Source organism: Crocodylus siamensis, chromosome 5, assembly GCF_052110815.1.
Source record: "Crocodylus siamensis isolate JL-2025a chromosome 5, ASM5211081v1, whole genome shotgun sequence".
Classification (NCBI taxonomy): Eukaryota; Metazoa; Chordata; order Crocodylia; family Crocodylidae; genus Crocodylus; species Crocodylus siamensis.
Window position 1 is genome coordinate 43,166,061 of NC_143399.1, and position 144,179 is coordinate 43,310,239.

At 45.1% G+C, this 144,179-nt stretch overlaps 2 protein-coding genes and 1 long non-coding RNA gene across 3 annotated transcripts; 2 read left to right on the forward strand and 1 right to left on the reverse strand.

Moving 5' to 3' along the window:
• Positions 1-1,726: 1,726 nt before the first annotated feature.
• LOC149863982 (uncharacterized) lies at positions 1,727-121,202 on the reverse strand. The gene is made up of 4 exons (XM_090049356.1): positions 121,139-121,202; positions 113,720-114,423; positions 52,873-53,005; positions 1,727-2,031 (listed from the first exon to the last, which is right to left on the reverse strand). The coding sequence occupies exons 1-3, from the start codon at positions 121,156-121,158 to the stop codon at positions 52,905-52,907; spliced, it is 825 nt and encodes a 274-aa protein (XP_089905482.1). The 5' UTR covers positions 121,159-121,202; the 3' UTR covers positions 1,727-2,031; positions 52,873-52,904.
• On the forward strand, positions 28,488-35,922 carry TNFSF18 (TNF superfamily member 18). The gene is made up of 3 exons (XM_090048587.1): positions 28,488-28,707; positions 33,343-33,373; positions 34,391-35,922. The coding sequence occupies exons 1-3, from the start codon at positions 28,558-28,560 to the stop codon at positions 34,756-34,758; spliced, it is 549 nt and encodes a 182-aa protein (XP_089904713.1). The 5' UTR covers positions 28,488-28,557; the 3' UTR covers positions 34,759-35,922.
• On the forward strand, positions 79,912-90,579 carry LOC149863984 (uncharacterized). Its single transcript, XR_016442531.1, has 4 exons — positions 79,912-80,776; positions 84,974-85,101; positions 85,952-86,326; positions 89,628-90,579. It is a non-coding gene; the product is annotated as an uncharacterized LOC149863984 (long non-coding RNA).
• Positions 121,203-144,179: the final 22,977 nt, after the last annotated feature.

Genomic DNA, 144,179 nt, shown 5'->3' on the forward strand with positions numbered 1-144,179 from the left:
GCAGGCCTGTACAGACACCTGAAGATTGAGCACATGCACTAGACCCTTCCCGAACACACATTAAACTTTCTAATACCCTGTGGGGACATGCCTCGTTTGAAATGTCTGAAGAAAATAGATGCTTTCTCCCATCATACTCCTTCTCCTTAAACAATTTGTCCCAATGTGTTTATTTAGGTAGCCATGGCTTGATCCCTTTTCACCTTTCTCAGTGGTATCTTCTTTCTGAACATAAGATCATAACAAGTGCCACACTGGGTCAGGCCAATGGTCCATCCAGGCCACTATCCTGTTTCCAACAGTGTTAAGTAGTAGATACTTTAGGGGGAGAAAAAAAAAAAAAAGGTATGTCTAGAGTGTCCATCCCCTGTCATGCCTTCCCTTGAATCAGCCATCATTGGTTTGGGGATGCTAGTGAATAACTCTACATGTACCTAGCCTTCATTAATTTTTCTAATCCCATTTTGAACCTGCTGTCCTGTGGGGCCAGGCCAATTCTCAGGTTCTCAAAATTACACTGCTAGATGGGAGGGTATGACACAATTGCACATATATACACACAAAAATCAAATAGGTACATACACACACACTAGGCACGTACGCATCCAAGATTACCAGTCTAAGCACATGCACACCTATCACCAATTCAAGCACATATACACTATACACACCAAAAATTAGACAAAAATCAGTTGTCAATACCTGCACACCCAAGACAGTTGGCTGTGTGTTAACCAAAGGGGAAATTGGGGTAACTTGGTGCTTGGGGTTACTTAAGGTCAAGTGACGCTGGGGTTACTTGAGGCCACTGGGGCTTGGGGTTACTGTGCCTCAGGGTTACTCGGGGTCACATGGTGCCGGGGTGGAAGCAAAGAAAAAGCCCAGTGGCAAGGAGGAGACAGCCAGGAAACAGAGAGGCAGAAAGCTGGGAGATTGGGGCTAGAAACTGAGAAGCAAAAAGCTGGGAGATTAGGGCTAGAAACTGAGAAGCAAAAAGCTGGGAGATTAGGGCTAGAAACTGAGAGGAAGAAAGCTGGGAGATAGCCTGGAAATCAAGGAGGATGGTCAGGAGGTCAGTAAGACAAAAACCCAACTTGGGGTTTCAAAATCACAGGTTTAAACAGATAACACACTACACAGCCCCACAAAGTTATTGATTCCTACACACACACACACGTGCACACGCGCGCACTCACACACACACTCACACAATGGTAGCAGGAGGGAAAAAGGCTTGGTGGAAGGATTGAAGTCAAGGTGTGTAGGGACAGAGTCCAGGTCCTTTGCTTGGGGAAGGAAGGTTTCATAGATTCATAGATTCATAGATGCTAGGGTCGGAAGGGACCTCAATAGATCATCGAGTCCGACCCCCTGCATAAGCAGGAAAGAGTGCTGGGCCTACATTACCCCAGCTAGATACACATCCAACCTTCTCTTGAATACCCCCAGGGTAGGGGAGAGCACCACCTCCCTTGGGAGCCCGTTCCAGAGCTTGGCCACTCGAACTGTGAAGAAGTTCCTCCTAATATCTAATCTAAATCTGCTCTCCTCCAGCTTGTGGCCATTATTTCTTGTAACCCCCGGGGGCGCCTTGGTGAATAAATACTCACCAATTCCCTTCTGTGCCCCCCTGACGAACTTATAGGCAGCCACCAGGTCGCCTCTCAACCTTCTCTTGCGGTGATAGCTACCTATCCTGGGCCGTGAGTTGATCCTCCATGGCCAGTCGGGATCTTCTTCAGCAAGTTGTTGCCCAGAGGGGGTCGCCAGCAGGGCCTCTGGGTGGATAGGAGGCATGGCGTAGTGCTGGTCCAGCTGGAGAGGGCATCCCACTGAGTCTGTCTTCACTACCCCTTTTCATAGGGGCAGACCTTCTATGACCCTAGTGGCAGGGGCATGCCCAGGCAAGGGTCAGCCCTGGTGTACCGAGCATATGCACTCCAGGCAAGGATGTCTAGGTGTCTGTGTTGTGATAGTGGGTTGGCTGATTTCTGTAGGGTCTTTGTCTTTCAAATGCTTGGTCTGTGGTTCCTGGGTGAGTCAATGGAAGACAATGGTTAGGTCATTGAGCTTGTGGTCCAGTCTTTGAGTTGATTATTCAGTAGAGACCTGTTATCATTGTATCTCAAGCACCCTCATTAGTCCCCATTCATTCAGAAACCAATTTACATGAGACTGGTTAGACATGAGTCATAGGTTACACCCGGGCAAAGGACACAAGATGGAGGCTTAACATACAAAATGGAAACTTGACATAACTTGACATTACTTATGCTAACTTACACATGTAGGCCTAAATCATATAGTATCAATAGAAAAAAAAGTAAAGCCAGTAAAACAGCATAAACATCATAATTATACAATATAAAGCAGTGAATCAAAGAAGGAGAGAAAAAAGAAGACTTGCTACGAAAATGTTAAAGCTTATCCTATGTCTTAACTTACTCATACTTTTCTATAGGGAACACAGAGGGAGAGAAAAAGTCAGAAATAGTTGGGGAAGGGAGGGAATGCATTTCAAAATTTAAAAAAGAAAGAACAACTGGGGGTTTTGCTACAAACCCAGTTATACTATCTGCCTCTACAACCTCCTGTGGAACTGGTTTCTGTAAGTTAACTGCTTGCACAAATTGTTTTCACTGCTCTTCTATTCATAGGATCAATCTCTATGCTGAATACAGGAAGCTCTTATCTAGCTGTTCAGTGGCCATTTCTTCTGCTCCTACTTGCAGCTTTTCTCAGGGTGTGAACAGATGCAACAATTATGCCATTATGAAATTGTACTGGTATAATCTGTTCCCATATATGCCTTACACTGTCCACTCCTATACCAGTATAAGTGGAGCTAAACTGGTCTAACTTCATTAAAGTTTAAAGTTACAGAGCTTTTACTCACTTACAATGATATAAGAGCGGATAGAGATAAGAACAAGAACTAAATTAAACTGGAACAGCAGATACTAATAGGCTGAAGTTTTGCAAATAGGTTAAAGAAGTGATGCCCAAGCTGTTTGTCCTATGAGCCAGATAGATGACGCCCAATCTGTTCATGGCATGGATCAGGCTAGTGGGCAGATCCCGTGTATGGAGCACAGGCAATGGGGGCCTGATCCCTCCATGCAAGGGAGGGAAAGGGTGGGGGGCAACCCAGCCCTGACCTGAATGTGGGGGGCCAGAGGGGGCATGGCTTTGGGTGGCAAGGTGGGGACCCAGCCCTGACCCAGCTATGTGGAGGGCGGTGTGGCCTAGTCCTGACCTGGCCACATAGGGAAGGGAGAGAGCCTGGCCCAGCCCCAACCAGGCCATGCAGGGCTTGGGAAGTTGGCAGTGGGAGAGGGACTGTAGTATTAATTGCCTCAACTGCCAAATTTTCAGGCCCATGGGCCAGATGCCATGGCTCTATGGGCCAAATTAGGCCTGCTGGCTAGGGGTTGAGCACCCCTAGTCTAAAGTAAGTGTTTCCACCGCTTCAGTGGCTGGTAACCAGCTCCAATTCGACTCCCATACAGTGGCCTACACTGCTGCACTCATCTCAGCAGGAAATGGAGTTGGGAGTCTCTGAATAAAGCAGGATGAGGCAGAAGAGTTGAAACACTGACACACTACCTTGGTGAAGGTGGTTTCCTAGCCTGTGGGGTTCAGACAGCCTGGGGAACCAGATGGTCCACTATTCTGGAGCTCCTGGAGTCCCTAACTCTGGGACAGTGCATGGCAGGATTGTCCTTTAGCCACAGATCATGGAAGCCTAGCTCAGGACTTCCAGGCTCCTGGCTCTGTCATAGGGAGCCTGGAAGTCCTGAGAACCCTGCCTTGAGTCAAGACGTCCAGCGCAGCTAGTGGTTGGGACAGTAATCCTCAGAGGACAACTTCCAATGCCAGAGGACAAGTCACAGCTGTTAAGAGGTCTTTTCACACTTAGCATGACATATGCTCAGAGCCTATTTTGCCTCCACCTTGCTTTGCTTTAATGCTTGTGTAAATACACTGAAATCAGTTCCTCAGGCCAAGATCTAGTGATGTTGACCGCCTTCTCCTTTTAATTTACTTGTCTGTAATGATACCTTGAAGAGCTTCACATGAGACTACAAGCTTTGCAAGAAACCACATTTCTCTTACATAATAATTATCAAATTTTGGCAAGCTGTCCATTCCAAATCGCGATGAAAAACCAAAAACTCACCATGTTTTTTTCAGAGCTCATATCCCACAGCTGTTTCACTTCAGAAATATCAAATCATAGTGTTTCAGAAATGAAAATGCTCCTCAGGATCCCGAACTGCTCAATAGGCCAGGTATGTCTCAGTGGCACTTTTTGGTGGTGAGCAAAAGTCAAACTGAAAAGACTCATGTCAGCTTCAGCCAGCAAAAAATCAGGTTTCTAGAGCACAGGGCTCTAGGGCAGCTCTACCACACAGGGTGCCCCAGAGCTGAGGAGCCCATGGGTTCCATACTCCCAAGCTGGCAGTCTCTTGGTGAAGGTGGTTTCCTAGCCTGTGGGGTTCAGGCAGCTTGGGAAACCAGATGGCCCAGCATTCTGGAGCTGCTGGGGTCCCCAACTCTAGGACAGTCTGCATGGCAGGACTGCCTTGTATCCACAGATCATGGAAGCCTAGTTCAGGACTTCCAGGCTCCTGGCTCTGTCGTAGGGAGCCTGGAAGTCCTGAGAACCCTGCCTTGAGTCAAGACTTCCAGAGCAGCTAGGCTCAGCTCCACCTCAGGAGATTGAAAGGTCTGAAAGTCCATGCTCAAGCTGGGAAGTTCATGGCTTCTGGGCTTCCTGCTGCACAGCCGTGTATGTTGGGGGTCACTCCAGAAACTAAAACACCTGGGCTCCCCAGAAGCCGACCTGGCTATTGTCAGAAGTACAGTGAACTCCACTTATACGCACATCAGGTAAGAGTATATTTCATCTAACTTCATAACATGATGCTGGATCCAATTTCTTGCTTATTGCTTAATCTGAAAACTAACACGAGTGATCTGCACAGCAATTGAGTGCATAAAACCACTTCTCTGCATATCTTTTTTTAGTTCACGGTTTATTTTTTAATTTAATTGTACTCTCTTCCACTGCATAATAATTAGCACCATAAAAGGTGAAGTGGCAGCAACTGTCAGAGAGCTGTTATTGGAAATCTCCAGATTGATGGGATTAGTCAGCTTCAGGGAGGCGATAAAAGCCCCTGAAAATGAGAAGGAGGCAGCCAGTTCCAGGACTGTTGTTAGAGCCCTTGGGGAGCTAGTATGTTTTAAGACAGCTAATACCACGGAACAGGTGTAGGTAACTCTGTCCGATGTGCATTGCTTATCTTAATCTCAGGTAAATGCATGCTTTGGCAATGTCATAGCCTTATTCCAGACCCATGGCTATGCACTTAAATGGTGTATGCTATATGTCAAAGTGAGATGTTTTCACAAAATATCTTGGTTTCGACAGATCAGCAGTTCCAATAAAAACCTGTTTTGTTAGAAAATTTCCAACCAGTTCTATCTGAGGCCACACTGAAACCTCTACAATTGCCCAAGTGGAATTTCATTGTCAGAACAGCACAAGCAGAGATTGATGAGCCTAGCACAGCTAACTAATGAACTGCAGCTACAGAGATTAGATGTGTGGTTAGCTCTGCAACTGTAGCTCTTGGATAGTATCTGAACATATCACAGAAGTTGCTTAAACTCATACACTGCTCCCAAGTGTTTTTCATAAATGCTGTGTCATGAGACACGGCTACTAGCAACTCAGGCTGAATTAATTACAGCTGTCCTAAGTGAAAACAAGGATGTTGGAGCCTTGTGGGATCTGTGTGACAGAGCAAGTTTCCAAAGGGCTCAGACTCAAGTCAGTGAACAGCTTCCTGGTGCACCACCTTGCTTGCAGGCTCCTACGTCAATAACTTGGCTTGTATATTTTACAGAAAGTGTCCAGCTGTTATGGTTATGAAGAAACCACAAAAGAGTGATCTGAGCGCCACTGAGGCCGAAATGAATCTGCAGAGAGCCTAGAACGAGGGGCTCACTGCTAGAGCTTATCATTTCCATATCAAGATCATTAACCACTGCATATTCTACCAGTCAAAGAAAAGGGAGAGTCATAGACCTGCATAAATTATGTCAGGAGATGCCATCACTTACCGCTAGTTTTTCACCTATTCAAGAACCCAAGATGACCTCTTCAGTATACTTTACCAAGCCAAAGATCAAGGAACCCAGTGGAGCCCAGTATTTTCAATCTACCTGATCTGTTTTCAATGGTGTTTTATTTTAGCAATTCATGGGGGTGAGGCTTATATTGTGCGGAGACTTTTGAAGGGGCCATTGACTTTCACTCCTCAGTATCCTTGGAGGGATACTGAAGTGAAGTGGGACAATACTTCCCCCTCTGCTACAGCTGCAGAGCCACACTAGGGAAAGACAGCAAGTTCCTGTAAAAGACTAGTTACTCTTGATCCTAAATGCATTCCCACAAGATGTCTGAGTCATTCTGACTTACGTTTTCTGCTGTCTCTTCCTAACACAGCCTTGACTCAAAAAGCCATAAACCACCCCTATGAACTTAGCCTAATAGAATCTCTCCGTGTGAAAGAATAACTGCCTGATTAGACAGAAAGGAACATATCTCATCTGTTAGTAACAGCACTTGTTATTGATTAATATTAAAGCTGGCCTCTTGAACACAAGTTCATATGTCCCAGCCAAAACAATATATGTCAGGAATCTATTGCACAGAGCGTAGACAGTACTAGACAGAGTGATAGACCAGACTAGACAGCCTCATCCTGTTCGCACTTCTGGTGCAACACGGAGGAAAAACAACTCAAAGTAATCTCTTGCTCTCAAAAATTTACTCATTATCCATAAGAGCCTCAAAAGCAAGATGGTAGCAACAATATGAGATGTGGTTAAAGTACCCTTCCAAGCTTCATCATTTAACATGGTACCTGTATTATGCACTGGTCTGTACAAGGGTAAATGCTGCCAGGTCCCCAATATTTACCATTCTTTAGCTGACCTGGGCTGAGTTTTCTGAGAGACCCTATGACATAGCAACATGGGGGTCCAAGGGATTTGTTTCATTTATGGGGCTTGTCAAGCAGTTTCCCTGTCTCCCCCTGCAGAGGTAGAATTCACATCTGTTTTCCTGGAGGAGAGAAGGAGGCTCTCAAACCTAACCTCGGCCTGCGCCCCTGGTGCTCTGTTCCTAGCCCCGTGCCAGGCACACTGGGGCTTCGGGCAGCCCTGACTGTTGTATATCATTTAATTTTCTTTCATACAACTTCTCTGTGGCTCTGTAGAAGTCTGAGGTAATCAGAAAGTTTAGATTAATGGCTTAAGGTGTGGAAGAATAGTAATAAATCTTACGACAAGAATTCTTGTGGGTGATATCTTTTAATGGATCAACTGCCTTGTTAGGATAGACATAGGCAAGCTTTTGGGGATCACAATACCCCTCCTCAGGCCTTTATCCTCCAAGCCCTTGATCATCAGGCCTGTGGAAGGGTACTGTGGCACATGAAATCTTGCCTGTGTCTATCCCAAATTCACCCACAAGAATTCTTCTCTCTTGCGTATCTCCTAGACCATCACTGCAACAACTTCACCTGACCACTATCAATAAATCTTGGGTCAAGGATGGGCCAAGAACCGAGCTGGCACCTATGGACAAACTGGGAAAGCTTTGTTTGAACTATTTGGATTTGGATATAGTAGCTAATATTTTCTCTTTAAGCTTATGCAGGAGAGTTGTTACTCAGCACTGGGTCAAATTCCTCAACTGGAAAAATGCCAGCATGATACCTAGGCTTCACTTATGTTCCACAGAAGTTAACTGCTGTGTCTCTATTATGCAAGTCAATTTAGCTGTACACTCTTGACATCAATGGAGCCCCATTAACTAACCCTAGCTGACTATCTGGCCTTTTGCAATTTTTCACCACTTCTTTTCCTTTTTCACATCCTTGTGACAAAATATTTAACAGCATTCACAGGAATCCAGCAGGGTCATGCCATTAGTGCTTCTGCTGTTGGCCTCAGACTTGCAACCTCTAGGCTGTCAACTGTGCACCCTAGCACCCACACAACTCCGGCTGCCTTCACATCACTGAAACCTAAGAGATCACATATGGGAAACAGAGAAAGGGAAAACTGGTAGGGCAAAGAGGAGAGGAGACAGAGAACACTAGGGGGCGACTAGCTTTTGCACATTTGACATCGGGGTCCTTATCGTGGAATAGGAAGGGAAGATGGAGGGAAGAAAAGACAGTCTGAGATTAAAGTCCAATGGACAAGCAAGTAGCACAGGGAACAAAAGGAAAAGTTTCTGACTCAGCTGATTTATCTCTGGTGTTCAGATTTTATGAGAGAAGAGATGCTAGGGACAGAGGAACTAGCAAAGCTCTGAAATGGACTTCCCTGTTTTGCAGCCTGGAATGCTTGACCCTCCAAAATGTAAGGTACAGAGGAGAAAGATAGTGAAGACGGTTTGAGGTCTCAGCAGGACGTGTGACAACTTGGGGGCAGGACTTCTCCTGTTCCATGCAAGAGAGCAATGGAAAGTGGGTCAGTTCTGGCTCTCTGAATCTTCATCTCTAAGGATACGGAAGTGCTGCAACTGTCCTCTGCCTCATAGCCAACACCTCTCTTTGCATTCCCACCTGGGCACTACCTTTATTAGAAGAGTGGTTGGTGTTAGCGTTGACTGTGACTGACTAACAGCCACTGGGAAAACCAGTTAGTGGTCTCCAGGCCCTCCTCCCATTCTTCACCTTTCATCCTGCTCATATCAGAGGAGGGGTGACCCCAGCAGAATCTGTGAAACCCCTGGTATAAATGAACACAGCACCACTGAAGTCAATGTGAGGCTGCTGTTTCATACCAGCTGAGCATTTGGCCCGTCACAAAGTCTGGGAAGTGTTAAAGAAACAGGAGCCATGAAGAGCTGGATAATGGGGCTCCCTTTTGCCCCTCCAGTAGTTGTGGGAAGAGGATGCCTGCTGGAGTTTCTCCTTCCCAAGAACTGTAGTGAAGGAGATAAGGAGCACTGGTGAGTTCAGACTCTTACCTTGTACCAGGAAGAGAAAGAATAGCTTAACAGTTAGACCTTTGCTCCACCAGGGATGTAACCACAGGCAAGTCCCTGGTACCTCACTTGTACAATGGGAATAACAGTACTGTTGCAGCAGGGACCAGACAAGTACCCAACAAAATACCTAGGCAGGTAGCAAAAAAATGGTGGTTGCTGGTGTTCCTGTATAGGGAAGTAAGAAGAGAAAAGGACCAGCCATGAACTTCTATTCCACATTCCTGTTAGCAGTATGGAGATAAAAATGAATGACATGGGGCTTTCACATCTTCCTGAGCTCAGAGAAAGCCTGACAGAATCAGAACATGGTAACACTGGTGTCCTAATTCCAAACCCATGATCCCCAAGTCTCACAGAATGAAACTGAAGGGCAGAAGCAAAGATTTCTTAGGGTGAGATAATTTATTCGACCAACTATGTAGTTGGGATAAAGATAGACAAGCTTGTGCATACGTGCAAGACGTTCTTTCTCAGGTCTCTGTTGATCGCAGGAAGCCAGGAACAGCATAGCTAAAAACAACAGAGGGGAGGGATGAAAGAAATTCTCAGATGTAGTTAACACAATTAGCAGAAGGATGATGAGGTCAAAAAGGGAGTGGCTGCTACTTGCTAGAAGCAGAAGATTATATGGACTAATGGTCTGAGGTCAAGAGAATGCATAGTGCATTACTATCCTAAAAAGGACTAAGTCAGACATGCATTTGACTTAAAAATGAATTCACTGAAAATACTTTATAAGTATATAAATTAACTAGTTGTAAAAACCAAAACAACAGATTCACTTCATTACATAGTAGAATAAAACATTGTATATGTCAAAAGAAACAGCATATGTGATTATAAATATGTTCTTTGCTGTGTAGAGATGTCCTCTTATATGTCCTCTGCTGTTTTAGAATACACTTTGTGGTTTGCTGAATCAGGACCAAAGCATCCCTACTATCACTGTCATCCTCTTCCTCATGTATTTACAAAACACCTTATGCTCCAAAATTTCTAAAGCATTTTACAAATTTAAGACAATACGTTTAATTAATTATACAGGGACCTCTTCACATACTGCTTAAATTTACCACTTCTCTAAAGCTAGACTGTTCTCAAATCCATTAGTTGAAGGCCTAACAAGATCCAGTGCCTGGAAGGCGAAGACAGAAAATTAAAAGTGCACACAAGATGCAAGTTTCTAATACTGCATGTAATTTATGACTGAAACAATTTATCATAGGATATAGTGCATTTGCTATTACTTGAAGTCTTTAAGCTGAACTTGGATTTGTTTCTAAGTGTACAGACGAAGAGCAGCTCCCTGTTGCAACTTGTAGCGCTTTGCAGGAAGTGCTCTGAGTTGCAATGATCCCCTGGACCCAACAGAAGTTCTCTGTAAGGTCCAGGAGGTGGGGGTTCCAGCTGCTTGCTGCAAGCCTACAGCCTGGTCTCTGAAGCAATGCCATTCCCCCCTCGCAGCCTGAGTGCTGTTTTTAAAATGGGAGGGGGGCAAGGGAGCAGAGAGATCTCATTCTTGGCATTCCCCAGCTGGTGCCAGAGGGCAGGGTGGGTGGATTGGAGCCCCCTAACCTCAGGAGGGAGGGCTCCAATACACCTGCCCCACCCTCCAGCACCTGGTGAAAAAACTCCAACCAAACTCCTTCCATTCCCTTTCCCCCCTCCCATTCTGAAAACAGAGACAGGCTGGGAGTGCTGCAGACACAAGTAACAGAACATGCTCCATTTCGGAGCGTGTTCATCTGAACCCTCATACAATAAGGGTCCAGATTTTCATGGGATTTGGGCCTTTTTTAAGTGGTCTGTAGCCAGACACTTCTGCTTGGTTCTGCCTGTAGACCACTCTCTGGGCCCAGATCAGGTGAAAATTGTCACCTCTCTCTGTTCCCTAAAAGTCTTGCTTTAACGTAGCCACAAGCCCCAGGGTTTATTTCAGAAATCACTGGTTGAAATTCTCTTTTGTGCATCATGTAGAAAATCACACTGGCTGATCATAACAGGCTCTAGAAGAGTTAAAAAATGTACATATCTGAAACTGCTTTTGTGCTAACAGCACAGGGCTAAACCACCACAGTTAAAAATAAGCAGCAAAGAATGCCCTTTCCAAGTGAAACTTTAAAGGGGAATTTAAAGAGGTTGCATTTACTCAGATTATAATTTGGCCATTACACTCAGTTTAACAATTTGCTCTTGAAAAAAAATCACCATGGGAATTTTAGTAACCACAGATGCTCGGGACTTTAGTTTCCTGTTGTCTCCTAAATGCCAGTACTATAACCATTAGCAGGGTCATGGACTCAGTAATGACACAGAAGCTAAAGTGTCACTTGTACTAACAGCCCCACTTCCTATAATGCCAAGTTCTTTAGCTCTGTCCAGACCAAACCTGATTGCAGCTCTGATAAATGGTAGAATTTCTATCTTTTTATGATACAAAAACCTAATGTAGTTAGTGATAAACCTCCTCCCCCAGCCCTTTGACTTCAGTCAGTTATGGTTAAGGCCTTGATGGACAAAGCAATAAAAGACAAGCTTTTTTGTATCTCTATACCTGAAAGTATGCAAGTGCATCAGTGTTTAGACATCTAAAGAAATAAGGTGTGATTTCAGGAGACATTAAGCACCTGCTTCTTCTATTCATTTTAGAGGCTTAATAGTAGACACAGATACAGGTGACTGGAAGGTATTTACATTTCACTGGGGATAATCTCTTCCCAGAAATTGATGTAGAATAAGCCACAAAAACTGGAAATTTTTTTAACATGCCTTGTGCATGAAACTCATCAGCAAGACAATAAAACCAGCAAATATTCTGGCAGGAAATAATGCCACAGGACTCGTTATCTTCTCTTTCTAGGGTAGGTGATTCCCTTTCAGTGTCGACTATTGAGGTCCTTGCTCTTGCTTCTTTCTAACTCTTCCAGGGTGAAGGGAAGATCCAGAGTTTCTTATTATATGGTTGCAGATGAACACAATGACTTTGTATAATGGTTTCTTACTGGAAAATAACTCATGCATTAGGAGCTGGGATGTTGGCATTACTTTGAATAACAGAATATTTAGTTTCAGAGAAACAGAAGACATACATATACAAGGTACATAGATCATGAACAGTTGAAATTTTGCATCTCTCACTGGAATCCTAACAGCAGTCTACCCTTCTTTCCTTCCTGATACAGGCTGGAGTTATAGAACTCTTCACAGTATTTTGTAAGTTTTTTGCTCTCTCAAATCTCAAACAAGAAAGTTGTTTGTGAAGCAAGAGTATTTGTGGATGATACATTTTACTGGACCAACTGCATGGTTGGGTAAAGCAAGGCATTCCTCTTCAGGTCTGAGGGAAGAAGTAGCCACATAGAGAAGATTAAATACAATGTGTAGGCCTGAGAAATTCAAGGAAGCATTCCAAGAGGAAGCAGTGATGCAAACAATAAAATAAAAGAAACTTAATTGACAGGAGATCAAGACCTCCAGGGCTTCTACATCATCATTGTGGCTCAGAAAAACTTATTTAGAGTAATACTCAAATGCTTGCAAATAACTATCATGAGGCCTAAATTTCAAATAAGTCTGTAAGTCCCTCATACATCTATAATACAATACACTTTTGCCAAATGGCCAAATCATGTAGCTGACTGAAACATTGTCCTTTTTTCACTATAAAAATAAAGTTAGGAAAGAATTACATGACTGGATGAACATGGGTAATAATACCAGCAAATGTACCTATTATAGATTTGGGTTGAATGACCAGCCTCAAGGCACAGTGGAAACAAGCGTTTAGGTAAGTAGCACTTTTGGTAGCCAAATTTAAAGCAGGATTTCCTGCACAAGGGGAAGTTAATCACTGTGACGTCTGCAGTAGCTATTCTCAATGTACCAAAAACTTTGACATGCTATGCATTGTCCATGGGAATTAAGTCAGTTTTGCCACTTGAGACCATTTCCTTTAGAACACTTTATCTGATTTAGGAGCATTCCTGCATTTATGCAGGGGGCTGGACCAGATCACTCTGAAGTCTCTGGCAACCCTATGACTATGATTATAGTTCTCATGGGTCTGTTATATCACTCTGGCAGTATAGAGGGGCCTTGGAAAGACTTAAGTACAGTCACTCATTCTCACTTTCAAGTCTTTTTACACTGTTAGAATAGTGAAAATGGGTGTTTCTGTAACTGAGATTTAGGCCTGTAGATTTGAAGGCCAGAAGAGGCTTGTATGCAGATGGTCGTACTTACTCCTATGCAAACAGGGGTTTGTCCCCTTAGAAGACCCTCAGCTAGTCCAAGTAATTCCCCATACCACAAAGCCCCTTGCCCAAACAACCAAAAAAATTAGCAAATTAAAACCTTTCACTTTTCTCCAGCTGATAAGAGAGGGTCCTTTAGATCTGGCCTTTCCTAGAAGTGACCTCTTCTGGGTTCAATCCGTTTCCTGCTCCAGCTGCTTGCTCCTTCATCCCTTGGCCTTCTAAAGTGCCAGCTAATCACAACAGCTGAGTTTCTCCTCCAGGGCTGTCTGTCTCCCTTAAAGGTCCTGCACGCTTGTACAGGACTATTCTGAAAATCTAGTCTGATCTCTAGCATAACCTAAGCCAGAGGTTTTAACCCTGTGATTCTTGCCTCAAAGCTCCAAAGCTTGTGGTAAGATTTGTGCATCTCTTATAAGTGATGCAAAAGAGGCTCTACCACAGGGGTGAGCAATTATTTTGAGTGGAGGGTCGCTCACAGAGTTTTGACAAGCCATCGATAGGCAACCAGGGGCAGATAAATATTAATTTTCTATGTTTTTTTGGGGCCCTGCGAGCCGGATAGAATGGCATGGCAGGCTGCATCTGGCCTGTGGGCCGCATTTTGCCCACCCTGCTCTACCACATGCCATAGGCAGCTATTCCGTTGGTTCATTACCCTCACTGTTAAAAGCTGGCACTTTTGTCATCTGAATTTTTCTACCTCATATTGTTGTATCTCTGAGTGCTAGATTAGAGAGCTGCTTTATATCAGGTGTCTTCTCCTCATGTAGGTTCTTGAAAATCACACTCTTGTAGGCTCTTAACCTTCCTTCAATATGCTAAATCAGTGATTCTCAACCAGGTCCCATAGCACTCCAGCGTGCCACAAAATCCTTTTGGGGTTCCACAGTGTGATTGGAAAGAACTGCAGCACATATTCCCTACATGAGGGTTCTCTGATAACCCCATAACAGGCAGGAGTCCATGGTCCCACTCCTACTGCAGTCCTTCCCAAGCTGAAACCTGCCTGCCATCTCCTAGAAACAGGCACGCGGGGCATTTGGAAGTGTCCTGTGTGCTCCTGTTTCCGGGGGGGAGGGGGTATGGGAAGCTGGACTGGGATGGTTGTGCCTGGCAAAGCCATGCACCCCTGTGCAATGACTAGTGTTGGATGGACTTGGCAGATGTGCCACCCCCAAATATTCCTGCTTCAGCAGGAGGAGCGGAGATCATTAGTTCTTTGGAACAGTTACTCAGGCTGTCCCTCATGGCTAGTCCCTAGGGCCAGCTGGCTCTTGGGTGCAGGATGCTCAGGAAAGCTGGAGATCCTTGCAGAGGAAGCCAGAGTCCACTGATGGTCTGGGGAGGCTGCTTCCCTGGGAGCATGGCAGGTGGGAATATGGTTTAACCCTGAATGGTGCTATCCTTGGCATGGGGGAATAGCCCTCAATGGCACAGTAGCAAAGGGTCCCAGCAGCAGAATCATCCTGAAAGGAAGCCTCCCCTTTCATCAGTCAAAGGCCAGGAAGGGAATGAGAGCTCCTAAGGGGTGGGGGTACTTATGGCAGAAGGCAACTCCAGAAAGCCTCCTGCCCCTTCTGTTCCTCCTACTTGTTCCATATTGTCTAATTTCAAAAATGCAGCTGAAAACTAGGGCTGGGATTGCCTGGAGACAAAGAGGGAGAGCCTGTAAAGTGGAGAGGGTAAGGGAATCCACACTTTGTCACCAATGATTTAGGGAAGACCATCCCTACTTGCCTCTGGCCCTCTGAAGATAGAGGCCCTGATCTTCAGAGGGCCAGAGCTCAGCAGTTCTGGAATAGCAGATTCCATTCAAGTGTCTCAGTTAAACCCTGCAAAAACTGAAGTGTCCAAAACAACAATTCTCAACTGGAGTGCCCCTGAGCTTCATGTATCAAGGCAAATGTGGGGGAGGGAGGAGAAAGGGCATATTTTCCTTGCACAGGTTCATGAAGGGGCTCCCTTTGCCCATAACCACAGAGGGTGATGCTAAATTCAGAAAAGTTATGGAGGGGTGTGCTGAGTCCTCAAAGGTTGAGAACCACTGACTATGCTCAACAGATTAAGTATCTTCTAAATCTCTTGTAAGGGGTACTTCCAGGCATCTCACTGTGAGGTATTTATAATAAATTCATGTGAAGACAGTCTGACAAGCGCTTTGCAATCTATTTTGCAAAGTTTCATCATGTCAATGTTATATATGATCTTTATTTAGCAAGAATCTCTTCACTGATAAAATGGTGGGCTCATGTCAGTGATCCTGAAATAACACTTGCATCACTCATTGCAAAATCAGATTCCGGGAGTTTAAACAATTTGGCTCCTTGAGTTATTTTAAGAAATACCAGTAAATGGGGAAGAAAATAAACTAAAAATGGAGCTACTCATATTATTTCTTTTTAAACTGAGAAAAACACCATCACTTCTTTGGCTCTGAATTACAACAAAAGTGTGAATCTCTACAGAGGAGAACCCTAATTTACGGAGAGGTCAGGATTCACAAGTAGAAAAATTAACCCCCAATTAAACAAAGCAGAATCTCAGTCTCTATCTCTATCCTGCTAGCACCTGCAGACACATGGGCCACTAGGAAGGAAGCCAAGGTTTATGATGAAATTGAAACTGTAATCACAATCAGATGGTAACACATACCTTTTGTAAAAGTTACTGGTGCTGTTTCCTGAAGTAGGAGGTTCCAAATTCCACACAGCACAGTCAACCTGTTTACATTCAAGGAACCCCTCCCACACACACCCACACGCTTTCAAAATCCCATTTCCAGTCTGACTGGCCCAGCCTTCCCCGCTACCCCTTTTATGTTTCCTAGCATTCTCCATCCATTACTTCTACTTTCTTTGATGTATACTGTCTTTTACTTCCTCTTTGTGCACTCTCACACCCCCAACATTTTTTCCCATAATATTACCTCCTCCTCCACTCACCCCTCTTGCACACAACCAGTCCTCTGACGGCTATGCCCCCCACTTCCTTCCTATTTTCTCCTTCAAGATCTTCCGTTCATGCAACCCTCACTTTATCATGACACACAGTCTCCCAGTACACCCTTTACACTCTTCTCCACCTCTCTCCTAAACCCATGAACACATTTTCTCTCTCCCTTTGTTATTTTGATTATTATCCTGTATGGAAAGAGACTCTGTACTATCAATTAACAGAAGCCCAGCAGCCAGTTCAAAAACTCTCTGTAATTTCATATTTTGTTGTCTTATCCCAACAAGCCTAGTCAGGTTCTTCCAGTTTACAGTTAAAAGGTTGACCTTAACAGGACAGAACATTATTACAACATCTCTTAAAATCAAAACAATAGACAAATTCGTATCTCAAGAAAAACAATAGGTCCATGACATCTATCTTGGCTGATGGAGGAGAATCAGTTCAGGGACTTAGATAAGGGTAGTGAGGTTCAGATTCTTGGTACAGTCATTTAGTACTGGTATAAACAAGGACCAGACTGGGGGAGGAGGCTCTTTTATGCCCTGTTTGTACAGCGCCAAGCACAGCAGGGCCCTGTTCCATAACTGGGGCTCTGCTGTGATGCCACCATGTCAACCCTGCTCCCCAAGGGCCTGAGATCACAGAGGCGGCGGGGGCAGGCTGTGTCCCACCTACACTTCCCTCTCCCTCTCTGGTATGCTGTTCCACGCCCAGGCGGCACATCATGCTTCATGCCATGAGATGCTACTTCACAGTAATAACAAGCTACTGTGCAGTCAGTGTGTTGTGTAGATGCAGCCATTAAGAAAGAAATAGAAAACAAAATGAGAAGACCATCATGTTGTCATACATAGGCATGGTGCACCCACATCTTGACTGCTGTGTGCAGTTCTGGTCTCCACATCTCGAGAATGATGTAACAGAATTAAGAAAGGTATAGAGAAGTGGAACCAAAATGACCAGGGGTCAAATGACCATGGAGCCCTTGCCATATCAGGAAAGACTAAAAAAATCTAGGACTTCATTTGGAATGGAAAGGGTTGAAAGTAGGTATGATAGAGGTCTATAAAATCATAAAGGGCATGGACCAACTGAACAGAGAACTGTTGTTCATGAAGTCTCAGAATACTAGAACTGGGGGGTGCCCAGTGAAATTACTGTATTTACTTGAATCTAAGATGACCCTGAATGTAAGTTTACCCTCCCCCCACCATTAATTAGATTCTAAATATGTACAATTTATAAATTTGTTATAATTTTCTAGGTATAGAACCTAATTATTGGAGGGTTGTCTTGAATTTGTCCCCCTCCCACTGTGATAGCAGTGAAAATAGTGACTGGGGAAAGGTCAGGTGGCTTTCTTGTCCTCTGCCTCCCACAGACTTCCTATTGCCACAGACTCTGTCTCCCCACTCTCCCCTTACTGTCTGATCCTGCTCAGGCTCTGCTCCCTCCCTGAGGACAATATGTGAGCTGTGTGTGACAGTAAGGCAGGAAAGGGGCAGGGAGGTGCAGAAGCTGCAGAAGGAAAGCAGACAGGAGCAGAAGGTTGCCATGGGTCTGACTCTGGCTCCTACTCAGACCTGCATCAGCTGCTTGCCCCTGTCCTCCACTTTGCACAGAAAAGCCTTGTTGATTTGAAATAGGAGGGCTTAAAGTGCACTGATTTTGAAATAAACATACTCAGAGTGCTTTACATATATGCAAATAACTGTGAGCACCTACAGACCTAGTTCATCCAGAACTAATGCATTTTAACTTGCTGCAAACTTCCACAAGTTTCAGCACAGATACTCCATAAACACACTTTTGAGCATCACTTTTGTACCTGGTTAAACATAGTACAAACTCAAAGTGCCTGATAATAGTCCAAAGCCAAATGGCTCATAATTTATTGTATAGTTCATTTGGTGGGCCCCAGCAGAGTCAACACTGTTTCATGCCATGGTGACCCCAGAGCTCAGCATTGCTCAGTATGTGTGTGTATTCCAGATACCCTCCATAAAGGATCCAAGTGCAAATTAGTCCCCCACTCATGGGATCCTCCAAAAATTTATATGCAGATACCTGGTCTGGTTCCACCCACAGAAGATGGGGCCACACTAATCACACAACGGGCCAACGGGGGGGGGGCAACAGAGCCTCTCATCTATATAGAAGTTTGTTGATATTTGTCAGATGTTTAAGACTCATAAGGAACCAGGAACCACTGAAAATGGTCAAGAAAGGCACTGGTTAACTGTGGGAGTGAAGAGGAAGTAAAAATGTATTTGATGTAGTGGTTCACCATGACTTAAAAAGAGTCAGCAGTGAAGGGGACTGAGCACAACAGGGCATTATATTTTATTCAGATAGACTGAAGTAACTTGCTTTTCTGGAGGGGCCTTTTTTTTTTTTAAGGACCAAAACAAAACAAAAGAAGGTTCTAATCAGCATTTTGGCTGTTTTAACTAAAATGGAGCATTTTTGGTACTAAAGGGTGGGTGTCAGGGCTTGCTCTTCTTGATACCAGCTTAGTATTGCAGTATCTCCAGGTCTGATGCCTATTCCCTATGGGGGGAACACCTGCTCTTTTTTCCATAAGTGCTGAGAAAAAGGCTCCCATCAGTATGTTTGTCCAATATGGACCATGTGTTTTTATGGCCATATTTAGCATGTGTTGCATTCAGTCAACTTCATAGGTGGTTTCTGTGACTAAGCACATGCTACTTCTAGCAGCAGTTTAATGATAGACAATGTATTTCATAGGGTGGGGGGAGGATGGGCATTCTGATATGTGAACATAATAAGAGGGGCTTTTTTTTCATGCTGACTGGGGGGGAAGCTCTTTGTATATTCAAGTAAATATGGTAGGAAAAGACAGATTTAAACTTATAAGAGAAAGTACTTTTTAATGTAATGAATAGTTAACTTGTGGAATTCATTGTCACAGGAGGTGGTAGAGGCAGATAGCATAGCTAGGTTCAAAAAAGGGGCTAGACAAATTCATAAATGATACATCTCTTAATAGCTATTGAACAGAATGGTAGGAAATGCTTCCTTTGGCATTTCTAAATAAAAAATGGCAGATGTTAGGGAACATAATGACTAGGGGATAGATCACTCTAGTTCTACTTGGTTTAACTGTCACCCTCTAGCATCCACTTCTGTCACTGTCAGAAACACACCTTTTTGCTATGCCAAGTGAAATAGGGCCTAGACCCACCAGAACTATATGCCTCCCTTAATCAGAAAGGACATTAGAGACATAGTGACTGATTCCTTGGGACAACTAATGCAAAAATAGGGATGGGGGAGGGGGGTCGGAGGCTAATAATGAGTGCTCCAAGGGAGGACACTGAGCAGAGCACACCAGCCAGCACCCATTGTCCCTCAAATAAGTCCAAGGAGCCAGCGAATTTGATATTAAACCTTGTCTTCCCAACCACATCCTAAATTTTTATGAGGAACTTCTAGAAAGGGACCACAAAGGGTTCCCTCCCATGACCTCTACTCCTCTCCCACCAGCTGGATGATAAAAAATTGGTAGCAGAAGGTCTGGAAGTGGCAGATGCTGGAGTCTTGGCACCCCGGTAGGAGAAAGGTGACCAGGGAGATGACCTTCCCCAGGTTAAGGAGTTGAGGCATGAGAGCCAAACTGGGAAGGAAGGAGAAAACAGATCTAGGGCTACCTTGGTCCCTTGTAGGAACAAGGGCGTTCAATGGGGATGTGGACACCCCCTACTGAGATCCTCCTTTCCAGTGGTTCTTGAGTGGTGGCCTCCCTGGCAAGGAAGAAAACCCCATTGCCATACAGCATGGAGGCCTCACTGCCTGCCCCAGAGCCTGCACGTAGTTTCAAAGGTAGGCACATTGCTGGGCAGCCGGAAGTGCACCCTGTGCCACTTGCTGATGTTAACAAAAGGGCTCCACCTGCCTGAGGTTTCTTTGCAACTACTTGGGCATAGCTCCAGCTGCCTTACTGCACAGCCAGGATTTCAGAGCTGGAGAAAGGCTGAGTGGGCAATATACTCATTCACAGTGCATACCTGGTCCCTGCAGGTGGTGGGACATTGCTTTTAGTAGCAGGCCTTTTCCCCTTACCATGCCCTGTGGAGGAGCTGGCTGAGGAACCCTTGCCATTTCCCCTGTCATGGTTAGACATAGTGGGGAGGCTGCCTGGGGAGCTCCCTGGCCCTTCTTGGTCTCCCCTGTCTCACTGGCTGTCCCTCTTGGAAGCTGCTGGGGTGCCAGCCCCCTCAGGGGGCTCTTGCCCTGCCATGGTGGGTGAGGTGGGAAGGAGGGTGGGGTGCAGGAGGTGGGGCCTGGGATTTCCCTCTGTCTGGCAGAGAGAAAGCAGGTGGCTTGCTCAGGGGGTTTCTAGGGTGACTCCTTGGGCTGCACTTTGTGCGGAGAGGCCACCTGAGGGGCTGGTGGGGCTGGGTGATAAGCACAGAGAGACAGGGCATACACAGGAGGGAGGTGGAAAACATACTGCTGGTACAGTCAGCTGGTCACAACATAGGGAGTGGAATGCAAGACTCACCACAGCAGAGTGGAGACAGGACCACTGCTGGACCAGCTGGTGTCCCTGTTGAAGGGGCCTTGCTAGCGGTGTGAAGGTTCCCTTGGGCTGCAGGTAGCTGAGGCAGCAGCAAAGCAAAAGGAGGCCTGGCCTTCCCCCAAGAGGGGAGGGTGGCATGGGTACAAACCCCAGTAGGGAGCAGGAGCCTGTGATATGTCAGCTCTCCTGCTTCCCAACCCAGCAGCCAACAAGAGGAAATGGTGGCACCAGGATTATTTGTTACATGCAGGGGAGCGTGAGTTGAGGGACACACAGAAAGTACAAGCTGATCTCTGCATTAAATCTGTAACAACTGAGTACTTGAGACAACCAAAGTTAAAATGGGTAGGGTTCATAGGTTCATAACGATGTTAGTGGGTGGGGACTCCACTTGCACAGGACCTCTGGGATGTAGGCTTGGGCAGTGTCCAGCAGGATAGCCTTGACCTTCTAGAGCAGGGGTGGGCAAAATGTGGCCCGCCAAGCCATTCTATCCAGGCCATGGGGCCCCTAAAAATGTAGAAAATTAATACTTATCTGGTCCTGGTTGCCTGTCTTGCGGCTCTCGATGGCTTGCCAAAACTCAGTCAGTGGCCCTCCGCCCGAAATAATTGCCCGCCCCTGTTCTAGAGTAAGTGGCAGGGTGAACACAGTGTGGGCAGCTCCATGTGCTGTGCCACCACAGAGGGATCTGCCCATCCCTGCCTGGCACAGTCCAAGAGGTCCCCAGTACAGATGATGTTAGCAGCTGCTCATCTTTTCAGCAAGGGCTCAGCTAGGGGGTCTGTCCCTAGGTGACTGTGCTTGGGGACATGAAGGTAGGGACCAGCCTCTAGCCCCCGAAGAGGTATTGGTAGAACTCTGGCAGCTTACCAAGGCCTCAAAGGCTAGATGGAGCATTGGTCTGACCCGGTGTGGCACTTCTTATGTTCTAATATGTTCCACACACATTTGCTACATTTTCCTTGCAATAAAATGACAATATTTGTCTCTGTAATATCATAAAGAATTCTACTTACCTACTTGACTTCTGTAAAATGCTTTGAAATCCATTGCTGAAAGAGACTGATAAGACTGCAAAGCTATGCTGAGCTTACCAAACTCTTTCCACCATGACTCTTGGTTCTTACTTATTTATAATTTTGACAAATGTTAACAACTTGCACTGAAATGCTCTGTTCGTCTGCTCACAGTGGCATCTTTGGAGGTTGTAAGCAATAAATAAATAAATACTACTTCTGATAATAATGGGAATAATAATTTTAGGTGCTTCCCAGAAGATTAAGAAAAATATTTTTGATTGTCCAAAAATTTGTCCAACTATTTTTAAATCATTCTTGTACATCTATGCTTTGGAAATTGGCCTTGACATTTTGGCTGTGGAACAGGTCTGGAGCCACAGATGTCTTACACATCCCTCATAAAATTCTGCCAAAGCTTGTTTATGTTATAATCCTTAGCAAAAAAAATCACTTTCCATGTTAAAAGTTGTTCTCTCAATGTTCTTTTTTCTTGGTTTTGTTTTTAATGTACTTATTTTGAGCTTCCTTGGAATTGGTATAAAGAACATATGCCTCATGACTAGTCTTCTCTCTGGTGTTTCAGGAGTCAGATGCCATGAAGGATTATGAAACAATAATAATTCTGTCACGGGTTAAACTTTCTTGTAAGTAAATCCTTATTTCTTTTCTTTTGTTGCTCAACTTCACTACAGTAATGCAAACCACTGAACATTGACGGGTTTTGCTGCTGCTGTCGCATGTCACTTCACAGGAACTTTGATTTGCATGTTTTAAAATGAAGATTGCCCTGGTTCTTTTTTTGTGGTCACAGATGGAGGTTTAAAAGGTAGTGAACTTTGTGTATGGAACAAGAACTGAAGGGTCTGATCTGGAGGTTGTGAGTACTGTGTGTTGATAAAATGACACCTAAACTGGAACCTCAGGTAAAAACAGTTGGCACTCTCCTAATGCCACAGAGATCAAAGGGTGTCCTCATACCACAGAGGGATCCACACTCATCCCAGTGTGGATCCCTCTGTGGTATGTATTGCAGTTTTACTTGAAGATTTAACAGTCTCAGGTTGCTTACCATGAGCCCTATTTGGATGCCTGTGTCAGGCATTAGGGCTTTGTGGCTTTTGCAGTTACCTTAGGAGATTTCATCTTTTTGTCTTTCCTTTAGGGCAGTGGTTTTTAAACTTTTTAGACTCACAGAACACTTTCATATCACTTCTTCTGCCATGGAAGCCCTACCTCGTCCTGGGAGCTGACACAGAGCAGGCAGCCCAGCCGCAACAAGACAGCACACCGCCTCCCAGCCTGCTCCCCTATCACCTCCAGTCTCTGTGCAGAACCACTGGTGACCCAGAGCAGAACCCCAAGGTTCCATGGACCAGTTTGAAAACCACCGCTCTTGGGGGATGGAGTGGCTTACAAGCCACTATCATAGGAAAAGCTTAAATGATGCAGCGCATATTTAAGAAAGGAAAAGAACAGATAGATGTAAAGACAACTATTTACTTCCCTCTCTCATTTAGCGTCTGTGGCAAGGAGTGCATTCTACCTGGATTGTGAAAGGGTGCATGACAAATTATAATAGTTGCCAGCCTGTAAGAGCAGCTGTATCAGCACCAAGAGCAGCTATATCAGCAGCATTTCAGCTTAGGTCAGAAGTTCTTCAGCCTCTCAAAAGTTTCTCAGAATTGTGTCCTTTCCTTTAAGAGCTAGTTGATATAGGAAAATTCATAGGGGGAGAGAATTAAAAGGAACCTCCTGGTTCATCATGGGCAACCATGCCGTATACAGTATTCTCCTTTCACAAACTAATTCATCTCCTTTTTGCCCCTAGAAGTTCTGCTGGAGCCTGTTCCAGAACCTCAGAACTTTCATGGTTAGAGACCTTTTAATTTCAGCCTGAATTTATTCAAGGGCATTCTGTGTCGATTTGTTCTTGGGTCAACTTGTCCTTTAATTTAAATAGGCGTTCTTCTTCTATGGACTAAGTACAGACAGTCACAAAGCTTGAGGATGAATCGATTCAGTCTTTGTAGGTTAGTTTAAGCTGTGTAGATTGAACTGAGAAGCAAGTGAACAGACAAATTTCATTTTGATTCTGGAAATGCAGCTACATGCCTGCAGTGGCCTAGGCCAGAAGCTGGGGGGTGCTAGAGCATGAGTCTCTGCCCAGCTGCAGCAGACTGCTTTGGCCAAGACTAGCTCACCCACCCTGTGAGGGTGGGCTTGCGAGGGAGGTACAAAGCATCTTGGGATGCTGGGGGACTGTCACTTAACCTGAATCTGGAGGAGATCTTGGACAGAAGTTCAATAAACCAAATTAGCCTAAATCATTTAAATCTGATACTACATCTATCCAGGTTTATCTTAAACTAGTTTGGGCAATTATGCAAGTGGTTTATGTGCACTGAACTTTTATTGTGTTACAGATCTAAACTAGTTTCCAATCACTTATAATTGTTTTTATGTAATTTCTATCCATGGTGTTTACCTTCCAACTCACTGATGTATTTACCTTACCTTTTTCTGTGTCAAAAAGTGATCTCTTTACTTTGTCATCCAGGCATGTGGGTCTCTCAAGAATATTGTTTCAAACCTAATTTGTATTGTTCACCCCCCACCAAGGCTTAGTTTGGGAATGAAACAAACAGTCTCCAGGTTATTTCATTTGCAATTTAAGGTTGCATCACAAGCAGCTAACTGTACCTACTGAAATATCCCACTGAGAAGGAATCATATTGGAAAGTTCACTTTTATTTACCCTGCCTGTTAAAGAACATACTGCTGTTAACATGCTCATGATGGGAAACCACGTGTGTTTCTTAAGAAAGCATTTTTGACACAGGAAAAATATTAAGTAACGGCTGGAGATTTTATTGTATTTATGAGTAATTTCTGTAGCAACCTATTCTTTCCAGAACCCATTTAGCTTCAACCTTATTAAAATCTCTAAAACATTTCTGTTAGACACTATATGTGTATTCCCCTTATATGCATATTGGATAACTGCATAATTAGGTTAACCACATAATTTTTTTCCCATGCATTACACTGTAACAAATATCAATTATTTGGATATCTTTAGATACATAAACTGTATCTAAGTCTTTGGCCCTAGTCTCTGTTTATTAACTTGACTCCAATTACCTGCCTAACTGGTAAAATTGATGAGAGACTTGTGAAGGATCCCTGAACTGACTAGGTCCTGACAACTTCAAGGCTGCTATTACAGACTAGGGCACTCTCCTAAATGAGAAAAAGAGCCTTTATGGTGTGAGAAAAGCTTAATGCAGGCTGTTCGTGTAATTAATGGGTATTGTTTACACCAATTTCAGGTATCTACATAAACTTTTGTTAGTCCCTAAGCCAAATACTTAAATGTCATACATCGTATCTCCCAAATTAGTACTCAAAATCCAGAACTGACCCTTTATGGCAAGGGCCCACTTTTATTTCAAGTGTGCAAAATCCTCAAGCTCAGTATCAATACCATAGAAAGCACACCAGCCTCATTAGTTATAAATTATACAGGATAATATTGCAAATTTAGAAAGCATTGTGATAAATCTTTTAGAATGGCTGACTAATTGATGCCAACAAGACCTTTCAAATACAACCCTCCCATGATTTACAGATACGTGGGCACGTGAATGCAAAAAGTGTCTAAGACACATGAGGCCTGTTCTTGCCCCACTGACATCTGTGAAAGTTGCTACTGACCTCAGTGAGAACACCACTGAGCTTTTAAGTACCTGTATAGTATTTTGGGGCTACTTCGGCAGCAAGTTCTCACTATGTGCCCTAAGGCTCATTGTATATTCTAAAAGGAAGAAGCTTAATATCATTTGTACTATTATAAAAATACCTTATATTGTTGCATGGGTGATTTACTGCTACTGGTTAAATATGGCCACCCTACTCAGAGCTGAACCATTCAGAGTGGAAGAGGTTATACATGCAAGAGTCTCAAGGACTCATTGGCTGGTCCACAAAGGACTTAGTGGCATCATAATGATATACAGGTTATTGCATGGTTTGGACCTGTGGTCTGTCCCAGAACAGTATTTCTTGTTTCACCTCTACTGTTGCCTCAGTGATGGTGTCTCAGTTTCTATAGTGCGAATATAATGTGCAGTAGGGTTAGAGTGCTGTTGTAGCCATGATGGCCCATGAATCGTCTGAGAGGCAAGGATTTTAGTGATATCTTTGGACAACTGCATGATTGGGAGAGTTGTTGGACAAGCTTTCAGGCATCACAGTTGTCCAAAGATATCACTATGAGAGTTACTGGACAAGCTTCTGGTCATCAAGTACCCTTCCTCAGGGCACTTGATGCCCTGAAAGCTTGTCCAACAGCTCTCATAACCGTACAGTTGCTCCAGATATCACTGAAAATCCCTGCCTTGCTATAATGTGTAGCATATATTACCTATACTCTTCAGAGTGAACCTGAAGTGCTGAAAAAAAGGAGTGTCATGGTTATGCATAATACTGCTTCAGCATTTTCCTGCTACCTTACATCAAACCTTTCTGAAGGTCTGAAACAATGACTTAGGTCCAGGTCTTGCAGGCTTAGACATATTCTTAATTTTATGCACAAAAAATAGCTCAGCTGAGGTCAGCAAGAATTATTGTGGTGCAGATAGTTAAGCACATGTGTAAATCTTCAGAGGACTGGGGCCTTCATTCCAATTCAGGAAAACCCTTAACAACTTAGTTATCTTTAAACACATTTTTAAGATCTCTAGGTGGGATTTTCAAAAGCATCTAAGGGTGAAATCCTGGCCTCACTGAAGCTGATAGGAGTTCTGCTATTGACTGTAATGAGTCTGGGACTTCATTGTAAACCAAACTGTACTTGTCAAAAGGAATGAACAAGTGCAATTCTCAGTTACAGTAACCTGCTTAATCCATCTCTGGCAGCATTAAGGACCTTAACAGGAACAGATATTGCACTTGTTTTAAGGCCCCCTTATACTGCTGAAGTAGTATAAAGAAAATTTTGTGTAAAGCAAAAGGAGAGTTACTAAGTGGCCTTTAAATGCAGCATCTTTAATATTTCTTTATTTTTACCTGCAAACTTGTGTGATCTATAATGCTTCTCCAGACCAATGCAAAATACAGAAATTTTGCTGCATTTTGTTTGGTGCAGCTGGAACATAGACTTCTGTAGCACAGCGGGAAAATGGCAGACATAGATGCCTAAAATATATAAGCAAAATCTGTCCACCTATTTCTTAGTTGGGAAAATGGATCCAATGGACTTGGTTAATTTTTTTAATTATTTTTCTGCCAAAATGTCTTTTTTAAATAAAGAAAATATAAAAAGAAGATGCCTCCCTCTACTTATAAGGAAGTGAAAAGCTTTGAAAAATACTGTAAGTGAAAATTTATCATCTTGATTAACTATTTAAATTATTCCCATTTTGTTTTTCAGTTGCTAATTTTTCTTTTCTTATTTTCTATCTCCTTGTTTTCCTTCCATCTCTTCGCGCCTCACACCCTTACTTTTTCCTTTGGAAAAAATGCATAAAATATGATTTCCGCTTTCATCTTCAAATTAAAAAAATATTCAAAAATATGTTTGAAAATTCAAGTTTTTGAAATGGAAAAATATATTATGAGCAATCGGGCAAATAAATCAGTTTTGATCTTTGCGAATTGAAAGCCAGTTACATATTTCAAAATGTTTTGGTACTTTCTGGTTTTCCCCCTTTTAACCATCTCCCCTGTGCAAGTCAGATCAGGTAACTGCATATATTAAGTCTCCACTTTCAAGTACAAATACATTTTTTGTAGCTCCCGTAAAAGGATGCCCAAACTTTTAGATGTAGTTTTGTTAACTGATTTTGGAAAGGAGGTTCTTATTCTCTTCTATGGAATCTCCATCTAGTTTCACTTTTACTTTATAAATCACAAATTTCTTCAAGCAGTGTTTCCCAACTGTGTGCTGCAGAACAATGGGATGCCATCAGAAATTAACAGGTTTTGCTGCAGAATTTTGCTGCGGCAATGAGCTACAATAAGCTCATAAGCATGGAGATGGGGAATGCCTTAACAGGTGTGCCACTGGAAATTTTTATTAAAGTAACTGTGCCTTGGGCTGGAAAAGGTTGGGAAACACTGCCTTAGAGGATTAGAAACCCGCCTCCAGTTAATGCCATTCAGTTTTTTCATGCTGAAAGTGAGAAACAGTTTCAATCCAAATACCAGCACTCACTGTCATAGGAAACAAATGTTCCTGGTAAAAAAAGCTATCAGGTTATGTTCAGCTTGTTGTCAGTGCTGGAACTGATTCACATCATGCCTCGGGACTCTTCATCTTGGGCTGCTGAAGAGGTTTGTAAACTCAGATCTGGGTTGTTTTGACTTTTTTTTTTTTTTTTTTTTTTACAGCACAGTGGTGCTGGAGTTTCATTTCAGAGCTTCTGATTCAGGCACCAAGCCAAATGTGAGTTCCGCTCTGTACTTCAGTTTCATGGGGAAATACTGGCTGATTATTTTTTTAGCAGATAAATAGTCATGAAACACTATGTGAGCTCCTCCTACTTCTAGCCAGGGAAAGCACCAGCATATAATGCTTTCCATTGCTCAGGGCTGGCTCATTCTTGGTGTGAGGAGCTCAGGAATTCTGATAGTCCTTTTTTTTTCCTTTTAAATTCTGTTACTGCTATTCTGTTTTCAGTTATCTCAACTCCAAGAAGCAACATGGAAACAACAAATTGCCTGGAGAAGAAGAGTCCCAAAGAAAAGAATTGTAGATGCTATCGGATAGTCTGTATTTTGATTTCTCTCTTCCTTTTGACACTGGTTTTGGTCCTGTTTTGCATAGTCTGCTGTTTTACCCATCCTACTCAGGTAAGAAAAAAAGACAATTCCAGCAAGCACAGTATATAGAATATTTATTAATTATTATTGCTTCATTCATAGAACCAAGTAATTGCAACCTTCTAATTCTGTCTTGGAGCTAATGCTTTATCCAGACTACTTTCAAAGTCTCAAAAGATGGCGTTTCCACCATTTCTTTGGGGAAAACTTCTTTCATTTTGCTTTCATTTAAAAAAAAACCCAAATCAAGGTTTTTCCTTCTCATCTGTCCTATCCTACTGTGCCAACTGTGGCAATATTCTTTTTATTATTATTTTAAATAAACTGGTAACAATTATTAAGTGCAGGATAAGCTGTAAGTCCTTTGGTTCAACATGCATCCAACCACCTAGAACCTGATTTTGCGAAGTACTAACACCAGCTACTCCCGTTAGAGGTCACTAAGACTAATTCTCTATTGCATTTCATTATTTGACTTCAAGCTTCTGTATTTCTGTGTTCTTTTATGAGGGGAGAGATAGGAAGTTTCAAAAGCTACAACTCACTGATGCGCAGAATTTTACTCTCTGCTTCTGAAACGTATCATACAAAAATAGGAAGCAGGCTGGAATGGACCTTGCACGGTCACCCAGTTCAGTCCCTTGCTGAGAAGAGAGAGAGAGGGAGGGAGACAGAAAAGAATGATAGAAAAGAGTTGCTCCATGTATTTACTCCTCATTGCTTTCTTTAATGAGGAAGACCTGACGTTCATGGCCTAAGACATGCCATGAATGTCGATGTCACACGGGAGATTATTTCTATAAAATAAGGAGCACTTGCCATACTTATGGGAATTGTAATGCTTGGCACTCACAGCAGCTTTGTTTCTCAGAACAGACATCTTCAAAGATTCTGGCACATCCTTATTTTTCCAGTTAGCTGTCCTGAGTACTTCCTCCTTTGTCCTGACCCATTCTGGAATCATACAGCAAGAGTTCAGAGACATGTACTTTGTCCAGAACTGCACTGCATGGATGGGAGATTCACATGTGATAAAGACACATGAGCTTCACCTCTTTCCTTTTCCTTTCCTTTGCAGAGAGAACACAGTTTGAATAAACTCCAACTTCTCTAAGGCCCCCCAAAAATCAAAATAATTAGATGTGGAAAAGATCAATTTATCAAGTCCCATCCACCTGCAAAACAAAATCCACAGTATATGATTTATTTGATATAAATGCAATGTTTAAAACCTCCTAGGTGACTTAGGAAGTCTAGGGCCCATATTCAGTAGTGACTTTCATAATGAGGGGCCTGCTTCTCAATGACTTTCAAAAAAGAGCCAGGCTCCTATAGTGTTCGGGTGATTTTGAAAATCTGACCTCATGTTTGCTTATTTTGGTATTTCCTTGGTTTACTCTCTTGGTTCTTGTCACTGAGTGAACTTATTTACAAACTTATCACATAGGTTCATATTGTAGCCTCTTCACTCAACAGGTTGAGCCATTACTCAGCACAAGTAGTTTCACTAAAGTCAATTGTTTGCAATCTGACCTTTAGTAGTGTGTCCTCCTACCCTCACTGAAAATACACTTAGAAAGCAGCTGGTTTAAGAGTGGAAAGAATAAAATGTTGTGGCTGCTATACCAAGTGTTGCAAGAGAGGAAGCATAGGTTAGTATTTAAAGTGAAGTAGTAAAATGCAAGAGATTTCAGTTCTGTTCTTGGTTCTGCCAGTGTCATAGGAATCTTGGATGAACTGATTTGGATTTGTGCTTCCTTTTCCCTATCTGTAAATGTAGAAAGTAAATTGGGCTGTGCAAATTAATTCACTGATGCTTGCAAAGCACTGAGATTCTTGAATGAAAGATGTTATAGAAAGGCAAAGTGTTTGATCAGAACTGTATTTTATGCTAAGACGTTTTGACACGCCATGATTTTGGCAGCTATCTCAACAAGTAGAATGATCTTTGAACTGTGGGCATGGGTAAGATTATGAAAGGAAAGGCTCATTTAATAACCAACAGCTCTTTCAATTGTATTGTCTCTTGAACAAGGAGTCATTTCTCTAAATGTTATAAGAAGATGAACAGATACTACAATGAAAACCCAGGGTTAATAGAATATGGAATTAAATAGAAGCACTGCACTGGTTATGGGAATTCAGTAGAAATCAGTAGGTTAAAATGATAATACTCACAGATACATGTGACTGTGCCCTAGACTAATTTAGGTCAATGAAAAATACTGTACATTTCCCTATTAAGGAAATTCACCCAGACTTGTCATGGCTACAGTAAGTGGCCATAGCCATTCATGCCCAGAGATAAGGGGTCAAATCTACACCAATACAGAAGCATAAAAAACTTTGAAGTTCCAGGTTATTTGATTCCCATGAAAAATTGTTTAGATTATAAGCTTTATAGGGCATAGGCTGTGTTTTTAATAATATATGCATTCCATACTTATAAGAACAAGAGTTCTGATTATCAGTTGGAGCGTTGAAGTGTTACAACAGCAACAGCAATAACAATAGAGGATGATGATGAAGACGATGATGAGAGTTGTTACTTTTCTGAATGAACCCCAGAAATAAAACAGATATTGCTAAAGTTAAGGACTGATGTGACCAGCACTTCTCAGAGGGCATTCTTGTAATACCTGTATCTCAGAAGGGTACCTGTTTTAATTTAATGCTCTGTAATTGGTGCTACTGTGCATTAGCACAGATGAATGGTTTTTAAATGATGTTAATGCACATTAGACTAAATCTACTGCACATTAGCATGGGTTTTACCTGCCATGGTAATGCACAATAGAATTAATCTTCTGTGCATCAGGGCTAGGGACAAACATTTAAAAAGCCTGAGCCTGAATTGATTCAATCTTTGAAGGTTAGTCTAACCTGGCTAGGCTGAACCGGTTTGCAACCATACAGACATTCCCTCTGGACTGAAGAAATGCAGGCACATGCCTGCAGTGGCTCTGGCTAGAAGCAAGGGGTGCTAGAGCAGCTCTGCCTTCCCTTGCCCAGTGCTGAGCTGAGGGGGAGCCCTGGCAGGATGCTCTGATTAGGGAGGGGTTCCCCCCCTTGGTGCTTCTGACCAGTGAGGGAGCCAGCAGGGAGTTGACAAGACAGCATTTAGCAGCCCATCAAGAAAACAAAAGCCTCTCTCATTAGTCCAAGCTCTTCTTAAACAACTTTTTCCAAGGCAGGAACAGAGGGACATTACTAGGTGACCTGTTGATTAGCTCCAAAAAACCCTAAGTGGACACTGTCCTGTCTGCTATCTATGGTCTGTGCTGTGGGAAAGGGGAGAGTGGGAATCCCTGCTTGAGCAGCAAGCAGCAAGGGAAGCCAGGCAGAATCTGCTATGCCCACAGTCTCTGCTGGAGCTCCAGCTAGGGAGCATGGGGAGCAGAGGGGCAGAGACAGCCCTGCCCAGGACTGCAAAACATCTGGGATTTTAGGGGACTCTGGCTAAGCCAGGAAGGATTGCCTAAACTGGTTTGCCCAAATCAGTTAAGTCAGATACTACATTCAGCTAGGTTTATCTCAAATTGGTTTCAGACATTTTCAAACTGGTTTATATTCACTGAATGTCTGTTCTGTTACAGGCTTAAACCAGTTTCTGATTACTTAAACTGCTTTATGTGTAATGTCCGTCCCTAGCCTAAGTGTATTGTGTAGATGTGCCCAGAGAAAAGAAGTAGTTCAGCTAAGTAATGCACCAAGAGCCAATTCTTCAATGCAATGTTTCTGAAGCTGTAGGGCTGTCTTCAGTAGAGATGGAGCTGTAGAAAGGACTAGTCAGGTGGTACTCAGATGGTCATAACAACTATTTTCAAGACTCTCAGTTTTCATTAAAAAAATTATACTCTAGTTCAGGGGTTCTTAACTTCTTTTAGACTCAAGGCACCCCTCAGAAAATGCCAATTCTTTCTTTACTCGTTTTTAACTACAGAAAAAATAATAGAGCAATTCTTCTGTTCCAAAGAACTCAGAAAGATCAGATCAAGTCAGAATATTTTTAACACTATGCATAAATCCCTAGTCAAAATCTCTGGGTTTATTTTGTTTGCACACCTAATAGTGCTAACATGGTGTGGCATTCTGCAGTACCCTTGAAAGGATGTCCAGACAAACCAAGGTGCCATGATACCTTGGTTGAGAATCATTGTTCTAGATATTACAGTAGTGAAGGAAACCTTTAAAATGAGATGGAAGTATGAACGATACAGTTATGCCTACCTAAGTAAAGAAAAGGTACCTTTTTAGAATCATAGAACCGAAGGACCAGAAGGGACCTGTAAGATCATCAAGTCTGGTCCTCTGCCATGGGCAGGAAGTTACTGGGCACAGATGAGTTACATTCCCCAGGCTGTATGCTTGGGCAGAGCCACTGACATTCAGATGCTTGTTCTTAGGTAGTCCAAAACCATCCCAAATATTTAAAAGGAAAAAAAGCCTGAGAAAAAGATGCCAGTTGCATCAATTGACAGCTCCTTTGTCAATAGAAGGGGGAAGACAATTGAATAAGACTCCATACTGTCTCCTCTCATAAAAGAAACAGTCAGCCCCTGTTTGAGATTGTTCTCACAGGCCAATTAAACACTATCTGATAGGTATAAAAGTCACTGTTTATATTTACCAATATAATAACTCAAACTTTTTTTCTTTCTGCAGACTTCTGACATCTGCTGGGTTCATGCAACTTGTAAGTATCAAGGCACTGGAGTTGCTTCTAGTTTTGTTTCTTTTTACCATGCTTATATCTCACCAAAGGAGACTAAATCAAAATAATATGATCACCAACATATTATTGATATCATGCTAGTGCTTAGAAACTCTACTCCAATGGGTGTTCCACAAACACTTAGACCCAAAGTGTTTGCAGTTTAATACTGGGTGCACTTTGGTTCTAACTTCTTTACACCATAAGATTTTAACCATGTACCCAGTATCCATGAAGAGACCTACAAAAACACACAATTTGCTGGTCACAAAGACAACAACCTCTCACTTGATAAAGAGGGTAGAATAAAGTGGGTCAAAGCATTGCTGGCTCCTTATTTGTGGTGATGTACACAAGCTATGCTGACTTCCATGATCCAGGCAGACTGAAACAGGAGGTGCAATAACCACACACAGCTGACATAAACCAGGGAGAGGGAAACCTTCTCTCCTTTCAGCTGTGGAAGAAGGCTTGAGCTTTCCTGTTTCCCTTACTTCAACCTCTGATTGTGTCCAATGGAGCCAAGCTGACCTACACCAAGCTGAGGGTCTCCTCCATGAATTGCAATCCACCATTTCTTTGTTTCTCTCTAGAAATGAGGTTTGACCAAAACCTGGGCCTTGAAGACTCCCTTACTTCAGGGTGTTGGTCTGAATCTTGGTTGGGGTCTTATATAATTTACCAGAACCCCCAGGTCCAACCATTTTAGCTGATTTGAACTGTATAGCTCAGGTCCTTTCTCTAGAGAAGATCTTCTGAGAAAAAACACATGAATGTTCCTTCCCTTCTTCCTCATTTCTTAACTATAACCCAGGCTACAAAGAACTCAAACCAAAGAGGAGAAAAAATGGTGAGAAGAGAGGGAAATGAGCCAGTGGAAAGTATTAATAAAACAACAAGGGAAAAGCTAGAAAATGGGCTGGACTTAGAAATAAAATTAACCAACTTGTTTCTTTTCCTTGTCTTTTTTGCCCTTCTCCTTTGGCTTCTGCATGGAAGGGCCTTCAAATTCCACTGGCATCGTTTTCTGGAAATGGAACATGGAAAACTGCAGTAATTCAGTGCAAAACATCACTGAGAATAATCATAATATGCTGGAGATCCTGCAGGATGGCATGTACTTTGTGTACAGTTCAGTACACCGTCTCAATAGTATCAATGATGACAATTTTACGATAATGCTGCACAGTAAGAATTATTTGCTTGACAAGGTTACTGGACCAAAAGGTGGAGACACATCTTCCACAATCAGTTTTGGAAGACCACATTTCTTGAAGAAGGGGGAAAGGCTGTACCTTTTATTCAATAACAATTTGATGTACATCTCAAGCAATATAACTTACTGGGGGCTGTTCAGAATGCACTAGGGTTCCACTCCTGAGTGGCTCCTGCCACGCTCCAAGGAACTTGCTGTTTTTCTCCATATCAAACCCAAGAATAAAGCAGAGGTTTTTCTAGCAGTCCTCTACTCATCTTGTCAAAGTGACTAAAACAGGCACTCAGTAAAGACATGGCTTTGTGATACCAGTAACAATGATGGATATTGTCCAATTGTCACCAGAAATGAAAGACAGACAATTCTGGAACAACATCATGAATGCAGGAATGAAACATCTTGATACAGGCAAGGTGCCAGTCAGAAGGTCTTGGGGAAAAAATAGTCACTACGTTCTGCTGTAGTGCCGAGTATATTAACGTTTCTGAGCTATAGTAAATTCTTGCTGTATAACTGGCTGCATTTTAGAGGTGAAGAAGAGCTATCACCATTGATACATTTTGTGAAGTGACTTGGGGATCCTTTTGATGTAATGTTCTGTATATAAGCTTCCCACAAAGAGTCCTGTCTAGGGAGCAAACAGTTTAAAGCTAAATTGGGATTGAGGGACAATTCCTAAATCACCTAGGACTCAAACACAGCTTCTTTTCTTTCTGTCCTTTTCTCACATACATATTTATCAAAAGAAACTAGATCTTTCCCAGTTTCCCTACAGTGTGTCATCTTCACTGATGATTCACAGCATACAAGGATTTCAATCCAGACCAAATAAAGATATCTATATTTTCTTTTAGAACCGTGCATCCAGAACCCACATGGACCCATAATACAATTCAGAGTTCCAGCAGGCGTCTTAGCCATTTTGTGTCAACTATTCTAACACTGAACTTAACAACTCTGTAAAAGTGGAATAAGGCAACATCTGGCAGACAGGGGATCGATCATGCTTGAAAAACTGTTAATGCCTAGTTGCCTGATACTAGATGAAGTAGATAGAAAGAAACACCTGTGGGATTCAGGGTCACCTATCGATGGGAATGAATAATTGTAGAAAAAAGAACAGAGGGGGTAGCGTATGCTATCATTGTTCAAGACTGTGATTGCTGAGTTCTATTCTTGCCTCTTCTACTACCTCTCTGCATAACCTTGGTTAAGTTATACCCATCTCTGTGCCCCCATTTCCCACTATGTACATCAAACAACAATATATTTCCCTACCTCACAGGGATGTTGTGAGGCTCAAATAAATTTTATAAAGTGCTTCAAGATACTCAGATTCAGCTATGTTTCTGGTCAGCTGTTGTGAGATATGGTTTCTGTTCCTTGACTGGGCAAGCATTCCCAGTGCTTGTTTTTTTACAGGTAACCATATCAAATGATTACAAACATGTCAAACATTTCCTTGAAACAAATTACAGGAAAAACAAGCACACAAACTCAAACAAAACAGAGGTGGGTTGAGAGAATCATGATTTAAGAGTCAAGGGCGGGTAGGTGCTTATAACTATTATGATTTTATTTTCTATGTTTTGTGACTTTAAACAACTAGGCACCTGCTTTCCATACAGGGGGCTACTAAACAGTGTTCCATTTAATACAAACCATTCTCGAAGAGATGGACACCCAGCCAACCACACACACACACACACACACACACACACACACACACACAGAGTGATCTCTGTTTTTTCTGACTTTGCTGATGCCTCTTAATCTCAAGATCTTGTTCAAATAGCAAAAGTACTTTTCCCTTATTTCTGGACAAACCAGGCAGTTTACAAAGGCCACTCTTTTACCCAAAACTCCATTGGTCTCTGCCAGTGTTGGGGCTGCAGCATCTGATCAACAATCCTTCCATTTGTAAGCAGGGATACTACTACTTATTGACTTGATTTCCGAGTAAGGCAATAAGTATCAGAAAATGTTAAGGCCAGTTTGAATGCGCTAGCATCATGGAAGCGAGGTGGCAGGGAGCTGTGCTAACTCAGGAGAAATTAAAGAGGCTCAATCTATACCTCCATAAGAAAAGAGATTGCAGGAGCTGCACCATCATTTCTTTGGTTGTAATTTGCTACTATTAGCCTGGCTGTGGTTGGAAGGCCGGGGGGGTGGGGGGCAGAGGGGGTGGTCTCTGTGCTCAAGAGAACATTAGATTTGCAACTGGCTCTTGCACCAGGAACAAGGGTTCATCTTCCCTCCTGCCTGCCCACCTGAAGAAAAGCACCTGCTGCAGTGAATCAATGCTCATCAAAGATTTGTGTATGAAAAGCACTGTTATTGCTCATTTGCTACAATTTTGGTAGTAATCAGAAAATGTGTGCCAGTATGTTGCAAACATGATCATAACTGACTGGTTGATACTGAGCAAGTGAGGAATCCTATAAAACTACTGCTATCAATAATGGTCCAGAAGCACATGGATGCATGATGCGAATAACCTTTTAATGGTTTGGCTTATGCTGGCCAGACGAGGCATCCCTTATCACTTCTACTAGCAGTAAAAACAGGGGGAAGCATGGGTGTACATTGCTAAGGATATGATATCCATTTGGTTCAGGATGACTGGGAAAAAAACCCTGTTTTTGAGTTGCATGCATATTTTAATTATCACTGGCATGGTGTAGGACTCTACAGTGGTTTTCATTTTTAAAAAAAGCATTGTATGCCTGAGGTTATCACACGGTAGTATCTGAGATGCCACAGTCAACTGCTGCTCTAGATCTAAGAGGTAAAACATTGGTGTCTGAAATATAACTGTGTGTTAACCTGACAAATGCTACCTTTAAATGCAATATCCAAGATGCCTGCCTACTGCCTGACTTCAGACTTACACAGCTAACCAACTCTGGACCTTAAAAATTTTTGTTTCTCATGACAGGAAGGTCACATGTACCAGTTCCAACATTGTCTGGAGTTCTGAACTGTAAATGAAAAAAGTCAATCCCAAGTGGAGACAGCCTGGTTATAAACACAACCTTAAGCTAACATTTATAGTAAGTAATGACTCAGATTTAAATTAATTAACTTAAATGATACTTGTGTACTTAAAGTAACTGGCTGCCTGTAATGGATAGTAATATCTTTGCATTTATCCAAGGTTTCCATAACAAAAAAAGAATGCAATATCACAAAAATCCTTTTTGGATTAGATCACACTGCCATGAATAGTAAAATAATTACTGTATACTCGACAGTGAACAATTATTTATTTTCTATTACAGAAGCACAGGATTTTCCACTCCCTTCTCATTAGAGCTCTGGCAGAGAGGGACTTGCACAATAATGTTTTGACTACACCCTTCAGTAATCAGTGCCAGGCAAGTTTGTGAAATTACTATACATGAATCTGACAAGAGAAAGTTACATTTAAAGTACACTGCATTCATCAGTAACATCTGTCATTTTTTTCAAGTGCTGGTACCTTGGGTGTCATCTTTAGAACCTAGAGAGAAAAAGGTTTTAAAATGTTTAAACTGTTATAGTCCTACTTCTCTGCTACTTTCAAAACATGCTTATCTGATTATCAGATAAACTTATATATTATAGCCAAGTGGCTCATGCAAAAATTATTTTTTAAAAATCCCATACATTTTTGAAGGAAGAGCAATGTCTTTTGCCACTCCGCATATTTTGTTTGTGATACAGGAACATGGGATAATAATCCATCTTTCTGTAAAACAAAATGTAATTTAATGCCACCATGTGACTTACATTGTGGGAAATTTAGTTCAAAGGAGCATAAAAGACAACAAATTAGATTGTACAATACCTAATCTGTTGGGTCTGATTGGAAAAAAGTTTAATTGGAAATGTTAATTTTATTATTTTTTAAAATAGTTTCTTTCCATAACCTTACTATGTGGGACTGGACAGGCAGTACAGGTGGCCACCTAAGGTGGCAAGTTGTAGGTGGTGGCAAAAATGGTGTTCTGGGCAGGTAGGCAACACCACATCTGCTCAGTCAGGCACAGGGAGGCATGACACCAAGGGTGGCAAAAATCCTTGCATTAGCCCTGTTGCTGTGACAGATGTTTAATATGCTACATGGGCTCAGACAGGAGTGGATAACAGGTTGAAAGATCTTATAAGGGCCTTTAACTCACACAGAGTAAAAAAAACTGGTATTTTAATTCTTCTTTAGCACAGATAAAATGAAGCCAACCCAAACTTCATGAACAGGTGCAATACTGCAAATAGAACATGTATAAATATTTACATTTCAGTATTCAAGATATAGTCTACAGATTTTTTTGCATCTCTAGAAACAGCAGCTAGATCTACAGGCACAGGGTCAATTTTGCCTTCAGAGAGGAATTCTCTGAGATCTGCAGGATCTGTTTTCTTTTTTCTGCTGTGTTCACTGCCCTGATGTACCATTGCCTTTCTCTGCACCCTACAGTCTAAAATTAATTTGAAAACCTTGAATTGCTGGATTCTGAGCTTGCATTTCAATATGTATTGAGACAGACCCTCAATACATAAAGAATGCAATTTCCCACTCTAACGTACATTCGTTTTCTGTGGCTTGAGTTTGAAGCCAGAATGAGATACAGTACTTGAAACCACAATGGGATTGGTAATATGACAAAGATCTTACATATCATTTAGCAAGGCAGGGTTTGGAAGCTATTTTTTTTTAGGTTTGTGACTCTATTGCTTTGGAAACAGTTACAGATAATATTAAAAGTGTCTTGGTTTTCCTCCTGAACACAAAGGCTAGGGACAAAAGTTACACATAAACCAGTTTAAGTCATCAGAAAATGGTTTAAACCTGTAACAAAACATAAATTCAGTGCACCTAAATCAGTTTCAAAATGGCTGAAACTGCTTTAAGCTAAAGCTGATTGAATGTAGTATCAGACTTCATTGATTTGGGTAAAACCGATTTATGAAATTTCTGTCCCAGACCCCTTCTTGGTTCAAGTTAAATCACAGTCCCCAAGCATGCCAACATGTTTTCCAGCCTGGGCTGGGCCGCGCTGTCTGATCCAGGGGTGCGGAGGGGGGGCAGAGACCACCTCCACCAGGAAACCCCAGCTGGGGTCTGGGGCCAGGAAGGGGGGGTAAACACCCCTTCCCCCACTCAAACTTACTGCTGGCTATGACTGTGGACTACAAATCCCAGAGACACCTGGAAGCAGCCCCTGCCTGTGCCTGGAAACATGAAGAGTCCTGTTGATGTGAGTCTGGACTGCAAATCCCAGAGAGCTAGGGGGTACAAGGAAGAAGAAGTGAACTTACAGCCCATGCTGGCTACATGCCAGAGAGACATGCTGTAGCACCCTTCTGCTCTGAGCCACTGTGGGCATGTGGCTACATTTCCTGAATCAAAACCAAATATGTGTCCAGTTGTGTCTCAGTTTAATCTCTGCAATTTAGACAAACCTGCAAAGACTAAATCGATTCAGCCTCAGGCTTTTTGACTGCCTGTACTTAGCCACATTGGACACTGCAAGAAAACTACTTGTTGGGTGATAAAAAAGGGTTTGTTTTGGGGGGCTCATAAGTTCCCTTTCAGCCCTAAACTTCTGTGGATCTAATCCAAATGGGATTTTTGTGTTATTGCATTCTTTTTTTCTTATGGAAACCTTGGATAAATGCAAAAATATTACACCTATAACTAAGTGGCAATGTGGCAGCAGTTAAGCAATCTTGCTACTGATTCAGAACTGTAAGTTCAAGCCTCACTTTAAACTTGTGCCATGGGATACCCCCAGTTCCTGTGTTTCCCTTAGTCTTTAAAACAATTAATAATTCCTTTTCTGATTAGGGATGTAGTATCTGCAATACATGCACTGGATAACATACTGGATACTTCTAATTAACATGACACTCTTAACTAGTAACTTAAATTACCACTTTATACATACACATGCATGGTTGACTTCCCCTACATAATTTCTTAGTCCATATATTTCTCTGTTCTGCTACACTACCATCATCTGTTCCTTTCACCCTCCCATTCCATCATACAGCTTAGTCTAGTAGCCTTCCAAACTTTCTACTATCATTACATCTCCATCCACCCTCCCCCTTTTTCTTCAACTGTAAAACATCTAAAACAACTTGCCTACATCTAGCAGGTTTTTCTGTCGGTTTGACATGTTTTACAGGATTTACCATATCCTCAATTTAATCGCGTGTTAAACAACACCTTGAGTTCTCTCCATTTACATAGCTCTTCTCCCAAGTAACTTTCATGTATAACAGCTAACATAGGTGCCAACTTTTTTTTTTGCTGGGGGGCCCTAAGGATGATGGCCTACACCCCAGGGCGGCGCAGCCAGAACAGCCCTGAACAGAGCCTGTGGGACGGCAGGGGCAGATGTGGACTCAGGGCTCCCCACCCTGCTGCCCATCCCCCAGGAGCTCCACATTGGCCATCCCACCATGATGAGGTGCCCCTTTCTCATTTGGCAGCAGTGGGGGACACAACATTGTGCTGCCACCCCTGGTGCTTCCAGGTGGGCAGGGGGAGCTTTGCCATGGTAACACAGCTGGTGCTGGGCTCCCAGGGGGAGGGCGGCAGGGTGGGAAAACCTGAGGCCATAGAGGCATCTTGCATCCGCCACTGCCCCATGCATGATTCTAAGGGACATGTTCCCCTCCCCCCACCATACTTCCCTCACTGGGAGTGCATGCAATAACAGGGAGCTGTCCCCTGATGAGCCACCTGTGGCTCTGTCCTGTTCCCTGCCCCAGGTCCCATGCACTGCCCTGGCTGGGCAGCACCCCAGGCCCAGCCCCTACCCCACTCCCTCCCTCACCCCGGGGAGCCTCAATCTGCCCCCTCTCCCTGACTTACTTGCAGGCAGTTGGGGGAGCTGCTCTCCGCTGCTGCCTGGGGCTCTATTCCTGGCCACATGCATACATGTGGTGCCTTCTGCGTCCCACTCTCCGCAGTCCCTTGCCAGCTGGAACTCTGCCGGCCTGCAAGGGGAAACCTACCACTACCTGCATTTTTCCATGGTGAATGGAAAACTCAGATCCCTGCATGATACTCAGAATCTGGAACAAATGCTGCCCTGGAGTCATGCAGCCTAGGACCAGGACTTGATGTTCCCATTTTGGCATTGTCCTGCCCAATTAGGGATGGGTGATCATCCTACCCTCTCCCTGAGGGGGGTCGGGGTCCTCAGGGCCCCACATACTTGGTGCCTATGACAACTAAAATCTCTTCTCTGAGACTTCCGGTACTATGATTCAAGCACTTTTAAATGATAAATCTTGCACATTTAGGGCTAAATCCCATTTCCCTCAGTCTCCATCACTCTGATCACTCCACACCCAACAGATATATATGCACAGGACAATTTTATTTTACCCTGTGGCAAAAGAGAGTCCCAAATTGTGTTTAGGTTGCCAAAAACTGCAGATATGTGACTGTATCCATGCCATTTAGGCACATAAAGTAAAACAGGAGCTAGCTCTTAGTTACTGTTAGTTAGCCCAATAAATATGGGACTTCAGATCTTTTACCCAGTCATCCTTATAAAATAGTTTGTCTTAAGGTTTGGAGAACTGTATAATTTGCAGTAGCTGTTTAAAATTCCAGAAATTTCTGATACTGGCATGTGACACATCATGAAAAATGCTGTAGTACAGCATCCTCTGAACTTAACTCCCTCACAATTCCATGTGTATAAGATGGATAAAGCATCAGAAATTATGAATAATTTCCTGGTTTGCAACAACTTGCTTTAGTTATTTTTGGAGTATGAGCAGTACCTTCAAATCTTCAGTTGAGCATTATACAAAGATTTTCTAAAAATAGCCTCGAAAGGCTTGTGGTCTGTTTCTGCAATTATTTCTTCCATAGATATAGTGATGAAGTTGAGTATAACCAAAAACTATCACTAGCATTTCCTTATCTAGCTGGGCTTAGTTCTGTTTTGCTATTGCTGAAGTTGTAGATACAGATGCAAAGGAGTCCCTTTTTGCAGCAATAGAGCAAACTAGTGGAATTGACATCCATTGACACAGTATGTAATTCTTTAACTTTAAGTACTTCAGTCCTGGTGCCTGTGTAAGTAATTTTTGCAAATGGGTATATACCAGTTTGTACTTTGCCAATTAGGCAATTCAAAATTCCCCCCCCCCCCCCCAACAATTGTCTCAAAGGGCCATTACTGTTGACATGTGTCAAATAAATTTAACCAGCTAAGGAAGCAAAACTGTGAATCTTTCTAATGCAGCCTTGTAAGTCCATGTGGACATTTCAGTAACTGCAATTTTTTGATTTATCAGGGTCTAGTCCAAAGATCAGCAACCCCCTGCACACTTGCCAGAGTGTGACATATGAAAACATTTTGCTTAGCACACCAGCCCTTTTCAGAAAGCTTGTTTCAGACTTGAGGTTTTACTGGAGTAAAATCTCCATGACAGGTGGCAGCGGTCTCCCCAGAGCCCAGGCTAGCTGTGGCAGGCAGCTGGAAGGCTGCAAGTGGCTGCACCAGGGTCCGCAGAGCCCCAGCCTGGGTCATTGCCAGTGGTGGTTGCATGTGCACACTGGGGTAGATGGTGGGGAAGAGGCTGGGGCTGTGCTGCTACAGGAAGGATGAGGCTCCTTGCTGTTCCTCCACCACTGCCCCACTGTACTTGGTACTAGTTCCCCCTCCCCCTCCCCCTCACTCCTCTCTTCCTCCCTTCTGCCTGCCCTGCTACCTTTAAGGGCATTGCGCCACTTCCCTTCTCCCCTTCCCTGCTGGACTGCTCCCTGCCCCATGCTAATTGATAACCAGTAAGTAAATTTAGTATTTATTGTAAAACAACAATACTTATGATTATTAACTGTACTAATATGCAGTATGTCCAGCCAAGTACCAACATCACCCACCGCCATTTTGTCTGTCTGGCACGCCAACATCTTACAAATAGACGCTGCAGGTTTTTTGGCACTCTGCCCAAAAAGGTTTCTGCCTTCTGGTCTAGTCCTTTTTTCAAGCAATAGCCCAAATGTTTTATCTATCACAGCCACTTTGTACTTTTTCTTATTCAGTCTTAGATTCCTTTAACAGCACCTGCCCTAAACTCTCCTAAGGCATCCATCATCCTGTCCAGTATTTCCCCACACCAGTGTATCACCTGTATAATAATTAACATTGTCCTGATTTTCAGATGTCTGTTGTATCATTCTGAGAAACTAAACACATACCAAAAGAAATCACGTAAACCTGTATCTACCACATAGTCTATTGTATGTATGAAGTCCAGAGCTTCTGACATCCAGATTCAATTGCCAAAATTTACAACTAGCACCTGTGACAGTGAAAACTAGCTTTTGCTAACTTAATGATTTCTTCTAGTGTGGACAACTGAAAATGTTCCCTTTTTATTGCTTTATTCAAATCTCTTGGGATCCAAGACATTCTCATTTCTTCTTGCCCTGGGTTGCCTACAATCACTATAAAATTACCCAATCTGTAGTTTCTTTAGACTTTGTTATAGCTTGCAGCAGTTTCCTCCAGAGTGATTTTTTTTAAAAAAAGTTATCCCTTAGTGCCATGGGAATAACATGCAGTAGTACTTGTGAGTTAATCTTTTTGTGTATTTACTCACCAAGCACCCTAAGCTTTCAAATACATCTGTTTCTTATAATTCTAATGCATTTGCCTTTTGTTTCTCTCTCTACCAAACTGCACTAAATTCAAACTTGTCACAGCTTGTAAACTCAGTCTGGCTTGTCAGTCAAAATCTACCACCTAAAATTCCAGCAGTGCTTTTTTATTCAGATATTCACAGTATGAACTGTGTTTACCATATCTTTGACATGTTCACCCTGTTTAGGATAATAACCTAATACTCGAGTTGCAAAGTGGTTGAACCCTTCAAACATTGTATAAGTTTGTAAACTTAACACAGGCATGTGTCTCTCATCAGTTTTTAAATTCACCATTTTGTGACCATTAATGAGCAAATCTGCTTTCCTTAGATTTAGTTCTCAATTTACTGAAAACAGATCTTGTGATTGATTGCTCATCTGTTTCTTTAAGAATTAAAATCTATGTGCCCTGGGGCTTTTCCTTTCCAGATTTGCACATTTTGGCAAAATTATGACGTTTTCTACCTCTTTGTTGTTCTTGTCCATTTGTAGGACAGTTTCTTAACAACATGACTACAGCTGCAGTTTAAACAACCTCTGATACCTATCTTTGTTCCCCTCTCCAGGCTTTTATTGACAGCAGGATCTCTCTCAGTTCCTGACTTTACTTTGAGTATTTGTCAAATTTAAATTTATTTAACAATGTATACATGAGTTTTTCTGGTTCACCCAGTCCTTTCAGTGGTTTGCTATCATTTCCTCTGCTCAGCATAACACTTGAATAGTCTGTGGATCCCAGTTAGTCTCTCTTAACAATCTTAACCATGAAAAGGTCAAGCTAAGTATCTGTATCTGTGGGAAGGGGTGATTCATGCACTAGGTATATGAGACGAGCCAGAAAAGATCAAACCATTAAGCAAAGGCACCTGCAAAGAAAGCAGCTGCTAAGGAAGATATTGTGTACAACCAACTATGCTAGGTGTGCAGTTTACAGCAGGGCCCCTAACTTGCCTTTGGGAAGTCTTGTGAAAAATATGGTACAAAGAATCATGGTGCAAAATGTTGAAGATACCAGACACAGAAAAAAGGCAAGTGCCTGTTGCTGATACTGTTTTCATTGAAGACTTCCTTGTAGATAAATTAACATCAAGTAAAACTGTGGAATGGGACTGGGTAATACTAATGCATGTGAATTAGGTTTGCCAACTCTGTTTGAACCTATTCCGGAAGGTTTCATTACATGATGTAATGATTGATCTACTGTACTCTACCGCTCATTCATTACAAAGCCGTCATTTTGCCTTCTGTAGAAAGAAGGAACATTGTATGAATCATAATTTCACATTTAATATTTATTTTAACGAATGCCCTATTATTTATCTCCTGGGTAATGATTTATATCTAATTCCTGGAGACTTCAGGGCAATCTTGGCAGTTTGGCAACCCTGATATGAATGAAACAATTATTCTGTTTAAACTGGATGTAAGGACCCAGATTGATGGTCTACATCAAAATCATTATAAGGAAATGAAAGTAAGATCAAAGTTAGGACCAACAAAAATAAAAGTAACTGGTAACTAAGCATTCCCCATGGCCACCCCAGACCTGGAGGGACTCACCAGAGACTGAGGATCCAGGTCCAGGAATACAGCAAGCCTCCCAGCAAAGGAGCTAGCCCTGGTGTAGGGAATGAAGAAGAGCTGGCCCACATGAATGGCAAGGGGGAAATAAGAAGATGCTCTATGGCCAAGGCTTCTCTTCTGTTTGTTTTTTTGTTTTGCATAGAGCTTTCTTCAAAGCCTTTGAAAGATAAGAGGTGGAGGGGATGGGGGAACGAAGCCAGTGAAAAGTCTAGCAAGCCAGATACTTGAAGCCAGCAAAAAGCTAAGTGGCAGTTTATTTGTTGAACTTCATTTGTTTCTTCTTTTCATTTCTTACAAACCCAGGGTAGCCTTGGAGTGCTATAGACTAACTTGGCTGCAGTGGAGGTGAGGACCCTGAACAGTGGGTCCTTAGCTCAAGCCAGCAGCAAAAGTAAAATTGGTTGGCTTAGGGCACCTGGCCAAACATGCTTAGCTCTGCTCTGCCTGAAAGCTGCTCGTAACAATGTACAGGGAGAAAACCTACCTGTGAAGGGCAAGTGTGTGGTAAGTATCAGATATAAATACATGCTTAAAAGTTTCCATTAACTGTGGTACCTAAGAAGGTTATATCAGTTTCAGGCCTCTTGGTTTGTGGAAACCTTAAGTTGATAAAAATAAGTATTCTCATTTCAGGACCAAACTAACCCTGACTACAAGGCACTTATGCCAGTATATCCAAGCTCTCATGTATTCCACACAGACCAGGGGATTATGGTCCCACAAAACTGAAAAAGTGTAATATTCAAAAACGTGTGCACTGATAGTGACTCCAATAAACAAGTGTTTATCATCATGTAGAAAATGACAAGCAAACGGAAACCAACTCAGACAAAACTGAAGGGCTGATGCTGTGAAGATCAGCAAGACCAGCAAATGTCCTTGAAGACTCACTGAGACTTATTAAGTTATGTAGTGATGAAGTTCCTTAGGAGAGTAAGTGGTAAAGTTTCACTCCAGAGTGATCTCCTGGTAACCTTTCCTCTCTAGAGTACTGTCATGTTGATAATATGGATTGCAGAATTTGGTATCTCTTAGGGCTGTGTGAAGCTTTGGTCCCTGATTCAATCTGGCGGAGCTTCGGTGGCCAAATCTCTGAATCCAAATTGAATTAGAAGATCCTTTAATCTCTCCCAATTGAATCGGAACCCTCCAAATTGATTTGGAGAGATTTGGACAGATTCAGCAATTTGGATATAGACACAGCTTTAAATGTTTGTAGCAGGCTCACCTTTCAGAGCTTAGGCTGAGTCCCAAGCTTGAGATCCTGCTGTTTTGATTGGTGAAGCCCATCCACCAACCAGGAGGCAGCAAGAGAAATAAGTCATGCCCGTTTCCTGAGGGGAGGGGGAGAAGAGCTCCCCTGGACCTGACTGAAGACTGTAAACTGTCAGGTCTGGAAGACTTCAGGGGCAGAGCCCTGGAGCATATAAAAGGAGCTGCGTGCCCAGCATCAGGGGCAGATGCAGGGAGGGACTCAAGAAGAGCGGAGCCAAGAAAAGCTGGGGAGCTCTCCCTCAGCAGGCAGTAGGCCCAAGGCTCCTAAAGCTGCCACTGGAGGAGCAGCCTTGGAATTGGTGCGAGACCACTTGGGCTGTTGACAGCACATAGGGACGATGCATGGAAACCCGGCCCTGAGCGCGGTGTGAGACCACTCGGGCCCATCACAGTGTGTGGTTTGATGCACGGAGCTGAGACTTTGGGAGCTCCAAGTGGTGGCTTGAGCCTGCTACCCCAGAAGGCCAGCAGACCACACGGTGTGTAGGGCAACCCACAAGGGAGCAGAGCCAGGGAGCAGCAGAGGCAGTTTGGGTTATCCACTGGGTATAAGGATGGACAGCCAGAGACTGAGGGGCCCAGCCTGTGCTAAAAGAGCCCTCGGTGCCAAGCCAAGACATGAGGAAACAGTAGTGCTGCAGCATGAGGCCCAGCACCCAGGAGCCAGCAGCAGTGGTGCAGCACCTGAGAGGAGCTGAGCCCTCAGTGCCCAGAGCAGGGCACAGGGTGGGGAGGAGCCCAGCAGTGCAGGAAAGGCCTGGAGAGGTGCTCCAGCAGAGGAGACTGCACAGAGCTGCGCCCTAACCACCGCCATCTGAGGAAGCGTGAGTCATTGGGCCCTTGGGTTCCACAGGGGAAAGATGTTTGGGGTGGGCAAACCCAGAGAAAGGGCTGGGTGAGCAACCCTTCCACCTAGTCAAGGCCCTAAGGGGAGGGGCCCCTGGTGCTTTCTGGACACCCCCCAAGGGACCCCATTGGAAGGAGGACTATCTCTTGCCATGGGTCAGGGACTATATTAAGGAATAGCTGTTATTAAGATTGTTCCTGTTTGCACCTTATATTTTGTAAATGGAAATGTTGCATTGTGTTGATGCTGCTGAAATTGTTTTATTGTGATGGGTAAATAGTGTTATTTAGGGTTTGACATTGGTTATTGGTTAATGTTTACTGTGTAAATATATGTATATGCTATTAGTTTTATGATTATGTATATTATAACTCAATAAATTGTATATAGTTAAGAACTTTGGGCTTGGGCTAACTCTACAGAAGAAAGGGGGATCTGTTCAAAATTCTGTCATCCCTCTCACAGCACCCCCTCCTGCCTACCCATCCCATCTAATTGAGAATAGGGCACACCCTTGGGTGTACCGGATTACATGTTTTTTCTACATATCTCTAGGTAGCAGGCATCTTGTGAATGCTGTGATACTGGGGTGCATAGAGTGTCCCACAGAAGTGTGGGGGCCTCCCCAGTGTGCTCAGTAGCAGACCCGGAAATGGACCAGAAGCACTTTGAGTCCACTTCTGGGTCCACCGGGGAGTACACTGCCCCCTCCCCCCCGTGCTTGGGGACTGATGCCTCCTGGGTTGTGGGGGGAACTAGGGTCCCCCTGCAGCTGATCTCTGGGGCACAGGAGGGCTCCCCAGCACACTCCCTGGCAGACCTAGAAGTATCCAGTACTTCTGGATACTGGAAGTACTTATGGTCCAGTTCCAGGTTTGCCGCTGAGCACGTGCAAGCCCCTCCCCAACACACACACACTCCTGTGGGACGCTCCACGTGCCCCAGCATTGCAGCAATCATGAGCCATGTCTGCTACCTCAAGGTACGTAGAAAAAACTTTTAAAGCTGTGTCTACATCTGAATCAGCAATTCTCCGAATCAGCATCTAATCTTCAGATTCGGATTCAGCCAAATCGAATCAGGGACAGTGATCTGAATCAATTCATCAAATCGCTGTCCCTGATTTGGGCCAAATCTGAATCGAATACGGCCTGTTTCACACACCCCTAGTATCTCTGGCTATTACTCTGTTTAGGGGAGAAGATGTAATGATATGTAAACAAAAGCTTATAGTTTAAAGACAGTCCCACTCATAAAATGGGTAGTAGTGTTATGAGTCTCAGAATTGGGTGAGGAATGCTGGTGATTAGGAAATGCTGAAAGTTCCTTTTTGCATTAGTTCTCCATGATTGCTAAAAAAGGGGTTTGTTTTTCACTCAACAACTGTTGTTGTCTCATGAACCCCCAAATAACATTCATTCTGGAGGTTTCATTGGTTCATTTTCTTGGTTCCTGTATCTAGTTTCTGTTCTGATACCATGTAATATTTGCAATTCATGGACTAGATAAAATACTGGATACTTTTAATTAACACCACACTCAGTTTAACTTGTAACTAAGTATACATATACATGCACACTAGGTCTTGCCTACTTGACTTCAAAACCCAGACAGATTTCTGTTCTGCATTGCCTTTTCCTGCCTCCCATACAATACAGTCTGGTAATTTTGGTCCCCCTCACAAGCCTGGCCACATTGAGAATCCCACATCCTCTTGCAATGCCCCAAATATGCTATTAATTTGCTATCTAGTCCCATGCCATATGGCTCTGGGTTCATCAGCCTAAAAAAAATAGTACAACGGCAGCAAGTTAGCATGCAAACCATTCGTTAAAAAAAAAAAAAAAATCTGAAACCCATGCCTCACAATCTAAAAGCAAGTGGAGAGAAAGGTGGACAAAGACTTACCTTCTCCGAGCCTTCTTAAGACAGGGAAACAGTTGTGGAGTTGTCATTGCAACATGGCAGTATTTTTAATATCATGGAAAGCAAAAAACAACCAACAGTCCTTGCTACCTTGCTCACACCTAAAATGTCTAAAATCTCAAGGACAATAACCACTGTTCAACAAAAACACTGGTCAACAACTACTATGCCTGAAAGTTAAAAAAAAGAAAAGAAGAAGAAAAGAAAGAGAGAGAACAAGGAAGAAGATGTTTGTGGAGGCCTCTGTGAAATGTGCAAGAAGAGCTCAGGAAAAGAGGGCACAAGATAGTCATCCAACAACATGCACAGCAGCCACAAGTTTCACCAACCTGACTTCTACAGACAGTTCTAGCAGGAGCAAGCATTTACCAGCAGGGCCCTCTATCACAGCTCCTGCCAGCTAGGTAGGGAACACAATTCCTAGTGGAAATCAAGCTCTTTTCAGCCAATGGACCAACATGCTGGGGTACTGACACACCATACAATTTTTTAACTTTTTGTATACTTTATATTTAAAAGGCAATGAAGTCATCATTTGTTACAGTATAGGGATATTTTGTTTCATCCATCAAATATAATAAACTATCACTCTTTGTAAAAATATGAATATATAAAATAGGTCCACAAACATGACCTCTGAGTCCCAAATCAAGAAAATGAACTGATAGTCCCAGGCACTCAACTTGGTCATGCACAGACAGCTAAACCTGTACAATGTTTATAATCCACAAAAGTGTACAAAGCAAATACAACAAGCTCCACATATTGATAATACCCCCCTCCCCACCCTCAGAAATTGAAAAGCACCATTCCTACAATTCATAAAGCCATGCAGAACCCACAGAAGCAACACCTTGTAGCAAAAAAATGCTCCAACAGCATGCTAAAACCATTGCACCTTTTCTGCAAAGGAAGTGTACAAGGCATCCCTGGTAACATGCCCCTAGGTGGCTCTGATTTCAAGTGTCAATCAGGCTCATCAAATATCACCCCTCTGTGCCCCCACCTCCCCACAGTTTTGTATTTGCATTTGCATTTCCATCTCCCAGCCCTTGGTGAGGCTCTATTCATCTTGCTTATGCAGATCTTGTGCTGTCCCTAGTTATTTCTAGACAATTATTTCTATGCTGCTTCAAGCCTTCCAGTTAACACCCACTCTTCACTTCTCAGACTCCCAAAGGCATATCCATGAACATCCTGCAGCTGCTGAGGCAGGAAGTAAACATTCTACTCTGCAGTTCAAATCCAGTAAAAGGCTTCCAAACGTGGCAGTAGAAGGTAAACAGGTTCTCACAAAATAGAAGGAAGAATGCTGAGTCAACTGAATTTCACATGATTAGCTATGGTGAGAATATCACCCTTTTTCAAAGTAGCCAAAGTAAATTTGCTGGAATTGTGCGAATAAGTGAGGCACTCATTCAGCATGGGACAGTTGTTGAATTTGGTACTTGTTAAGGCAGTATTCTTGATAGACTATCACGTTGTGTTGATCCTGTGCTCTAAATTTCCAAAAGCCCCAATTGGCACTGTTCTTGCTACATTTTCTTTTACGCCCAAAGGACATATTGAGAGACTGTTAAAAAAGTCATGCAAGGTAGAAGATGAAAGGGAAACCGTACCAACAGCATCAACTGAAGACATACTAGGACATCAAGAAGTTCATCTACTCCAGCAGTTCACTGGAGGATGTGCATATCCTACCAGAACCATTCTAATAAGAAGAGACTGAGTCAAGTGGTATCATTTGAATCAGCCAATCCAACACACAAGCTGGCAGAGAAGAATGCAGTGTTGCATTCTTTAAATTCCCCAGTAATAATTTGGTTCACCGTGCTTTGCGCAGCACTGGGTTCAGCCCTCCTAGTTTTGGCCAACATCACCTCTAGCCCAGGTACATACTTGAGTTGTCCATCTGTGGTGTAAAAGGTGGCAACCCTACCCACACCAGATCAGACGTCTGTCATATCACGGCCTCATATACAAAGTCCTTCTTCTAACATATGGCACACATTAGTCTGTAAATATAAAACACCCTGGAAACTTGAGTGTTGGGGTACTTATTAAAATTTTCAGAAGTTAGGAGGTATTTGTTACTTAAAAGGTTGAGAAACACTGGCTTACAACACCAAAATCTAGAGATCTTATTGGTCAATTTATATTCTACTATGACAAGTTAATAGCACAATAAATTTATAATGGCTACTTGTGCAAAATAATTATCATACAATTAACTGGTTAATCATGCAATAAATTTAGACAGGCCACACATGCAAAGTAATTATCATACCATAAAAATGTCCATCCAGATATAAAGACAGCCAACCAGTCACAAAGTTAGTGCTTAAAAATGTGTAGCAATTTTATATTTGGTTTTTATCCAACTTTAATTTGAATGTGTCACAGGGCCCTGCAAGTGACATCACTGAAGAAGTCCCATTGAAAGTCAATAGGATCCATTCCCTTAAGTCACTGTAAAGTGCTTCAAAAATCACTTTACTCATGACAGACAAGGATGACCAATCCAAAAGTGTTTGGACATTTTCTGAGAGTTACTGTGATAGAATTTTTTTCATGCCTTGGGAGGGACACTTTTTTGAGAGCAATGTTTCTTCCTTTCTCAAACATTCACTGCAAAAGTAGAACCTAAAAGATCTAAATCCAGTCCCAGTTCAAAAGAGAAAGAACAAGTGCTACGTGCGTGGAATAGATAGTGTGATTCATCTTTCCATGAAGCTTAGTGCCTGAATAATAGCTTAATGCCTGAATTCCAGACTTGTGGTATGGCTCCTTCTGTAGCTGCACTTGTGTAAAAAAGATGAAATTAAGAACCATTGGTCAAGTCTGTCCTACTGAAGTGAATCAGGATTTCTCCACTTCCCAACATATCTAGAGACTTCCTCTTTTTATAAGATCGCAGAAGTCTGTGCTCTTAGTTTTGGAAAGTATCTTTTTAAAAAGCAAGCATCACTTACCATGGTCCCTATTGGAATCTGGCAGCTTGAACTTAATCATTTTCTAAGTACCCAAACCTTTTTTCAACGTGGTTTGCTTCGGTGAACTCGTCTTCCATCTTGTAAACTAAATGTTGGCAGCCATGTTCTAAACCTAGAAAAAGAGAAGGAAATACACTTTTCCTCATTATGATGGAAATTTTAGGCACACTTTTTTAATAGATAAAACGTAAGAGATACATTAAGACTGCATGAAATGTGAGGTTATGGAAAATGCTCTGTAAATTGTAAACAAGTGGGGTGTAAATACAGATGCTGTTAAAACTATGTTGAGTTGGCTTCATCCTGTAGCTGCAATGTTTGGGCCATTGCTTTTGGATTTCTCACGAGTAGCTTTGGGACTTTCTGATTAATTATAATTCAAAAAATTAAACTATGATTTCTTAAAGACTCCCAGAAACAGAGAGACAAGCACTGCCACAATTCAGCTTTGTTTTCACTAGTAAATTTCATACTGGAACAACAGAGGAAACAGTGAAATAGATGTAGTCTGGGCTTAGACCTCCTAAATGGTATATGGTATATGGAGTATCTGTATATGTGTTCTGTACTTCATCAGCGGAAAGCACTGCCCAAACTGCATTATCTTGTATTGCTGTTACTGTTTTGCTTCAGTGTTAAAGGTAGTTTGTTGTTGTTGTTATTAATAGAGATGGTTCCCCTGTTCTTCCATGTGATCTTTCCAGGACAAGAATCCTTAGATATCCAATGGTAGTGATGAGGACAGGATCCTGGTCTGTAGGTTGCTTCCAGTGCTTCAAACAAAAAAGAAAAAATTTGCAGCAATCTGTGCTGCAAGTGAAAACAGGCCAGGGCTCTTTTCCTCCCGTGAGCTGGCCTGTGCTGTGGCTCTCAGACATGGCTACTTGAGGCCATATTGAAGACTTTATTGTGGCTGATCCATTCACCTAGGACTCTTATGCTGATCAGCCAGAATTCTATCTGGAAGCTAAAAGGACTACTACTGTGTGGCAGGGCACTGTTTGTGCCTGCCACTTTAAGAGCTGAGCCAAACAGCCAGCAGGTGCTTGATTATGGCAGCCATTTTAGAACTCTGGCTGCCTATATAAACATAGCAGTTTGCTGCTGGCAGGCCAGGTGAAAAAATTACCTGGTTGAAAGGCTGTATGAAATATCTTAGAGGTAAGGGCAGGAGCTTATGGGGATGGTTTGGAGACTCCTGATTCTGGGCATGACCTAAAACTGCACCCTGCTGGGAGTGGGTGGCCTGGTGGGGCTCCCAGTGGCATGGGAGCCCTCCCAGAAAATACCAGACCAGTTACCACCCCAGTGAATAGTGGGTTGGGATACCTTAACCCACAATCCCACAACATTGTGGGTATAAGGGGGCCAGGTATGGCTATGGCCACCTGAACCCCCACTGGGGAAGGAAGCCCTGTGGTCCCACTGAGTGGGTGGAGATGTGGGAACAAGAGGGCTGCAAGCCTGGTGTATATGTGTGTGAGTTTGCATAGAGTTGTTCTGGGAGGGGCCAGGGCAAGCTTGGCTGTGGTCAGGTAACTGGCTGGCTGCTACACCAGTGAGAGTCATGGGAGAGGCCCAAAAGATGGTATATGTGACACCCAAGGTGTGCGCTACATAAAGCCTATGGTTGAAGGGCCCCACACTGAGAGGCAGCAAGTTGGTATAAGTTGTCAGTGTGTGAAAGAGACACTGTGAGAGGGCATGGAGTGAGGCCTTAGTGAGAAGTGGGTGGTATGAGTAAGTGTATATCTGAGGCCTGACAATGAAGGCTACGCATTGTCACCTGGATACCATCTGTGAGGCTTGGGCTGTGGTACAGGGGAGGAATGGAGCTGCAGATAGCGCCCCCTGGCATCAGGGCAAGAATGAGCAGCCTCCTGCCTTATTAGAACCAATGAAAAGACAAGGTATGGCAGGCAAGGAGGTGGGTGGTAGCCCAGAAAACAGGTGGGCATTGTGGCAGAAGGCTACCTTGGTTTCTCCCCAAAGACCGTGACAATTTGGTTAGGATGGGTCCAGCAGAGGATACACACCGTAACCTATCTCTTTAGGTAACCTGAGCTGGATATATTCCTGAGGGGAGGGGGGAAACCTGCTCCTTCTGCATATGTGACTGGCATCACATACCTGGGTGAGGGGCTCTGGCTCCCTGGGGAGCTAGGAACTACCAATCTGCCCAGCAATTAGCGATGCACTTCAAATTGGTTCGTTGACCGCCAACAGGTGCTGGCCTCCGTTGGACCAAAGTAAATGAGGTCATAAGGGCTATATAAATTAAGGACTGCCCAGAAGGAGAGGACAGCAGCCATGAGGAAGACTCGGAGAGAGAGAAGAGATGAACTATCTGAAACCTGCGTGCACTCTCTCTCAAAACTCATGATCAAGGAACTGCCTGCCTCCAGGGGGAATTTCCACCTGCCTCTGGATGATACTTGTGAGTAAGCTACCTGAGATCTAACTAGCTATATAGCTTGCAGTAACTCAGATGTGCGATCAAAGGCTATCCAGCCATGCCAGTTTGCTCTATGGGATTTCTCTGATATTGTTCTACTCTGAACTCTATTCCAAACCTACCCCTTGTAACCAATAAAGTTCTCCTTTGTACCTAGTGTAGGAAACATATTGGGAGTGGGTCTAGATTATACCTTGGAGTCCCCTTGGTTTGGCTGACTAAGGGAGACATCCCAAGTTCTTGAAGTGAATCAAGCACCCTCAAGGGCTATTAGGCCTGTTTCCCAGGGTGCGCAGAGCCAGAATCAAGCAAATCCCCTGGGTGGTGGCTAACGGGTATGCTCCAGGAAGGGGGTAGGCCAGATGTGAGGTGCCCCCAGGGAGGCACTCAGAGGCTAGTAGGTGGTCAGGTGCAGTAAGGTGGGTGGCTCAAGGCAGGAGCACTCCCTACTGGCCTGCCACAGGTGGGCCAATGGCAAACTGGCCCTGGGAAAGCCCCCTGTTACATGCTGATTAAATGAAAAGGCAGTTCTACTGAGCATCATTGGCTCAGACTTTTGAGATTATTTTGTAACTTGTATCCCTGGTCAAACCTGTGACATCTCATACCATGAGATCTTCAAACTGCTAAAAAAACAAATGAACAAAAAAACACTTTGCATCAACCCCATCTGAAATCATTTGTCATGTCCATTTAAACCAATGAAATTTAGCCACCGGAGGAGGGAATTGATGCAGGCTAGGGCTGTGCGAAGCTTCGGTCCCTGATTTGATTTGGCCCGAATCTCTGAATCTGAATAGACTCAGAGGACCCTTCAATCTTTCTGAATCTATTCGGAGCCCTCCAAATTGATTCGGACAGACTTGGTGATTCACATACAGAGACAGCTTTAAATGTTTTTTTTCTACATACCTCTAGGTACCAGAGGCTTGTGATCACTGTGGTTCTGGGGCAGATGCAGCGTCCCACAGAAGCATGGGGGGGGTCCACCAGGGACCATGCTGCCCCCGCCCCTGTATCCCCCAGGCTCTGTGACTGGTGCCTTCTGGGTCTGGGAGGGCACCCGGGGTCTCCCTGTGGCCAATTGTTGGGATGGAGGGGCGTGGGAGGGGGAAGTGCACTCCCTGGGAGACCCAGAACCACTTCCAGTTTCACTGCCAAGCATGCTGGAGAGCCCCCCACACTGCTATGGGACACTCCATCCCCCCCAGCACCACAGCAGTCATGAGCCGTGCTGCTACCTCATGTAGAAAAAACTTTTAAAGCTGTGCCTGTGTCCAAATCACTGATTCGGCGAATCAGCATCGGATTGTCAGATTCAAATTTGATCAAATCGAATCGGGGACAGTGATCTGAGTCAATGGATCTAATCACTGTCTCTGATTTAAGGCTCAATCTGAACTGAATAGGGCCCATTTCACACGCCCCTACTGCATACATAGCAGACTTCTATCAATTGTCTGACAACTGTATTTTTAGTACCAGTCTTGATTACTTTCTAAGGAATCATCTTGTATGTGGGGTTTGAGACTAAGCCCTGCAATGCAGACTTGTTGCAAAGCATAACTTAACATTTACCATGGCTCAAGAAGAAGCCCTTGCATATGAAGTTGCCTCATCCATTTAAGGGAAATCTGAGCATCATCAGCAAAACTGATGTTAGCTAAGACAAACTAAGTGCCCTGAAGGGAAAAATCTCCAAGAAACTCACAACCCCCCTGTATAAAAATACCATTCTTCCTTACCAAAGAAGCTGCTATAGCTGTGGGGGAATCACAGGTGTGATACATGCCAATTCAGTGATACCAACTGTTGCCATTGTCAGTGCAAGGGTCACATTGAAAGCATGTGTCATCAGAAATCCAAGACATCCAGAAAGAAAGCAACCAAGAGGATCTTGCCTCCAGTTACCACTAATACTGTTGCTGATGCAAATGAAATTCCAGTGCATGAGTTGCCCCCCTGATTCTTACACTACTGCTTTTGTTAATAATGTGGAAACACCAACCCCATAGAAGAAGAACTATACAACAGTGATTCTCCAAGGTGCTCCCTGCATTGTGGAGGTAGATTCAGGACCTGTGTTTACCTTAATCTCAGAAGAGATGTACAATTCACTATGGCCTAGAAATTGTCCACCTATTGTGCTGTATGCAGCCAAATTTGGAGATTATAACAAATAAAAATGTTTTGAAGAGTGTATATTACCTCAACATCCAATGTGGGCAGGACTAAGGGGTCCTCTGCCTAATACCTGCTAAAGATTGGAGAGCAAATTTATTAGGAGGAAAACGGTTTGAATCATTGGATAGCAAATTAACAGCAGCTCATAACCTTGTGATGGACACCTTACAAAATGTCCAAAGGGATTTCAATGAGGTCTTCAATGAACAGGTTGGTGCCTGTAAGAGGCCAGCCTGTGTTGTTTGCATTGGATCTGACTGGGGCTCCATTTCATTCAAATGTTGTCTTCACCCTTCATCCAAAAATTGATGAAGAGATTGATCAACCTGTGGAACAAGATGTCCTAGCAGCACATTTAAATCCAACACAGGCCACTCCCATTCTATCCATCATGAAGCCAAACTGTGATATTTATTATGTGCTTCCTATTAATAAAGTACTACAGAAACACCCATGCCATATTCTAGCAGTAAACCAGCATCTTGCCACTCTTGCTGGAGGGAAGGTTTTTTTGCTAAATTGCCTGAGCATCTCAACAACTCTCTGTGGATGACCAAACAGCTGGTGCACAGACAATCAACACCCATAAGGGAGCCTTCCAAGACAAGTGCTCTTAATTTGTAGTAAGTATTGCACCAGGAGTTATCCAAAAGGTTATGGATGACTTATTGGCAAGACTCCCTTGAGACTGCAATATTTTAATGATGTCCTCATTAGAGTGTGGTCTATGACAGAATTGGTTGTCTAACTGCAAGAAGTGTTATGCCACACCTTCAATGCTGGTCTGAAACTCAAGAAAGAGAAATGTACTTTTAGAGTAACCAGTGTGGAGTTCCTGAATTTTCAAGTTGATACCGCTGGAATTCATTTAGCAACTGCAAAGATAGGACTTGAGGCCTTACAAATAGGTTCTAAGAATAAACAGACACTGTAAGCATTCCTGGGTCTGCTTAATTTCTATCATTCATTTGTAAAAGATAAGGCTATATGTGGCAGCTGAAAAGTATGTCTGTGTGATAAAGGTGCCTGCTGAAGGCCCTATGAAGATTAAACCAAGTGTTTTTCTGTATTTGTTTAGATATTAAGCTATGTGTTGTTGCTAAAAGCCTAATTAAAGTTTAAGATGTAGCGAGTCCTTGTATAAAGTAAGGCCTGGTAAGTTTAGCAAAGTCTTGAAGTAGTAAAGCCCTGTGGTATAGTTAAAATTACCTTATCAAAAGGAATGCAAGGCTTGTACTGCTATTGGTCAGTCTAAGGACAGTTGAAGTAAAAGGAATCTGAGTGGTCATATGTTATCAGTATCCTTCAGAAGCTATAAATTAGCTGAAAGATCTAGAAACCATTCAGAAGAAGGAAGATGCATCTCTGTGAAGAGGATCAGTTAGCTGTTGCCTGGATGAATGGGCCCATGAACCTCAAGGAGCCCAAGAACTGCATTCTAGGGTCCTTCCCGGTACCCCTCAGAGAGCGCTGCTTGGGGATGCCTGACTTTGCTGAACTTTGTGGAAAGAGGAACTTGCTGTGTATCAGGCATCAGAGGGGACTGCCAATAAGTTGCCAATGCAAATTGCTTTTGTCTGTCTTTGTTTGTCTTGTTACTACATGTAGCTGTGTTTTTGTTAAGTCGATAAACCTTTCTTACCTTTCTACCCCTGACCATACTCTCAATCCTAAACCCTCTGCAGGCAGCTGGGACAGCTATAGTTTCTAAGACTTTGCATAATCTTTTGAAAAATGATGCCACCTAGAAATGGACTGAATTTCACAACAAGGTTTTCAACGATGGGAAGTGACTATTGTTGTTTGACAGTGTACTAGTCCATTATGACTTGGAGGAGCCACTTCTGCTTAATTGCAATACTTTACCATATGGAGTGGGGACTGTTCTTATTCACCTTCAGAATGATGGGATGTGAAGATCCCATTGCATACTATTCAAGAACTATTGTTGAAGGGCATTAAGATGCGCCTGTGCCTTTAAGTGCAGAAACAGCCTAGCCAGAGATCCCTGCAGGCCAGCAGAGCTCCACAGCTGCCGGTTGCCAGGGCAACAGGCTAATGAGGAAATTAGCATGGGGTCAGCTGACCGAAAGTAGACAGGATCCTGGGGCACATATAAGCCCCAAGGCATGGTCTAGGGAGAGAGGTTAGCTATCTGGCTCCTGCCAGGAGAAGAAGCTCCTGAGTGAAAAAGCTACCCAGACACATTTGGTTGCCTGGTCTGCTGCCTGCAAGACTAATAAGGCTCCAGGAGCATATAAGGTATCCAGGGCTAAGAGGCATGCAATACTAAAGGAGAAGTTTGACTTCTTAAAGGGGCAAAGCATGGGCTCCATCATTATCGTTATGTTATAGCCCAGGGGCTTATGTTTTTATTGTTTGCTCCAGTGTTTTTTTGGGATAAGGCTGTAAGGGGAGGCCTCATTAGTGCCCAGAAGGGGGCACACAATTGTGTAGTGCCCCAGCACTAGAGGGGCTCAGCAGACATGGGCCAGGGGTTTGGTGATGAGAGGAGATTGATTAGAATTAGTGTCTCATGGCAGAGCCCCCCCCCCTTGCAGCAGAGGGCAGGAGGGAGCAGCCTCAGCCACCTGGCACCCCATGCAATTCAACAGCGGCAGCACAGTGGTGAGTGGCTCAGCAGGGAGCCGAGTGGTGCCACAAGAGCCCGGCACCACTCAGCCCTAGTGCCCCCGAGCTCTCAGGCAATGTGCAGTATCATGCAGTGCCCTGCCAAGCCACACAGCACCCATGTGATGTAACAGCTGCAGAGCGGGTGCCAGACCACTGGGGCCAATCCCCACTGCCCTGTGCCTTGCAGAAGGCTTTGCCATGCGGCCCCAGCAGCCCCTATAGCCCCTGCTACAGATGGTGAGTGCGGGGCTTTGTTGTTTTTTTGTTTGGTTGGTTTTTTTAAGTGCTGGGATGCTGAGGCTGGGCCAGGTAGTGATCAGGGTTGGGATCAGATGAGGGAATAATTTGAGAGAATGAGCAGGGGCTGGGGCTGGGCAGGGGCACATGAGCAGACAGCTCACCCCAAAACCCACAGGCCCCCCCCCCCAATAAATCCCTCACCCACTTACCTGGCTCTATGGGTCAGAAATGAGGGGACTGGGGTGGAGGGCAGGCTGTGGGTTGAGAGTGAGGGGCAAGAGCAAAGGCAGGGCATTAGCATATCAGTGCTGTTCAGCGCTGCACATCCTGGTGAGTGAAGGGGGTAGGGGCAACTCTGATTTTTCTATGACAAAAAAGCCAAAAGTCAATGCCAAACTATAGATATTTAGAATTTACTTTATTATGATGATGGAGGCACTGGTAGGCTTCCAAATTGCTTTAAAATTGTAAATAGATCAATAAAACATTGCCTAACTGATTTGATCAGTCTGTCTCTCTCTCTGTGTGTCTCTAGTGGTCTTTTGTTTTACTTGTGGAAGAACATGGATTTTGGGGTATGTTAAAGAGTGACTTTGGGAATTTTTTTATTAGGGATTTTGCTATTTTTAAATGGGGAACACCAGAATTCCTGCTAGAGAGGCAATGCTAGGACCCAGGCAGAGGAGCCTGCTCAGAGGTGGTACCCAGGATGCAGCTGCAGGTGGCTGACCTCCTGGCCACTTGGGTCCAGGAGGACATGCTTTGATGGTTCAAAGCGGGCCACCACATGGGAATATCTTCCGGGTGATAACTGCCCAAATGGCCAGGAGGTGGCACACATGGTAGTGGTGCCACAAAAAGTCCAACTGTGCAGCCACAGCCCCTTGGCAGCTGGCCCAGAGGTGCAGATGCCTCTAATGGGCATGCTGTCCCCATCTGGGTCTGGCAGGTGTGCAGCCTTGGGGCCCATGGTGTTGCAGGTGGCAGCAGGTCACGGCCAGGCAGCAGCCCCCACTGCCAGACTGGTGCACTGGGTAGAGGATGTAGGGAACTCTCAGGGCTGCTTCAGCAGTCCCGTTGGCACAAGGGGTAGTGTCCCCAGGAAACAATTGGCTAGGCTCCAGAAGCTTCTGAGAGCAAGTAGCCCTGAGCTCCTTGCCAGGGCAGCTTTTTATAAAGCTGGGGCCAGCGCAAGGCAGCTCTTTATACTGCTGAGGCCAGATCCAGGAGGAGCCAGGCAGGGTTATTTTGCCCCAAGTGGCACAACTTGCCCCACACCAAAGTGCCTGTCCAGCCATATGCACTGAGGCAAAAAGCCCCAGGTCAAATTTGCACCATTTCCATTTGAGCTGCTGCAAGTGCATGGGCTTGCATGTGGATGTGCCCCATGGTTGCACCTGCACATAATTTGCTGTCCCTTTCCAAGGCCAGATATTTCATATAGTCATTGATTCTCTCAAAGCAGCCAGAAGTTGTTTCCATTCCATCAGTGACTTGAAACAGTGTAATCCAACTATTACAGCATCTGTTCACAACTCATAATCTTCCAAGTACCACTATCTGACAATGCTGCACAATTTGCTTCTGAAAAAATTATGAGGAGAAATCTTATCCCCTGCATCACATTTGTATCACTCCACCAGTCATCAGAAGGCCAGGCCAAGTGGATGATCCAAACGACTAAAGATGCATTGAAGCTAATCGATTTGCTAATTTCTTACTACAACAGCATGCTACTCCATGCACTGTTACTGATCATTGTCCTGCAGAAACACTGATTAACCTCCAGCTAAAAACTTGTTTGGATCAGTTCCACTAAGATATGGTAGCTGAATTCTAGAATAATAGAAAATTAGGGTTGTAAGGGACCTCAGGAGATCATCTAGTCCACCCCACCTGCTCAAAGCAGGATCATCCCCAACTAGATCATCCCACCCAAGGCTTTGTCTAGCTGGGTCTTAAAAACCTCCAAGGATAGAGATTCCACAACCGCTCTGGGTAGCTTGTTCCAATGTGTTACTACCCTCCTGGTGAGCAAGATCTTCCTAATGTCTAACCCAAACCTCCCTTGCTGCACCTTGAGACCACTGCTCCTTGTTCTGTCATCTGCCACCACTGAGAACAGTCTAGCTTCATCCTCTTTGGAACCACCCTTAAGGTAGTTGAAGGTTGCTATTAAATCCTGTCAGTTTTCTCTTCTTCAAACTAAATAAACCCAGTCTCTCCTCATAAGTCATGTTGCCCAGCCCCCTAACCATTTTTGCTACCCTCTGCTAGCCTCTTTCCAATTTGTTCACATCCTTTCTGTAGGGGGGGAACTAGATACAGTACTCCAGATCTGGACTCACCAGTGCAGAAGACAGGGGGATAATCACTTCCCTTGATCTGCTGGCAACAGTCCTACTAACGCAGCCCACTATGCTGTTAGTCTTCTTTGTAACAAGGGAACACTGACCAGGCAAATGAACCCGTGTACATTCAGAATTGTGACTGGACCACAGTGGGTGCCTGAATCTGTCTTTGGAGCTAAGGGCCAATATCATATAAGATCCAGACTCCATATGGATAGACACTTCTCAGATATAGGGTTGGGTCTTAGACAATGTGATCTCTGCAACACCAGAAGGTGTTGAACTTACAGTGGTCCTTGTTCTGACAAGTCCCTCAGCTGCTGTTTTAGACCTGCGAACACTTCCAGTTGCTGAGGCTATTCTAGAACAGCCAAATGAACTTACTACTGTTGACAGTAAAAAGTCTATTACTCCTTAAGTAGGCCTCAGAAGACGAATCACTGTCCAGCCCAAATACCAACAGGACTATGTTGTCTAGAGGGGAGGAGTGTTATATATTCAGGGCCTATATGTAAGTTCTCTTCGCCATCAACAGAGGGCACTGTCCAAACTATATGATCTTGTGTTGCTGTTCATCTTTATTGTTAAGGGTGGTTTGTTGTTGGTAATAAACATATAGCTCCCCTGTTTTTCCCTGCATGATCTCTCCAAGACAAGAACCCCTGGATACACAACAGTATGGAATGATAAATTAGAGGACACAAGGTTACTTTAAGTCTTAGTTGGAGTAAGCTCAGTCATTGTGGCTGTGTCCACGCATATGAAATATTGGAAGGGTTCTGTTCTTGAATATTTTACAACTGTTATTGTGGTCCTTCAAGTCTCCTTCTGTTGTAAAACTGTGCTGCAAGCTGAGGGTACTTTTACCCATGCTCCTGGGGTGGGGAAGGGGAGGTGGTGCTTTAATTAGAGTAGCTCTGAGAGTTGCTCTAATTTAAAGCACCACCATCTCTCTTGTATCAGCATCCTGGTGCTTCAAAATGGTGGTGAAGGTGCTTGAATTACAGCTTACTTGATGAGTTAGCTGCCCCACTGATGGACTGGGGCAGGGGGATAGGACCTGCCCCATCCCTGCAGCTCTTTCCAAGTCCTCTGCCCCGATCAGGGAGCTGGGGCTGGGAGCTTCCTGCTGCTGGGGACAGGGAGCAATGTTCCAGCACTGGCCAGGAAGCACCTGTCTCCTGGCCCAGTGTTCCCTGCCAGCCCCTGGGCTAGCATGCAGGACCCCAGGAAGTGAAAGCAGTTTGTGGGCATTAGCAGCAAATCTGCTTCCATTTCCTTACACATGTAGAAGCCTGCCCAGGAGCATTTACTCACGAGTAAACTGCTCCTGGATCTAATGCACATGTAGACACACCCAGTATTTAGCATCAGAAAGCACTATATGCGTTAATAGCACATGTTCCAGTGATTTCAGCTGTGAATGCTCAACACTTCTGCAGATCAAACCTGTTAGGTATATATACACACTGTATCATGTAGTGCTAAGCAAATTGTCTTAGGTACCAGAAGCAGCAAAGCCCCATTCATATGGTGGCCTTTCCAAGCTAATTTACCCCAGGCAACAATAATTAAAAGCCTAGCTCCCTTCTTGGAGATGCTCTTAACGTTGCCAAACAGTTCATCGAACTGAGAAAAAAAAGTGTCGCACAATAAGAAGCATCAGTGACAGCATCAGTCAGAGGCAAACCTACCAGTCCTACCTACTGTCCCAGCAGAAAATTATTACTGTTCCTATAATCAAATGGTAGCTCCTATATTTCTAACCCATGTACTGAGTGAGAGGGGCTTGTGAAAAGACTAATCCATGCTCATGTAGTTCTAAAATGTCACAATTAATATATTCAAGTGAGGAGAAAGAAGACTGTATGGATAACCTGCTTTCAATCATCCTTACATGAAGGCAGGAGCAGATCCAGGAGGTGTGGAGTGGTGCAGCTGCACACCTTTTCATTCCTGCTCCACCCAAACTTTAAAAGCAACTGTTTGCGAATGGCCACAGCATTTCTATTTAGGTAGCGCTGAGGGAGTCAGCTAAACTGTGGCTCATTATAATCTTTCTGATTCCTGCTAATTTTTCTTTACTCCACAGCTGTTAACAGCCCTCTCCCCTTTGTAATGCTCTTGATGTTCCACTACTCAAATTATCCTTTCTGCTGCAATTTTGCTGTCTGTTAACCATTCCTGGTAATGTCTCTCTTTTTCATAATCCTGAAGACTGTTTTTGACTCTAGCTGAAAACCTCAGTTCAGGTGTGGTAACATTAACTCAGATGTAGAAATGGCTGACGCTGAAGTGTTAGGGGTACTTTCAATTTGCTGATGACACTAAGATGTGGGGGGATGTGGGCACACTAGAAGGAAGCATCAGGCTACAATCAGACCTAGACAGGTTACAAGGGTGGGCGGATGTGAATAGAATGGGATTCAACACAGACAAGTGCAAAGTGATGCACCTCGGGAGGAACAACCGGCACCATACCTACAGGTTGGGGAACTCCCCTCTTGTCAGCACAGAGGCAGAAAAGGATCTTGGAGTCATAATTGACTCCAAGATGAACATGGGCCGGCAGTGTGGGGAGGCAGTCAGGAAGGCCAACTACACCTTGTCATGCATCCACAGATGCATCTCAACCAGGTCCAAGGAGGTGATCCTCCCCCTCTATGCGGCACTGGTCAGGCCACAGCTGGAGTACTGCGTCCAGTTCTGGGCGCCGCACTTCAAGAGGGATGTGGACAGTATGGAGAGGGCCCAGAGGAGGGCCACTCACATGATCATAGGGCAGCAGGGCAGGCCCGACGAGGAGAGGCTACGGGACCGGAACCTGTTCAGCCGCCACAAGAGAAGGCTGAGGGGGAATCTAGTGGCCTGTTACAAACTAGTCAGAATAATGGTCACAAGCTGGCAGAGGGCAGGTTTAAGCTAGATATCAGGAAGCGCTACTTCATGGTCAAGGCGGCTAGGGTCTGCAACCAGCTTCCAAGAGAAGTGGTGCAGGCTCCTACCCTGGGGGTGTTTAAGAGGAGGTTGGATGAACATCTTGCTGGGGTCGTTTGACCCCAGTATTATTTCCTGCCATGGCAGGGGGTCGGACTAGATGATCTACTCAGGTCCCTTCCGACCCTAGAAACTATGAAGCTATAAGATGACTAGATTTTGTGTTGTGAATCTGAATGAGATGTATATTCAACTATGACTACAGGAAAAAAGAAACAATATTGTTTGCCTATTTTTTGCCCAATTTGTGTTTTGTAAACTTTATTTATAATCTAGGATATTCATGCACATTCAAATAAAGTTAATTTGTTTTTGCTTTGATCTTAAACTGAATAATGTAGCACTACACCATTTTAGCATATTAGTAAAGCTGCTAGTTTCTCTTTAACTGGAGAAAAACAAAGTGTTGTGTTATATGTGATAATGTGCCACACCACCTGCACCCCCCTTTTTCAAAATTCAAGATCTGCCCATGCATGGATGCTCTCCTTCAGATCAGCATCCCAACGTGCTTGACACTGCACATGTGCATGTAGTAATAGATAGTCTCTGTTATCAACAACTTATCTTAGAAAGATAAATGATGGGAGAAATAATATGTTATCAGGATCTTACTGATTGGAAACAACCATAGAGAAATCATGTGACTTCTCCAAGTTCAAAAAAGTTTCACACAACCAGAGTTAAACACGGGTCTCAGAGCCATGACTTACTCATAAAACTAGTCTTGGTCTGGAAAAAGTAGAATTATGTCTTACAAAAACAACATGCCGAAAAATCAAACCTATAAAAGTTCTCATCAGGGATCTTCCATTCCTTATGCTATAAAATAAAATATAATAGAGGAGGTAAACAACTTTCTGATAGAAAGGTTTTCTTCCAGAACCATGAAGATATTGCGGAAACTTTCAATAGTAAACATGAACACTATCTAAGCTGGCAAGCCTACCAGTCCTTCCTGGTTTCTGCCAACTAACAGAAAAAACACCTGCCGGTCTGCCTACCTGTCTGCTTTGGCACCCCATCTAGCTCCCAAACAAGATGGACTGACAAAGATCCAGGAGTCCAAGAGCTTCCAGGCTCCTGACTTCTTGGTAGATCACTAAGTGGACTGCTGCCGAGTCAGGATCCTGAGTTCCAGGAAGTTGGAAAGGTGGCACCATATTTTTTTATTATTATTATTCCAACATTTGGTTCCTTGAAAGATTTTTTTTTTTTTTTACTTGTCTCCAGTATATATTGTAAATACAAAATTTCTGCAGGGGAGAATTTAAAGTTCCTGCATAGCTCTATCCAGAAATATCCTACTTATAACAACAACTGCAATTTGTGAGTGACAGAGTCAATATCACCAGCACTCTTTAACTACATAGATTGCACAGAAGTTCATTTTCTTATTGGTTGCAAGCAGTAGAGGCTTTGAAGATAAATGGAGAACAGAATGGTCAGTCCCCAGTAATGAATGATATTAAATCCCCCTGGTGTATCCCAAAAGGAGAATTTTTTGTTAATCAATGGAATACCAAGTTTGTGCATGATTGCTTAATTCTTCTGAAAAGTAAACCATTCTCCACAGATGTTTAAAGTATAGGAATGGTGTGAGGGAAACAAACTCCACCCTCAAAACAAAATAATTTACAGAACTTTAACCGCAGTAAAGTCACAGGAGGATGATTCATCACCAGCAAAATATCATAGGAATTTTCATTATATCCAACCATTAGAAGAAATGTTTTGGGCCAATAAATCCACTGTCCTGCTAATCACAGGCAACCTTATTGTATGATACACTTCAGAAACTTTTTAAGCACCATCTTATCAATGAATTGGGGTGTTTACACTCCTCCATGGGCAGATATAGACTTTTAAAAAGGGGGGTGCATATAGGGAGGATGTTACCATCCTCTTGCAAGCAAACACCACGAACACCGAGGTAATGATCATCCAACAGCAACTTTACTGGGCCAACCATGTCATCCGGATATCGAAGTCCAGACTCCCACAGCAAGTTTTATTCTCCCAGCTCAGTCAAGGCATAGGCTCTAGAGGAGTGAAGAGAAAGCATTTCAAGGACATTGTTGGGGTCAACTTGAAAAAATACAACATCAACTTGTGGGAGACTATTACCCAGGACCACCCCAAATGGAGGAAGAGTTTGCTGCAAGGATCTCAGTACTTTGAAACCTCATGGTGACAACAGGAGATAGAAAAGTGGGACTGGCTGAAACAGCATGTCACAGCCTGAATCAAGAAACCAGAGCCACTCACCCCACACATAAACACATGCTTAAGTTGCAGTAGAACCTGTCAATCCTGGATTAGCTTTGTCAGCCAACTTTGGGCCCATAAATAAGGCAGAAATGGAAGACAATAATCCTTGACTGCGAGGGATTGCTCATGATGATAATATGGGAAGGTGTGGTGTATCATTCATTACATATAAAACAACACACATTTTTCTCCAGTTAAAAATAAATTAGAAGCTTTACTCATGCTAGGGGGCTAGGGCTGTATCATTCTGTTTAAGATTGAAGCAAAAACAAATATAACTTAATTGGAATGAGTTAAAAACAACCTGCAGACTGTGAAATAGGAGCTTCATTACCAGGAGCAGCTAATAGCAGGTTTGAAGAACAAAGGATAGCTTGATTGATGGAACATCAAGCCCATTAAAGAGAAGAGAGGGCTGTTAATACCTGTGAAATGAAAAGTTTGGAAGAGATCAAATGGATTACAATGTGGCATGAAGTCAGCTGAATCCCTCATCACTGCTTGACTAGAAATGCTGCTACCAAGTCAGGCAGTTGGTTTTAAATTTTTGGTTGGACCAAGAATCAAAGAAGGGTGCAAGTGCATCACCCTGCCCTCCAGATCTGCCCTCACATTCCCTCTTCCTACTGGAAAGCTGTTCTAGAACCTCATTTCTGTGAAACTTAGAAACTTCTTCTTTAATTTCCCATATAAATTCACTCATGACCTGTTTGTACCTGTTTTTGTGCCACCGGTTGTGACCATCTTTGCTGTAACAATGCAGTGCCTTTAACTCCTGTAACATTTTATTTTACTTTCATGATACTTGGTGGTTTTCTAACAGCTCCAACTAATAGAAGTGCGATGGCAGCTTTTATTAAAATATAAATGGAGAGTTACTACCTGTCAGCGTTATTGAGAAAAGCTGAAAAAATGAAAACAAGTGTACCCTAACCACTTAGAAACTAGAAGCTAATAAAAAGCATTCCCAAAATGATGAATTAAAACCTTATTTTCTGATTTTAAGACAATGGCATGACAGTCCAAGCTTTGCTACTGTCTAAGCTTTATCTACTTCAGAGTGTGCTGTGTGGCTTCAATCTGTGGAAGGAGACATTAGTGTTGTGGACATGCACAGTAGACATTTTCTATTCTTAAGATTTCCAGGATACTAACAGCAGCACAGAATTTTTTTTATGCCATCATTAATTCACAAAGGAGCAGGCTATTTTTACTTTAAAACTGATCCGTTTCTTACAAATACACTTAGGGGTGTGCCAAAACTGGGTTTCTGGCATGGAGACTTTCAGGTCCAAATCCATGTTTGGTTCCATAATTTTCATTTTATGCCTGTAGCTACAATAGGGCAAATGCACTGTTTTTGGAGGTGTTCATATTCAGATTAAAAAACAAGTCAATCCAAAATTCAGAACTGAATTCTCACTGTAACCACATGTAGTAATGTACTGCTGCTTCCCAAGTGCTTTGCAATAGGCCTGTGTGAAGTGGCTAGTATTCGCTTCAGATTTGGATTCAGCCAATTTGGGGGGGACAGTGATTTGATTCGGTAAACTGATTCAGCTGAATCCAATTAGGAGATATGGCTGCTGCCAAATCTCTGAATCATATAGGCCCCATCCCCCACCTGCTCTCAATGGCGGCCCCACCTGACCTCAGCTCCCAGCCCTTTAAAAACAAAAAACCCCAGGCTCACCAGCTCCTGCCCAGTAGGGGTGGGGGGGCAATCCTTGCTGTCCCCCACTGCCCTGCACTGCATGGAGGGTTCTGTCATGAGCCCCCAGAAGCCCCAAGGCTGCTGCAGAAGCCGGTGAGGCCAGGGTTTCTTTTTTTTTTAAAAGGGCCAGGATCTGGGGCAGGTGAGGGAGCCACGGGGGAGCCCCCTATGCAGCATGGGGCAGTGGGGGGCAGCAGGAATTGCCCCCCCCACCTGGCATCACCCAGTGAGTGGGGGCTTTTTTTTAAACAACCAGGAGCTGGGGCGGGTAGGGCAGCCATGGGGGTAGAACTGGGAGAGCGAGCAGGGGTTGGGGGCACTTGAGGGGGATGGGGGAGCTGGCAGGTGATGAGGTCTAGCAGGGGTCCCCCCATGGTCTCCTCCCTCTCCTCCTGTCCCACCCCCTACTTACCAGCATGGAGTTCAGGTCTAGCTCTCTGCAGCCAGCAGGGACCGCCCAAATCATGGAAGCTCTCCAAATCTTTTCTGAATTGATTTGGAGAGCAATTCATATCTATGCTGACCTTTTAATTGGTCCCGATTCAATTTGGATTCAGAGATTTGGCCACCGAATTGTGCTGAATCTCCTCCAAATCAAATCAGCACCTGAAGCTTCACACAGCCCTACTTTGCAAAATTATATATAGGGCACAATTTCCCTCTGGATATCCTGGGTGGAAGGCCTATGAAAAAGGGGGATGGAGATATCTTTAGACATTCCTTCCTGACTTGGAGAACTGCCTATCATAACATAGCTGTGTAGAAGCTCAAAACTCAGCTGTACCTACTGAGGTCTCTGGTCCCAGCTGCTGTAGGGAGGGAGTGAAGAACAGCAGAAAGTGCTGAAGCTCAAAATGGTAAGGACTGGTGGAGTCAGGGCAAAGAGCCAGAAGAGGGAATAGAAAGTAGAGCTAATCATGTAATTGTGGAGCAGGGTTGTTGGGGCTGGCCAGAACCACACAGCTGCAGCAGCCATCCTCCTTTCAGGGATCAGGAAGGGACATGCTTAATGTGGGTGAAACCAGGACCACCCTGCTACTGAGGTCATTTCTGTTTTTTATACACTGACTGCCTAACATAAAATGCAAAAAAAATGCAGGAAGCCAGTAAGCAGATGTGAATGTGGCCCTGTGAGCAAAGTATTTCTTTAGGAAGGAAGAAGTTCTGTGCATGTTGGCTAACTATAAACTTCTCTCTGTTCACAGTCTAGGCACTCTGGATTGTCCTTCGCAGGTGGCTTGGTTTTCCCATTGACTGTACAGAAATGCTAAATACATACCCTGTTGATCTGGATCACTCTCTGGGGCAATACACCTAAGTTTTAGGAACTGCAATGTGGGTGAGTGACATAAACTGAGACTTCAGTTTCACTTAGCCATATGCTTTGGCACTAGTAGCTGCACTAATACCAGGTTTTTGATATGGTAGCTGAACTGAAAAAATCAGAAAAATAAGAGTAAAATAAAAAACTAAACATATTATATCTTATTAAATACATTTTTTCCCTTAAAAACTGCTGCCAAATGCAACATGTGCTCAATAATGGAAACCAACGATGAAACTAATTAAATGAAGCCAACACTGAGCATTACTATAAAACATGTGGCCATGCTGGCCAGACTTAGCTTCATACTTTTACAGCAAGTGGTCATATGACATTGTACTTGGTTAGTTTGTTCATTCTCTGCTACTTCTCAGAGAATAGTGGTGGTAAGTGTTTATTTGCTATATGGAATGGCAGTGTTCCCTCCTGACAGAGCTAGTTTCTACCACTATTACATTCATTGCATGGTATTTAAGTAACCACTCAGAGAACTGGTAAAGGAATGTGGTATGTTCTACCATTGTCATGATTTATTTGTTATTACAGCATCACTTAAACATTCCAGCAAAGATGAGGGCCCCACTACTATGCAAACATTAAGCGAGACAGAGCCGCATCTCAATATCTAAGTAGGTAAAATAGATGCAAGTGTGAAAAAGGAAGTATTGTTAACCCAGATTATAGGAAACACAAGCAGAAATCGATTAAGTAACTTGCACAAGATTATGCAAGAAGTCTGTGGCAGTGTTAGAAACTGAAGATTTTCTGACTCCCAATCCAATGCCTTAACTACCAGGCATGGTTACAATATCCCTCCCCCTCTCTCCCATAATCCATACTTCTAGTTGTGGACAAATTGGAGACAATCCAGTGGAGGGCAACAAAAATGGTTAAGGAACTGGGGCACATGACTTCTGAGAAGAGGCTGAGGGAATTTAATAGCAGCCTTCAACTACCTGAAGTGGGGGGTCAAAATGACAATGGAGCTAGACTGTTCTCAATGGCGGCAGATGACAGAACAAGGAGCAATAGTCTCAAGCTGCAGCCAGGGGGCGTTAGGTTAGATATTAGGAAAGACTCTTTCACTGGGAGGGCCATAAAGCATTGGAACAAGTTACCCAGAGAGGTTGTGAAATCTCCATTCTTGGAGGCTTAAGACCCAGCTAAACAAAGGCTTGGGTGGAATAATATAGATGAGACTGGTCCTGCTTTGAGCACGGAGTTAGATTAAATAACCCCCTGAGGTCCCTTCCAACCCTAATTTTCTATGATTCTATTTAAATAGACTGCTGATAGCCCAGATTTATATCCTTATCTCATATCTGATGCTGTCCTCTTATCTGATATAGCGTGAAGTTTCTTTCATAGTTGGAGGCTATCTTCTCCATGGATAGTTATGTTTTTAGATCCCATGCAGAACTTGGATGCCCAGGGGTTCAGTGGTGGCTAGAAATATGAAAAGATTTTTTTTTCCCCTAGACACAGCCCACCACAATGAGTCATAAATGAGGCTAAAGCTGAAAATTTCTCACGTAGCACCTATCAAAGAATGCAAAAATAACTCTGAAAGCTCTACATTTAGTGGTAAGTGGTTTAACTATTAACAAGCTATCTAAGATCCCTTTGTCATAGATAATGCTTTTTGTCCTGTGTCCCACTACAGCATTTGAGATTAGCAGAATTGGAAATTCTGGCAACTTGAGAAAACCAGTATCCCTAATGGCTCAAGGTTCTGCCCTACAGAAATACATCAGGGAGACCCGTCAGAGTGGGGCTTAGGTCTTTTCATCCCTTTTATACAACACAGTCATTGGAGAAAATGTTTCTTGGAGCAAGGACAACAATCCAAGATTCTTCCCCAACCACTAAGCTAGAAAGCGGAATTTAGCTATGTTAGTCTGAAGTTAGGCAGAAGGCAGGGAAGTGTGGGAATTCCTTTCTCTGCAAGTCCATCCAAGCCTGGTTGAAGGCCAAGCAGGTTTAGGAGTGAGCTATGCCGAACTGCTGAGTTGTACCAAAACAGACTTGCCTGGGCCTACAAAGAAAAACATTAGGTGCTTTTGCAACTTTAGTGCAGGAGACAGAGGTGCCAACAGTTTCCATGTTTCTAGGATTAGGTTTGAGGGTAGAGTGGGCATGTTTTCAGGCAATTCTGCAGGTAGGTACTGACATTTTGATACTCTGCTTCCAGTGCATAAGAACTTTTTTGGGCAGTGAGCCCTGTCTTACCACACAGACAAGGAACACACACTGAACGAATATTACTTCAAGACTGAAAAGTTATGCATTAAATTCTGATGTTTCTCAACTTTTGAAGTTCCCTGTGCAACCCTCATTCATAATACAAGCCCTTTCTGTATGGATACATTATGATAGTCTTTCATTACATAATCGTATGTTTTACCATTGAACCCCTGCTACGTTTACTGTACAAGAAAGGACTGCTCTTGAGATGAATCAGGGTTAGATATTGAAAGAGGCTGTGATCTGTAGGACCACTGCCCATTTGTTGCAGAAGCTGAAAGATGTGTGGGGAACAGAACAGAAATGAGAGACTTATAGTTGTATAGATAAATTAGATGAATGCTGCTCTGTGGATTCTCCTTCTGCTTCTGCCATAGCACTCATGTGATGTTTTATCATAACTCATTCTCTGGACATATATCTTGAGACCCTGGTATCTGATTTAAACATGGGTGAGCAATCACAGCTGCAACTGAAGATAATGGGATCCATGCTTTGAATGTATGGAATGGTATATAATGCTAAGTACTCTGAAAAAAAAAATCAGGTTGTAAGTGACTTAGGCCCCTGACACATATTGCACTTAAGGTGTGATTAACTCAGGGGTGGGTAAAATATGGCCCTCCGGCTGAATCTGGCCCACAGCTGTTCCTGCTGTGCTCCTTATGGGGCTGAATCCCGCCCACTTGTGACCTCACCCATGATGCGCTTGCACCCTCACCTGTGCTACGCTCACACCTGCCAGCCCAGCACCACCCAGGGCAGAGAGTTTCCTGGCAGAGCGTTCCTGGTGTGGCTGCAGCTGCCCAGGTGCTGTGCAGCTCCTTCCACCTTCAGTGGTTCCTCCTCCTCCTCCTGCCTCTGCTGTGCCACTCCCACAGGTGGCTGCTCATCATGCCAGGAGCTGCCTGGCTTCAGCTTCCTCCCCCAGTCCACCCCAGAACGGTGCAGCAGGAGCAGGAAGGAGCACCCAGCTGACTAAGCAGCGCTCAAATGACTGTAGCCACACTAGGAGCAGCCTTGCTGGGAAGCTGTTCACACTGGCTGGACCAGGTGCAGGGGGCAGCATGGCACAGGTGGCCCTTGGCAAGAACAGGTAGGGCTCAGTAGTATGCAGGGAGGGAGGGGACAGAGTGAACTGCACCTGTAGTACCTGGGCCAGCTCTGCTGCATATGCCCTCTGCCCCCTTCCCCACACCTGGAGCTGGCTTCCAGGATTTAGCATGCAGGCAGTCCCCTACACACACAAATGCACACTCCCCACATACACACACAATATACGGAAGTAAGACTTTATTTTTGAGCTATTATGCAATCACTTCTAATAATGCTATTAAAAAAAACATAAATCAGGACAAAAATATTTTTGATATAAAATTAAAATATTATAGTAGGTGTTTGATGTTTACTATGATTTGTTTTCTTTTCTATAATTTGTTAAAGTGTCATCTGTTAAAAGATATGTGTGGCCCTCGACAGCTCACCAGATCTTGGTAAGTGACCCTTCAGATGAAATAACTGCCCAACCCTGGATTTACTGGTTAATCACATCTCAAGTAGTGACCTGGCCAATCATTCAATTAACCACATGATAAAACCAGGAATAAGCAACAAAGTTATTATACAAAATATGTATAATAACTTAATCACTGGTTCCTATCATGCCTTTAATTGAATGTGTGGCCACTGCTCCCAGCCTCCAGAGCACACAAGAGTGTGCTCTGGAGGCCAGAAGCATTGTTCAGCTGATCAGCGGTCCCAGCTGGAGAAGCACAGTGAGCTCCCCTGCCTTGGAGCCCTGTCAGCTCCCAGCTGTGGTGGGGGGCACCCTGTCCTCCCATGGCAGGGAGTTTGTAACATAAACTCTAGCCCTGCCCCATTACTAGAAAGGGGGGAGGGGGGAGCTTTAAGAACAAAGTTTTCAGAGCACAGCCTGCCAGCAGAGCAGGGGTTAAGAGGTAGCCCTACAGGCTGGTCAGCTGACTGGGGGCTGTCACACCACTGGGAGAGAGCTCAGGCCAGAACTAGATAAGCCCTAGGTTGAGCTAACCAGGGGACAGCCAGCCCAGGCTGAGGTGGAGTGTGGGGCCCCTGAATGCCCAGGAGTCTGGAAGAAAACAGCTCTGCAGGCCAGGACACAAGACAGAGTGAGCCAGAGGGGAAGAGACACAGGGTAAGCAGGCACACCACCTCTATTATTTTTCTTCTTTGTTATAGCCCAGGGGCTTAGTGTTTATGTTGTAGTTTAAACCAGTGGTTTGTGTTGGGACTATAAAAGGGGAGGGTTATAGAGGTCCCACTAACACCTGAGAGGCATGCAATAGCTTTAAGCTTTATCAGGGGCAGGCTCAAGGCTCAATTATTGAGCCCAGAGTGGGCAGAGAGTGCTAGGTGGGAGTCACACAGGGGCATGCAGCCTGGCAGACAAAAGCCAGGAGCCTGGAGTAAATGTGAGCTAGAGCCTCAAAGCCTGGCCTGATGCAGTGGGCCTAGGCTAGATGGCCTAGCTCAAAGTAAAAGAAGGGGAGGCTGAAGCCCCAAGAGTGACAACAGTAACATCTGCAAGGCATGGGGCATGGTGTAGGTGTGGTAAGGACTAACTGCACAGCTCCATAAGGCAGGAACTCCCCCACCTCCAGGGGTTCAGATCTGGGAAGCTCTAGGGCAGCCTCCCCTTTGGGAACAAGATGAAACATGAAGATGTGGCAGGAAAATGAAGGGGAGACTGTTCCCAGAACTAAGTTGGAATAAGGGGGACTCTGGGGTGCCTCCAGGGGTTCGACCACACTGGGGATGGCGCTCTGTTACACAATTCTGTCAGTTGAGGGGGGTGCCAGCCACAGCAATGAAGACTGACAGTGCAGGGGGAGCCCAGGATTACGATCCTTGTCTCCCCCTATGCTGGAAAGATGGTATGATGGGACCTTATCCTTAATCCCACCAATCATGGGTCCTGCCATGCATGTGTGACATGGCAGGAGGCATGACTGTTGGGATTGTGGGTCAGATCCCATTACGCCTTCTTTTTATCACATTTCAGTGACTTTAGGATGACATTAAAAATTATAATTGAACCTTTTTAAGGACTCATAAAACATGAGCCTTCATGTCTTCACATGTTTTCAGGATGACACATTCACAATCATTAACAAGGGTGAAGTGTTCTCTAGGTATCTTAAAAGGTATGGCATTTGAAGGGAGAATTTTCTTCAAGTCGTGCTAACCCATTCAACTCTGCCTAACTTCTAACTTTATCCCAGGAGGCACAATTCCCAGAAGAACTAGTTATCCTCATGAACTCCAATGTTCCTCCTCCCTTCCCCTCTTCCCAGCTTGGACAGTGTGTGGGAAGGGAAAGAGGAGGGGGTGAAAGGCAGGATGGTAGTGTGTGGGAAGGGAAGGAAGAGGAGGAAGTGAAAGGCAGGGGGACAGAACAATAGGTGTGATCATGTAACAAAAGACTACTATTATGGGTGCATCTACACAAGAAGCTACAGTGCCATAGTGATGTGCTATGGTGCCATAGTGTCCATTGGGAAAAACCGTGATGCCGCCTTGCTATAGCATGTTGCTACAGCAATGCAGCAACCAAGAATAACCGTGCACAGCCAGCACAACACAGTATGAGCTGTTACTGCACTGTCTTTTTAGTACTTCTAAGAGGAAGTACTAAATAATGGCACAATAAGAAAGATGCTGTATGGCCACACATAGATGCACCCATATCAACACAGCAGATGAATAAAGGCCGCTCAAGCAACTTTAAGCCTGTTCTGGTTTCCCAACTTCTGACTGCATTTCCCAACTTCTAAATTGCTTGACTTTACAATCCGAGTACTGGTTTAGTGTATTTTGTGTGTAGTTTAACATATTTAACCAAGGTTTCTGCCTTCTTTGGTTTTAAACAGAACCCAGTGTTAACAGATAGCTGCTGATTACTCTTATTTATCATGTTTGGAAATCTAGAATTTAACTTTGTGACCATAAGCATTACACACAGTCTCTGGTTTGTGCATCACTTAAGTAAAGTCTTCAGCTGAAAGAGGCAGTGCTTGTGTACAAAAAAAGAAAAAAGATGTCCAATTACCTGGACTTCAGTACTCATGCTTAGCAAAAAAAGAACTTTGAATTCTGCAGGGCATAACCACAGTCCTTAATCTATTAGCATTTTCATTACTGTCTACACACATTCCTTTTTATGAGTAATTTCTCTTTCAATCTCATATCAGTTACCTATGAATACTTGTAAACTATATATTCTCCTCCATCTATTTTATGCTTTGCTAAAATATGCAAAAGGAGGTCAAACTTTCATACAGAATTCAAGGTTTCAATGGCCCCTAACTTGCACAGTGCCTACGTAGTCTCCCTTGACGCACCTTTTCCCCCCTACTGTGAGATACCCACTCATCTATGCTGTTAAACCTGTTGAAGCAGGTCTCATTTCTTAAACTGCATGTATCTGTGTTCTATATGGATATGTACAGTTAAGGATGTGAGTAAATACTCAAGAGAAATACACTGATGTCCAGGTTTAAGGTAGGCTATTAGTATACATAAAGGTCAATAGGCTATTAGTATACATAAAGGTCAATAGTTACAGAAGATGCCAGTGATTTTGGCGTGTCAGTTTCTGAAACTCCCTAAGCCAGATTTTGAGAAGTTGAGCAAGCATCCAAATGTGCACCCAATAGGCTGAGCATTTCTAAGCTTGGCCCCAACTGTCAGCAACATCTGGCCCCTCAGTTTGATTTTTCAGAGGTACTGAAGAACAGCTCCCCTACTCTTTGATAAGAGTTGTGAGGATCCAGGGATTACTTAAGGCACCTTGGGCACTCTAATAAACAAGCATCTAAAATGAGCCATTTTTGAGGATTCTGGCCATAAATATCAAATGAAACACTGTAATAAAGCAGCAGTTGGTAAAGCACATAAGATTTTTGTTCAGCATTACCACATAGTGATGTCTTCAAGTAGTTAGTGATGCTGAAGTAGGTACATAGGCATGGGCACAGAATTGTTAACTGTCACATAAGTATAATACAAGTACAGTACAAATGTGGGCATAATGATCTCTATAAGTAGAGTATGATATCACTGTGATGGTGTCTGAGCCCCTCACAGTCAATAAGGCACTTTTAAATGAAATACTGCTGTCCCGGTTTTAAAGATAGATGCTGAGGCACAGAGAAATGAAATGCCTTGACCTAGCTTGCAAAAGATATGTTGAAATGAAACCCAGGTCTTCAGAGTTTTAATTTCCAAACCTAACCACAAAAAAACCAGACTTCTCCCCCTGTGAGGCATGCTTTTGAGTCTTAGATTGATACCTAATGGCAGCATAAATTGAACCGAACCAAAAAGAATAGAAAAAATGAAGCCACACAGAAAAGTAACACTGATTCTCCAGAAATTGATGTTGCACCTGGACACAATTTGTTGCGTGTATAGGAAATAAAGAGGATTCTGCTGCATAAAAATGGAAATACTTCTTCCTGCTTTGGGCTTTTATAGAATTGTTTGACCGTGAAACATTGGGGTGCACTCATTTGGTGAAATATTCATCTATGCTCCATTCAACTCCATGCTGAGTCAAATGACAGTGCCAAAAACTGCTGGAATGAACCAATGCTGACTATGCTAGAATGGAGAATGAAGGCTAAGGTGACCTTCAGTGGAATTCTCCCTGCCTGTAGAGAATGAGGATGAAGGCACTGTCAAAATTTCATAGATTTCATGTCACTGTCAAAATAAGGCACGGGAGAGAAGGTGCTTTAAAATAACAAAGGAGAGAGGGTGGGAGAAGTATCTGAAATGTCTAGAGATGGCTTTATAGCTCACTGGATGAGATAAATCAGATAAATGTGGGTATGGCTATGGATAAAGGAAAATCAGTGGGTAAGGGAATGGACAGCAAGGATAAAGCACTAATAACAGGTTGGCAGTATGATTATTGAAAGGATGCAACTAACCTGGCTAGGAAATAGAGTATGGTTAGAACAAAATAACTGAAATGTGTGCATATTAATCCCAGGAGCCTGAACAACAAAACAATGACAGCTAAAGGATTACAACAGGATGATCCTAGATAAAATAAAGAACCCAGATAAAATAAAGAATTAGAGAAGTTAACTTTTAACTGAGGACTTGAATGTGGAGATTTGAAGCTTCTTTACATGAAAAAGAATAAAACTATCTGGAATTTATAAACTTGCATGTCACAAACTGGTGGTTTGCTTAATTTCTTGATCTTATTTTACCAAAATGACACATACAGCCCATCTGTATAGGTGACATCAAGCTGTATCTAGCTGTATCATCTTTATGTTTATATGCGTTGTGGTATTTGATATAAAATATATTTCTTATATGTTAAAATAGGGCCAGGATTGTAGAACATGAAAATTAGGGCTGTGCAAAGCTTTGGTCCCCAATTCAATTCAGTGGAGATTTGGCCCAATTCGGTGGCTGAGTCTCTGAATCCAAATTGAACCAGGAGATCCTTAATCTCTCTGAATCAAATGAGAACCCTCCAAATCGATCTGGACATAGACACAGCTTTAACTCTTTTTTCTACATACCTCAAGGTACCAGGCAGCTTGTGAATGCTGCAGTGGTATTCATATGGATTTGTTTCACGTTCTAAAAGGAGAAACCCCAACACCTAGAAATAGGAAGTATATTTCCCACTGAGAAGCAACTAGGAGAGAAAGGCAATAAATTGCATTAGCAAATCTCCATGTTTGGGAAGATGCATATATGCCCCTGGTCTTAATTAGATCAGGAAAGATTTCTGTTCCTGCAAACATATAGGTTTACCAGGGCAGGAAGTTTTATGCATAGCATTGGGCCCCCACACAAACCCAATAGTTGCCATATATGACTAGCCAGATAGGAAATGGCATTCAAGCTTGCTTTGAGAGAATGGCTTTGTCTTCAGTTTTTCCTGGGTATAAGAAAATGCTAGAGGCCCCCAGCTGGTGAGCTGGGTGGTGAGTGCATTCTTGGATTTAGGATGCAAAGCTGGAACAGGTTATTGTTCCAATTTCTTGTTTTGTTTGTTTATTTTTCTATCTCTGTCTGTATATCAACATATTGTTACTAATTTCTTGTTTGCTCTTGTTTTTCTATAATAAATATTTCTATTATCTTTTTACTAACTACTTGTCAGTGATGCTTGTGATTCCAGAGTATCTGACCATACAGGCTTGCCCATTCTATGGAAAGGGGAACCTATCTTTTTTGAGCACATGACTGGACAAAGGTGTGATTTAGCTGGCAAAATTTCCCCTGCTAAAAGCTGTCAAGGCCTGGGTGAGAAAGAGAAGGCTGAAGAACCACAGACCAAGGAGCTGGCTCTGGCACAACTCAGCTCATTCTCAGTGGCTAAGCAACAGACAACAGGGAGGTGACTGGGCCAGCAGAACATCCCGAATGCGTGGAAGCACCCTATGAGTATCTCTCAAAAGGTGAGCCTAGGCTGCATCTGGGGCACTGATATAGAGGGGTGTGCAAAGCGGGCCATATTTGATTTGGATTTGGCCTGAATCAGGGGCACCGATTCAATTCATTCATTTGGACCACTGTCCCCAATTCGATTTGGCAGAATCTGAATCTCAAGATTTGATGCCAGTTCAGAGAATCAATGATTTGGACATAGACACAACTTTAAAAGTTTGTTATATGTACCTTGAGGTACCAGCGTGGCTTGTGAATGCTGAGATGCTGGGCTAGATGGAGTGTCCCACAAGAGGCCAGGTGGGAGGGCAGGCAATGTGCTCAGCGGCAAACCTGGAAGTACTTCCGGTCCACTTCCAGGTCTGGCAGGGAGCGTGCAGGCTCCCCCTGCCCAGCGATCGGCCACAGAGGGGCCCCCAGGTGCCCCCCCCAGACCCAGGATGCACCAAATCGCCAAGTTGGGGTTGCGTGGTGGAGCCCCCTGCACACTCTACAACAGACCCAGAAGTGGACCGGAAGTGCTTCTGGTCCACTTGCAGGTCTGCTGCCAAGCACACTGGAGACTCCCCCACACCCCAGCATGTGCCCCAGTATTGCAGCATTCACGAGCCCCCTGCTACCTAGAGGTGTTTAGAAAAAACATTTAAAGCTGTGTCTGTCTGTGTCTGTTTATTGCCAAATCTTTCCAAATTGATTTGGAGGGTTCCGATTTGATTAAACAAGATTAAAGGGTCCTGTGATTTGATTCGGGCCGAAACTTCACACAGCCCTCCTGATGTGTCACATAGAACCAAACTGGGCAAATAAAATAGCTCAAAAAGGGACATTAGGAGTAAACAGAGGGCACAGATGGAATTTAAAAAAAAAAGATCAGCAAAGAGAGCTAAGTCTTAGAAGTCTACAATGACAGGGATAAAATGAGAAGTCTCAAAACTCAAAATGAGTTAAACTCTGGAAATGATATTAAAACAAACTGCAAAAGCTTCTTCAGCCCAAAAACAAAAAAGGAGGAGGAAAGTAGGACTACTGTGCAATGAGGATAGGTAGATATTAAAGACAACCTAAGTTCAGCCCTCAAACTAAATGAAGCCCCATTCTTCTGTAAGGATAATAATGCTGACCACCAGTGCAAAGGCAGGCCAGTAGGAATGAGGGTTCAGGAATGGAAATTAGCACAACTAAGCTAGGAAAACACTAGAATTCTGAAAGAATGAACACCTAAGTCCAATAGCAAGAACACAATTATTTTTAAAAAGAATTCATCAAAATAGGGTAGTACATACAATTGGAGGATAGGAAATTTAGTGCCTATATTTATGAAAGGCAAAACAGGAGTTCAGGTAAATATACACCTGTTTCTTTGACTTCAACAATATAGATGATTTGCCCTAGGTTGCATAGGATATGTGTATAGCAAAACAAGAATAGAACCTACTTGTTTTCAGAGATCTAATTTGCAAACCTAGCCACAAAAAACCTCCAGATTTCCCCCCTACTATTAGACATGCCCCTGAGGCTTAAGACATGCCTTTGAGTCTCATGTTGATATTCTACAGCAGCATAAACTAAACTAAGCCAAACAGCACACAGAAGTAAAGCCATGCTAGAGATGATAGTTTTTAATACTGTTATCAGAGGGTAAACATTAGGGCTGTGCAAAGCTTTGGGTGCCGATTCAATTCAGAGATTCAGCCTGATTTGGTGGCCGAATCTGAATCGAATCAGGAGACCAATTAAAAGGTCTGAATTAACTTGGAGAGCTTTGGAGATTCGGGCAGTCCCTGCTTGCTACCATAGGAAGCTGGACCTGGACACTGTGCTGGTAAGTAGGGGGTGGGGGGAGGGGCTGAAGGAACAGGGAGGGGACCATAGGGGGGGCCCTGCCAGGCCCCATCCCCTGCCCACTCCCCCAGCCCCTATGAGTACCCCCACCTACCCTAGCTCCCGGGTGTTTAAAAAAAAAAAACAACAACAAACCCTGGCACTCGCTAGCTGCTGCAGCAGCCTCAGCGCTTCTGGGAGTTTATAGCAAAGCCCCACATGTAACTGGGGGGCGGGGTGGTGATCAGGGATTGCCCAGTCTCCCACCCCCTGGCTGGCCAGGCTTTTTTTTTTTTTTTTTTTTTTTTAAAGATCAGGGAGCTGGGACCAGGTGGGGGATGGGGCCAGTTTGGAAATTCAGTGGTGGCTGAATTGGATTTGGCTGAATCGATTTGGGACAGTGATTTGAATCACTGTCAAATCCGAATCTGAAGTGAATACTAGCCGCTTTGCACAGGCCTAGTAGACATCTGAGAGAGAAGAAGCATCTGCCAAATGATGTTTGCATGAAACTGAATAAGCATAAATTGGCTAGTAATAAATTTAGGTTAGAAATTAGAAGGTGGCTTCTAACCATCAGAGGAATGAGGTTCTGTGACAGCTTCCCAACAGAGTGGTGGGGTGGAGGGGAATAATTAATTTTAATAAGAACTGGATCAGTTAAAGAAGGGAATTGTATAACATGGCCTAGGACACAGCAGCTATAATAGGAGAGAACTGGAATCAGTGTTGCAAGAGGTTCCTTGCAGTCTTGTGTCTTTATAAGTATATTGACACTGTAGTGATAGTGTGTCCTGGCTGGGACACTTGTGGATTTGTGTTGCCCTCCAGTTCCCTGCTCCTATCCCAGAAATATATTAATGAGGCTACTCTGAGATTATCTCCAGTGATTCCTTTTGAGAGTACCTGCCAAAGGATGCCCTGGAGTATTCTCACCACCATATTTCTGCATTTGTGGTAGATGTGGTAGAGCTTGTACCCCAGACGTGGTGTAGATTTCCACTATATTGTATAGAAGGTTTACCTGTAGAGAGATCAGTTGTTCTTCTGGAAGGCTCAAGGTGGGGTAAGTAGCAGATCAAAGGTCCCCAGGTCACTGTTTCTTATGATGGCTAGTGCAGTTAGCCCCCTCCTTGTCACATACATTTAAAAGTTCTCTTCTCTTTGTTCTGAGAAGTTTTACCACATTTAAGCAACTGGAAAATTAGCAGCCTTGGCAAGATGCCTTACTTAGATCCCCTTTCAGATCCTGTAAAGAAAGAGTTTGTTGCATTCCCCCTTTCACTACCACATGGCTTCTCTGAAACTGCATTGACCACCAAAGCCTCATGAAAGATTAGCCACTTCTTGTTATGAAAGTCTGAGACCAAAATAGGTAATAGGATCAAGACAGTGAGACATTCAGAAAGAACAAGAGATCAAGATCCAAAGATAAATATATACTTAGTCAAAATGAAAACAGTTTTTTTATGCTTAAAAGTCCAGCGCTTTCTTTATTTAGCGTGAAGTATAGACAATGCCCTGAATACTTAAAATGCAGCACAGTGTAATGATGGATGCTGTAACTGCCAAATATCACGTACACATATGTAATGAAAACTGAAAGTCTAATAGAAAGCACTAGTGTTAAGATTTTTTTCTTGTGGCTGCGTGCTCTCTAGAACCCTCTTATTTAAAAAAACAAAGGAAAAAAAAAGCAGTATTCTGGATCTACTAAGTGGATCGGTCATCAAAACCGCTTCTCCCAATCCCACCAAGCTCCCACCTCTGGCCCATTCTTAAAAGAAAAAAATATTAAGTCTGAAATATGCTAATATTAAGTCTGAAATATGCCTAAATAAGATTTGGTTTGTGTGCATGTGTAGTACTGGGAAAACAGCAAGTCGTTTCCTATCTGAATGGCAACATATATATTACTTACTTGTAACTATTGATATCATATAAGAAAATATCCTTTTAAAGCTTTATTTTGTATAAAACTCTCTCTACTTTTTAAGTTTGATAGATTACTGTAATTTGTATTGGTATTGTTTACTGTTCTCTCAAGCCTTATTTAATACAATGAATCTCTACTTTTAAGTCTGATACAGTAACATAACTATTGGCACTGATAAACAATTTTCTTTATTTTACTGTATTTAATATTTTTATTGTTAAGTCTTCTATAGTTTTACATTATGTATCATGTATTAGCATGTATGATTCCTCACAAGATTGAGCTCACTTATCAGCATTTATTCAGGTGGCTGAATGGTTTTTCAGCAGGTGCTTTCTAAAGGGGTAGGGGTACTGTGATATGTTGTAATAGCAAACTGTTGTCCTCTAAAAAAATTCCTTAAGATCAGTTTTCATTGTACTATAAAAAGAACTTCCTCTGTCAAATCCAGTCAGGTCTTACCTGAAGCAGTGTGCCCAGTTCTGGGCCCCACACTTCAAGAAGGATATGGACAGATTAAAGAGAGACCAGCAGAGAGTGACAACAATGATTATAAAGGCCTGGAAAACATGATATGGGGTAAGTGTAAAGGATCTAGGATTATTTAGCCTGAGAAAAAAGACTGTTTGAATCCTGCCTCAGTCTTCTCTATTATCTGTAGGACAGTTGTAAAGAGGATGGAGACAGACTATACTCTGTGACCTTAGGGGACAGGGCTAGGAGCAATGGCCTTAAACTGCAGCAGAAGAAATTTAGGTTGGAAATTAGGAATAATTGTCTCACTATGAGGTTGGGTACATATTCAAACAGGCTACCTAGAGAGGTTATCCCTGGATTAGAGTGGGTTAGACAGACACTTGACTAGGATGGTTTGGCAGAGATAATCCAGCCTTAGCAGGGGGCTAGACTAGATGACCTCACAAGGTCCATTCCAGCCCTATAATCCCTTGACCTCTTTGAAAGGAGAGCAAAACCTCCAGAATGCAATCAATATAAACTTGACCCACCTTGTTAAAGCACAAACTGCCAGAAGCCACATAGATGAAGGTTAAGAAAAATAAACCATTAAGTCAAAGGCTAGAGGTGGGATTGGTTGCATCAGAGAATGTTTTCCCATCCTGGCTTTCAGGGAAGAATATGTTTTTCCACCCTGGCTTTTTCTACCCAGGAATGACCGATACTTTTATTTTGAAACCAATCTCCTCTCTCTACCCCATATATGCTCCCTTCACCACTTGTGGTCTATAGACATTAAGCCCAACTGACATTTGGTGCTACAGAAATTACATAGACTTTCCCCAAAGTAATACATCAGCATAAAGGAGGCGCCTAACATCTGTCTGCCACAGGGACAGTATGAAACATGATATCAGACTGATACTTTATCTTCATGCCTGCACTAAGTCTTACCCTACCTCCCTACTGCTAGACACCCAGCATGCTTCATCAACCTGAAAGACTCACTGTCCCTGGGGCCGAGGTAACAAGGGACATTTACCTGAAGCCCAGGACAGGAGAGATGCAGAGCCAGAGGGAGAACCAGCGCAGCTCATTAGCCGCCTCTTTGTACAGCTGCGGCCGGCAGCTGACGGCAGCGTCAGATGGTGGCCAGGAGATTTAAAAATGGTGGCCGCCACTCCGGAGGCAGCAGATAGTCCGGGGGTCAGACTGCTGTTAAGGCCAGCGACGGCGCGGGATCCACGGGACGGGCAACGCAGAGCCGGCGTGCCGGAGGGAGCAGTGACCCAGAAGGGAAGCCCAATGACAGGGACACCGGCGGGTCGACCCAGAAGCGACAGATCAGGTGAGCAACGGAAGATCAGGACAACCTAGGAGAATTCAGAGGACCCCGAAGTCAGTGCCGAGACGGTGGGTGCGGGCTACGCCAAAGAGGGGTGAAAGACCGAGGACCACCTGGCTGGAGGGAGATCGGGGAGGAATCACCGCCAAGACTAGCAGACGTCGATTAAGGAACACGAGTGGGGCAACTAGAGAGCAACTGAGGGGAGCTCCTTCCCCCCCCGTTCATGCTAATAGGGATCTGGTGGAGGGTCAGTGAGGTAGTTAGGACATCAGAACCTCCAAGTGGGGGAGTGTCGCACAGGGTGAAGGGCTTGTGGTGTGGGGTCTATAAAGGTTGCGGCTGAGGCACTGGTGCAGGCTGGTGTGAAGTGGTCGACATTAGGGTAGGAGTATCCCACGGATTGTGGGGATCGAGGATGAATGCCGTGTTAGAAGCTTGCAGAAGCAACACTGAATGGACACAGGGAAGTGGAGCCCATAGGTGGCATGGGGCTGGGGTGTAGGGGTGGCAGAGCCCCGTGTGCAACCAGCGGGCCAAGCCTGGGCCACCGAGGGACCCGTGAACTAGCCCCGCCCCACTGGGGGAACAAGTCGTGGCAGGAAAGAGTGGGGTTGGCGATGCGGGAGGATGAACACCCACGGTAACAAACAGGTCCAGACGGGGAGTAGCCAACAACCAGGAGGGCAGAGCTCCCAGGAGTGACATGAGAAGGCCCGTCGGGGACACTCACCAATAATATTCCCCAGTGTGACTGAGTAAAAACCATGGAGCAGATAGGACTGCCAAAGATGCATGCTATATCAATCTGCTTGGGAACCAGAGTAGATCATAAGAGGGAAGATGGGCATTGGGTAGAGAGTACAGAAGAGAATGAAGTGGCAATGCAGAGTTTTGGGGACAGCAGCTAAAAGAACGTGGGGGCTGATTGGACCTCTTGAACAAAGGAAGGGAACACTTGGCAGCTCAGACATGAGAGGGCCATTCTCAGCACAATGTAGTGATTCATCGGCCAGGTCTTAGAGCTAAATAGCCACTGCTGTCCGTGTGTGGGAAACTGGACTTAGATACGATGGTGGGTGCTCTTTCCTGTGCCTTCCGGATTGGCAGGGAACACCCAGGGCACTGGGCAGGGAGGAGAAAGCTGCCAACCAGCATTGTTCCCCATGCAGCCTGGCTGGAGTGGGTGATAACAGTTCTTGAACACCCCCAGCTCATGGGCCAGCCAGAGGCAGTGGCAGTGGCACCCCTTCCGAGTATGGAAGGGAACAGAGGGGGTGCCAGGAGTGCAGAGTCTTAATTGCTTCAGTTCATGGCTACTGCTTCTACAGCACAGTCTAAAAGAAGGGTGCAACCACGCCCTGTATCCCCTCTGGATCCTCCCCTGGTTGCAGACAGAGGGACTATAACAGATAGCAGTGCTTTGACATTTAGTGATGTCCAAAGAATGCTAGTGTTGTGGTTAAAGCACTGCACTAGGACCCTGGAAATTCTAGTCTCTGTATACCAAGTGATTGGAGCCCCTTGCTGGGAATGCCGCGACCTGCGTTCTGGTCCCTCCTCTGGGTCATTTTATTTTCCCACAAGTCTAATGTAAAACTTATTACTAGCCCTGGGAGCAGGGACTGGTATGGGGCCCTCTGAATTGCCCCTTTGAAGGAACATAAGTCTCCCCATTCACTGTACAGGGATCCAAGGTGTCTAACCACATTTATCTGTACCTCCCCTCCTGGGGCAATGTAGTCATTCTGGTGGAGGCAGGTTGAGGCCTAAAATGGAGGCACCGTTAAAGCCAATTCTGACCTACTACTAAGTGCCTTCAACCTACATCCATGATAACAATATAATTAAAATAGGATTTACAGTATTCACACTAACTTTTGGGTATAAAGTCAGGGCTGCACTTAAATGCGTGCATAAATTCAATCAGATGTGAGCACAGTTTCTGGAAAGAAGTACATTTACTTTTTCCTGAATCATGGAAATAAGATTACTATACTTTGTGACTCAGCGTAGAAACAAATTGAAAAATCTTCAGATTAATTAACAAAGTACTTTGTTTTAAAGAATAATTCAGTTTAATGGTGTATTATAGTATGCACTAAGTGTTCTGTACCATTTTTTAGCAAAATAATGAAGTTGTAGCAATTTGATTTCCATTACAAATTCACTCCCAGTCTTTAATTTACTAAATTTATACCACAATACTAATATTTTCCTATCTCCACTGGAAATACCTTGAATGATTGTGGTTGCATCTGATTTTTTTCATAGCTGCATCACAGTAGCAGCTCATAATCATTCTGTGATCAAGTTGCATACCAGGGTTTTCTGCCTCAGTCATTTCCAAATGATGTTCATAACAGAAGTCTGTGTCATGAGTCCTCAAGTGCATGACTTTGCATTTTGTACTACACAACTGGAACAAAATTCAGTCACTCCAGTCCTCAAGGCTATGCAGTTTTTACTGTATGATACCCTAAATCCTTCTCTGAATTGTTCCTTTGGAGGCACCTAAATTTCCCCAGTTACGGTGTAAAGACCCAAGGTGTCTAATCCACCATAACTATAAAAGTCTAGCAAATTTAACTGACACACTCCCACTTTTTGTGCCCAAGTCATTGATGAAAACAGTAAACAAGATCATTCTTAAGACTATTCCTTGAGAAAATCCATTAATAACCTCCCTCCAGTTACATATCTTTCCTTTCAACACTACCACCTGTCATCTACATGTAAGGAAGTGCATCAAATTCCAAATCTTTCCATCATTTTCATGGAAGAATATCTATGCTATGATTTGTGCTGATCATATGTATTTTATTTCTCTTTATAAAACAATAGAAAAGTAATACAAGAAGAAATTCTAATTGCCACATTCAGGAGCTGAAAGATGACCACAAAATAATGTTAACATTAGGAAAGAAGAAGGAACCAACACACCTGAGGGAGTTCAGTATCCCTAAAGCATGTTGCAATGTTTGGTAGCTTTAGGATCTCCATCTTAAAGGATTTGTTCAGGCAAGATTTTTTTTCATGAACAACCTTCTAAAGAAATTGAAACACATCTGTTTTTTTTTAAAAATGACAAAATCATTTACTTGCAAACACTCTCCTTTCATGGCTGGGTCCCAAATTACACATTCCTTCCATCTGTCCTGGCAGAAACCTCCAACCTAATATTTCACTCGCTCTCAGTTCCATCAGCAAGAACACCTCTCCTGCCATTTACTCTGCTCACTGTATTGATTCTCCATCTGTTTACAGACTAATCTGAAACAATGATCCATATCTTCCATTTTAGGACAGGCAACAGCAGATGGAAACCAGCACATGCGTAGAAGCCCTGAGGCCATGCTGTCCCAACTGCTGCCATTCATATTAACCACACTTCCTAATCACATCAGCATACATTGTGTCATGCCCTTATTGGACCAACTCTAGAGCTGATCTATCAAAGGATATTACCTCACCTCACAGATTTCACTTCTCGTGTATCTTCACATCGTCACGCCTGCAACATTGCTACAGCTATAATGGGTCAGATGAGACCTTTCTCCACTGTCAGTTGAATGAAAGGCACAATAAGCTCTTCCTCAGCTACTCTTATCTAGCCACACCTGTTCCCAAAGTCAAATTACAATTTCAGCTCAATAATGAACAATCCAGTCTGCTCCGGACCAGAACTGGCAATGCAACTTCCCCACTTAATGATCTTGGTCAATCATAATAAATGCAACTTTCAAAGAAACAACCCCCACCCCAAACCAAAGACCTATATTATGTACTGTATATGCACAATCTGAAATTGCATTCAGATCTAAGAAATGGCTTGTGATTTAATAATCTATTACAGCTCTCTTGACAGAACTGGTATTATGTCCCAAACTACAAAGATTTCTCACCTGTATGTTCTTGACCTTGTGAGACTTCCCTTACCTAGAGTGATTCACTGCTGGAAGAAGGAGGTTAGTGAGCCAAAGGCAGACTATGAAATAATAAGGACACCATGTAATCTTACTGTATTAATATTTCTAGCTAACATGATGTCAGTGATCATATCTGCTTTACACCATAAAAGAATGTTTTACAAGTACTGCATGAAGAAAAACTCCCTCCTGCATTCCCATATGAGAGAGAAAGAGAGACTGGGGTGAGCTTTCCTGAATTCAGCTTCAAACTGTAACCTGGACTAAACTGGACTTGCTCCGTTTAGCTCCCCCTGCACGAATCCTACATGTCCCATGAGTGCCTCCTTCTGTAAACACTGCTAAAATATAAGTTTTCTGCTGTACCTGAAGCAAATAAATTCCTTTCCCATTACTTGGCTATTGCTCGTCTTAACTACTGCAACCCTTACTTCATTGGCCTCCCAGGCCCTAGTCAAAATGCTGTCACCATGACTTTAGAAACTTTCACAAAACCTGGAGAAAGAAGCATAGGCCAGAATAGGGAAGCATTTGGTAAGGTACTGGGAAGCTAGTTTGAGTGCAAGTGGCTAGGAAGACTAAGCTTGGTTGGGTCAACTGTGAAAGCATTTGTGTTACACCTTTGATAGAAAGTTGAGCCTCCCAATCCCAGGAAAGGGCATTCCAGAGGGTACCTGACTCATAAAGGAATCATAAGCTGCACAGGGGTATGGGCAGCTCATAAGAAAGAATAACTTGGGACCTGACGGTGGACAAAAAGACTGGGCCAACTAGTTGCTTGGACTAAAAGGCTGAGAAGCCTGAAACTAGCCTGGGGATATGCAACAGCTATAGCTGGTAGATACTCAGAGAACAAGCAAGGAAATGGAGAAGCTATGCAGAAGCATTCAGAACAAGACTAGAATTTGGCTGGAGAATCTGTAGGTCAGCATTAGGTTGCCTCCTACACAAGGCAGACAGAACCCCACCAGTGCAGCTACTGGACTTCCCCAGAGATATGGGATAGGAACTCCTACTTCTTTTCATAGTTTCATAGTTTGTAGGGTCGGAAGGGACCTGAGCAGATCATCAAGTCCAACCCCCTGCCATGGCGGGAAAAAGTACTGGGGTCAAACGACCCCAGCAAGGTGTACATCCAGCCTCCTCTTAAAGACCTCCAGGGTAGGAGCCAGCACTACTTCTCCTGGAAGTTGGTTCCAGATCCTAGCCACCCTGACAGTGAAGTAGCGCCTCCTGATGTCTAATCTGAATCTACCTTCTGCCAGCTTGTGACCGTTATTTCTAGTCACTCCTGGTAGTGCTCAGGGGAACAGGGACTCCCCCAGTGCCTGCTGGTCCCCTCTGACTAGTTTGTAACAGGCCACTAGATCCCCCCTCAGCCTTCTCTTATGGAGGTTGAACATGTTCAGGTCCCTGAGCCTCTCCTCGTAGGGCCTGCCCTGCTGCCCCCAATCATGGGAATGGGCCTCCTCTGGACCCTCTCGATGCTGTCCACATCCCTCTTGAAGTGTGGCGCCCAGAACTGGATGCAGTACTCCAGCTGCGGCCTGACCAGTGCCGCATAGAGGGGGAGGATCACCTCTTTGGACCTGCCTGAGATGCATCTGTGGATGCTGGTAACTGTAAAACCCATTGTGCCTAAGGGATTTGTGCTGTTTATTGCTGGGAAATACAGTAAAGCAAGCTCTTTCTTAAACAGAGGCTGAATATTGATGGAAACCCACTGAAGGTTACAGGCAAAAGGGGCTCCAGCATCTGCCTCCTAGCATGGAGTACAATCAGCATATGGCCAGAAACTGATAGATGGGTGTCCCACTGAAATACTGTGAATTATCTTGCACAGAACCTAATTTATTGGGGCCAATTCATTGTAATAAGAAGGTCATGTTCTTCTCATGTTATTTCCCAGCATTCAATGCAGAAAACATGATGGTGTACTCTAGTAACCCACAGCAAAGATGCTAGATAAATACTGCCCTAACCATGTCTCCTCACTCAGTGTCCTTCACTGGCTTCCACTCTCCTCATGTGATATTCATTTTTTTTCTTTACAGCTCTGCTCTGCACCTACTTACATCTTTGTTACCAGCATCACAAATCCCCTCACTCTGAATACATGCAGCCAAGGAGGGTTTTAGACTTTCTATTTTTGAGCTTCTCTCTAAAACCCATTAAAATCCAGGGTAGTGTGGCAGAACACCTTTGGGTGCTTACCACTTTAAGGGGTTAAGCAGGCTCTGAGGCAGCCTGCAGGTGACAGCAAAGCCCATCAGGTGGTCACATGGCCATCAGAAGGCCTCCTGATTGGAGCAGGGCTGAGCAGCCTCAGTATAAGAGCAGAACCTGAGGAGCACAGCTGGCAGTGGCTGGAGGTGACATTGCCCAGCTGGAGATCTGCTGCTCCCTAGAACATTCTGGAGGTCAGGGAGGAACATGGGGAAAGAGGCGGTTCCTAGGGGCCCAGGGAGGTTTCAAGCCCCAAAGAAGTGGTTGTAGGCCTGGGGCTGTGGAGAGGCCATGTATGCCTAGGCCTAGAGGCACAGGGCAGCCTAGGAAGGGGTTTACAGCTTGTGGACCTACTGAGGGGCTAGGCAAGCCCCTGATTACAACTGGTGAGGCCAGGGACTCAGATGACTCCAGGGGAGTAAAGGGCTGCTGAATATAAGATCTATGGGTCTCTAGGCAAGCCCAGTGTGAGTTGTCAGCTTTATGGTGGGGCCCGGGGGGGGCCCCTGATGAATAAGAAGGTCAGCTGTTTCCAGACTGATCCCTGGAATCTTAACTGGTCAGTGCAAGGGGGCCAGGGCCGACAGGCCGAAGGGCAAGTAAGACCACTGCAAGGGCTAAGCCAGAACCGTGGAGACCTACTGGTGCCCTGACTGGATTAGACATGGGACCAGAGCCCAGAAATGGCTGAAGGTCCCCTCAGAGTGGTGGGGAAAGGGACATCACTGCCAAGACAGGATAGCCAGTCAGCCAGCGAGCACACTGAAATGCCAGAGGATGAAGCCCAGTGTGACAGGATGGGCGTCCTAGGGGTTGCCAGGCTCTCCTCTAGTGACCCTTTACTGTGCCAAGATGCCTAAAGGGCATCCTTCATTCTTGCCCGCCACGTCTTTGATGTTATATATGTATTATAGGGAGGCTGCCTTTCCATTCTTTTGGCCATGGTTTCCTGTTGTACCCTAGCTCATTCTATATTGGATCTCTGTGCACCCCCAGCCTTATGGACTAAGTGTTGCTCCAGCCACCCCTTTACCATGCCCCAAGCCTTGCAGATGTAACAGACGTTGTTCAGTCTTACTTGATGTTTCACTGGCCCTCCAGCTTTCCACAGCCTGGCTTCACTTGATGCCTTACTGGGCGCTCAGGGTCAGCAAACTCCCCTTGCTGTGCCCTGTCTGGCACTTGGGGTTGGCACACTCCTCTTGCTGCTCCCCCCCCCGCCCCGCCGGGCTTCTCAAATCGCCGTGCCGCCACCTGCCCCCCCCCAGGGCTTCTCAAATCGCCATGCGCCCCCCCCCAGGGGCTGGGGTCCCCACTCTACCGTGAGTCCCCTATGAGGCCTCCTCCATCCCCTTATAGCCTCACCCAAACCACCGGTTTAGCAGCAAACAAAATATAAGCCCTGGGCTATCACATAAGCTCAAGCCACATGGCTATAACAACATTCAAGCCACCCCAAGGGATCCATCTCTTGACAATCAAGCTGCTCGTGCATTCAGGCCTCTTCTCTTTCCTCACATCAAGAAATCCAAGAGAGCAAGGGAGGAATAAGACCAGGGCAGGTAGGCCTGTATTAGTCCTGGGGAAAGACCTAAAACTACTAGCGTCATTCCCAGACCTGCTGGGGTTGGATGATGTGGTGGGGCTGCCTATGGTGGGCCAATGTCCAGGAAATGCCACACCAGTGCCTCCCTAGGGAAAGGCGAGTATGGGGCGCTGCTTTGTGGGTGACCCTGTGGAGGGGAAAGGCTAGGGGAGCACAGCCTGAGAGAAAAGCACCCGGCTTTGGCAACAGCACAAGGGCCAGGAGAGCCCGAGGCCCAAGGCCTAAATGAGTGAGGTCCAGGTATGTCAACAGATTCCAGAGGCCCAAGTGGGCTGTACACCAAAAGTGGGGACCAGGTATGTTGACAGACACCTGAGGCCCAAGGGGTGCAAGGCCCAGAAGCCCCACTGAGGGGATGCAGTAGTTACCCCAGTGAGTGGGTATAGCGTGAGGGGCTTGGAGCCTAATGAAAGGCAAGGAGCCCAGTGCAGGGGTATTTGGCCCAGGCATATCTAAGGACACCTGAGGACAAGCTGGGCCAGAGGCCGGGCTAAGGTATGTCCAAGGACACCAAGTTTGGGCCAGAGGCTGAATGCAGCCTAGCAATGGAGCTGGGGCAGTTGGAAGTCATTTTTGGATGCCATTTGGATGTGAGGCATGGGACATGGTGAAGGGAAGGTCAGAGCCATATATAACACCCTTGACATCAGGGCATTAAATGGGCAGCCTCCCACATTTTTCCATCTGGTTCAAGTGCATCAGGGTGTAGTGGGCAAATCAGGGTGGACTGACCTAGACAGGTGGGTAGGCTAATATTGTGACTGGCCTCAGGACAGCCCCCTGTCACAGACAGCAAGACACAGAACAATCAAGAAATGATGTTGATTGTCTCAATAAAAAAATATGACTTTTTTTTCTTTTAGAATAAGGTACTGGAAATGTATAAATATGTTTCAGGGTTAACATCAGGGTGAGAGCATGCAAAGGCCATCATGCAAACCAAAAGGTCTGGGAAAGAATGGAGATAGCTGCTTAGAATGTTTTCTGCTCTTCTGTAAATGTGAAATGAAAACATTTGGAAAGGCAAAAATGCATAGCAGTTAATGTAGGGAGGAAGATCTGCATCATGAACAAATTATTCCAGCTATGCCTACACAAACAAAGAACCTGGCCAAAGGCTTTTAAAAAACCACAGAAATGGAAGGGACCCTTCCAGGAAATAAGAATGGGAAGGCCCAAGAGTAGTGGAGCTTGTCTTCATCAGTGGAAAATTCTTGAGGTGAGAGCCTGGCTATCAACCAGACCTTGGAAACACAAAACTGGAAGGGGCATTTTGGGCCACTGAACCCAGCTTCTTTCATTCATAGGGAACCCAAAGAATTCTTTTAATCACCACCTCAAACCCTCAAATACAACTGCAGGGCAGGAAACTAGCAACACCAAGCACATACTATAACATGCCACAGGTAAAAGCAGGGGAGACAAGGACACTACCAATGCCCTGGCATTGCAGTAAGAAGGAACCAGTTGGTTAATTGATGCTCAGAAGATCCTAAGAGGACCATATCCCACACTAGAAGGCACCTCCTTATAGTTTCACAGTAGCTAGGATTTGAAGGGACCTGAACAGATCATGTATCCTGACCCCCTACCACAAGCAGGAATGAATGCTGGATTCACAAGACCTCAGACAGGTGATCATCTAACCTCTTTTTTAATTTACCCAAGGTAGGGGCAAGGACCACTTCCCTGGGAAGTTGGTTCCAGATTCAGGCTACCCTAACTGTAAAATATTGCCTTCTGATCTCTAACCTAAACCTATTCTCCATCAGCTTATCCATTGTTCCTTGTCACCCCAGGTAGTGCTGGGGAGAAAAGATCAACCTATCTGCTGTTGATCTCCCCTGATGAGTTTGTAGGCAGCCACCAGGTCCCACCTCAACCTCCTCTTGCTGAGGCTGAACAGGTTCCGGTCCCTCAGTTTCTCCTCATAGGGCCTGTCCTGCTGCCCTCTCACCAAACGGGTGGCCCTCCTCTCAACTCTCTCCAGGCTGGCCACATCCCTTTTAAAGTGCGGCACCCAGTACTGGACGCAGTACTCCAATTGCGGCCTGACCAATGTCACATAGAGGAGGAGTATCACCTCTCTGGACTGGCTTGAGATGCATCTTTGGATGCATGACAAGGTATGGCTGGCCTTGCTGGCTGTGGTCTGACATTGGCGGTTCATGTTCATCTTGGAGTCAGTAATGACTCCAAGATCTCTTTCCACCTCTGTGCTATCAAGAGGGGAATTTCCCAGCTTGTATGTATGCTGTGGATTCCTTCTCCCAAGGTGCAGCACCCTGCATTTATCTACGTTGAACCCCATCGTATTTTCATCTGCCCACTTTTGTAGTCTGTCTAAATCTAGTTACAGCCTCTCTTTCCCTTCAAATGTGCCCACCTCACCCCACATCTTAGTATCATCAGCAAACTTGGACAGCATGCCTTCCACCCCTTCGTCCAAGTCGCTGATGAAGATGTTAAACAGTGTGGGCCCGAGGACTGAGCCCTGGGGGACTCCACTGCTCACATCTTGCCAGGTTGAGTATGATCCATCCACCACTACTCTGGGTGTGCCCCATCAGCCAGTTTTTTACCCATCCAAATCAATGCCACAGTCACTTAATTTATTAATGAGAATGGGGTGAGAGACGGTGTCAAAGGCCTTCTTAAAGTCTAGAAAGACTACATCCACGGCGACACCATCATCCAAGGATTAGTTACCTGATCATAAAAGGCAATCAGGTTGGTCAGGCAGGACCTGCCTTTGGTGAACCCATGGTGATTGCCCCTGAGCATGATCTCCCCTGTTGGCCCCCCCACAGATGTGCTCCTTGATCATTCTCTCCAAGATCTTCCCGAGCACCGACGTGAGGCTTTCAGGCCTATAGTTACTTGGGTCCTCCTTCCTTAAAAATGGGGACCACATTAACTAGTTTCCAATCCCCTGGCACCTGGCCAGATGACCATGAATGCTCATATAGCCAGGCCAAGGGCTCCATGATGACCTTCCCTCCCTCCTTCCCCCTCCCATATTCTAGTCAACCAAACTAGGAGAAAAATTCTTTCCTGGCTCTGGATGTGGTTATCAATATGACCCTGAGCAGATGAGCAGGAGTTTCTAGCCAGGAACGTCTGGATTTCCATTAGCGGCAGAAACATCAGCACAGCTCAGCCATAATTAAAATATTTTGATTATAATGCCTCAGAGGAAGTCAACCCCTCCCCTTTCCCCAAAATAGTAACATTCAGGAGGTGGGAAAAAATTCCTTGCCAGCTCCAACTGGCAATGAGCAAAAGCCCTGAGGCTATAGGCCCCTAAATCAAGTTGTGGGATTTTTACCTTCCTCTGTAGTGTGGCGTACAAGCTGTGGAGTTGCCAGATGCCCTTCATGCCACCAGCTCTTAAGCCATCATCTTATTTTCCCCACCCAGAAGTGTGCAGCTTCATACAATGAACAGTAGAAGTACTTTATGTTGCTCAGATAACTAACTGATACCATTCTGAGATAAGGGCCCCTTTGTTAGTGTTGAGTTTGAGACACCACAACAAGCCTGATTTTCTGAGGGCAAGTACACATCCTTTTTACTTAGTCAGGCTAATGTAGAAATGTTCATGCATAGAAATATCAGACAAGTGAGGAACTGCCTGATCTCTCACATCTGGAAGGTTTATAAACTGAAAGCCTTTTTTAATGATGTAGCCATAGAATGATACTTACTTTCCATTTCTGTATAATGTTTCTTTCTGTCCTGGTTTTGGGTTAAGAAGAAACTTGCTATATAGATAGGTTATCCCATTGTTCCCACATCTTCTGAAACAGCTGGGCCCTGGCCACTATCAGAGAAGTGATTTAAGCAAGTGTTATGTAACTGAAATTATTTTATAAAATTATGACATATAACTTAAAACAATGCTGGGATTGATAGTCAGGGAATGCTAACAGGCCCTCAACTCTAATTTATCTCAGGAGGTTGCTAAAAGGAAGGACAATCTTGTAGCTGAGGCACTGATAACAGGACTCAGGAAATCTGGAATCAGTTTAGGACTCTTTAGGACAGGGACTGTCTCTTGTTATATACATGCACAGCAATTAGCCCCAGGCCTTGACTTTGGCTGGGATACCAATGGACTATTAAAATAAAAGTACATTTGCCACACCTAGTTTAGGCTTAGGTGGCTTATTTTTAGCAGGAGCAGTGTGGGAAGCCGAAGCTAAGTAACTGAGGGTAGCAGAAGGGAAGGTGAGATTGGGGTGGGGATTTAACAGTTCAGCAGGGAGGGGCTGAGAGGGAAATAAGAACAGCACAACCCTTGGACTGGGGCAAGTGGCTGGGCTCTCTCAGCCCCAGTGCTGTGCTCCAAACATGCAGTCATTTGCTAGATCAGGTTTACCCTTTCTTGATCATTCTTTAGTTCACCTCTTGAGGTGCACTAACTTAGATCAGTCACACCATTTTTTGGATGATTTAATCCCTGAAAATGCCTGCATAAGTGGGCATTTAGATAGACCTAACCCTGATTAGGTTGATCCAAATGTAATGCTTGCACATACCCAAAGACTCCTTACCAGACCTATAGGTAGCTTGGCAGCCTCCTGATGACATGTATTTACTTAGTTATGATGTTTGGACTTGGGAGGACTTATTCATTTGATGTGCTGCCACTGGCTGTTGGCCCAACCTTCTATGCACCCCTCTTCACCCTTCTGTTTTCCAGCTTCTCAGGCTCTTCTAATACTCTCCTCTGCCCACAAAACATTCTCCCCAGCACTAGGCACATGCATTTTTAAAGGGTGCGTCTCCCCCTACACCCAGGGCTGCACTTTCACAAAAGGCCTCACTCTTGAGCCTTAGCGTCTCTGCTCTCACTACTGATAAACACAGCATTTTGGAGACAAACTGGTAGGACAGGGATGACTCATTCTGAGATAAAGCAATCAGTAATTAAGTACATCTATAGGAAACAAGGTGGGTCAAACTTAGTAGGCCTGCCTGGACAAGTCAGGGTGAAGTTGCACATTACACATGGACCATACTAGGGCTGCTGAAAATACAAGCATCCACATGTTAAAGCTCGTTAACTTGTGCTAAGTGCTCACCGCACTTTCTAGCTTTAACACTGCTTAACATTCTACAAATTTAGTATTGTCTAAGTGTAACGTGTAACTTCATCCTTAATCACAGCAAGATTTGATTTACTGTGACACTGCTGTAAGCTCCAATCCATATCCCCAGTATGGGCTGAGTTAACAAGGCTGAGGGGGAAATCCCATGGCTGTTGAATGGAAAAGTAGTTTATCTAACTTCTCCTTTCCCCTGCTTCTTTTCTCTTAACTGACCTGCTTGTTCCCACCTGGTAGTGTTCTAGCACCAGTGACAGGAATGAAGCTTTTTAGACACATACAGACAAAAAAGAACAAACAGCTGGTGGAGAGAGGGGTCAAGTTAAATAAAACACTCCTCAGTTTAAGAAATGCAAGAGTTAGGGGAATTTTAGTTGTGGTTGGACAGTGATGATCACAAGCAAAATGTTCCTGCTTTTAAATAAACAGAAGTGGATCGTACACACTGTGGAAACAATAATGAATAGAAGTGTCAAGCACTTGAAACAGAGCGAGTAGCCACATTGCATACAGTGGCTTTGCTGCATTTGGACATCTTGAACCACTAAGCTCCAAATATTCTTCTTTCATAGTTCTTGGATTCAAGTCCTCCTTATGATATCTCCATCCCCAAGGGACTAATTTATTGCCAGATGTGACAGAGCATCTTTGGTGCCTGCCACTTTAAGGGCAGCTGGCAGGTATGTGCCAGAGTAATGCGGTCATGTGACTGCCTCAGGAGGGCCTTGGGACTGGAGGAGAGGGATGAGCAGCCTCCGTTTTAGATCCAGGTCCTCAGGGCTGAGGCAGCAGTGTGCCGCTGGCAGACAGAAAGACACCACCTGGCTGAGTGGCTGCTCAGGAACACCTTGGAGGTAAGGGCAGGAACTATGGGGATGGCAGGTGGCCCTTGTCCTGGGCATGACTGAAAACTACACCCTGCTGGGGAAGGATCACTTGACAGGACTGCCCGTGGAAGGGTAGTTCCCCAGAAATGCCTCCCTCAGTGAAAAGGTGGGTAGGGGTGCCTTATAACCCCAGCCTCCACAACTTAGTGGGAAGTTGAGCAGGTGGTGGGGCCAGACATGCCTAGGGAGAGGCACCTGAATCTGTGGGATGTAAGACCCCAAAAGGTAGTGGGGCCGGGCACACCTAGTGGGAGGCACCGGAGTCATAGTTTCGTAGCTGATAGGGTTGAAAGGGACCTGAGCAGATCGAGTCCAACACCCTGCCATGGCTGGAAAGAGTACTAGGGTCAAAGTGCATCTAGCCTCCTCTTAAAGACCCCCAGGGTAGAAGCCAGCACAACTTTGCATGGAAGTTGGTTCCAGGTCCTAGCCACCCTGACTGTGAAGTAGCACCTCCTGATATCTAGTCTGAATCTACCCTCTGCCAGCTTGTGACTGTTTGTGAGCCAGTGTGGTATAAGGCCCCAGCATAGGGGGGACTGTTGGCCTCAGGAAGGGGCAGTGGGTCCACAGCAGGACTGCACGGGGTGACCTGAAGGACTGCACAAGATTTGTCCAGTGAGAGAGCCCCAGTGGGGGTAGTAAATTGTTGCCCCAGTGAGGAGAATTGGGCCAAAGGCAGAGCTGGGCCTCAGTGAGAAGGCTTGCAGTGCATGGCTGAGGACACCTAGGCAAGAAGAGCCAAAGGCCATGGGTGACTAGTAGGGGGATGGGGAAGTCATAGCGGGTAGTTTGGGACACACTGTGACAATGAGCTCCATGGGGGAGTGAGTCCCAAGTAAGACCCTGGAGCACAGGTCATTGTGTGTGAGGCACCGTGCAATATACATGCCATCTGTGAGGCATGGGACAGGGAATAGGCAAGGTCAGAGTCGTGTGCAAACAGCTTGGCATCAGGGCATTAAATGGCTAGCCTCCCACTTATTACATCAGGTTTATCCCAACAAGTCATGGCAGGTGAGACAGGGCAGACTGCCCTAGACAGAGGGGTAGCTGGTATGGTGACCGGCCACTAGTAGGCTTCTTTTGTCACACCATGAAACATTGGCCGATTCATTCCATAGGGCCAGATTGCCCTTGGCTCTTGAGTGGGTAGGTGGTTGGGAGGAAGGTAGAGAACATAGAAAGAGTGTCTTTTCTACCCAGCGTCCAACCCTGATTCAGTTATATTAAATGCAATATTTGCTCCTGGTCTTTTGAAGAGTCTACTCAGAAAAGTTCAGGTGGATGCTAATCATGCACCCCCCAGAGGGACAGGGAGGAGGACGTGGAGCCATAGTTTTACCTCAACATTGTAAACAGCGTGCACAAGGGTTTACAAGATGAAACAGATCTTTAGGATAGTACTTCACTATCCTAAAGGTTGGTTCCATGTTGCAAACTTTCCCTGTACCTGCACATTGGAGAGTTTGGTCCAGGAATGTATTACACCTTGGGAAATTATCTTATCTCAAGTTGCTTGTGAGCTAGTGCTCTTCCAACACCACTCCTCCTCATGGCTAAGTGCAACTAGCTATCAACCCCATAATGCTCTCGAGCACAGAGTGGCTAAAAAGTTGTGCCTAGGAACAGATAAGAAGTTGTGCCTAGACAAAAAAGAAACTGGAAAAAGCAGAAGTATTTTTTTCCATTCACCCACCCCCAGTTCTCCGTTCTTAACTAAACTAATATCACATGAGACATGCACATTCTGGAAAGCAGCCATTCTTAGAATCCACAGATGAATACAAATTTGGGGGCTGATACATACACATTTCAAGCACATTATGAAAAGCACACAATATGCCAACATGACATATTGACTAACAATACCTAGATAGTATCTAAATTCGCTCTGCAATACATTCATTAAGGAATTTTCCACTGACTGTAAAAAAATTTTTTTTATAAAACTTATACTAAGAACTTACAGTACAAAAAGCCATTAGCCACTTTTAAGTCTTCATAGAGGTATTTGGTATGGTCTTATACCTGTACAGTAAACTGTGTTGAACTCCGTATTGCAACAACAATAGAATACCAAGAACAGAACAAAGCCTTAACATCAGGTTTATACCCTATACAAGAGATTCTCAGTCAGGGTACTACAGCACCCTGGGATGCCTTGATCTTTTCACAGATGTCACAGTATGCCATGCAATGTTATCACTGTTAGGTGTACAAACATGATTTCACAAAACAAACCCAATGTTTGCATTCACATGAGCAGGGGTGTATGCTTACAGCAGCACTAACAGTAGTGGCACAAATTTGTGCTGTCACTGTGCTGCAGTGCATGCCCAAGCAGTTTCCATGCTCATGCAGTTTCCAGTAGAATACATTGTCTCACTGTTACATATGCTGCAAGGGGCGGGGAGGACTGGCTGTGGCACAGGGTGCCCCAGTGAGTGGCTAGCCAGCTGGCAGCCCCAACACTGAGGCACCCTGTGCCCCAGTCAGCTCAAGAGCTGCCTACTCCTCTGTCTCTGTGCACTTTGAAGTCCCTGTGCTAAAGCAGCTTGAACCCCAGCCAGCCACTCCCTGGCTGGCTGGGCCACAGCATGCCTGAAGACAGGGGAGGAGGCAGCCCTGGACAGTCTGTCCCTCAGCCTCCACATTTTGTCCCAGCACATGGCACTTTGACGTGCTTTGCACCATGGTTTTTTTTCAGAGTTTTTTGTGGGGGGAGGGGGTTTGCTACCAGAAAAGCTAATTTTGCCCCAGTGCTGCAAACATGCTCCAGTGCTGCAAAACATGTAGTTTGTGAAAAGAGATTCGTAGCACTGCAAACTGCACTTGCCTGCAAAGTCTGAGTCCAGCTAATCCTTTCAAATAAGGTCCCATGGTATTAAAAAAAATTCTGACCTGTTGAGGTCTTTCTGAATTCTTTGGAATAGAAAAAAATTCAGCATTTTTTCTTAGTCAAAAACTAAGCTGGCAATTTTTGAGGGATGCCTTGAATTTGAAAAAGCTGAGAACTGTTTCCCTGCACACAGGTACTCTGCAAAAATGTGTTCAAGCTCATAGTTCTGCTTGCTTCTTATAGCTGCCAAAAACTGTTTCACTCAAAGCAGCATACTTCCTTGATCAGAAATCATTACAGAAACAGACTTGACACAATGTTTCAAATCACCTTCCACCCCCACAGGCATCACTCCTATAGCACTCTTAAGAGAGAAGGGACTACATTAAGGTACTGGCTTACGTGATGCATGGGCTAAAACACTTAATCATTGTCTACAAAAGCATTTATGACATTGCTTAGCTATAGTGCAACTGCACTACTGCTCACGTACTGATAAAAGACTAAACCCAAAACAAAACGGCAGTAAGTTCAGGTATACATATAAGGGATCTTGTTAGAGGATGCTGGGTACGTACCAATGAACATCTGTATCTCTTGCATGACATTCCTAAGCTTGCCATTGAGAACCACACCCCACCCATCGTAGTGGGGTAGTTCTGGGTTGGATGCTGGAATCACTGGGTGAAATTCTCTTGCCTGTGCCATGTGCGTAGCCAGACAAGATGTTCATAGCGATTCCTTCCGACCTCAAAATTCTAAGAATCCTGTAGGTTCCCCATCTCTCTCCCACTGAGGAACATACCTCACACAACATAGGATCTAGCTAAACCCTGGCCTGGACTGTACAAGCATTGAAGAGATGGCTGGCTATCTTGCAGTTCCTAGGCCTTGTCCAGAGCCATAATACAAAGAATCATATTTAAAGCAAGCAGCGCTGAGTCAAAAATGTTATAAACCATATTCTAAAAAGGCAGTGACCTTTCCTGCTATAAAAAGCAGATGAAGAAACTCACTAGATTCTCACAGATTTCTGCATAGATTCAACCACGCTAGCTGACTACCTTGCTGTAGTGAAAGGAGGAATTGTAAAGAGACTTAGCAAATATGAAAACCAACTGAAAAGAGAGACTGAGGTTCACAAAGCACATTGGAAACCTATATGCAATGATTGTTAGTGACCTAGGAGAAACCAAAATAGGTACTTTTTAATTTCAGTATACAACAGGGGAAGAAAAGCAAGAGAAAGATATGTCCTCAATAAATGCAAAGTAGTAAGAGACACTGGAGTGGAAAAAAGGAAGAAAAACTTTGTGGCCAAAGTTTTAGTGACCAGATTTCTAGGAGTCATACTGTTAATGAGGAGGCCTGGGCTTTCAAATGTGAGCCCCACAGCTGCCACTAAAAGTGAGGGAGTTTTGCTGTGGATGATGGGTGGCTTTGGCCCAGCACATAAAGCCACATCCTTACCATAAAAATTCCACACCTGCACACTCATGCTTTGCTCTTGCAGCTTCTGTGATATATCAAAGCCAATACACGGTACTACTGATGTTGAAGAAATGGCGAGGAATACAAAAGATGGAATGGGGGGGATGGAGGCGGAGAACAGAGGAGTATGACTTCTGACTTGGTATAGCTTGCTATTTTTCCTGCCTTCAAACAGGAGCTTACTAGAATAAGCTTCTATTCTCACTGTTTCAACAAACAAACAAACAAACAAACAAACAAGAAGTGAAAACATGTATATTCTACCACAATAAAGAACAAAAAGACTATGGAACTCATTACCATATAGTATGCCTCTGAGGCCAAGAGTTCAGCAAGAATTAAAGGAAACATCAGACATTGTATAGGATGGTATTTATTTTTACCCCATGACAGTCAATACCAAGACATTTTGGAAGGAATATAAAGGCTCTGGTTCTAGGACTTAATCATCCTTTAATCATTTGGGACAAGACTGAGATACGCATGGAGATCAAGTTATCCCACATCTGCCAACTGCAGAGTTATTTCCATCGCTTTCTGAAAGATTTTGTGCTTGCCCTGGTCAGAAACCAGATAAAGGCTTAAACAGTTAAACAAATCCCACTTCTATGGAAGTGCCTTCATTCAGAGTATGAACACTGCTCCCTCCCTTCTCTTGAGCCTCCAATACTCTATAACAGGGCTGTCCAACTACTGAGCGTCTGGGGGCCATACTTTGCATGCCCTGCCCTCTCCTCTCCTCCATGTAGACTGTGTAGACTTCCACTGGCAAATGAAATGTGCATACTCTACCCCCACCCTCACCCCCACATGATCTCCCTGCCCATTCAGCTGCGCCCTCAGGGACAAGTGAAGGAAGCAGAAGCCAGAGGAGGGAGCAGGAGCCTGAAGACCTCAGCAGCAGTAGAAGCAGCACTGGGGGGAGCAGAGTTTGCATCTACTCTGCCAGAGACAGGTCCATCTTCAATAAACTTCAATGCCATAAGGTTCCATTGCACAGCTAAGTCCAATTGCTTTGTTAAAAATGTTCCAGCTTTATCAGTAGCCTGTCTTGTTCCAGATTCCAGTCACAATTTTGTCTCATTATAGGATCCATTAGTTTCCCCGAACTTGTAGCTTTATATCCTCAGCTTCAGATCAGTCAACTTGTCTACCATTCTACTTCCCTTTCTTATCTTTGCTCAAAACATCTCTAGTATGTTTCATCATTCATGTGGAGTGCAGGTTGCTGACATACTGGAAATAGTTCTTCTCTTTGTTTAAGTTAGCTGAAAAATTATACTGGTTGCAGATGCATAGCAAATTGATATTTAAGTATCTTTTAGTTGTCTTGCCCATTTCAAAAAAATTCAGTTTTGATAGAACTTTTAGCTAATCCTTTCTTCCACTCTGATTATTTTTCTCTTAATATCCTTTTGGTCCTGGCACCATGTGGTATTCAGTAATCACGGTAAGTGAGAGAGATCCTGTGTATTCAGTTCTGCAGTTCCAATGTCTGATACTTCCTCGTACTTTTATCTGTCCTTCTCTCTCAAGCCACTCCATAAGTATTCCTAACTTCCCTGATTTTGCCTGTTCTCCTGTGAAATGAGCTGAAACCCCAAAAGGAAGCTGACCCAGATCCCCCTCACTGCTCAAGGAGGGCAAGGAAACCAAGGTAGAAATTCACATACCTACATCTAGCTCTTTCCTTTGGTGTCTGAAGAGAGATTGTACCAGAAACCATACACATCGTTTTATGAACGTTTGATCCAATTATCATATTCCCTGGAAGAGTAAAGTGAACTACAGTGACCACAATGTCGGAGCTTTAGTAAGACAAGAGGAGCTTGCATTCACCACAGGGCCTAAAAGTTCAGCTGCAAAGTTCCAGCTCTCAGAGGCATATCCCAGACTTCGAGAGCGTAGCTGGAGAGCCCAAGCCCAAGGCAGTGCCTGAACTCTGTTCAGATTCAAGAACCCACGAGCATGATGATCCAATATTGGAATCCAAAGCTAGCACTCACTTAATGTTCACCCTTGGGACTCTCTCTGAGCACCTCCTCCACAATCTCTCTCCTTTGTGAGGAGATAGGAAAGAGTTTAGTTTCACATTAGTTTCTTTGCCCGTCATGAAGGGCCTCCCAATGTGAATGAATGCTGTGAGGGAGCAGGGCCTAGGGGCGGCCGTGAACTCCCTAGCGCCCCCTACCGTCACGTTAGGGTGAATGTAGCACCCTCAGAATCTCGCCCGCCACGACTTTGATGACTAATATATAGTATGGAGGCTGCCTGTTTCCCCAGTGGACGGTACTGGTGTTCCTGTCCCTATTCCAGAATGGGGTATCTATATGCGTCCCACCTTAAGGGCTATGCATGCCTCCAAACCTCCCCCTCAGCACGCCCCAAGCCTCGCAGCTGTTCTGGGGGACGTTTGTATGGTCCCTCGCCCCTCGGGTGCCCTCGCTCTCTCTCTCGGGCCCCTGGGCTCCTCGCCCACCTGGCGCCCCCTTGGGTCGGGCTCCTATCTCCAGCCCGCTCCCTGCACCCTGGGCTTGTCTCACTGGCCTCCAGCTAATCGCTGGCGCCCCCTGGGTCCGGCTCGCTAGCGCCGCCTAATACCGGCACCCCCTGGGCCGGGCTCTCACCAGCGTCCAGCTAATCGCCGGCTCGCTCTCGGCGCCCTAGGGCCGGCTCGCTCTCGCCGCCCTAGTCTCGGCGCCCTTGGGCCGGCTCGCTCTCGCCACTTATTCTGTCCCGCCCTGGGGCCTCGCCACCTCTGGGGCCTGACACTGCACACCTCGCGCTCTGTCTCCGCCCCGCTCTGGGGCCTTGCCCTCTCTAGGGCCGACACCGCGCGCCTCGCGCTAGGGGCACAGGCGCTCGCCGCTGTGCCTGTCCCCTTGACCCTTCGCTGGGTCAGGTTGCCCCACCAGGCAACACCCCACCCTTATGGGCTGGGGTCTGCAACCTTGTACACCACGCCTCCCTGGCGCAATACAGTGCCTCCCTGGCACCGACAATAGTGCCCCTGGCACTGTGCCCCTACTGGGCACTGGGAACCCCCAAGCTGTTGGGGAGCCCCCGTGAGGCCTCCTCGCTCCCCTACAGCCTCACCTGATCCTCCGGTGCAAACTGTAACATAACCTCAAGCCATCTGGCTGCAACATAAACACAGAGGCTCCATACACCTAACCATAACTCCAAGCCCTACCAGGGCTCTCAGTTCTACCTCCCTTCAGGGTGATCTTGTTCCCCGCATCATCGCAGCCGGTTAGTGTGGTAAGGCTGCGACCACCAACTCAGGCCACTCAGCTCGAGCCGCAGAGCTCCTGCTCCTGCAGCAGCCAGAAGGGAACTGTGAGTCAGGCTCCGGCCTAAGCTGTTTATAAAGGCCTGGCCCTGCCCCCTTCTGGCCATGTGACCACCTGGTCGCCCTGGTAACAAGCACCTGAGCTGCCCAGGTGATTGGCAGCTCTGCCAATCACCCTCACAGTCACAGGGCACCTACGTGACTCCCTGACATACCCCCCCCCTTAAGTTCCCAACTCATTGGGGAGGGGCTCTTCAGCCTCTCCACAAGATGTCCCATCGTTGGGGATGTTCCCATGGGGCTTCCAGCAGCATCTAATTTGGGTGGCGGAGGTTTTAAGGCGCCCCCAACTCACCTTTTACCCGGGGCTGCATCACATAGGATTTACTGGGGTTTACCCGCCACAGGTAGCCCCCCCACATTAGCAGCCCTCGGTAAATTCCCTACCTCGTCGGCTGCTCTTTGGCTCACCCTCCGGGATTTCCACTCTCTCGTCCCCTTCCGGGTTTCTTCCGGCATGATGTTTCGGCAGGCCATTTGGCTCTTCTGTTGTTCCTGGGCATCCTGGAGTTTTCCCCAAATCTCCCGCTGGCACCTTTGTCCCTTTTGGGCTTCCTCCTTTCTCCAGAATTCGACCTTACCCCAGCCTGTGTGTCTTCCTCCTGGGCCCTTATAAATTTGGACCCAGGCCACTTTCCCCACCTTACTTTCTATGAGGTGCCTAAGCACTCTCCACGTGACCTGTTGGGGTATCCCGGCCATATACAAACACGGCCTCTTCCCGGTCGCTGGGTTCCGCTTCCCTGGGTGCACTGCAGTGCTCTTCGCGCCGCCCTGGGTTCCCTGTTCCTGCTGGGGTGATGTAGCTCCCCTGGCCCTACCTCTGGCCTGACGCTCGCCTAGTTTGTTACGGGAGTCCCCTTGGGCACAGAGCCTGTCTGGCCCTCTGACCAGTTTTCTTAATTGCCGCTTTAACTGGGTTAGGCCCTGCAGGTGGAGTTCTTGCCACTTGGCCCACTTTGAAACCCAACATTCAAAGAGGTCCACCTGGATCTTCTTATGTGCCGCGTCTATTCCCCTGTCTAAGGGGTCCCCCTTCTGGACCGGCCCTCCGGACAGTCCAGGTTCACTGTCGCCCCCAGAGTAGTCCTGATTTTTCCTTCTGGGAGACTTCCCCTTCATTGACCCCTGGGTCTGCGCTGACTGGAGCTCCTCACCTTGGGCTCTACTTCGTTTCAAGACCTCACTGAGGGCTTCTCCTTCCTGCAACTGCCTTTTCATCGCCTCAAGCTCTATCTCCTGGGGGTCTGCACCCCCCGATCCATCAGGTTTTTTCCTTTCATCTCCTCCCTCTGTTGGACCTGTACAAGTTCCCCAGTCATTTGGCTGCCTACCTGGGAGGACTGCTGCTGGTCACCCTGGAATGGCTGTAACCCTTGCAGCCTCTCCCTCAGGGTTTGCAACTCTTGTAACAGCTGCCCCTGTCCTGCTAGGAGGCCTATTTCTCTATTCTGACTCTCCACGAGGAGGGCCTCCAACGCTTGACTCTGGTCCCTCCATTGGTCTAGCTCTAGCCTGCTCGAGCTTTCTAGGGTTTGTACCTCGTGGTCTCTCAGGTCCTTCCCTATCGTCTGGCTACCTGCTTCAAAAACCTCCTGAGCAGCCTTATCCAGCCTCTGCAGCTCCTTCCCCAGGGCTTGTAGTTGCTGTTGCCCTCTCTCTCTCATAAGAGATGTTACCTTGCCCTGGCTCTCCGCTAGGAGAGTTTCGAGTGTTGTTGTCTGCTCCTTGAGATGGTCTCTTTCTATCTGCAGACCCTGCACTTGTTCTCCTAGCTCCTCCGCCTGCTGGACTCTCTGGGCTTCTAGAGCCCGCTGGTCTTTAGTCTCCCTCAGCCACTGTACTCGTTGGAGCTGAAGGTTCTCTAATTGAGGCCCGGTTTGCCTCAGGGTCCTGATAAGGGCTTCCCTTTCTTGGAGTTCCTCCCGGACACCCCCTAGGTAACCCTGTAGCAGCTCCTCTACAGCCTCCAACTCTTTTTGCAGGCTGCCTGAGCTCTCCCAGGTTTGCACTCCCTGTTCTACCAGGCTCTTCTCCTTCTCGCCCTTTTCCACAACAGCCTTCACCTTTGCATACTGCACCTCCCAGAACTTCCTAGACTCCTCAAGTTGACCGCGGTTCTGGATGATCTCTTCTTGGAACTGGTCTACCCTACTTTCGGCTTTCAGGCCTCTCTCCCACCAACTCTCCAGGTCCTCATGAAGGACTTGTATCTGCTCCTCACGAGCCTGGATCTCTCTCCGTAAGGTCGTAATAAGATCCCTGGACACCTCTAACTTCAGCTGTAACTTCGCTTTTGCCCTTGCCGGGGTTTCGCTGGCCTCTAGGGCCTGGTCCCTCCAGCGCCCCACTTCGGCCTGCATAACACTGAGCTGGTATTCCCGCTCTTGGCTCTTCTTCCTTGCGAGCGCTATTCCTTGCTCAACTTTCTGCACCCTCTCCGCCTCCTCCGCTAGGAAGCGTCTAATCTCTTTGGCCACCCCACTCTTTTTGCCCGGCGACCATTGTCACTCCAGGGCGGCAGCTCTGGCCTCGGCACTCTCTCTCCAAATGTTGGCTACATCTAGTTCCTGTCTGAGCTGGAGCAATTGTTCCTCCAGCTCCCCACACCTCAGTCTGCTCACGAGGTCTTCCATGTTCTCCTCAAGCCCCTCTAGGGCCTTTACTTCACCTGTCTCGCGTATGTGCCCTATTGCCTCGGCACCATACGCTGCGTAATGGGCACCCATGCCCCAACAATGTCTACTGCCCTAATCTGCTGGGTTCGCTTTTCCCTGTCTGGGTTCACGGGTTCTACCCCGTGCACGGCCAATGGTTCCCGGCCAATGCACCAGTTTCATAGATTCATAGATGCTAGGGTCGGAAGGGACCTCAATAGATCATCGAGTCCGACCCCCTGCATAAGCAGGAAAGAGTGCTGGGCCTACATTACCCCAGCTAGATACACATCTAGCCTTTGCTTGAAGACCCCCAGAGTAGGGGAGAGCACCACCTCCCTTGGGAGCCCGTTCCAGACCTTGGCCACTCGAACTGTGAAGAAGTTCCTTCTAATATCCAATCTAAATCTGCTCTCTTGTGGCCATTATTTCTTGTAACCCCCGGGGGGACCTTGGTGAATAAATACTCACCAATTCCCTTCTGTGCCCCCCTGATGAACTTATAGGCAGCCACCAGGTCGCCTCTCAACCTTCTCTTGCGGAGGCTGAAAAGGTCCAGTTTCTCTAGTCTCTCCTCGTAGGGCTTGGCCTGCAGGCCCTTAACCATACGAGTGGCCCTTCTCTGGACCCTCTCCAGATTATCCGCATCCTTCGTGAAGTGCGGCGCCCAGAATTGCACGCAGTACTCCAGCTGCGGTCTGACCAGCACCCGATAGAGGGGAAGTATCACCTCCTTGGACCTATTTGTCATGCATCTGCTGATGCACGATAAAGTGCCATTGGCTTTTCTGATGGTTTCGTCACACTGCCGACTCATGTGCATCTTGGAGTCCACTAGGACTCCAAGATCCCTTTCCACTTCCGTGCCACCCAGCAGGTCATTTCCTAGACTGTAGGTGTGCTGGACATTTTTCCTCCCTAGATGCAGCACTTTGCATTTCTCCTTGTTGAACTGCATTCTGTTGTTTTCTGCCCACTTGTCTAACCTGTCCAGGTCTGCTTGCAGCTGCTCCCTGCCCTCCGGCGTGTCCACTTCGCCCCATAGCTTAGTGTCATCTGCAAACTTGGACAGAGTACATTTCACTCCCTCATCCAAGTCGCTGATGAAGACATTAAAGAGTATCGGTCCAAGGACCGAGCCCTGCAGGACCCCACTGCCCACACCCCTCCAGGTCGAAACCGACCCATCCACCACGACTCTCCGGGTGCGACCCTCCAGCCAATTCTCCACCCACCGGACTGTGCAGTCATCCAAGTCACAGCCCCTTAACTTGTTCACCAGTATGGGGTGGGATACCGTATCAAAGGCCTTCCTGAAGTCCAAGTATACGACATCCACCCCTCCTCCTGCGTCGAGGCGTTTTGTAACCTGGTCATAAAAAGAGACTAGATTGGTCAGGCACGATCTGCCTGCCACGAACCCATGCTGGTTTCCCCTCAGCATAACTTGCCTTGCCAGGCTCTCACAAATGTGAGCCTTGATAATTTTTTCAAAGACTTTGCCAAGGATGGAGGTGAGACTAACTGGCCTATAGTTGCCCGGGTCCTCCTTCCTCCCTTTCTTGAAAATGGGAACCACATTGGCCCTTTTCCAGTCCTCCGGGACGACCCGTGCGCCACAAGCGTTCAAATATTCCCGCCAGTGGCTCTGCAATGATGTGGGCCAGTGCCTTCAGTACCCTCGGATGGAGCTCATCCGGGCCTGCCAACTTAAAGGCATCCAGTTCTTCCAAGTGACCCTGCACCACCTCAGGGTCCACGCATGGAAGTCTGGTGCCTTGCTGCTGCCTCCCTACACTCCCGGTGAGAGACTTGTCATGCCTCTCGCTTAGGAACACTGAGGCGAAGAACTCGTTGAGGAGTTCAGCCTTGTCCCCTCTGTCCGTCACCAATTGTTTCTGCCCATTTAGCAGAGGTCCTATTTCTCCCTGGGCCTTCCTTTTACTCCCTATATATCTAAAAAAAAATTTCTTATTGTCTTTTACTTGGGTTGCCATCCTCAGCTCCACGGTAGCTTTGGCCTTTCTAACTGCCTCCCTACAAGCACGAGCAGAAGAGGTATATTCCTCTTTGGTGATCTCTCCCTGTTTCCACTTTTTATGTGCTCCCCTTTTGGCCCTTAGTCTGCCCTGGATTTCTCTGGTCAGCCAGGGAAGCCTCCTGGCCCCTTTCCCTCTTTTACCTCTCATGGGGATCGTCTCACTTTGTGCTCGAAGGATAGTTTCCTTAAGGCACAGCCACCCTTCTTGGGCTCCCATCATTTCAAAACTACTACTCTGTAGTGCGTCCTTCACTAAATCGCCCGAGTTCACGGAAATCAGCTTTCCTAAAGTCCAGCACGTTCACCCTACTAGTTACCTTACCCACTCGACACCTTATGTTGAATTGTATTTTTAGGTGATCACTGTCCCCCAGATGGCTACCGATCTGTAGGTCCCCTACTATGTCATCCCCCGTTGCCAATACCAGATTCAGTAAGGCATTCCCCCTAGTGGGACCATGTACCTCCTGCGTCAGGTGGAGGTCCTGTACACAGGCTAGAAACCTGCGTGAGCGGTGGGACTTTGCCATCTGTGTCTCCCAGATGTCCGGGTAGTTTAGGTCCCCCATGACCACCGCCTCTTTAGCTTTTATGGTCTCCGAGAGTTGCCTCAGGAGCCCCAAATCTATTTCTTCCTCTTGATGTGGGGGTCTGTAGCAGACCCCTACCACTAAATCTTTTTCTCCTTGCCCCCCATTTAGCCTAACCCACAGTCCTTCTACTTCCTCATCCTTTGATTCTGTCTTGATGAGGGTTGATGTATATTGCTCCTTAACATAGAGCGCAACCCCTCCCCCTTTTTTCCCCACCCTGTCCTTTCTGTACAATCTACAGCCCTCGATATGTACCGCCCAGTCATGGGATGAATCCCACCAGGTTTCCGTCAGCCCCACTAAGTCATAGGCGTTTAGTGCAACCAGGAGCGCTAGTTCATCCTGCTTGTTCCCCATGCTCCTAGCATTAGTATATAGGCACTTGAGCCCTGCGACTGGTGCCTTTGCTGCCCCCCCGCTCCAAGTCCCAAAGGGCTCTTTGTCTCTTACCTTCTCGTTCCTTACCTGTGCCGTATTGCTGTCCACCCCCTGTCTTTCATGTTCCCAAAGCTCTCTTTCTTCAGGCTGGGCTGTCCTTGTTGGTGCCACCTGGTTTGGTGGTCCACAGCTTCCCCCGCCCTCATCTTCCCCTCCCCCCGACAAGCCTAGTTTAAAGCCCGCCAGAGGAGATCCGCCAACCTGTAAGAAAACACACGCTTACCTTTGGGGGACAGGTGAAGCCCATCCCAGCTGAGCATGTCCCTCGTTGTAATGTGTGGGTCATTGTCCAGGAAGCCGAAGCCTGCCTCGAGACACCACTGCCGAAGCCACCAGTTGGTCTCTTGGATGCAGTTCTCATGCCGTCTGCCGCGTCCGTTCACCGGTAGGATGGAAGAGAATACCACCTGTGCACCGAATTCCCTCAGCACGCCGCCCAGAGCCTGGTAGTCCGCCATCAGGTGATCGGGGGTTCTCCTGGCTGCATCATTAGTACCCACATGGACAAGAACCATGGGGTAGTAATCGGTGGGCTTGATCCTGGCCTGGATTACCTCCGTCACATCCCGAATCTTAGCTCCAGGCAGGCAGTAGACCTCTCGTGCTGAAGGGTCCTGGCGACAAATGGGCCCTTCCGCACCTCTCAGGATGGAATCGCCTATGACAAGCACACGTCTCCTCCTCTTCTGGGTCCTCTCGGATCTCTTGATCTGTTTGGAGTGTGAAGAATGTGGCGTTTCTTCCTGCCCAAGGGTTTCCTCCTCCCTTTCCATCTCCTGCAGTCGCCAAGGCCTCGTACCTGTTCTCCAGTCAGACTGGAGAAGCTGGTACCTGCTCGCTGCGAGCTGCTCCGGTCCTGGCTGTGACCATCTGCCACTCTGCTGTGGAGGTCCTTCCCTGGGCTGCTTCTTCCTTGGGTGCCTGGTCCTGCAGGGAAAGGAAATAACTGTCAATTTCCTCCTCTGCCTCCCTGATCCCCCTCAGCCTGCTAACCTCCTCCCGGAGCTCCCTCACCTGTGCCTCCAGAGCCCTAAGCCGGGCACCTGCCGGACAGGTGTGGGGGCTCCCAATCTCTGCCCCCCCCGGCCCTGCTGGGGATCCCCCGCAGGCCATGAGGTAGGGGGACATCAGCTCCCCCATGGGCTCAGTCTGGGTGGAGGCCTCAGACCAGCCCCGGTTAGCCTTGTCCCCCCGGGCAGAGGCCCTAGCAGCACTCCTCGTAGACACCATTGTGAGGGAGCGGGGCCTGGGGCGGCCATGAACTCCCTAGCGCCCCCTACCGTCATGTTAGGGTGAACGTAGCACCCTCAGAATCTCGCCCGCCACGACTTTGATGATTAATATATAGTATGGAGGCTGCCTGTTTCCCTAGTGGACGGTACTGGTGTTCCTGTCCCTATTCCAGAAAGGGGTATCTATATGCGTCCCGCCTTAAGGGCTATGCGTGCCTCCAAACCTCCCCCTCAGCACGCCCCAAGCCTCACAGCTGTTCTGGGGGACGTTTGTATGGTCCCTCACCCCTCGGGTGCCCTCGCTCTCTCTCTCGGGCCCCTGGGCTCCTCGCCCACCTGGCGCCCCCTTGGGTCGGGCTCCTATCTCCAGCCCGCTCCCTGCGCCCTGGGCTTGTCTCACTGGCCTCCAGCTAATCGCTGGCGCCCCCTGGGTCCGGCTCACTAGTGCCGCCTAATACCGGCGCCCCCTGGGCCGGGCTCTCACCAGCGTCCAGCTAATCGCCAGCTCGCTCTCGCCGCCCTAGTCTCGGCGCCCTGGGGCCGGCTCGCTCTCGCCACCCTAGTCTCGGCGCCCTGGGGCCGGCTCGCTCTCGCCACCCTAGTCTCGGCGCCCTGGGGCCTCGCCGCCCTTGGGCCGGCTCGCTCTCGCCACCCTAGTCTCGGCGCCCTGGGGCCTCGCCGCCCTTGGGCCGGCTCGCTCTCGCCACTTATTCTGCCCCGCTCTGGGGCCTTGCCCTCTCTAGGGCCGACACCGCGCGCCCCGCGCTCTGTCTCCACCCCGCTCTGGGGCCTTGCCCTCTCTAGGGCCGACACCGCGCGCCCCGCACTAGGGGCACAGGCGCTCGCCGCCATGCCTGTCCCCTTGACCCTTCGCTGGGTCAGGTTGCCCCACCGGGCAACACCCCACCCTTATGGGCTGGGGTCTGCAACCTTGTACACCACGCCTCTCTGGCGCAATACGGTGCCTCCCTGGCACCGACAATAGTGCCCCTGGCACTGTGCCCCTACTGGGCACTGGGAACCCCCAAGCTGTTGGGGAGCCCCCGTGAGGCCTCCTCGCTCCCCTACAGCCTCACCCGGTCCTCCGGTGCAAACTGTAACATAACCTCAAGCCATCTGGCTGCAACATAAACACAGAGGCTCCATACACCTAACCATAACTCCAAGCCCTACCAGGGCTCTCAGTTCTACCTCCCTTCAGGGTGATCTTGTTCCCCGCATCATCGCAGCCGGTTAGTGTGGTAAGGCTGCGACCACCAACTCAGGCCACTCAGCTCGAACCGCAGAGCTCCTGCTCCTGCAGCAGCCAGAAGGGAACTGTGAGTCAGGCTCCGGCCTAAGCTGTTTATAAAGGCCTGGCCCTGCCCCCTTCTGGCCATGTGACCACCTGGTCGCCCTGGTAACCAGCACCTGAGCTGCCCAGGTGATTGGCAGCTCTGCCAATCACCCTCACAGTCACAGGGCACCTACGTGACTCCGTGACAAATGCCTTCCTGTAAGTATGTTGATGTATGGTGTCCTAACAAAAAGCCAACAGAAAAGGAAGCACTGGGAGAAGAGGGAAATAAAGCAGTGAAACCACTATGAAAAACACTCTGTAATCCTTATATTCTGCAAAAGATATGGGAGCCTGACAGTACTAGGTTTTGGATGTTTCCAGATCTACCACCACAGGTTCAATCTTCCTGGAGAGTTGATCATGAAACAGCTGGAGTTCCCAGAGACTGTAACAAACAAAACAAAAAAACCCCAAACCCCTCAATCAAAGTGGGAATCTTGTTTCCATGAAGCTGTGGTTAATGCAATACTATAACACTTTTATGCATTAAATTGGGTGTTTACTTCTCCCTCTGGACATGATAATGTCAAGCATTTGTGGAAGGGGGAATTACAGTATGTTTATTTATACATCCTAACTTATTGTAAATAGAAGAAACAATATTAGAAATAAGATAAAGTAGCAAATCCTATTTGGGGGCTGTGGTGACTTAGGATGCTACTTGTGGTTTATGCTATGACCAAAACCTTTAGTAAATTCCAGTGCTACAAACATAGAATTGGGTTTTTTTCCCCTGGGGATTTTTACATCTGAAAGCTAAACAATGAAAAAAAGTCATTGTTTCTAAAATACGATTTCCTGAAGTTTAACATTTAAAACCCTATTCAGGAATCTATCTGCTTGTTTGATTTTAAGGGGGCGTTGAGCATTTTTCTCACCCTCAATTTCCCTTTCATCTCTGATAGTCTTGTCTGTGTACATGCTAATTCTCACTGTGTTAGTTCACCTTCCACATCCAGAATGACTCCATAACTTTCTGGTCTCTTCTGTTCTCAGTTGCTTCTATATAAAGTATTTTCATGCAATTCTAGAAGCTCCTGCAATTAAATAATTTAAGAGGAACAGGATAGAGTGATAAAAAGTCAAAGGATTCCAATAACATCATGGTTGGGTTATGACCTTTCACTGTTGCCTGCAATCTACTTACTTTTTTCTTTGCTATTTAATTCCCTTTGGAAGTATAAAAAAAAGCATTGTTGTGCGATTGTGTACAGATCCAGCACAACAATAAAGCAGAGACAGTCATCCCCTCTCCCAAGCGAGACACACTTTATCTATTCTCAGTGCCATGCCATGTCATTTCCATCTCGCTGCTCAGACCAGGAATGCCATTAAGAAACAAGTCCTGTCTACTTGCTGCTCCTTTGTGTAAACCCAAGCCTGACAGAGTAGATTTCTTCAAGAGGTTATGAGAGAGGTCTCAGGGGTTCAAAGGACAGCCTGAGGGTGGAGCTGAGGTATGCATCTGGACCCTTGTTAGACATCTGTTCCCCTTAATTGTTGGCCACATGTGCATGGGTAGGACTGGTTTCCTGCTAGGCTGAGGCTGGGTGGTCATATGGACATAGTTGAAGTCCCAACCCTACAAATGCTTTGTTCTTCTGAGGAAGAAATCCAGTAACTTTCTGTGGAAAAAAAGAGACTGCAACAGAGTCAAAAATAGGAGTCATTACTTCCTGAGGAGCTAAAACTGACTGAGGTGCAACACGCCTTTGAGACAGGGAAAGGAATGAAGCTGAAAGCAACTATAGAAAATGTATACCCTCATACTCAGAATGCTGCTTCTAACTGTTTGATTTACAGCTACTTGCTTTGGTTACATAAAGCTCCCATTGCTTTTAGCCTTTCAGGGCTTACAGAGCTGCAGACTGGATTTCATGCTGCTTCAGCAAAAATTGTTAGCTCAGCTTCAAGAGCAAAATCTTCATTCCCCATGATAATGTGAATTTTGTCAGGAACACAATCTTTAGAGCCCAAGTTTAGGTGAAAGCACCGGTAGTCAGTAAATTGGTCTTTTAAGTTAAAAAAAACCCTTTGATATGGCCTCAAGGATAGACTAAACAGAATTTCGTAGTGAAGAAATTCACTGTTTACAAACACGAGGTAATGCACACAGAAAAGAAGCATGCTATTTGTATACACAGCTGTGTCCTAAAATAACTGTAATCACTCAGGCCAAAAAAAACCCAACAAAAAAACCCAAAAAACAGACCCCATCAAGCCAGTAGCAATAGCTTGGTATGCACCAGCAGTCAAAAGAAATTATGATGCAATAAGAACAGAAAATATCAGGACCAGTGCTCTACACCAGGGTTACTCAGCTGTTACTCGAAAGCCTCTGGAATCTCATCCAGGTGCCACTCCTCCCAGCACTCTGGTCACAGCAGTAGCCAGGCCCTTGTGCACCCTCCCTCCTCCAGCTTCCACTTCCTGTCCCCACTTCAGGGGTGCCAATTGTGCAGCAGGACAGTCTGCAGCTGGGGAACTAATGATGAAGCCAGGGTGATATCCATGCAGCATGCAGCCTGGGGGGAGCCCATGGCTTGTGCTGGCATGGTCCACCCAACATGCAGCCCCCTGCTGCTTAGAAGTTGAGCATGGGCAGCTCTGTTCTACACCACTCCACCACTACGCTTTTATATCTTGTCCTCCCTGCTTCCTCATCCTTTACTGCTCTGATCCTATCCAATGCCCCAGCTTGCCTCTCCTGTTCTTCTCCACTGTCCTACTTCAGCTCTGTCTCTCTGCCTATTCACCATACCACACCCTCCCTCCTATTCTCTCCCTCTACACAGACATTAAGCTCCTATTTCTCTCTCCCTTTAACTATTCAACCCCATTTGTCCTGTTCTCCACCCCCAGCTCTACCTATGATTCCCCATTTCTCTGCATGGCTCCTCCTTCTGTCTCATGCTGTTCAGCCACCAGTGCATGAACACCATGGGTAATGTCTACATTGCTAGTTAAGGTTGACCTTCTGGCTTTCCTCAAGAACATATGTGCTGACCATTATAAAGACAACCTGGGCAGCTGTCCAGTCTGACACCATGGCTTGAGAATATGATCATGTCTGTTCAGTGGCATTCCCAGCATATTTCTGGTTCTGGCACACACAAGTGGGAGTAGGCTTATCTGGAAGCTTTCTTCCAGACACTCACTGGAGACATGTCATCAGCAAACCTCTACAGCAGCAGTTCTCAACCCCATTTTTAGAGCCCATGTTGGACTCAAGGCCCCTTCCCCTTGGAAAATGTCAGCTCTTAGCTTTCATTTGTTTTTTTACTACAGAGAAATAACAGATCAATTCTTATGTTGCAAAGAATTCAGAGAGATCACAACAAGTCTGGATGTTTCTGACACTCTGAATTCCTATTTGAAATCTATGGGTTTATCTTGTGAATCATATGTAGGAATATGCACATCTAACAGTGTGAATATTGAGCATCAGCTCTTGGCACCATTAAAAAGTATCCTGCAGCACCCTGGCTGAGAATCACTGGTCTGAAAACCAAAGAAATCTCTCTTGATTCTTAGTTTGGTTCCTTGCATCACAGTTACTCTTGGCAATATGGGCAACAAGGGTATGGAAAGCAGTTCTATCAGTTGTTCCATCTTCAAGCTGAAGCATACTTAGTTCGGATGGAGTCTTAGAAATTTGCTGCAAATACCAAACACTCTAATGACCATATACAAATAGATTTTTTCACAGGTTCATAATGTGGCCAAATTTAACTGAGTGTCATAGGGATTGTAGGAGACAGCTCCCTGCTGAAGTCAACACTTACTCCAAAGCATTGAGGAACTAAAGCTTCTCCACAAAGTATTTGTAAGAGTTGTTTTTCTTCTTAAACTGTGGGTAAAACAAACTTTCTTTCCTCAGGTTTTAACTGAAAATTAGCCTGAACTAGAGGCCTGACATGGAAAATTTCAGTAGAAACATAAATGTGGTAAACTAAAGAGCAACTAAAAACAAGGTCTTAATGAACAATAAACTACTATGCAGTTGTTAGTTGTGCCCATCACGTGAGGTCACATGCATCCAAATACAACTTCATTTAATAGGGAAATCTCTGTTATTTCTTAGACAAAAAATAAACAAACAAACCTTTCAACCATCTGTAAATGGGAAACTTCAAAGTGCTATTTGAATATGGTATAGATCCACTGTAATCTACACCAGAAGATTAGTACACAATTTCTGTGTATATTTTTCACAAAGGTTTTTGAAAATAGTAAGACAATAGGAACCCAAGCTCCTTCCAAAATTATTTTAAAATACATTACTCTTATACAAATACCAAGAACACAGAAAATTGAAAAAGACTCTTTTTCTGAGTAGTATATTTCAGTTTTTCCTTGCAACAAGCATTTAGTAAATATTCCTGTTCCACTGTTAGAGACATTTCTTTGATGCATCATTAAATATGGCTTCATTATTGATCTGTTGTAACAATTTGGAATTTATCCATCCATTAGAAGCATTTATTTCACATAAAACATCCTAACTATGGTTGTTCTCATTATGCAAACAAATGACTAATCCTCCAGACTGTTACTTCAGTTCAAAAATGCATTTAGAGAATTTTAAAGACTTTCCCTGACATGTAAAAATTAACTATTGCAGTTCAAAGGCACAACTGTCTGAGCCCCCAAGGCCTAGAACAGACTCCCCACAGAGGTGGTGCAAGCACCTACTCTCGACACTTTTAAGAAACGTTTGGATGCTTACTTTGCTGGGATCCTTTGACCCTAGCTAACTTCCTGCCCCTTGGGCAGGGGGCTGGACCCAATGATCTTGTGAGGTCCCTTCCAACCCTAACGTCTATGGAATATATGAAACTATCTTAGCTGAAAAGGGATCAGTTCATCTACAGGGGCTCAGCTGTCTGTAATGCAGGGGTAGCATTAGGGCTGGAGGAAAGAAAAAAAAAGTGAAGAATAAGAAAAGTGTTAGCAGACTATAGGCCTCATAAGAATTCTACTGCCTAGGAAATATGCATTTATGAACAAGCTTGTCTATATATTGCCACTCTGATCTGCCTTCTAACTTCAAACTAGCACGGCTACCTACCTCTTTCTACCCACGCTCATCAGAATGAAGTCAACTACAATCAATCTACAGGTACGCTGAGATATCTTCTCTCTGACTGTACCTAAGCTTTGTGGAGAAAACACCCCCCAGTTTGTCTCTGCTGTAATGCAGCAGCCCAAGCCCAAGCCCTTCCCCTCTGGTTACAAACTCTGGCTGCTGGATTCACCTGGTCTCCTAGGTAACAGGGTTATAAATTCCACAGGGAGGGCAGAGCTCTCTCTGTCTTTGTTTAAGACTTACCACTGCTGCAGGTCATGTGACAGGTCCTCTCACCTGGGAAGGTGATGTCATTTGGAAACACCAATCAGCAACCAATGGCTTTGCTTTTGGTGGGAACTTTGTGATGAGGTCACAACAGTGGTATACAACAGCCCCTCTATGACGAAGTAGGGGGAGACATGTAGGGATATTTACACAGAAACTTGGACCTCTGCAGCTCTCTCAGGATATGGAAGTGAGTAAATTACCAGAAACTTAACTAAAAATGTAGTTTACAGTAATCTAGAAGTGGATCAAATGGCAATCAGGCCTGTTCTGTTTGTGTATTATTCTGTTGCTACTTCTCTGACTTGTACCCCTCTCCATGCCTACCCTCTCTACCCAATAAAGCTATCTACTATAGCAAGCTTTGTGGTACATGCTTGAGAGGGATCGGGCATGCTTTTATGCCCCCTTTGCTTGCCTACCTAAGGGAGGCTATTTCTGTGCTTCAGGTTAAAGGAAGCACCCCAAGATTTCTGTAAAAGAAATGTCAAAGGACTATTCCTATGTAGGAAGAAAACTTTTATGGGACAAAAATTCTGTTTTTCACTCAGTACAGTTTATGATTTTGCAAGACTGTTCCAGGAAATCAAAATGTCATGGACAGAAGCACTTGACTCTCTGAGACAGTCTGAATTTGTCTAATCCTTTCGTCTGAGATGAAGGAGGTGAAGTCTATCATGGGAGAATAACTATTCATTATGATAATGAAGTCAAGTTTATTAACAGTAAAAATATATATTTGAACACAGAGAAGATTCCAGGATGCACTTGTAAAAAAATTCAAACAAACAACTTGGTTAGACTATCTCATAGGACGGGTTGTCATCTGGGGGTACATGTACTCCTGGGGATACTTGGACTGATTCAAGGGGGTACGCACAGGCAAGCAGGGATGGAGCACCACTGCCTCCCAGGAGCAGGGCCAAGGCAGGGCAAGGTCAGCAGTGCCCCTCTGCGGGGTAAGGAAGCTTGCATGCAGCAGCTGCTGCCACACACTAACCCAGTAAGCTTCCCCACCCCACAGAGGGGTGCTGCTACCCTCACCCCAGACCAGTAAGCTTCCCTGGCCCACACCTGCTTCTGGGAGGCAGTGGCACTCCATCCCCGCCCACCCATCCATGTGCCATCCTTGCCTCCCTGCTCCATGTTCGACTGTGTGCTACTCCCTTCCCACCCCACTTGGTGTCCAGCTGCACACTACCTCCCCACTTACTTGGCCTCTGGCCACACAGTCTTGGAGGAATTTATAACCATTGGCCCTTGTTTTTCCTTGGGGATAATCAATAAAGTCATACTGATTTACATCAGCTAAGCATCTAGTCCTATGTCACATCTTTCATATGGGCAAGCAATACACTGGCTAATTCAGTCCAGTGCACAACTATTACTATCATAATTGGAATTAATAGGTATCCTTGTTGGCTGTCCTGGGCAACAGACTGTTCTGGAGATATGAGCTACCCTCTCTCTTCCGCCCTGGGAGAGAGTACTTCAAGATCAATGGTGAGCCAGACTGACAGGGAAGTGTGGGGAAGTTTCCATTAACTGCTTGCTCTGTACTTGCCTGTGCAGCAAAAAAGTTGAGCACCAGTAATGTAGGACACCTGCCACTCTCTGATTTTTAAATTTTAGACTTTCATTTAATAAAAAGGACCAAATCTGCAATTTGTGAAAATCAGCACGGTGTCATTGAAAAGAAGGGAAGAACTCCTGTTTATACCAGGTTCCCAAAATTTAGAGCTTTGTGACTGTAAAGAAATTTGTCTGAACTGTGGACTTGAGCGTCACTAACTTACACCCAGCAAGAATGTGCCTGATGATAATTCTCCATGTACACCCAGTGCCTCCCACTGCAGATGATTCAGACATCAGAAACAGCAGTTCTGAGAAGTATATGCTCCTAATTCACATTAGCAAAAGTGCTGACTCTAACACATAATTAAGGGAAAATGAATGCTGATGATTCTTTTTGTTTTCATCCTTCTGACCAGAAAACACAACACAGACCAGAGAACAAGAGAGGATTTAGGTCAATCTACTCCTACCAGCTCATCGATACGTTTTAAAAGTACTGATTCTTAACCCAGGGATGATCCACCATTACACACAGACAATACTAGATGAGAGAAGAGAGGAGATTCCAACAAACTGTATCACTGCTCAGAAAATGTCTTTGTTCATTTGTTTCTCTCCCTTTGAAGTTACAAGAATTAGTTGCAACAGCCCACCAGAGACCTCTGAAGGCCAAGATAACTAAAATCAGCTTGGGAAATTTCAGACCTCTATTCAGCCTCAGCCTGACTGAGATTAACTCACAGTTGTAATGAGAAGAGGATACAAGGAAAAGGTTATCCTATTCATACTGAACTAAAATAGGTCACCAAACCAACAGTTAAGCTTCCTAACTGAGGCTGGAGCAGTTGCTGCATTTATCCTTAGACAAGCTGCACTTGTATTTATCTTGGAACGAAAATATCCTGGGTTTGATGTGTACACACATAACCCTTCTAAATCAGGGTTTAGTGAGTGGATGAATGCACTGCTGCTTTTCTGCCATTGATTCAATAATGCAGTCAAAATGGCTGAACATTAGGCCTGTGCAAAGCAGCTAGTATTCACTTTGGATTCAGATTGGGCCAATTCGGGGGACAGTGATTTGATTCGGTGATTCAAATCACTGTCTCGAATCTCGCCCACTCTACCAGCCCTGCCAGTCCCAGGATAAAAAGTTAGTAGTTCATATCCCATGAACCTTTTCAGGATTTATCCCAGGACAATGAACATGGACACCTAGATGACTGCATTTTGTCTGGAGATGAAATGATTTATGTAGGGCCAAATGAAATGTGTATTTGTAAACCAAGAGTTTATGGCTACTCCAAGTTCATTAAAATATATTCGAAACTTGAGGACAAAACCTCTCTTTGTGTCATCCCCTATGCCATTTTCAACGACAATGGGATTCAAGAAGGAACTGAGCTAGGGGAACTGGTCTCTTGACCAGGTATGGTAAGATGGGCCCACACATTGCTATACCGCAAGGTTTCAAAAGACCCTAGCCTACAAGTTCCAAGGGTACCAGGGAGTAGGGGTGAAATGTAGGGGGTGCATATGGGTGCATGTGCACCCCCTGAGCATGGCAGTGCACCCCCTACAAAAAGACACTGTCAGCAGCACCTCTCACCACCCTGCTGCCAGTCTGCAATTCCTGCTAGCCACTGCCTATGCTGTGGGTGGCTGCTGACCCATGGTAGGTGCTTGCCACCACCCCGCCCATTTCCGACAGCGCTGGCTGCGGGAGCTTGCCTGCTTAGCACAGCCACACTCTTGCTGCTGCTGTGCCAGGCCCCCAGCTGCCAGGGGCATGAATTGTTCATTCCAGGGAGCACCCAGGACAGCAACTCTTGCCCACTCTGATTTGACACAGGAGTTGAGGAAGGGCAAGAGAAAATAAAGGCCATCTCTTCAGCCCTTGGAAGACATCCCTCCAAGGTATTAGAAGGCCAACAACAAAATCCACAGCAAAAAGGCCTACGGCATGGAATTAGGAAGGCACACTGCTTCATTGAGGGAGTTCCCAATGAGGCCAGAGGAAAAGGACACTACCTAGAACAGGGATATTAAATTCATTCAGCCCTGGAGGCTCCGTGAGTGGTTCAGGGCTGGTCCATGGTCCCAATCTGACCCACATATCAGCTCCAAGCACCACAACTAGCACACAGGACTGGTCCAGCATGGGCACCTCATCCAGAGGACACCCTGGACCAGGCCTGAAGACAGGATGTACCAGGCCCAGTCCAGGTCTCACTGCATGGAATGCCCACACCAGAGAGGCCCTATGCACTGACTGTGGTGCACAGGGCTGGTCTCTGGTAGAATCGGTTCATATCTGGCCATCACGCAGGGCTGCATGCAGCACACACCCCATGCTGGACCCCTGTGCTGTGCCTGCAGTGCCAGACCCCATGCTCAGAACCATGTGCCAGGCATACCAGGCCAGCATGCAACAGCAGGGTTACATGCAGGGCTGCATGCTGCAGGCAACATGCAGGGCTGGGGTCACTGTGTGCCACAGGCACTGTATGCGAGGTAAGTCTGAGACCCATGGGCTGGATCATGGAGCTCCATGGGCTGGATCTGGGCTGCAGGCTGTATCTTTATCACCCCTGGCCTAAAGTAAGTCACAGGATACAAGACAGAAAATAAAAAAGATAAAAAAGAAGAAACAATGGGCAGAGGTATGAGTTTACCCTGAGAAGCATCTGGGATGATAAGGCATGTCCCTTTAGAGCCATTAAACCCGAGCAATATCATTCTTTGATTCTCTACACAGACCAATGTTAGAATGATACAGGTTTCTTTCCTAGTTTCACAACACGTGTTCTGAAAAACCTCAGTGAGTCATAATGACCCTTTGCAAGGACAGATACTTGTCATGGCAATATGGGGTAGCTCAGTATTTGCAGTTTATGGGGTAATGCTTCCACTTCAAGCTTCTTAAACAAACTAGCATATATGAAAAATACCTAGGTATGCCTAAATATAATTTTAAAAACCTGGAGAAGCTGAAGCTGATTTAATAAGAAAATAGGTATAAAAACACTAAATCTAACGTGTTTATTTTTAACTATAATGAAGTTCCAAGAGAGTATGATTTAAGGAAAAAAACTGATTACAGCATCACTGTATTCATTGCAAAACCAGTCAAGTTCCTCCAGATTCAGACATGTGCCATTGAATGTACTTGGGGCAGAATCTTTTAACATTTTTTTTGAATCACAATGCAGAGCAACTATAACTTAACAAATTAAGAACAAACAAAAATGAACTAACCCAGGGGTGGGCAAAATGTGGCCCAGGAGCCGGATGCAGCCCACCAGTCCATTCTATCCAGTCCATAGAGCCTCTAAAAAAATTAGAAAATTAATATTTGTCTGCCCTGGGCTGCCTGTCATGTAGCCCTTGCCAAAACTCAGTAAGTGGCCCTCTGCCCAAAATAACTGCCCAAAAAATAAACTAACTAGTCAACTAACAAAATTAATACAAACAAAGGAGGATTGAAGGTCATGAATAGTAAAGAGCATGTCAGAGGGCTTTTTATACATTTGAAATAAATTAAGTCTGCAGGGCCTGATAAAATTCATCCCAGGGTGCTGAAGGAACTTACTGAAGAAATCTTGGAGCTATTAGCTGTGACAATTACAAACTTATTGAAAACAGGCAAAGTCCCAGAAGGAGAAGAGCTAACCTAGCACCCATCTTTAAAGAGGGAGAAAAGGAGGACCCCAAGGTCAGTCAGGCCAGCTCCTGAAGCAAAGTATAAAACAATCAAACATAGAACGTTAGAGAACTGGCTACACCTTAGCGTTGCTAAGAAGGATCTGGGGATTTCTGGAGGATCACAGGCTCAGTATGAGTCAGCAACTTGACGAACTCATAAAGAAAAGAAATAGAAGTTTGCAGAGCATTAAAAGGAATACTGTATGCAAGATACAGCAAATGATAGTACTTGGTACTGGTCAGGCTTCAGCTGGAGCACTGTCTGCACCTATGCTCCTACACATTTAAGAAGGATATAGAGAAACTTCAGAGAATCCAAAGGCAAGCAACAGAGACATAGTTAGAATGTCAGTTGGATGAAAAAAGGTTGAAAGAACTGGGGCGATTCAGTTTGGCAAAAAGGGAGACTAAAAGGGGATATGTATTACATTATAGTTATACACCGTTGTCATAGATTTGCTCCAAGACAAAATTACTTTTGGGGGTTCACCATGTGGCATGCATAGATATTTTCTCAAATTAAGTTTGCTGTTGCAGTGTCTAGTCTCTAACTGTAGTTAGTGCAAAATTATGTTCAGGTTTATTGTTCTCATATTTGTATATTTATAGCTTTTAATATAAACATGGTTTTGATTTATCTTTATATTTCAGCTAAGATTCTGTTAGTAAGGTAGTGATTAACTTGAAAAGCCCACACCTGTTCACACTTAGAAGAGTCAGTAGCTGAGAATTAACATTGGACTTGGCTTGTGCATTGGTCCTCCATGCAGACCTGCATAGGAAAACTGGGCTTGAGTCTAAATTAAAACCGAAGATGGTCCCAGAAAGAAAAAAAGAGACACCTAAGAGTCTAGCTCCTCGCTCCCAAGAAAGAAAGGTAAACAGGCAAGAGTGGGCAGGAGGTGAGTGAAGTTTGCTTTACATTCTCTGCTTTCCTTTATGTTTTGCCTTCACATTTCCTGGTATAAGGCACTGTAAATGCTTGCAACCTAGAATTTTCTGAAAGATGAGAAAAAAACCAAGACCTCGTGCTGTGCTAGCTCCCAGTGAAGCATGTTATGCTTTGGACTCTCAGCAATGGAAAGCCTACCCAAACTGGTAATGGTTCAGCATAAGACTCATCCTCACTCCATGTGGGACCTGGCATCCAGCCAGCCACCTGTGTCCCAGTGATTCAGATCGTCTCTTCCACTAGCAAGGTTACTGCAAAGATCTGGTAACCTCTTAAAATCTGCTAAAAGTCCCAGGGAGTATGGCAGCTATACTCTTCTCAAGAAATTCCATTAAGAAAACAGATATTCCATTTGCTTGGGGCGGGGGGCTCTCAAATAAAGCAAATAGATAAAATATGACAATAAAATAAAGAGCAAACCCACACAAGGTGAATTGGACCTTTTCATTTCAACACTGATGTATCTCGCTCATGATCATAGTAGCAGAAACACTGACACCTGTTTTCAGAAGGTTGCCCAAAGAGTAATCAGCCATTGAGGTGTTTTTGACTGGGTGGATGAAGAAGGCCCAGATCCCTAGGGTTTTGAGATTATTCATCCTCTCTCCCCTGAAAAATGGCTAATTTTTTTTTCCATATTGCAGCTCCCAAATAATTTCCCAACATCATCTTTTTTATGGCTTTCTTTGCTGACATACTTCTAGCCTTTAATCTTTCTGGACTAAGGCCTAGATTGAGACCTCTGTAGGTAGGCTACATAGCCCAGGCGCAACACTACTAACTTCGAAATGCTGCTTATGAATTAGAGTCAGCACTAGCTTGGGTGCCTCTTCAGCACGTTTGACAAGAAGACCATATGAAAGGCAGTTGGCCATAGGCTGGCAGGTAAGTTTAAAGGGTAGGGGAGTGTGGGACTGCGTAGAGGGACTCTGAAAAAGATGAGTAGCAAGATCACAAAGCTTGAAAACAACTGTGCTAGGCCATTTTCAGAACATATGAATTAAATCACTGTCACTATCTCTGGTAATATGACAGAATACAAGTGCTCTGCAAATTGGACAGGATGTTTATAGTGTCTGAGAACTGTTCCGATGTGGTATTTTGTGTTTGAAGTATCCTTACTGCCTACCTTTTGAAATAAAGCGTGGGTAGGAATGAACAGGAAGAGTGGTAGTTCTCAGCCTATGGGAGATCTCACCCACGATCTTGTTCTGTCTAAATAAGGTGAATACTTCATTCAAGTTTAGACTTTTTTTAGATTAGACTGATTTTCAACATCCAAGAGCAGCAAGTGGGATGCTTCAAAGAGAACATCAGAAATTAGAACAAAGTTTGCTATATGTAGCTGTGAAAATGCTCCGAAGAGGTAGAGAAACAGTAAAAGAAAGGACACTGCAGCCAAAGATCTACTTGGCCTTGATTATAAAAAGTCTTGCACTGAACTTCCAGTCTAACATGGATGAACAGTGGCAGGTAGAATGTCATGTTTAGCATCACAGCAGCCAAATACACCATAGTCCTGATTGTAGATTGATAATCTGTCATAATCAGAGAATCAGAAAAAATAGGGCCAGATAGGACCTCAAGAAATCACTTAATCCATCCCCCTCCCCACTCAAGGCAGGACCGTCTGTCTAAACAGAGCATGTTGACAAACCCCTCATCAATCTCATTCTCCCTGCATCCTAGATCAGTGATTCTCAACCATAGTGCTGGAGAGAGAAGCAGATGAGATAAGCAATTAAGATAGGCTCAGGTTTGTCCCTGCCTGGACAATCCCCCACCCCTACTGCCTAGCCGCTGTGTAAGGAGATAAGCAGCTATAATAGTATAAATACATTTTTTAAATTGGGTGCCACTCAATTCACAAAAGTTATGGAGGGCTGATTGAGTCCAGTGGAGGGGTGCCTCGAGTTCAGGTAGGGGTGAGTCCAAAAAGGCTGAGAACCACTGTTCTAGATAAACAAGTGGCTTATGAACCAAGACTTTGCACTGTGTCTGGATGAAGTAAGACAGGCAGTCTCAAAGACCCAGTGTCATAGCTGGAATGCCTGACCTAAGAATGCAGGCAAGGCTCTTTGGAAAGATGTAATATCGTTATTAGACCAACTGAGTAGTTGGAACAAAGTTCTTTGCAAGCTTTTGGGCACAAGCACCTTTCTTCAGGCCTAGGGAGACTCCATGGTTGTTCTGAGATCTCCAAGCAATGAGAAAAGCTGCATAACATGATCACATAACATGCGTGAGATGCATAACATTTCTGGAGGTGCAGGTATACGATCCAGGAATGGTGATGGTTCTATTGTGGGGTGTGGTTATTGTAGGAGTGGTGGAGATTAGGGCTGTGTGAAATTTCACTGGCTGTTTCCTTTCTATGCTGTTTCAAGCTTGAAACAGTGAAATCAAAATGAAACAGCCTCAAAACAAAACGAGGGCAGTTGAAACGTTTCAAAACGTTTCGAGTTTTGAAGCTGAAGCTGGGCTTGCCTGCAGGAAAACAGAAGGTAGGAAGAGGGAGGAGGAAGAGGGGGGAATGACTGCTCTCATATTGCCTATGACAGTTTGGCTGCCTGATGCTGCAGGTGCTACTGTGCTGCTTACTAAGTTATAACCTGTTGTCGTTTAAGGTGGTGGACTGGGCTGAGGCTGTAAGGGAGGAGAACACCTCATTGGGGCACACTACCATGTCATGTAGAGGGCCCAGCACCAGTGAGGGCGCACCTTCACACACACACACACACACACACACAGAGTCACACATATCACGAGTTTTACTTGTCAGCAGCTTGAGATGCAGTTTCCCAGAAACCCCTATACCTATCTCCTTGAAACCTGGCAGGCTTCATGGCCTCAGTAGGGGCTACCATGCCTGCTGTTTTCACCCCTCTGTGCCTTCACGCACAACACGAGTTTGGCTTTCAAGATTCGAAGTGCAGTTTCCCAAAAAACCCTGCATCTATCTCCTTGAAACTTGGCAGGCTTCACGCCCTCAGACGGGGCTACCATCCCTGCTATTTTCATCCAAATCTGCCAAAATGACACAGCTATAGGCAGTTTTGTTCTTCCCCATTATAGCCTATGGGCGAAACATCGAAACAATGTTAAAACAGCAAAAACACTTTCAACAAAATGAAACAGAACAGTGCTTTCAAAACTAAACAAAACTCAAAAGAAAACAGTATCCCGTTGAAACAGTGAACGGAAGTCAAAACAAAATGATACTGTTTTGCACGGCCCTAGTGGAGATGTTTTGGCAGGTTTTGCATTGCTTGTCCTGGCATAGTCTGAATCCATTTGGTGTGGTTTGGGTCATAGGGAGGTTAGTGAGGTTTGGTGCTTGTTTAAAGACTAGGATGGGTGGTTCTGGGAAGACCTCTTTAAGAATTGGGTCTTCTAGTGTGGGCTGCAATTGTTTGAGGATTTGTATTTTGGCATCCTTTGGGAAAATGCACTCCTTACATCCTTTTCGTAGGTACTTGTGACATGTTGTTTTCTTCCAAGTTTCATGGCCAGTGAAAATTAAAACAAATGTCCTGGCATACCCTTGGACACACCTGCACTCACTTCTCTTTTGCACATCCTGGCACACACTTGCAAGGGTCATGACCACTGAAAATTAAATAAGTGGCCTGGCTCTGGCCCTGCTCCTGCTGCCATGGACCCCAGGCAGCCTCCCCACTCCCCTGGGTGGTGCAGCTCTGGTTTGTATTACTATTCAGGCACCTAAGGGAGTTAATGGCCCATTAACCTGTTGTTCTTTACTTCAAGGGTGTTAATAATTGTCTCCTTTAGCTGCCTGAATAGTAATACCAGAGCTGTACCAGCTGCCCCACCTCCCCTTCTGCCTTTAGAGCTGCACCACAGCATTGGTGCCCCCCTAACCAGGGTGCCTTGGGCGATTGCTCACACTGCTAATCCCTGAAGCTGGCTCTGTGCACAGGCATTAATAGACACTCATAAGCATGAGTGGGTCCCACTCCCAGCCCTCTCTGGAGCTCAAGTTGTTGAAGTGCTGCAAGGGAGACAAGTTGGCCCCTTCAAAGACCTTAGGTGCCACTCTATCTGGCCTCTGGATACCCATGAGGTTTAGGCACGAGCTAGACACATAGCTGACCAGACCTGCCTAGTTATAGGCACACAAAAAAGCCTGGCACTTAGAGAAGTTTTAGATAAGAAAAGGAAGTATCTAGTTAGGTTTGGAAGCTGTTGAATAATGAACTTTTGATTGCTGTTTTGGACCTATGCACTTAGCACACACTTTAGTCCTTTAGTAGGCACATAAGTCCTTTTTAGGATCTGCCCCCTCATCTGTTAAACATGACTACTCCATTTTTCTGTTTTATCAGTTTAGATTATAATGCTTTGAGAACAGACTTTATGCCTTTCATTGTTTATTTGAACAGTACCTGTCACTTCTGGTTGATTCCTTTGATGAGATGTATACACTACAGCCTGTGAAGGGCTCTGATTTAAGGGATAAAGCAACTAACACTCCAGTTGTGGCTATTTGGCTGACCAACAACAATGGAGATAAGACACTCACATGGAAAGTGGCAAAGTCGAAGACCAAGACCGTGTAAGTAGTGGACTGACAGACAGTCACTGAAAGGACAAGACCACATACCTCCCAAAACCTAAAGAGAGGGAGTGAGGTTTCTGGGAAGGAGGCTTCAAGAAGGAGGCACTGAAAGTTGTCATTTGGGAGAGGAGGGAGTGGGATGTCTACCTTCAGCCTCTTCCAGGAGGCTCTCCTTGAGACTGCCAGTCTCAGCCAGGGTTGTAAGCCAGCTTTGAAAGTCGGGAGGTAGTTTGGTGATTCTCTGAATTAGATGAGAAGGTAATAACTGATGATTTGTGACTAGCATAGACTAGAAAAAGTCGCTATCAGCAGCACATCAGCTGAACATAGTTTAGGATTGGTCCCAACATGACTAGAGTTACCATATTTCCAGGATCAAAAAGGAAGACACCTGTAGCAGGGGGGAAGGAGGCAGTGATATGCCTGTGCCCTGCCTCTGCCCCTCACTCCTAAGCCCCTGCCCCCCAGCCCTGCCGGTGACCCTCACTGTTGGCCTGCAGCCCCCTGCCCCCCCCAGCCCTACCAGTGCCCCTCACTCCCAACCCGCAGCCCTCCCCCCGAGTGCTGCCAGTGCCCCTTACTCCCAACCTGCAACCCCCTACCCCCCAGCCCTGCTAGTGCCCCTCACACCCAACCTGCAGCCCCCTGCCCCCCATCCCTGCTAGTGCCTCTCACTCACAACCTGCAGCACCCTGCCACACAGCCCTGCTGACCACGTAGCTTCAGCACTCATATACGCGCGCGCGCACACACACACATACGCTTACTCGCCAGGGCCCTGACAGCCAATCACCTTGCCAGCTGCTCCTAGCCCCAAGCATCCAAGCTGGTCATGTCCAGGAAAAGCAGAGGCAAAGCAAAAACCCAGACATTTGCTCACATTTTAAAAATCCTCCCAGAAATGAGGACCGTGGGCTAAAAAAAGGACATGTCTGGGAAAACCTGGAAATACAGTAACCCTAAACATGACCATTAATTATAATGTAGATAAGCCACTGGGCAGCCTTTGACTTCCACAGAATTTTGGCCCCAGCTGGGCAATGTTCACCTTAGCCCCAGTCCCTCTCTCATGGCAGGAGCCTTGATCTGCCCCACACCTCCCACCCCTTCCCTTCCACCACAACAGACTTACCATCTGGACACAGCTGTATTGACTGTCATAAAGTTGAAGCAGGGTGTCAATTTATAAACGTCATAAGTGACGTTTATTGCAACTCAGTCAGAAGTCAAGGGCTGTCTGTGAAGCAAACTCAGCTTTTCAAAGAGCAATCTTGTAGAAGAAAGCTTCTGCTTTCTGATGTGAGTTCTGTTAGTCAGATTAGGCACAGCATCATCTGCTAACATCATATAAGCAATTACAGATGGAAGTGCAGCTGCATCAGTTATGTATCCTTTTGGTCTGATATAAGGAACTTAACCTGTACTTAGTCTGGTAAAATTCTGTGGAAGTCAAAGGTGCAAACCAGATTTGCATGCCTAAGTGAAATCAGAGTCTGGCTCAAAAGGAGTCTTTTTGGGGTGGAAATAACCTTTCAAAAAGTTAAGAATGAAGTTTTGTATTGGAAAGAGTCAAGTATTGCTAAGGAAGAATCCTATCTTACTATAGCATCAATAATGTTGGGAGTTTATCTTTTTTAAGAGAGTTATAATAAATTTACACTTTACAGACCTATGCGAGTCAAAGCCTTGTTTTATGAAGCTCTTAATCTAGGGCATAGACAGAATGGCTGCCTAGAGACTTATCTACATTATAAATAATGGTCATGTTTAGGGTTACTGTATTTCCAGGTTTTCCCAGACATGTCTTCTTTTTCTGCCCACAGCCCCCCGTGTCTGGGAGGGGTTTTAAAATGTAAACAAATGTCTGGGTTTTTGATTTGCCTCTGCTTTTCCTGGACATGACCATCTTGGATGCTTGGGACTAGGAGCAGCTGGCAAGGTGACTGGCTGTCAGGGGTGACATGCTTTGCTCTGTGGGGACCCCAGCAAGTGAGTGTGTGTGCAAGTGCCAGCTGGATGCAGCTGTATTGAGCATTGTAAAGGAACCAATCCCCATTTATAACACTGTTCCTATAGGGAAATTGGTTCCAACTTACGGCATTTTGATTTAAGATGTGGTTTTCAGTAACCAGTTGCATCATAAGAGTGAAGACTGCCTATATCTCTCTTGTTACTTCAGCTGAAACCCAGTGGAAGTTATGGGCAGATGAAAAATTATCTCACTTAAGGAGGAGGCAGGAATTACCACTTGCAAAAGCATCCCAGGTAATGAATGAAACAGGAAAGAAAATACTGAGATTTAGCTTCCACTTACCATGGGGTAAGGTAGTAGACAAAAGTTTTTTCACCCTTCTCAAGTATTATAAATGTCATCTGTCCATATCCTAAAATAGCTCTGGAATGCTTGCTCCATATTTTGCAGGTGCATGGTAGCACATTTTCATTTAAGGTTTCCTTCTTCATACTTATGCCTGGGAATTATTCAAATGGTTTGTTTATTTGCTCGTTTGTTTAAATATCAAACAATAGGCTTTTGTCCTCCCTATGCGTGAAAGGATCTCCAGCTCCTGGAAATTCTTGGCTTGTGTTTGATTTTCTGAGTCTGAATCAGGTTTGAAATGAGCCCATCTAATGAAAAATATAAGATAAAGCTGCCCTCTAGTGGAAATGTGAGAACACTAAGCTACCTGCATTCAAGCCAAGGACAGATTGAGAACTATCCTCAGGTGGTATGCAGGCAGCAGGGCTGAAGGGATGGTTTATAGGGGCACTTACATCCTCCCTGGCCAGGGCCAGCTGTTGACTTGGGCCATGACTCAAGTTAAAGCAGTTCTTAGATGACCAACAGATAAGAGCTCCCAAAGGACCTTTATACCAACCAGTGATCGCTGGAAACACTGTCTACACCTGTCCTAGTCAGGCCCTCAGGAATCCCCTGTTCCTCAGGGGGTTCACAGGAAATCCACAGCTAGCTAAGTCAATCAACTTTGTGAAGTTAATACAGCCAGCCAGGCTGTGACAGGGGCTTGGCCTAAACGAGTGGGCAGCTCCTTTGATTTTGGTGAAGTCACAGCTGGCAGCAGAGGCAGGTAGAACAGAATCATGCCCTAAGGCATAAAGTTAATTTTTCAGTGGTACAAAGAAGCAATATAGTGCTGGCATAGTACTGTCCGATGGACCTGTTCCCTGTGTTACATCTATGATGTGAAGGGAGCGCAGCAAAGATTCAATGAAACAAATGTAAGGGGGAAATGAGCCTTCGTGTCACAAATATTAGCCTGTGGTGTTTCCTGGGAAGCGCTGAGAAACACACTATTTAGAACTAGACTGGAAAGAGGGCTTGGAAGGACATATTCTAGGGAGCAATCCTGGGCTGAAGCAGGGAACTAATATGATGACCAAATGCATCTCCTCTGTCTAATCTCTGCGGCAGGGCTTGCCTTGTTTGGCATGGGGCTCCATCTTGGCTCCTTATTAAAGAAACTTCCAGATCCAGGTGTTCTCAACTAATCTCCCTATTTGGGAGTTTGCTTTGTCATATGATTCAAAAGGCTACCCTTGCTGATACATACCTTCCTTTCTAATTTGCAGGTTCTTTAGTGTTTCTCTCAGCTAACTTCAAAGAGCAAATAATCTGTCCACCTCTCGTAAAGGATGCCCTGCATTTCCTGGATCTGCCAATGAAGCTCCCTCTTTCTCCAGCAACTTTAGCATGAGCTCAAATGCTTGCTTTTCACCAGTTAGCTCAAGAGTGGCCAACCTGTGACACCAGTGCCACAAGTGGCATAGGCAGCCTCTGTGTGTGGCATGTGGCAGATCAGGGAAGGAGCACAGTGGCAGATAGGGCAGGGAGTGAAAAGCAAAGTAGCAGATCAGGCAGGAAGCACAAGCTTCCTGGGAGCAAAAAGCAGAGCAGAAGACTAGGCAGGTGAAGGGGATCAGAGTGGCACTCAGAAAAGGTGAAGGACTCATTTGTGGCACACCTGCCAAAAAGGTTGGCTCCCACTGAGCTAGAACATCCCTTTGTTTCCAGAGCTTACTGGATGGCTCCTTTCAAAACAGTACATTTGTTCTATTACTTATTGTCTAATGTAACCAGGCCCTCTACTCTTGTCCACCTCAATAGAACTTATTAGAATAAGGACAATGGTACCATATTATGCTAAAGCTACTAGATATCATGGCAACACCTACAATCTAAGCATAGGCACCTGAATGACTATGTCACTGTTTGGGCCCAGGATCTCAAAGAAGCCCACATCATATGAACTATGCTAGGAGCTGATGATTGCTGGACCAATCACCACCAACTCATCTGCTCAGTTATGTCACTCAAAATGACCCTCAAACGACAGCCACAACAGAAGCATGCTGATATAAGATCAACACTGAAAGACTCAGGGACCCAACCAACAGAGACCTCTTCCACAAGTGCCTCAATGAAATACTACCAAATTCCAATCAACAATAATGGGAGAATATCAGCAGAGCTTGTGGTGTCTTCAATCCACCGTTATAAACACCTGTGAAAAGACACTTGGATTCTCTACCAGGAAACATCAAGACTGGTTTGATGAAAATGACCGTGAGGACTAAGAATTAATTGGCCGCAAGTGCAAGGCCTACTGTGCTTGGCAGAACGACATCAACTCCAAGCAAAAGAAACTGAATCTCCAACAAACCAAGGCAGAGATTGAAAGGAGGACCTGCAATGTAAAGACAAGGCAAAGGAGCTTCAACATCTCACTGATATTCATGATATGCTCAGTTTTTTCAGTGCCACAATGCCATCTACGGTCTGAGCACTCAGGGACAAACCCTCAGGATGGAGGAAGCTTGATCAAGGAAAGGAGAGCCATCAATCCCTGTTGGAAGGAGCATTTTGAAGACTTTCTCAGACTGAGACTCTGTTGTTGATGAGTGTGCTTTTAACTCCATCCCACAACATCCAGACACACTAACATTAGCATCCTCTCTCAAGCAAATATCACAAGCATTGAGGCAGTAATCATCCAACATCAACTTCATTGGACCAGCCAAATCATCTGGATATCCAACTCCGGACTCCTGAAACAAGTTTCAATTTTTCCAACTCAGTCAAGGCATATGCTGAATTGGAGGGCAGAGAAAGTGCTTCAAGGGTGTCCTGAAGGCCAACTTGAAAAAAATGCAACATCAGCATCAATTCATGGGATACTATCACCCAGGACCATTCCAAATGGAGGAAGAATCTGCTGCAAGAATCTCAGTACTTTGAAACCTGACAAGGACGACAGGAGATAGAAAAGCAGGACTGGGAGAAACAGCACATCCTGGACCAAATCAAGGATCCGGAGCCACCCACTCTACATGGAAACACGTGCCCAAGTTGCAGCTAGAGATGTGAAAGGTTAAACATTTAAACAATAAGTATATTTATACCAGTAATGCATTACTAGTTAACATTTAGGGTGGTGCGCAGTCTGGCAGGGAAGGGAAGTGGCATGGTATCTCAGGAACAGGAAGGTGGTAGGGCAGGCAGGAGGGAGGAGTGAGGAGGAGAGAGGAAGTGGCGGGGAACTAGTGCCCAAAGCTAGTCTGATCCCCCCCGCCCAGTGTCAGGGGCTGCAGCAGGTTCAGAAAACTCCTCCCCTGCTGCTGCTGGCCACAGCTTCAGGTGAGCTGTGTTGTCTGGCATGGCTTGTCACTGCTTTCTCCCTGTCAAAGACTCCAGGGAACAGCTCCCTGCAGCAGCTATGTCTGAGTGGGTATGTGCAGGGCCCCCAGTTTCCTGCCCTGCTCCAGGCATGTGGCTGCAGCTCTTCCCCTGCTGAGGGGCAGGGCAGGTGCTGGCCTGGGCCTGAACTAGGTATGTGTTATTGATTAACCATTCAACAGATAATTAAAGGAGGTTAAATGGATATTTTTAAAAAAATATTTACAGCCCTAGTTGCAGCATAGTCTGTCAGTTACCCAGATCGGTCTCATCAGCCCACAGATCAGACAATCATGGACGACAATTTTTCTAAACCGTGAGGGACTGCAGAAGAAGATGCTAAAGCCTCTTTCTTCTGCTGCTGCACTATGGAACTCCAGCCTCCTGGATTGCTTTGTGCCACAGATTTAAGTAAGTATTACATGCTCTCATGGAAGCCCTCCAATGCTTCATGAAAGAAAGGTATGAACACTCTGGTACCCATCAACAACAAAGTAATGCACTATACTGTCTTGTATTTGCTCAATTTCACATTCCTATTCCATTACTGACTAGCAAGTAATATTCTAAAATGTCATTAGGTAAATTATATTCAAATTATGTAGCTGCTCTCCATATGTAAGAGTGAATAGCGAAGTGGTCAAATTTGTATTCAAAGGGGTAAAGGCAAAGGTGGGTTGTGAGGAACTACAGAAGGATCTGGCATGGCTGAACCAATGGGCAACTACATGGCAGATGAAATTCAGTGTAGAAAAGTGTAAAGGAGTGGTCACCAACCAGTGGATCTCAAACATAAATCTCAGAGCCTCTTGCAGCAGATCTCAGAGCCTCCTGGAGTCAATTGATTTGAGGCTGGAGTCGGGGGCTGAGTGCCCATGTACATGCACATGCATGCCCCACCCCTGCAGTCAGTCTGTGGGGGAGGGAAGGGGCAGGGACTAGATCGAGGCCACTGCAGTGAGGGGTAGTGCCGCAGAGGCAGGAGCAGGGGTAATGAGTGGGGTAATGAGTGGGGCCCTGGCCGGGTGGGACTTGCCTGCTGGGAAGGTGCACCCCCAAAAACTGGTGGTGGTAAATGCGGGAGGCTGCCCATTCTATGCCCTGACACCAGGGGGCACTATCCATGGCTCGTACCTCTCCTATACTGTGGCCCATGCCTTGCAAATGTTATCAACCTCCTGGCCACAAGCTGGACCAAACCTAGTCCTCCGCCAGGTCTCACACACACATTCACTCATGCTGCCCCCTCTCACAGTGGCCTCTTGCACTCCACCCCCTCTTACAGGGTTTCTTGCTCACTGCACCATACTGTGCCCCCTCCACTCTACCCTGCTGCATCTTGAAGCAACCCTTCTGGTCATCAGGCTTATCTGACTCATGCCTTGGCTGGTGACATGTAGTCTCTTGGGCCCCTCCCACAACCCTCACCTGGGTAGTGCCAGTCAATTCACCAAATGGAGGACCAACTTCACCTTAGCCCCTCACCAGGCTTCTTATACACAACACCATGATCTTGTGGGGGTTGGCCCATGCGCTGCCCTTCTGGTTGTCCTTCAGCCTTACTCAACCCTGAATTATGCCTGGTCCTTTAGGTCATGAAGACGCTCCCTATTCTAGGTGAGCCCGCCAACACCCCTGCTCTCTCAGGGTCTCTCAACTGCCCCCTTCTCTAGGGCTCTGCAATTGCCTCCTCTTAGGGCCACACAGCTTCCCCCTTCCTGGGTCCTCTGGGGTCTTGCACCCCTGTGGGCTCAGGTGGCCACAGCCATGCCTGGCCCCACTCCTCCCTCTTAGTAATGCACCCTAAGTTGGGGGCTAGGGTTTAGGCAACCCAACCCACCTTACACTGGGGAGGTTCACGGTCCTGATATTTAAGTGGGGCTGGCATGCCACTGGCAGTCCCATCAGGCCTCCCTATCCCGGCAGGGTACAGTTTAAGGTCCTGTCCAGGACCACTGAGGCCTCCTTCATCCCCATAGCCTCACCCTTACCTCCAAGGTGTTCCAGGAGCAGTTCAGCCCAATGTTGCCTCCTTGGCTGCTCAACACAGACTGCTGCCTTTTCAGCCTATGTTTGAAAATGGCTGCCCTCATCAGGCACCAAGCAGCTGCCTGCTTCTGCCCTTAAAGTAGCAGGCACCAAAGGTGCACAGCCACAGTGCATCAGTAGCTACTGAGCATGGGAGTAAACAGGTACAGTCTCCGAATCAGAAATCTCTAGGCCTTAAATGCTAGAGATTACAGGTGAGAGAGGAACAGTGGAAAACCATAGTCATACCCAGTTTACTCTCCCTTTCAGCATCCACTCTCTGCTACTGTCTGACACAGGAGTGTGGGCAAGATGGATCTATGGTCTGATCCAGCAAATGGCAGTTCTTAGGTTCTTACTAACAAATTGCCTGTCAAAAATGATAGGGGGAAGGGGTGGCAGGGACAGAGCCCAGTGTTCAACCCTGTGCCCCCACTGATTCCCCACTCCTATGCTAGTCCGACCCCGGCCCCTCCAGGCCCGAACCTGTCCGCCCAGCAGTTTGGGTTCAGGTTCAGAGCCAGAGCCAGAACTACCTTCCCCCCTCCGCCATGGGCTCAACCCCATTGCCTCCCCCCCTGCCGCAGCAGCCCTGCCCCCACTTTGGGTCCAGGACCACTCCCCCCCACCCATGCGCCCGTCACTTTGGCCATTCCCCCTGCTCCAGGGCCAGGCCCATGTCCACCTCCCCTGCCTGCCACTTTGGGCTCGGGCCTGTTCCACCCCCTGCAGCTTTGGGTCTGGTCCTGCTCCCCCCCACAGCCACTGCTGTGCCCATGCCACCGCCGCCCTGTGCATGTGGGCTTGGCTGTGGCCATGGGCCCGGGCCCAGCAGTGGCCGCAGGTCCAACAGCAGTGGTGGGTGCAGGCCTGGTGGTAGTGGCACAGGGAGGGTACAGGGTGGCAGCCACAGGGTAACCACCCCTTCCCCTCCCCCCCCCATCTCCTCTCCCTGCTGGCTCTTGTTGTGGGGGGTGAGGGGGGTGGTGCTCTGGCCCCTGGCTCCAAAGAGCAGATCGATGGGGCAAGGCCCCTCCCTCCAGCCCCTCAGTCCCCACTGTCATGGCAGCATTTTGCCATCTGTCCTGTCCATCTAGAGTACTCTGATTGGCTGCTGAGACAGCCAATTGGAGCACAAATAGAGTCTTATGGACAGACAGACTAAGGCTTTTATATTAGAATCCATTCAGATGATGGGGCCTCGCATTCATATATGACTTTTTAAACTTGGACTTCAGATTTCAATTTAACCACAAACATGAAGTCACTGTACTCCTTTTCCACCTCCTCCCTTCTCAGTCCTTCCTAAATGAACAGAGAAATGAAAGTCAAACAGCATAGTTCAGGCCCAGGGCACCATACTTCCCACTTTTAAAAGGTCAAAAACATGTTTGGTGGTCAGTTAATATGTCAAATAGTCCTACAACTGACCCAGGCCACACCAAGGGGACTGCGCCTTTCAGTCCTGCTTAGGCCCAGGGTTTGGAACTCCCTCCCTTCCCCCCGTGTTACAACCAACACTCGTAACCTATTTATTCCAGCACCACCTGGAGCCCTTTTATACTAAGATAGAGTCTAAGCGGAGAACACACTGAGGGTGAAAGCAGATAGAAGTATCATGCTCTCTGTTTTACATGGTAGGCACGAAGGAACAGAGATTAATTAACCTTTCCATTAGTGGGAAGGCTGTGGAAGGGTTAGGTACAGAACCTAGTTCTCTTGCTTCCCAGTCAATGCTTTAAGTCAATCTTTCTCTGTTCTTGTCAGAGGCTCCTAGAATCCTATACATTGTGTCCTATGGTGTAAGCTGGCAGATGCTGTTCCTGTGGTTTCCTAGGTGACAACATGGGAATCAATGTAATGGCATATAGGACCCTTATAGTAACTAAGGAAACAAATTGCTGTGTTTGAGATAGAGGTCTCTTCATCAGAGCAGATGAAGGAGGTCTTGCATTCAAAAGCTTTTCTAACTTTATCCCAACTACACAGCTTTTCCAATAAAAGATATCTACCCTTGTATCTCCCAGTCCTTGACTGGGAATTTTCAAAACAGGTTAGATGCCTGGAACATATTTCTCATTCAGTTCGGGGAATTCACGTCTAAATCGTCACAACTTTTAAAAATGTCTACCTCAGACTTTTGGCTTCTTTTCAGATATGTGTATGGAAATAAAATCAACCCTTGTAAGGATCTTATCAAAATCGACATGCATCCTGTTTGTTTATATCAGTACTAAAACTGGTTCAGCGTTTATTCTGAGTGACTCCTCCTTCTGTGATTTTTTCCCACTGGATATCATGCTCATACTGAAGCATAAGTGCAGACTTACTCACAGTTTAATGGAATGAAGTTATCATTGCTAGGATTTGGTCCAAAATTAAATGGACAGAGGAGCCAGGGGATTTTGGTTGGAACATAACAGAGTAAATTGGCTTTATAATTACAAAGAAATTAACATCTTCAAATATTTGAGGGTTATTTTCTTTAAATACTCTATCAACTTCAAGGTTCTCCCCTCCCATCACTTTCTGGATCAGATCCTATGCAACTAAATCCAGTAAGAGTTTACTTTAAAGTCAAGAGCAGTAAGTTCCAGTCTTACAGAAACAGAGAAATTATCATACTTGGTTTTAGTCTATATACTGCCTCAGAAATGGCCAAAGCTGAATGCTCCAAAGGAAAACAAATTTTCCTCACATGCAGAGATGCTCCTTACCAACACCAGCAATGTAGTTAGATAGAATTTCCCCCTTGCATGCGACTAGCAGTTAGGAATTCCAATTTGGTTCTACTAAATCTATGACTGGATCATTATAATGTTGATACTGTATTTCACTGTACATTGTAATCGTCCTGTTAAAACATTCTTGTTGTGTTAGGAGGTTGGATATCTGTCCTTCAAGGAAAGGGGAATTAAGAGACTTCCTGCCAGGCCCCAAGGATTTTTCTAGTAATTATTTTGGCCTCAACAGCTCTTTTGAACTAAGAGACATTGCTTGATCAAATGAACTGCAGCTTGGTTGGATAATCGGTCACACACTAAGGCTCAAAACTAAGTTTGGGCATACAGCAAAATTCTTGCCAGGACTTGAAGAGGAGCAGAAAGGTACAGAAGGGTCTTTTGGTCTTAAACTTAAAATGCAGTCAAGCTGGATGAAAGGTTAAGCATTGGAGAGAAGTGTTTGCATTAAGATACGTATTGATTTGTTTGCTTCCGTAATCTTATGCTTATTGTTGCATTTGTTTTCTGACCATAAAAAGTTAAGCACAAAGGTGTTGAGAGACTTTTCAAAAAGCAAAGGCCCATTAAAAAAAAATTTTTTTGGCTTTCAGATTGCATTGCAGGATGGTGATGGCTCTGGAAAGATCTAAACATCTTAGGAGTTGTATTCCTATCATATTCTCTTGTTTGTTTCTCCAGCTCAACTGAAGTGTTTAACAGTCTTTCTGGTTTGCGCCTACTGGGACATTTTCAGCCTCATTGCCACAATTAGTAAGTAAACGATGGCTACTTTCAAAACCATTTCTGCTACTCCTTCCTATACTCCTGTAGTTAGCCTCATGTTTCTCCACAGGTTAATCAAACCTCTCAACTTTGTTCTCTTGCAATTATTTCACATATATTGTATAATACACACACACACAGACCTCAAGAGGATGCCCATTAGAAAAGCTTAAAGAGGAAGACTAAAACAGTTTAGTTGGTGAGAATGTAAAACTCAAATAAAAACAAAATGAATGATCAAGTTATTAAAATAAATCCTGTCATACTAGAACTTCTCACTCAAGTTAAACAAAATAGCCCACTTCTAGACTTTATTGATCAAGCCCCACCAGTTCATTATAATTCTGGGAGAAACAGGTCTCATTATAAAGCTAATGAAGCTCTTCACCAGGATAAACTTTCAAGAGAGGCTCTACAGAAGAAGGTGGAATAATGAAATGGGCCTGTTCCAGACTTTATAAAACAACAACAACAACAACAATAAAATTTTCCTCATGGAACATTGCTGGCTTCAACAGCAAATCTCAGGATATGGATGCAAAACTTGCTTATCCCAACCAGATTCAGTTTTTCTCCTAGAAGAATCCTTTAACTCACTTATAGAAAAGTACCCATCAGCTCACTGTTTTCTTGGGGGAAAATTTCAAGGCTCTCCTTTGAGTTGGCAGAAGGCCTTTCCTTCAATTGCATTCAGACAACCTACAGATAAAGATAAG

What these genes read in the sequence shown, in the direction of transcription:
- LOC149863982 (XM_090049356.1), bottom strand. Translation starts at nt 121,158, where the DNA reads ATGAGCGTGGGTAGAAAGAG. An exon ending in ATGAGCGTGGGTAGAAAGAG is followed by an intron (nt 114,424 to 121,138) that starts GTAGGTAGCCGT and finishes CTTTCCCTGCAG; the next exon opens with GACCAGGCACCCAAGGAAGA. An exon ending in GCTTCACCTGTCCCCCAAAG is followed by an intron (nt 53,006 to 113,719) that starts GTAAGCGTGTGT and finishes CTCTTTTTCTAG; the next exon opens with GTTTAGAACATGGCTGCCAA.
- TNFSF18 (XM_090048587.1), top strand. Translation starts at nt 28,558, where the DNA reads ATGGAAACAACAAATTGCCTGGAGAAGAAGAGTCCCAAAGAAAAGAAT. An exon ending in GTTTTACCCATCCTACTCAG is followed by an intron (nt 28,708 to 33,342) that starts GTAAGAAAAAAA and finishes TTCTTTCTGCAG; the next exon opens with ACTTCTGACATCTGCTGGGT. An exon ending in CTGCTGGGTTCATGCAACTT is followed by an intron (nt 33,374 to 34,390) that starts GTAAGTATCAAG and finishes TCTGCATGGAAG; the next exon opens with GGCCTTCAAATTCCACTGGC.